This window comes from Microcebus murinus, chromosome 2 (genome assembly GCF_040939455.1).
Source record: "Microcebus murinus isolate Inina chromosome 2, M.murinus_Inina_mat1.0, whole genome shotgun sequence".
NCBI classification, from domain to species: domain Eukaryota; kingdom Metazoa; phylum Chordata; class Mammalia; order Primates; family Cheirogaleidae; genus Microcebus; species Microcebus murinus.
The window spans coordinates 73907223-74011936 of record NC_134105.1 but is presented as its reverse complement, the minus strand read 5'-3'; the positions used below and the strand labels follow the sequence as shown (position 1 = coordinate 74011936).

The window sequence follows — 104714 nt, the reverse complement described above, 5'->3', positions numbered from 1 at the left end:
TTTGGAAATGATTTTAATCACTGCATAATGTATTATATAGAGGTACCATAATTTATTTAGCCTTTCTCCTACTGTTGACATTTAGCTAGTTTTCAATTTTCACTAATATATCTAACTCTCCAATAAACATTTTTGTAGACTAATCTTTGTCTAAGATTCCTTTAAAAACAAACAACAACAAAAAAAACCAGAGACAGGGTCTTGCTATGTTGCCCAAGCTGGACTGTAGCGGCTTTTCATAGGTGCAATCATAGCGCACTACAGCCTGGGCTCAAGGGATCCACCAGCCTCAGAATCCTGAGTAGCTGAGACATGCCAGCTCTTCTTATTTCTTAATGGTATAGCCCAAGAAGAGAAAGGACTAGATTAAGGATATAAAATTACAAACACTCTTTATATAGATTGTCCAATTACTTATTAGAAAGGCAATTTGTACTCCTAAAGCTACATATGAGGATTCCAAACTCATTCTCTTGCTAACACCAATTTTAAAATTCCTTGTGAATTTGAAAGGCGAAAGTAGAATCTTATAGCTATGATTTGCCCTGCTTTGGTTGGTAGCAGGACATACGTTCATCACTCCTCCTTACCTTGGTCTCCTATTTCTCCTGCTTCTGAATACTCCATTTCAGTCTCCTCTGGCTTTTCTTTTTCTAAGTATTCCACAGCATTTTGTCCTCATCCCCTTGAATGTCCCACAGGCATCTCAAACTTAGTATGTCCCAAATTAAACTGATCTTCACTCCTACGCTTGCTCCAATTTTTGATTAATGACATCATCAACCACCCAGGCACCCTAGTAAAAAACCTGAGTCTTCTAAGATTACTTCCTTCTCTCATTCTCACATTTGAACAGTCACTAAGTTATTCCAGTTTCACCTCTTAAATCTCCCAAACATATCTGCTCCCTTCTGTCTCCATTGCCACTACCCTATTCAAGCTTTCATTATTGCAACAGACTCTTCACTAGTCTCCCTGCCTTGTCAGCCTGCTCCATTCCATCATACATACTGCTACCAGAGTGATCTTTCAGATGCAAACCTCACCTTATTACTCTCTGGAGTCTCCTTTCCTGTCCAACTTCATTGCTTGTCCTTCCCATCCATTCCCTTCTCTCTAGCCATATGGAATAGAATTCCCCACTGCCTCTGAGCTCTTTTTATACCAAGAGTGTGCCTCTTCTTTTGTCTTGTGAATTCCCACTAATCCTTAGAGTAAGGGAAGCTATCCAAGTATTCCCCAATTACACTTTATATGAACTTTATTATGACATTATATTATTATAACATCACGATTTTGCAACCTTTGTTTAAAAATATCTCTCCTGTACTAGATTGAGATGCTCAAGGACAGATATTATGCCATTCATCTTTTAATTCCCAGCACTAGCAAAGTTCTGGGAACATATCACCCTCAATATGTGGGATGAATGTTATTTCTGATAAAAATTTTAAAATTCCTTTCCATCTTCTCTCACCATCTAATCATTCACCAAGTTCTGTAATCTCAGCCTACCTAATGCCTCTGTTGCCAAATCCTTCTCCATTCCCTATTTCTAAGGTTGACAAGACTGTTGTAATTGCATCATAACAGGTTTGGACACTTCTCTTAACCAAGGCATCTTCAATACTGCTGATAATCATCTTTCTAAAAACATACCTCCTTACATTACCTGTTTAAAAAACAACTTTGATTATTATCATTGTGAGTTGTAGGTGGTTATTTCCCAATAAATTGGAAATAGATTGTACTCTTAGAATAAATGCATAATGGAAGGAGACATAATGCCTACCAAATCCAAGGCTTAGGCTAAACACTTTAAAGTACAAAAGCATATTTTAAAAACATTTATATTTTTATTACCTGCAACATACTCAGTAAAAACAAAGTACTTTCTATGCAAGTGCATCTCCAAGACAAGTCATCTGGCCTACACTTCCAGTTAGACTGCAGCCACTCAGTACCTTCTCTATAGAAACTCTGAAGCAATCACAGAATATTACTTGCCCTAAGAAGCTTTCTCTAATCTTTTCTTCCTGACAAGCTATTAATATTTGTATTCTAGCTGCTTCTCCTGGGCTTCCATACTCTGACCATATACAACTGTTTAGCTTACCAGACAATGGTATAGTGTGTTACTTTCTGTTGGTTTCTTCCACTATGGCAGTTCATCTCGGCTAAGTATTCTACATCAGTTTTCTCATGTGTAAAATAAAGATGATAAGAAGACATCTCATAGAACTACTGTGAGAATTAAATGTGTTAATGCATATTTAAACATGCATATTAGCACAGTGTCTAACATATAAATGCTAAATAAGTGTTAGCCATTATTTTTCAATCTATGTTTGTTGAATGATGAAGCACTAGTCCAAAGAGTCCCACAGTAAACAGACTGGTAGATGTGTGGTTCACAAAGGAGCATGATATGAAAACACAGTATGTCCTGAAATTCCCTAAGCAGTCACTACTTAAGCAAAATGCCTTCTGAATTATCTATTTGCAGATGTGAAATGAAATTGGGTAGATTTTAATGTTTAGCAGTTTAAGAAGAAAGTTTTCAAGACCTTAAAACTGGGAAAGAAATGAAGTTGCAATTATAAATTTGTAAATTCTGAGAAAGTTTTAAAAATAACACTTTAAGACAATTTCACATTTGGAGAAAAAGAAAACACAATGTCTTGGGAATTTGTGTTGTTTTTGACTCTAATATTACAAACTGCCTGTAAATGTATTTGTTCTCAGGGTTTGTGAGAAAAATCAAATGAAGTGTGTTGTGTGGGAGAAATAATACCAAACTAGAATTAAGAAATACTGGTGTCTAGCCCACAAATTAGTAGGATCTTGGGCAGTCTTTTAATTCTTCTGAGATTCAGAGCCCTCCTTGCAATGTGAAGGGATTAGACTAAATAATCTGTAAATTCCTATCCAGCTCTAAAATATAAAGTTTCTGTAATACTGTGTCTTACTTTTTCTTGCATGCCCTCAACTAAAAACTGATCTTTTTTTTTTTTTTTTTTAGGGCAGAAATCAAATCCTGTTTTCTTCACACTCCAGTGCTTAAAACCAATACCCATTTCTTGACTTTTAATGAATGAATTAATAACTATTTCTTGAATGAATGAGTGCCCCTCTCCCTGCACAAAGCTTCCAGTTAAAAAAGGCATAGCAAATTTATGGTATAATAGGTTAGTAGCTAATGCTAACATAATTATGTTATATAAGAACAAATTATTGTATATTAATACGATTGTTGATCGATATAGTTACAGATTCTCTCTTATTGTTGATCATTTGTTGAAAACTGCTAATTTGACAAGGGAATTCTAAACTAAAAGATTTCCTTACTTCTGACATATTTTAGAGAAGTTATGAGTTAGCTACAAAGCTTTGAGAGAGGCTAACCTATGAAATCCCATTACACTAAGGGAAACATCCACCCAAATCAAAGGTATCCAAGTATTCACTCCCTGGTATTTTGTAGAAAAGGTTTTTATCTTTGCTTTTCTACCAGAATTACAGACTGAGAGATAATCTGATTGAGGAAATATGGAACTATACTGACACACCAAGAAAGCAAACACATGTGTACGTGCATGCAGACACACACACACTCACACAGACATTTAAACTCAGTTAACTCCTCAATTGCCTCATGTACCCATTTTCAGGTTAATATTTATTTAGTGCTGGCTTATTGCAGGTGCAGTTCCAAAAAATCCCTAACATGAAATGGAAAATGTAGAGTGACTAACTAACTGTATGGGAGTCTACATAGGTAAGTCAGATAGACAGTTTTCCTACTGCTGTTGAACAAGGGCAGATGCCTCTCTCTGAATATATTCAGAAAAGATAGATACAGGAAATTCCATTTTTCCTGTTTTAGAATGATGTGGTTGAAATTTGAGATGCACTTGCTTTAGTGCATCTGGACGTGAACTGTTGGGAAAGTGAAGGTTTTTTCCAACACTTCAGCTTCAACCACCTGAACGTGAGTTTGAATGTTATTCACAGATTAACTCTACATAGACAGACGCAAGCACAGTAAGTTTTTTATTGAATTACTATGTTATCATTCGCAGAGCAAAAAGTAAAGGGACTGATCTACTTGTGCATTCACATTTTAAATTGTTGAGTAATAAAGAAGAGAACAAATAATCAGTTAGGAAGGAAAAACTGAAGCAAAGGTTTCCTTACAATTCATCTAATTTCTCTAATAATCATAGAAAACATGCTCAAAGATTTTAGAAAAAACTTTTTTCTACATGTGATATCATATTAATAAATAAACTGTTTTTACCTCATTAAATTGGAAAGACTTTCAATATTAGGGACAGTCTATTTCTGGCTAATGCAATTATCATCTAGATATTAATATAGGCATCAAAAAATAAAGAGGTGTCATAGTTTAAAATTTTCCTAAATGTTAACACTTTTAATGCTGAGTTTCCAGTTCCAGAATTGTCCATTCCCCTTGAGGTGAACAATCTTCAGAGGAAAAACTAGCCATGGTAATGCTCGCTGAGGAATCATCAAGTGGAGATGTTAGTTCACTCCATCTATTCAAAGTGTCAATGTGTGCTATACCCTGAGGTTTTGAGCTGTCCCGTGCTAAAAGTAGTGTCTGATTGATTAGGTACTGTGCTAAGTTTAAGTCTTCAGGAACAGAATTTATAATATCTAAGTTTGAATTCTGTTCTGAGAGCAGTTGCTTTAATAGTGTCCAATCTTGTTTTGCAAAGCGTTGATCATCTTCAAAATCCGTATCTGTAACGTGTGTTTCTGATTCCATTTTCTGCTCAAATGCTTCTATTACATCCATCTCATATATTGGAGAGAGGGTTTTTGAAGGCCGATGGTCATACATGCAGGTTTGTGCCAGTGTGTCACAATCATTTATGTCTCCTGAAATAATTCATAATACTACACAATGTAAAAATTGCACATGTTGGTACCCCTCAGAGTTTTGTAGAACAATATTAATACAATATAACAGGGATAGTCCAAAAAAAAAAAGGAAAAAAACACAGAATGGGAAAAATAACACCTATACAAAATTGACAAGATTTCTGAGGCATTTTTTTCCTATGTTAAAAAATTCAAAGATAATGTTTAGCAGCAAAATCCAAATAGGTAACTAACAATAATTCACCATACTTTACTTTGAAAATTTGTGATACAGAAAACAACATAAATTGTTTAAACATAAACATAGAATGTGCACATATATCTAATTCACTACAATAGAAACTTAAAGAGAAAAAAGAAGACATAGTTATTTTATGGTGACTCTTAAGGTAAGTCAGTTCCAAAAGGGGGAATAAATACATTTTATCTAAAGGCTTATTTGTATATTGCACATGCAAAGGAGGGTGCAAGCAAGGACAAATAAATTAAAAAGTACAACTTTTAAAGATCTCCTTATTTTTATGATTTTGCTGAATGAGAAACTATTGATCAGTATTTTTCTTAGTTATGATACACAATAGCTACTCAATTAGCCACTATTGCATATTTTAAATGTGGGTCATTAACTCTAATTACTATAATAAGGAAGACAAAAACACAAAACAATTAGACAGGAAATCATCTAAGCATATGAAATAAGCTTGAGCTTTTTTCATATATTATCATTGCATCTAAATATAATCTCTTTTAGGAAATTTATCTTTTTATTTGAAAATTTTAGAATAGAATTATAGTGATCTTGAAAGTCTTAATCCCTGTAAAATGCATACAAATTGTAATAATCTAGCTGTTAAAATAATTCAGTGCTTTTTTAGTTACATATTACTATAGTTATTGCACAGCCCTCGTAGATATATAATAGCAAGTCCATAAATCATATCCAATTTATAATAAAATTTCTAATAGTTAAGAATTCTTAAGTTAAATTAGACATAAATAACTAAATACCAACAAACTAAGTTTTTTTCTTTATTCTTTCAAGTAAAATCTCTTATTAGGTTAGCTCTATCTAATAAAGAACCAAAGTTTTTACTAGATATTAATTCTTTACTAGGATTTTAAGTGAACAATAAAGAATGAGTAACTAGCTAATTTTTATATTATTAAGAAATTTAAGTTTTCATTTAAAATTTGAATCTGTTACATTAAGTAATTATTCTATCTAAATATAACATTCAGGGCTACATACAACTTTAAAATTATATAAATTCACTTCCTTATGCATTTACTGTTTCTATTTCTGTACATTACCTGCAGATAAAGCAATATTAGCTTTTTCAGTAGCTGTAGAATGGCTCTCTTTCACTTGACCTTCCTGAGGCAGAACTTGACTCCAAAAGGAGTCTAGAGATTTTGTAGAGCTGTTCTTTGGTATGTCAGAATTGGGTTCTCTTTGATGAAGCTCCAGATGACATGGTCTTTCTTGAGATTTTATATCACTATCCAAGAGTTTGCTGCATTGCTGGAAGTCATTCTCCACATTGTTTCTGCTGTTTAATTTCTTATCTTCCAGAAGAGGGTGTCTGCCTCCGTTGGACAGGACATCTATTGTGTTCTTTTTTTCTGTGGTTGAAATACTCTGTTTATCTTTTCTTGAAGAATCAATACTACTAAGATTCAAGACAGTGCTTTTTTCATTTTTACATACACTATTACTTTTATCTTGTTGCTTATATTCTAAAACACTATCTTTGCTTTCTTGTGAGAATCTGGAATAGCAGGCCTTTCCATGATGTTCATGAGAAATGCCATCAAAAACATCGGAAGGTGAAAAAGAATCTCTAGAAGTCTGAAAGGGAGTATGGACTTCCCCTTCATCAGATCCCAGTTCTTCACATTCATCTACTGAAAGTAAAACTGACCTTTTAAACTTTTTAGTTGCAGAAAACTCACGACTTTCATTTTCAGCTGCATCTTCAAAAGCTAAATTAATGATTCCCTGAAACTGCTGAGGAGCTGGGTTAGATAAAGAGAAATTTTCTGCAACATTTTCAGCCTCAGACCTTTCATCTTCTGTGTCATCTGCTGAAGAAGAAATTTGATCTATTTCCTGAGCAAATTGGACACTGCCTCGTGGAATATTTTCTTTTTCCCTAGGGTGGCCTAAGGCAGACCGAGACCAATTTTCTGGCCTTTTTCTAGGAATCTCATCATCACTTGTCGAATTAACCTGGAAAAGATCATTACTACTTTGTTTTTTCATTTTTACTTCAATTCTTAAGTTACTATCATAAATTTTTAACTCTTCAGGAGTACTGGTATCACTGCTACTTCTTCCAAGAAAATCGTGGCACAGCATGGTGCCACATTTAGAAATACCTCTGTCATTTGATCCATCATCATCCTGAGACCCTCCAGCATCATAGTCTTCAGATCTGGGCTTTATGTCATCAGAGGATGTGGTAGCACTGCCAGTGTCAGATTCAGGACTCTCTCTCTGATGTAGAATACTGGTACTCAAATTCCAGTGACCCACAAATGGAGTTTCTGGAGTTCCATGGCTCTCTGGAGAGTCTGATGTTTCCATATTTTTAGGAGAATTTTTCTCTGATAGTTGTCCCGAAAAACATTTGGAGGAAATATCTGAGTCTGCTGGAGCATGTTTGTCCTCATTCATAGCACAGTCATCAGACAACTGACTAAGAATTGTCAGTTCTTCAACATGAATTTTAGATTTTTTGTCATCTTGAACAGAATTTAAGGTACCATTTTTCCTTTCAGGAACACAAGGTGATACATCTTTTACACATTTAATGCTTGATTTTTTGTTTACATCTTTTCTCCCTACTTGGTTCTCCCTATCTGATACTAAATGGACTTGCCCTGCATTTGTTGAATCACAAATTGGATTAGAGTTCAAGTTTTCATTTGGATTTGAAATCATGGATTTTAGGGCAGTGGTGCTATAAAATTTTGCATCTACCTGATCATTCCTATCAGAATGACAATATATGTTAGCTGCATTGCAATGATCTGTTTGTTTGTGATTGGGAAATTTTGCTTCACTTTTATTTAAATAAATCTGTTTTGATTCCAGTTCATGTTGTAATGATTTGTCCAGCTTTGAAATATTTTGGCATTCTAACACCGGCTTCTCTTTTTCTTGATTGTTTAATGGCTTTTGTGGGTCAGGTCTACATGATGACTGGAATGCTTCTGCATCACTGATTTCAGATGTGAGATTAATTAGAGGTTTGTGAGGTTTCTGTTCAGAAATATTGTCCTTGTTATTATTAGCACGTATATCATGAAGCATACTTTTTTGGACAATAGATGTTTCACTTTTTGAAGATCTTTGAGAAGAAGGTTGAGTTTTCAATATAACCTGTCCAGGAAGCATTTTCTGTTTTGATTCTTTATTATTCAAAGTTTCACCTTTCTTTGACTGATTTAGGTTTTTAGGCACTGCCACTATTTTTGCATTAACCTTAGACAAAGTTGTGTGTCCTTGCTTGACAATTTTTCTCTTAGGTGTTTGTTTATCTATAGTTGTACTGTGGCCCAACTTTGTCACATTTTCATCAGACTGCTTTGAGGATACTGAAGATTTTACTGAATTTGATGAGTCTCCAAGGGATCCTAAGAAAAGAAAGTTCAGAAATACAATATACTCTCCAATTTGTGAGTGAAGTTTAACATTTGTTCTTAAATTACTTTATTAAAAAGAAAACCAATAAAACAATGAACACATATCTATGATCAAATAAATGGACAATTACAGATTAGGAATCTCATCATCACTTGTCAAATTAACTTGGAAAAGATCATTATTATGTTGTTTTTTCATTTTTACTTCAATTCTTAAATTTAGAAATTAGTTACATGATAAAATTTAAAAAGAAAAGATTTTTCTATTAAAAATATGGAAGGACTGTTCCATGGTCTTAATGAAAATTATTAAAATAAAATTTCTCTTCCTCAAATAAAGAGTCTTAATCCTTATGCCAAAATTTGATTTGCATAAATATATGAGGGTGAAAAAAATCTGATTTTCTTACATAAAAGGAGCAAGAAGGGTCTCTCCTTTGAAGATGTGGAGAAAAAAATTACCGTGTTCTACACAGCTGAAAAGGAGAATCAAGCTAAGCATAAAATGTAAAACAGAATTGTTGAAATGGCTATAGTTTCTTTATTCAAACATGAATAAATCCAATTTACTTCTCCTAACCAGGTCATTATTATTGTAGCTTATTAGGGTTAACAATTTAGATCTGCAGTGGAAACTAAAACAGCTGACTGGAAAGAAAGAGGGATTAATTTGGGAATCCATTTGTTTACACTGGTTAAAATCTTAGAGATGATATTTTGGACATTCAAAACTGTCAAATAGAATATTTTAAATGTTTAATTTTTAGTTATTAATAGAATATGAATAATTTTCTTGGCCTTATTGTTTAATTCACTTTCAGTATTAATTCTTGATCTAAATCAACATTGTTTTTAGGATTTTACAAATTGCTCTTATATCTGTGAATGCTTAATGAATAAAGCAAAATAATTTTTAAAGTTAGTTGTTAGCAAATCATGCATTCTGAACAGTACTCTTTTCTTTCTTGGAACATTGAAAAACAATGGACACAGCACAGATTCTGGAGGGAAAATTCTTCCTCCCTACATATTACAATACAACTGTCTAGAGTGTACCATTACTTTTTAAAAAGCTCTTTAGTGCTGGTTTTACAGATGGAATTCCTATAGTCATCAACAAAACTTTTAAGAAACATAGGTATAATATATAAGAGGACCAGAAATATAGATAAACTAGTGACTCTTAATTACTTATTTCACAAAAGACAATAAAAACCAAGCCCATACCCCCAAACCCCAAAATACTTGTCTAAAAAGTAAAAGTATAAATCCTTTATACTGTGAAACAAATATAAAATGAGTAAAACTATATTTTGCTTATTTGATACTGACATTCAAATGAGAGTTCTGCTTAATCCAATTTAAACAAGAAAATAATATTCATGATACCCAGGACTATTTCAATATTACCTTGAGTTTTAGTAAGATTAGATGGGGTGCTTTTTGTCCTCTGCTGAGTTATAGCACATCCATTGCCATTTCCTCTCTTCTTCAAAATTGCCTGTGGTACTGGATCACTATATCCTTTGCCGCTGACCTTCTTTAGTACACTAAGAAAAATTATTTGCATACAATATTACACTGAGATTCCAAAACAAACTTTTTAAAGATCCATACCTGAAATAGAATTTTTCTCAGGAAATTAAAACTCTTCTGAAAATAGAAGAATCATATGTTCATAGGTCTTTAAGTTTATAAAACTATACAGCATGTATAATAAAGTAATGCATAATCATGTGGCACAAGTATAAATCAAGATATTCTAATATTTGGCATTAATCATCATTTTGCATAAATATACTAACTTCTTTTAATAAATAAGAAAACAGTTTAAAAACATCATTGCAAAAATATATTAAAGTTTTTAACAAAGAAGGAAAGGTATTTTAAAAATATTTAGCTAGAAGTCAGTATATAATTAACTTTCAGAGAAAGTTAACATATAGGTAAACATTAAATGAAGACCTACCTGTTACTGATATTAGTGTCTTGTTCATGGATACTTTTTTTATTGGAAGTTCCATTGGTAACTCTTGAAATAGGTCGAGATTTTGCTGTTATAAATTAAGAAAAAGTGAGTCAGGAGATAGAACACATTAAATACGTAACAATTATGTATAAATTTATTAGTCAGACACTATAAACAAAATTGTTAAAGTGGCAAGGACTATGTTTTTTCTCAATTTGCATAAATGCAGATAAATAAATATTTTTCGGTATTTAAAACTAAATAAAAGAGCAAATACAGGATTATTTTTTTCTAGGAACTGTAACTGGCAGAAGCTACTAAATATCAGAGTGCTAGAACCCACCTAGAGTGGAAGTTTTGACACTGTCTACACTGTTTTTCACTGTTTGTCCTCGAGAATCACAAAAGGATAGTTTATGAACAGACAGCTTCTCTTCTTCCACTGATCCATTTTGTTCTGGTTCATCTAGACATTCAGTGGAAGTCAACAGTTCCATACTTGAATTTGCAGATATGCTAGAGGCTCCTGTGATGCTTGGGCATGGAGAATCTTTCCCTGTCACTTTCTTCAAAGGCTTTGCTTTGGCTTGAACGTTTAAGTTTCCAGTGAGTACCTTGGGTCTGGCACCTGTAATTTGACCTTCCTGATTTCTCACTGCTTTTCCATTTAATGAAGTTTTCTGTCCAGTTGCTGCTGCTGTTGCTGATCTTTCCACAACTTGTTTAGGTGACATGTTTTCCAACCTTGCATGATCACTGTTTTCTGTTTTGGGTTTTATTATAGTTTTGGGCTTTCCAGAAACATTTTTTTCCCCAGTTTTTAATTCCTTTGTAATCTTAGATGCTATTTTTGTGCCATCTTTTTCCTTTAAAGCATCATGCTTCAAAGTTTTGTTTATACTATTTCTATTAGTACTTGATGAATGTCCAGATGCTCCTAATCCATCGGATTTCATCTTTTGATTATTAGAGAGATAATTCCAACACTCTTTCTTGTTATTTCCCCTCCAAGATTTGTTTTTTATAACACCAGAGTCAGAAACTTGTCTCCTTTGCTATAAAGAAGAAAGAAATACTTTGTAATTTAACTGAAGTCTTTGACATATACTACTTTATATTTCAAAAAAACAGTCTTTCAAAGAAAAAAATAGCAAAGTTCATATTATGATTTAGAGCCACTCAAAACTTGAATTAGCTTTGATCATTTTGATCAAAACCTTATGTCTCTGATTATATTACCTTAATCAAACCTGAAACACAGCATAAAATGTTTATTTAAAAGGCATACTATTTTAATTTATGAAGTTATAGAGGGATTAATACCTAAAGGTTCAGGATGTGTTGAGTGAATGATAACAATATCTAAGATTTTTTTGAGGGCCCACTCTCAGGTTCTGTGCTAAATCTTTTTCATACATCATCTCACTTAACCCTCAAAACAATCCTATGAAATTGCTCCTATGGCTATTTCCATTTCTTAGACAAGAAATCAGGGATTAAAGTAGGCATGTGATTTACCCAAGGTCACATGCTGGTAAGGATTGGAACCAGAACTTGGGCTCATGACTACTGCCCCCAGCAGGTAGTCATCTATATGGCATAATTTGAGGGACATTATAAAGATTTTCACCAAAAATTCTCCTTCAATCATATCTCAAATGTCAGAAATTTTATCATTAAATATTTTATCCTCTGTGGTAAGAATAGTTTACTTTTTGGAGTCCTCATTAAAACAAAAAAAGCTCCTAAGAAACATAACATATTACATTTGAAAAGCTTAGTTTTGGGAAGGACAAGATAGTATTAGCTGTCTATAGGCAGTGAAGGAAAAAGAATACCCAAAATAGTTGAAGAAGGTAAAAAGGGTTAAATATAAATGGGCACTGAAGATAAATGCACCTAACTTCACTGTTTTGCTTAGAACCAACCTTGACATTGAAGGGAACAACAAAATTTTAAAAGTAGGTAGAAATTTTAGAATAAAATTTCGAGATCATATTGTCATTCATTATGTAATTATGTAAATACTTGGTTTTTTCCCTTTGGAAAGCTGTATGAGACTGCAGAGGTATGAGGCAGAGCCAGTGCTGTCTTCATCTTTTGTATCTAAAACCCTTAGCATCATGCCTGTCACATATTGGGTACTCCAAAAAAAAAAAAAAAAGTGATCAGTGTTGTTAAAACTGGGCATTTATCGATATATAGTTTAAGGTCTAATTATTTCTAAATATGAAAAGCTTCTAATTAAGACAAAATGACATATATATGTATTGTGTGCACATAAGTATGTATATAGGGACAAATACTAAATAAATAACTTGGCTAAATTTAGAGACAAGCAAGGTGTGGTGATAAAGGAATCACTAGATTCTTGTCCTGGCGCTGTCTCTAACTGATCTAGGATACTTAATAAGTTATTAATGTCCCTGGGCTTCAGATTATGCATCCCTACAGAGCGGAGAGTGGTCCTATTCACAGCAGCATTCCAGGAGTCTATCTAACATTTACAAAGTTCAACTAGGCTCATTTTTTCTTCTTGATCAAATCTTAGCCCCCAAAATAATATTTCTCTATTTTTAATACCTAAAACCAGGCTGACTTCTGCTTTTAGAACTCTTTCCCACTCTTAAAACTGATTCTACTTGATTTACTCTATCCTTAATCTATGCATTTTGAAGTATTATGCTAGGGGTGAAATTTGTGTAGTATATGAATGAGGTAAATACACTCCTTTAGACATTGCACATTAACATAATATAGCACGACAAGGATTCAACAAATACACATTTCTAGGCAGTCTCTACCTTACATCTACAAAGTTTATATACATTTCTTATATACAAATGGCCAACTGGGAATGGTCACCACATTTCATTAACAAAAATGAAGAAAAAGAAGGTAACCCTCTAAAGCAGCAGTCCCCAAACTTTCTGGCACCAGGGACTGGTTTCATGGGAGACAATTTTTCCATGGACTGGGAACCGCGGGGTGGGAAGAAGGTTTGGGGATGATTCAAGCTCATTACATTTATTGTGCACTTTATTTATATTATTACATTATAATATATAATGAAATAATTATACAACTCACCATAATGCAGAATCTAATGCCCCCGGTGATCTGACAGGAGGCAGAGCTCAGGTGGCGATGCAAGCAATGGAGAGCGGCTAAATACAGATGAAACTTCGCTCACTTGCTCGCCTGCTGCTGTGGGCCCAGTTCCTGACAGGCCATGGACCAATGCTGGTCTGAGGCAGCCTGGGGTTTAGGGGCCACAGCTCTAAAGCATTCCTCTTAGACACCATTTCTATTCTAGTACTATTCTCTTTTTGGTTAACTTTTTATTATAGAAAAATTTAAATATAATCAAAAGAAGATAGAACAGTATAATGAATCATCATGTAACTAATACCTGACTTTAAAAATTATCAATTCATGACCAGTTTTGTTTTGAAGCAAATCCTAGGTATCATATTTCATTCTTAAGTATTTTAGTATTAGCATTCTTAAACCTTTCTCTCTCTTATCTGATTAACTTTCTCCCACCTCCTAATGATCTCTCTCTGTTTAGAAAACACATTTATTCATTCCACATTTATTGAGTACTTACTATATACCAGATAATTGCACATAAATTATTTCACCTACTTTTCACAATAATCCTGCTAGGTTTTATTACTCCATTTTATAGATAAGCAAACTAAGACTCACAGATGACAGAGATGATAAATATGAAGTCGACATTTGAACTCTTCAGATTTTATGTCCAGCATCCATTTCAGCATATTACTACCTTTTGGATGGAAACTTATTACCCTGTTTCCTTCTTGGTGTTAACACAAAAAACTCCTCAGACAACCTCAAAGTCAGGAAAATAAGGAAGAACAAGAGATTTTGTTCTATTTTGCTGTAAGGCAAGGAATGAGGGAAAGCCTAGTTGATAACAGGGGAAAAGAAAGCAGGTAGGCTAATTCCCTGGGGCTTTATACATAGGGATTAACAGGGAACTAGTACATAGAAAAAAATGTCCTAAGGTACCATTTCCTAGTGTATGCTCTGTGGAACTGTATAATATGTTTAAAAGGGGTTGAGGGAACCAAGTGGTTTTCCATAGTTATAAAACTGGGAGAAATTTTGGGTGAAAATTCAAATGTATTCTTTACTGTAGTGTTTCTCAACACTTTTAAGGTATAATATGCATCTTTGGTCTCTAAGAGGTGTATAGCAACTCTCGAACTTAGTTGATGCTACATGTTCTCAGATGTTCTTAGGTGGAATACATGATGGAGCTAGTATATTGTGAAACACATGCTAGAAAATAGTTCTAGGAGGTTTAATCCAAAAAAATCCAGTATTCTACAGTTTCTTACTCAAGAAATGTCGGCTGGGCGTGGTGCCTCATGCCTGTAATCCTAGCACTCTGGGAGGCTGAGGCAGGCATATAGTTTGAGCTCAGGAGTTTGAGACCAACCTGTGTAAGAGCGAGACCCTGTCTCTACCAAAAACAGAAAAATTAGCCAGGCATTGTGGTGCATGCCTGTAGTCCCAGCTGCTCGGGAGGCTGAGACAGAAGGATCACTTGAGCCCAGGAGTTTGAGGTTGCTGTGAGCTAGGCTGATGCCACGGCACTCTAGCCCAGGCAACAGAGCCAGACTCTGTCTCAAAAAAAAAAAAAATGTGGAGCTTAACCTCAAGCCAGGAGAGCTCTTGGCATGTGGCTTGGAGCTGCATTAGTTCCTTTCTACTGGAGAATGAGGAAGAAGAGAGGAGTCCCTTATCCTGCTCTCCAACAGCAATATGTCCTTTACATTCCAAACTGGAACTCTCAATGTATGTCTTCTTAATATCACTGTAATGTACATAGTAGGTTAGAATAATTTTGTACTTCAAATGTATTATTGGTTAAGTGAGCATCTGTAAGTTAGCTTGGAACACTAACCATCATTAATAATAATTTAGGGGAAGAAAAATGTATTTCAGATTTCAAGTATTCACTCCCCTTATCTCCTTCCCCATGGTCCCAACAACCATAATTATACCTTTGTTTCTAAGAGTTTGACAACTTTAGATATCTCACACAAACACACCAAGTAACTTTTAAAGTCAAACAAAATTGTACTTTTTAGGATTAATTGCTTTTTTTAACACCAAAATGTATTATGTGAATTAAAATCTTAGTGTAGGAAAAACTGGAACAACCTTCTTTTGTAAGAAGTAGGTTAATTAGAAAAATAGATATTGAATTAGGTCTAGAATTCTAAACAATCTCTAATCTACTGAAATAGCTTCTATATGTTAGTTGCCAAAAAGGTTTTCAAGGAAATGAAACAAGTAGCACTTCCATTGCCAACTGGATATCAAAAATTCACATCATTTAAAAAATTATTAAATGTTCACTTGATTTAAAAAAAGACAAAATTATTTTCATAAAGAAATAGCTTTAATTAACAAATGGATAGATTTAAAAAACTTATTATGAAACATAAAATAATAAAATTTAAATAATTTGATATATTTTTTCATTTAGACCTATAAGATTTAGAAAGTTTACCTGAGAGCTACTGAATATAGGCTTTTTGCCAAGTCTTCGATCATCACCTTTGTCAAATGCAGCTGTAGGAAGAAACAATAATTTACTTTTATAGGAAGCATTATTATTAGAAATAAAGGGAAAAATAGTATGCTAGCAAAAAATAGTCACATTTCAATGGAAATAACTTTTAAAAAACTAAAACCAATCCAGTACACAAAAACAATTCCCTATTATATTTTAGAATTCTTTTTAAAGAGGCTCATTTTCAATCTTATTCTCTGATTCCTAAGATTTTATGGTATTAAAATTAATAAATAAGAAATGTACAGTCTCACCGAGAAGATTCATATATTTGTTTTAAAAACCAGAATTTTCTCAAACTGTGAAATTTGAAATAACTGGTTCCATTTAGTTTTTCAAATTACCAAAAATTACAGATTGTGACAAATATAATATTTTACAGAATATTAATTGTAAGAAAATGTTTATGCTAAAAAATGTAAAAATACTCTAGAAATTAACTAAAATTATTTCCTGGTTTTGCAGATATATCAAGAGGAAAGAGGAAAGAGAAGAGAAAAAAAATAAGGGTCTATTGAAAATAAAACAAGAAACAATCCTCAAATCAGTATCATACTTTTTAGAAATAAAAATTCATTTTATAACATAGAGTTACTGGAAATTATTTATGCTCTTCAAGTAAGAATTTGAATAACGTCAGGAGAATATATAGGTAGGAATAATGGTCTAAGAGCTATAAATATAGTTAAGCTAATCTACTTCTTTCTTTTGAAGGTTATTGGGCTTTAAAATATATTTTGAAGAAAAAATACAATCTCCAAAAATTATTTGATTTTTATTAAATTAGCTAATAAAAAATAAATTAAATTTGTTTACATTTACTATGCATCTTCCATGACCTCTATTCTATAGGATATATGCTATAAGACAAAGCAGGATCCTAGAAATGACATTAAAAGGACTGATTTGCAGTAAGCAAATGACTCTACACAATAATATACAGGAAGAAATTAAAATAAAAAATTTCTCCTGAAGGTCAGTAGTAACTCAATTAGAACATAAATGTTATAACAAAGATAATGCAGAACCATTCTTTTATCTGAGTTTCCCAATGCAGTAATTATGGATAAGTCAGGAACTCATTATATTTCAATGTATTTAAGATTTAAAAAAATTATTATTATATATTACAATGTAATAGAATGAAAAGTTCTTCTTGATGATTAGTTGGATTGCCATAAACATTTTATTTAGATATGTGTTTGTATATATGTGTATTTACATGTATTTATAATTAACACTTTGAAGAATTAAAGAACATTGTTTGCAGCCCAACTTAACTATCAAATCCTCTAAAATAGAGAAAAACAAAGTTTGTTACCAATCAGAAGAGAGTTGAAGGACACCTACTCAAGGAATGCTGATCTTATCATATTTCTTCATATTGTATTGATTTTTTAGTAAAGATAAACTGTCATCTAGAAATCAGCACAGAAATAGTCACAAGAAAAAAATTCCCAATTTCTAAAGACCTTCTTCTGATGGTTTTTGTTAAAAAAATGGAATTTCTTTGAAAAGCGCTCTCAGATCACTCTAGCCTCACTGTCATGTTATGTTTATAATGTAAGACAAAACAGATCATATTCTAACTATGCCACTAAAGAATTTAACATATTTATGCATTATTAAGAATATATTTTATCACATATGGCTTCCGTGTCATAGCACAAAGATATATGTATCATAAAATACAGTCTCTTAACTTAAAATGTTTTTAAAATATGCTTGCTGAATATGCCAGTATTTTTTCTAAGGCAACTGCTTTAACCAGAAAATAGTCATGAAGCCATTTTTAGTTATACACCCTCAAATTTTTATTTTAATATTTTTGAAACAAACACACGCTGAGCAATATACATCTTTTGTTTAATGGTAATGTTTCAAATGATACCTATTAAATGTCAGAGACCACTGTGCTGCTCCTGAGGGACACTCTGCAATAGCACACACCACATCACTGAACCAATCAATTGTGAAATAAAGCCATCTATTCTAGGCAAAACCACAAGAAAGGGCATCTTATGAAAAAGATGGAAAAGCTTTATGGCAAAATATTTTTAAAAGGAGGAGAAAGTATGTTTGGTACTCTTTCTATGTGGATTACATTTTCTTATACTTTCTGATCTCTTCACAAGAATGATTTTAAGCAAATTTGGCTAGAATATTGCTGGTAATATACAGTAAGACTAAAAACTGAAATATACATATACATATATATAAAGGAAATGAGTTTCATTTTCTTAGAACAGCAAAACAGCATGATTTATAAAAACTGCCTAAACATACGATCACTAGTTTCAGTTAGCACCCTATTATTGAACAGAAGCACACAAACATTAATCTTACCATTTAACAGAATGCCCCCAAAATATCTACTGTTACAAAGATCATAATATAAGAATAAATATATCTCAAGGCTAACATACCTGCTTGGATTTTCTGTTGATCATCTGTGCTCATGAGCTTCCAGCTTTCTGTGTGACGAACAGCATAGAAAGACTGAACCAGGAAGATCCACAGCTTATCACGCAGAGCCTGGATCTTGCACGTAAAACCCTGTGTTCAAGCAACAAATCAGCAGCTGGTGAGAGCTACATTGTCATAGCAACCAGTCATTATTCCTTTCCGAATCTACTTACTCCTAAGCTAGATCAATGATGTCATCACTTAGATTTTTCAGATCGTCGGGTACATGTTATTTATGAATCCTTACTCATTAATTACACAATTTTATAATGAACATGAAGATAAATCTTATCCTTTCAACCAAATGTTATTTTAAAATACCAATAGCCTTTATATGAATAAAGGCTTCCACTGCCTTTTCAAATCAACTATGACATTACAAGGTCAAATACTCTATGCAATAGTAATAAATATGATAAAAATTTTTATCATTCTTGTTAAATACAAAATGCCAATAATTTATAGTTTCTTAATAACCATTGATTAATTATACTTAAAATAAGTAATATTTTAATTTTGCTTTTCCCCAGCCAATCTAATTTTAATATGATTTTTAAGAGAAAAAAATATTATAAAAATAAAATATACTGATGATTAAAAATTCTAAAATATACATTTTATATCCAGAAAATTTAATGTAGTGATTAGGCACACTTAGAGTTGTGCTGTGCCAAATAATATTGCTATGTGCCAAAATCTGTTTAAAATTAACCAAACTGCCAATTTCTAAACTTTTATAAGAACTCTATATTGAGGTAAATAGAATTTTTAAAATTTTGTATTATGAAAAATTCTAAACATATACAAAAGTAGAAACCATAATCAACCCCCAGATATCCATCACCTAGCTTCAATGATCTATGAAACATTTGAAATGCACATACTTTTTTTATTTTTGGAGACAGATTCTCGCTCTGTCACCCTGGCTAGAGTGTAGTGTTATCATCATAGCTCACTATAACCCCAAACTCCTGGGCTCAAATGATCCTCCTGCCTCAGCCTCCCTAGTTGCTGGGACTATAGGCATATGCCTCCACATATAGCTAATTTTTTCTATTTTTAGTAGAGACAGGGTCTTGCTTTTGCTCACGCTGGTCTTGAACTTCTGACTTCAAGCAATCCTCCTGCGTCAGTCTCCCAAGGTACAAGGCTTATAGGCTTGAACCACTATGTCTGGCCTTAAAATGCATATACATTTTTAAAATCTTCAAAAAGTTCAAATATTACATCATTTTAATTAATGTTATTATATTCAGTACCATTTCCTTTGTACTGTCAGAGTTCACTAATGTGTCCAGAGCCATAAGAAGAGAGCAACTATTTTCAGTGGTAATGTTTTCTCCAATTGCTTTCAAAATTTTGTCCAACAGATCAGCTGTGCTGCTCATTGCCTGTGACTACAAAACACAGAAATTGATATTTAATAGGAATACATGTAAATGTATAAGAAATGTGAAAGTCTGGATAACAAAACAATCATAACTAGCTGTATGAAGTCAACCAGAAATCATACTCGTTTTTTCCCTTTCCTTTGTTAAAAAAATCTACAATAGAAACACATATACTTTGTTTTGAAGAGCCAACATAACCCTCATAACACAACCTAGAAATAAGCAATAGGAGTTCTTTATTCAATGACTAATTAGAATTAGTAAGAGATGGAATTTTACATGGACATAATTATATTACTGACTAAAATAGCATTTTTATGACTTTGGCTTCCAAAATGTGGCTATGCTGATTGAAGGCTAGAGTTGGCCAGAATTACATTGTGCCTTGCCAGGGCGCTCAAACCTGTCCCTCCTGCCTTCCTTATCTTGTGAGCCAAAAATCCTGTCCATCACTGCTCTAAATCCTATGTAAACATGCCATCTGCTATGTAATTTATTTAAATCATACTAATTTAATCAATGGCAACTTGCATTTAAAAACTCTTATGTAATTAAAATCAGAACACAAAGATGGAACTAAATATAGGATATAATTTTAGACATAGTACCTGTAAGAAAAGAGCAAAATTTTCACTCTGAATAATCTTGGAGAAGTTTTCTACAATAAATGAAATACATTCTTCTTGGAGCTGAGATGCCATAGTCAGTGCTGCTTCTGTCCACTTCACTCTGGGCAAACTCATGATTAGCCTGTCACTTTCCATCAGAAGAAAAGTAGCATTCTTATCATTCTTAGAATTGAAAAAATATTGGGAAAAAAGTTAGATAGTATTACTGCTCATAAAATAACTCTCTAAGTAAGACAAATACTTTCATTTTCTTGGAATATTTCCTGCAAAAAAAAAAAAAATTCCAGGTAGCTAATGTCTTTGTCATTAGTTTTAGATATAATATTTATTTATTTACTCACAATTATCCAAAAGAGCAAACTTTGAGCTAGGAAGAAACCAGCTAAAACAAATCTGAGAGCAAAGTTATAACTACAAAGAAAAACTTGAATTCTCTGAGATTATCACTACTTAATTTTTGTGCTTATAGATATCATTCATAGTTGTATGGCTACACTGACATCCTTAATTCTTTTATGACTATAAAATATGTGTTCTTTATTGCAAATTTAGAAAGGCCAATAATTACTAATAATCTCCAGTGATTTTCTTCCTCTTCTCTAATTAGGTAAGACTCTATTTTTATATTTTATATATTTAATGATGATTCCTCTTTATACCACAGGAAAAAAAATGTTCCCAAATATTTATCTCTGGAGAAAATGAATGCCAATTCACAAATACCATATGCTCCAAGGAAATGGAAAAAAATAGCAACTATAAACTATTGTTATCTTATTCATGTTTGATTTCTAGTTCTTAATACAATGCTAAGTAAATAACTACTTATTATAAATAACTATAGCAGATTGAAAAACATAGCCAAAAATTCTCTGTAGCTTCATCCATCAAGAGGTAGAATCTATTTACTCATGTCTTGAATCTGGACTGGCCTTTTCACTTGCTTTAACTGACAGTGGTGGTGTGCAAGTTCCAGGGCCTAGACCTTAAGAAGCATTGCAGCTTCTGTCTGTACCCTCTCGGAATCCTGGGAACACCAGGATTGAAGCCTGGTATGGAAGACCATGTGGAGCAGGAGGCCCAGGCTCCAGCTTAGTCACGAGCTGAACGCAGTCACAGGAGTGAGCTCAGGCAAGACGAGCAGAAGAATCACCCAGTCAACTCACAGAATTATGAGAAATAATAAATTTCAGTTTTATGTCAATTAGTTTGGGGGTGGTTTATTAGACAGCAATAGATAATTAATAAATCTGGAAATGACAGACTGAAATACCCAACATGGACTGTATGATGCGGACTTCGCACACTTTCTGTTTTATTCAGGTGTCAACTAAAACACTAAGTTCTCCCTGATCCCTACATCTACATCACATACCTTTTATACCTGCTATCAGAAAACCTGTCCCTTTTTGTTAGAGCACTTAATTTATTTGTAATTAATAAAACATGAACATAACTATATAATTAATGCCTGTCTCTTTCTCTAGGCTGTATGTGCAATGAGTGTAAAACTATGTCTGTTTTTGCTCACCATTTTATCCCCAGGGCCCAGTATAAAACTAGGTCATAGTAGACATTCAAATATTTCTTGACCTCTCAACATAATTAGAGACTGAGAGTCAATATGTGAATAACGTAAGCTGAATCCCTGAACATCAAAACTTTAAAAATTTTACCTATTTAGCAAGAATTCTTTAAAATGTATTATATTCTTCCACTGCTTTATTACAGTAAAAAAATCATACCTTACTCTAATTCAAGTCTTTTATTATTTTACTACCATTATCTTTTCCTCCTCCGTGACTTCCTGAGTAACTGTGCAATTATTAAAGGTTTAGATGATAAGCCCAATGTGCTCTACTGTTGACAGTGCTCTGGTATTGGAGCCAAACGTAGGGTATTTAAATAAATTTGGCAGGTATCTACAAAGTGCTTACTATATACATAATGTGATGTGCTCTGACAGTAATATCTTTTAAAAATACAGATATGGAATATAGTTATCATAATTTAGCTTGGAATCTGTGGAAAACTCAAATATGGACGTGCAATTAAATAACATAGTTGCTATGTGATCTTATTCCATACTGATCTGAATATATAATAAACATTAAATGTTAGAGTACCTAGAAATTCAAAGAAGAAAAAAAGGAATGCTTCTAGACCAAACACATAAAATTTTAGTTTAATAATTAACATAATCACATAGTTCACAATTTTAAAATGTATAAAAGGTATTACTAGGAAAAGTCTTTCTCTCCTTCCTATCCCCAAACCTCTCATTTTTTTTTTTTTTTTTTTTTTTTTTTTTTTTTTGAGACAGAGTCTCGCTTTCTTGCCTAGGCTAGAGTGAGTGCCGTGGCGTCAGCCTAGCTCACAGCAACCTCAAACTCCTGGGCTCAAGCGATCCTGCTGCCTCAGCCTCCCGAGTAGCTGGGACTACAGGCACGAGCCACCATGCCCGGCTGATTTTTATATTATATATATTAGTTGGCCAATTAATTTCTTTCTATTTTTATGGTAGAGACGGGGTCTCGCTCAGGCTGGTTTTGAACTCCTGACCTTGAGCAATCCGCCCGCCTCGGCCTCCCAGAGTGCTAGGATTACAGGCGTGAGCCACCACGCCCGGCCCCAAACCTCTCATTTTATAACCAATACTTTTTTCTCCATCTTTCCAGAGTTAGTTTTTGCATATATAAATAACATACATATGTAATTTTACCCATATTTTATTCAGATGAAGGCATTAATATGCATACTATTTTGTCTCTTGCCTTTTACACTTAGCATACATCTTGAATATTTGCCTTAATCAATGTATAAAGAGCCTTTTTATTATTTTAATAACTATGTAATAGTACATAACATAGATATAAGTCATTTAACTAGTCTTCTACTTAAAGACATTTACATTGTTTCCAATTTTTTGCTATTATAATGTTGTAATGAATTACTTTGTATGTAACATTATTTCATACATATGTGAAAATATCTATAGGATACATTCCTAGAGGCAGAATTGGTAGGTCAATACTTCTTGTCTTAGCTTGGGTTCTGCCTAAAAACTGAGCCCGAGAAACAGGCATATATGTGGTTAGTTTATTTGGGGAAGTGATCCGAAGGGGATCTGAGGCACTGAGAGAGTGAAAAAGGGAAGGAAGGAAAGCCAATCCAAGGGTGCATTTTCTAGCTCCTTGCTACTCAAAGTGTGATCTACAGCCTTAGCATCAGGCAGAATGTGTTAGAAATGTAGAATATCTGGCTCCTCCCTTGACTCACTAAATCAAAATTTGCATTTAAACAAGATCCCCTTAGTGTTCTGTACATTAAAATTTGAGATTTACTGATAGAACATTCACTACTATAGGCAACTGTGGCAAATCTCATGGGGAACCCTCTGAAGAGCTGCGAAGGAGGTACTTTGAATTATCCATCCAAGGGACAGAATAAGGAAACATTAACCACTGGCTCCCATCTCCTATTGGTCGAGACTTGTCCCCTGGAGTGTTAACTCTTTTTCACCACAAGGTTTACACAGGTTTAGAACTGCCAAGTTGCAGATATCCCATGTAGAGGAGCAGTGAAGTTGCAGGACAGAAAGTGAGAAAGGTGTGTGTGTAATGTAGCTTAGGGGTAGTGCCGTCAGAGTATACCTTTGCATAGCTAGATAGTGCAGCAATGGTTGGAGTGCAAACATGCCAAGAGGATACAAAGTGGAACACCAGCAGTATCCCAAATGCTGTTAACATCACAATCAATGGAGCACTGTATTTCAAATGGTAGATTCCTCCATAACTATGTAGAGAAATGTATTTAGTGGTTTGCAATGAGCATTAGAAAACAAAAGAAATAAAGAAAGAAGGTGGGGGGAGACGTGAGAAAAAAAAAGGAAAAAAGTAGAAAACACTAGTATATCATATGTAAAAAGACTGTGAGTTCTTTTCTGAAACTTCTGTTTTGGTTCTACGGGTGTTATTGTACTGGGTTACAATGTCAAAAGAACTTATTCTGGGTCATAGTCAAAAACATTGGAAAACACAGCAAAAGTTGTGTTAATGTATGCCCCTCCTAGGAATACATAACGATATTTACTCCTTACACTTTAATAGACATTGCACAAATTTCTTTTTTATCATTCTGAAAGGTAGAAAATAGTCTGACACTATAGTTTTAAGGTCAGTTTCTCTTAAATAAATGAAGATGAGGATCATCAAATTAAGAGGTATCTGCATTTTCTCAGTGAACCATCTAATTCTATCCTATCTTTAGCTTTTTTTTTAAATCAATTTGTAGAAACTCTATATTAGGAAGAAAATTAGTATTATAAGTATGATATGAACAGTTATTTTTTTTAACTTTGTGACAGAGAAAGGAAAAACTCAAAGTTCATCACATAAAAATATATTTTAAAATTCTCTCTATTATAGTCTAATGTAATAGTTTCTTTTTAAATTTTTATTCATTGTATTTTGTTATCAAAATATTAAGGGGGCACAAATGTTTTTGTTACATGGATATACTATATAATGCTGCAGTCAAGGCTTTCAGTATGCCTGTCACCAGGACAGTGTTACCCAACTGGTAAGTTTTTAACTCCTCATCCCCACCACCTTCCTCCCTTCTTGGTTTCCTCAACACCTCTTCATGCCCGTGTGTACCCACTGTTTAGCTCCCACTTACTAGTGAGAATATATGGTGCTCGTTTTTCTATTCTTGAGATACTTCACTTAGGATAATGGTTTCCAGTTCCATCCAAGTTGCTGCAAAAGACATTATTTCATTCCTTTTTATGGCTGAGTAGTAGTCCATGGTATATACCACATTTTCTCATGAATTGATGGGCACACTTAGGTTGGTTCCATATTTTTGCAATTGTGAATTGTACTGCAATAAACATTTGAGTGCAGGTGTCTTTTTGATAAAGTGATTTCTTTCCCTTTGGGTACATACCCAGTAGGGGGATTGCTGGATCGAAAGGCAGGTCTACTTTTAGCTCTTTGAAGAATCTCCATACTGTTTTCCATAAGGGTTGTACTAATTTACAGTTCCACCCAACATTGTAAAAGCATTTCTTTTTCTTTTCATCCATACCAGCATCTGTTGTTTTTTGACATTTTAGTAATGACCATTCTGACAGGGGTAAGGTATGTCATTGTGGTTTTAATTTGCATTTCCCTGATGATTAGTGATGTTGAGCCTATTTTCATATATTTATGGGGCATTTGTCTATTTTCTTTTTTAAAAATTCTGTTCATGTTTTTTGCCCACTTTTTGATGTGGTGGTTTATTTTTTTCTTGCTGATTTAAGTTCTTTGTGAATTCTGAATATTAGTACTTTGATGTATAGTTTGTAAATATTTTCTCCCATTCTATAGGCTGCCTGTTTACAAACCTTTGTTATTTCCTTTACTGTGCAGAAGCCTTTTAATTTAATGAAGCCCCATTTATTTATTTTTGTTGCTGCTGTGTTTGCCTTTGGGGTTAGTCATAAATTCTTTGCCTAGGTGTATGTCTAGAAGAGTTTTTCCTATGTTCTCTTCTAGAATTTTTATGGTTTCATGGCTTACATTTAAGTCTTTAATCCATCTTGAATTAATTTTTGTATATGGTGAGAGACAGGAGTCCTGTTTCATTCTTCTCCATATGGCTATCCAATTTTCCCAGCACCATTTATTGAATAGGGCATCCTTTCCTCAGTGTATATTTTTGTCTGCCTTGTCAAGGATCAATTGGTCACAACTATATGGCTTTATTTCTGGGTTCTCTATTCTGTGCCATTGGTGTATGTTCCTATTTTTATACAAGTATCATGCTATTTTGGTTACTATAGCCTTGTAGTATAATTTGAAGTCAGATATTGTGATAACTCCAAATTTGTTCTTTTTGTTTAAGATTGCTTTGGCTATTTGGGCTTTTGACTCCAAATGAAGCTTATTTTTTCTAGATCTGTGAAATAAGATGTTGATACTTTAATGGGAATTACATTGAATCTATAAATCACATTGGGCAGTATGGACATTTTAATCATATCGATTCTATCAATCCATGAGCATGGGATCTTTTCCCAGTTGTTTGTGTTGTTTATGATTTCTTTCATCAGTGTTTTGTAGTTCTCCTTATAGAGATCTTTCTCCTCCTTGGTTAAGTATAATCCAAAGTATTTCATTTTCTTTGTAGCTATTGTAAATGGTAGTGAGTCCTGGATTTGACTCTCAGCTTGACTGTTATTAGTATATAGAAATGCTACTGATCTGTATACTAATGTATCACTTTCTTTTCTCCCTTGGTATATGACAGTGTTGGGAATATCATTGATGAGCAATAACTATTTGGTGGATTAAAGTGCCTGCCACAGCACATGCAGTTGATCTGAATTATAACTAAAGAATACTTAAGAAGACCTCTTGAGGAGAAGTGACATGAACAAGATGGCAGAGTAGAAAGCCCTGGACTCTCTTTCTCCAATGAACATAGCAACTTAACAACAATCAGTAGATAAATTTTCTTTGTGAGAAATAAATTTCTTTGTGAGAAATTTTCTTTGTGAGAAACTAGTAGAGAGGCTCCTGTACCCAGGATGATCTTGAAACAACACATTTTGAGGCAGATAGGGAAATTTGACCCAACCTTCTTATCAGAATCCCTACCCATGGCAGAGTTATATGATCATGAAAAAAGCCACCAGCTCCCAGCTTTTCCCTGGGGAGGAAAACAATTGGACCATGTGTCAAATATCCCAAGTTTTCTGGGGACTGCCCAGATGACTGGCTTCTGTCTTCCAGTCTTGGAGTGCTGATAGGACCTGGCAAACTCTAGCCATCTGTGGGAGAACAGAGATGGTGGTTTGAATTGGCAGTCATCATATTCCCTCCCCCCAGCTCAGCACAGAGCAAACAGACTAAAAAATACTTATTCCCAGCTTATCCTTCAGTAGTGAGAGTTAGTTTGCAAGCCTAATACCCTAACTTTTCTTGGGGCTGCCCACAGGACTGGCCCTGTCTTGCTTATCTCAGAGCACTGACAAGACCCAGAAAAATCTAGCCATCAGCAGGCTAGTAAGAACAGAGATGGAGGTTTGGGCTGGGAGTCAGCATGGTTTCTCACTCTAGCTTAGCACAGAGTAAGTGGACAAAACCCCCTAGGTCCCAACTTCTCCCTGGGGAAAGAAAGAATTGAAATGGGACCTGGCATACTCTAGCCACCTGGGGGGCCAGTGAGAACACAGATGGTAAATGATGTAGCATGTAACTAGTCACCACACTAGTCACACTAGTCACCACAGCCTTATCCCCTGACTCAATAAAGAGCAAACAGTTGAGAAACTCCAAGTCCCACCTTCTTCTTGGGGAGGAAAGGAGTTGAACAGAGTGTCCAATGATTCAACTTTTCTGGGGGCTACCAAAGGAACCAGATTCAGTCTTGCTTGACTCAAAGCACTCATGGGACCCAGCATATTCCAGATGCCTGGGAGCTGCTAAGAGCAAAGAAAGCAAGTTGGATGAACAAGAAGATGTGAAAGACCCCCAGAATCTCTGGCTGAGCTGATAAGTAAAGGTCTTCTCCTACACAAGGCCAGTCCAAGAAAACTGGGAGAGGTGGCTATTTTGTCTAATGTAAAGACTAATACAGAGTCAAGGAAAATGAAAAAAAAAACCAAAAAAACAAACAAAAAAACCCAAGGAAATATGTTCCAAAAAAAGGAACAACATAAATTTCCAGAAACCAAATGAAATGGATATGTGATTTACCTGGCAGAGAATTCAAAACAACCATCATAAAGATGCTTCCTAAGGTCAGGAAAATAATGCGTGACAAAGTAATAGTGTCAACAAAGAGACAGAAAATATTAAAAAGGAACCAAACAGAAATGATGCAGCTGAAGAATATAATTATTGAAATGAAAATTTCACTAGAGAGGCCCAACAGCAGAGTAGATCAAACAGAAGAAAGGATCACCAAACTCAAAGACAGGTCATCAGAAATTATTCAATTAGAGGAGCAAAAAACAAAAAGAATGAGAAAGTGAAGAAAGTATAAGGGACTTATGGGACATCATTGTGTGGACCAAATATTTATTATTGAGGTTCCAAAGGAGAAGGGAGAGAAAAAGAGTCAGAAAAATTTTTTAAAGGAATAATGGTTCTACCTACCACAGAAATTCAGGAAAAACAAACAAACCAAAAAGAAAACAAAAGAAAAACAAAAGGAAAAAAGAAACAATGGCTGAAAACTCCCTAAATCTCAAGAAGGAGATGAGGGTGAGGTGGTGGAGGACCCGAGGATAAGGATGCTGACGAGGACAAGGACTCCTTCTTATCCTAAAAAAAAAAATCTTTGCTCACCTTGAACACTTATCATATTATCTTCAGATGGTAGCAACAGGTTTTAAGACCTGGCTTTGTCATTTACTATCACTGTGAACTTGAATAAAGCACCTCCCTGGTTCTCTTTCTCATGTGAAATGGAGATAATAGTATCTGTCCTATAATTAATTTCACACAAAATAAAAAGTATTTTTGAACTGTAAAGGTCTAAAAAAATTCCACTGAATATTGGTACTGCTACTAGTAAAGTATGCTTCTGCTTCTATTAAACTGAATTGTAGCAAGACCAATAGTTTGTTAATTACTTACTGATCATGAAAACTAATGTAAAATAGTAAGCAACAAACTACAAAGTCCTTCATTAGTGTAAACACAGATTTACGTTTACTTTTTGTAGTGGTATCTCATCAGCTGATGTCCTAAACTTATTTTACCAGTTAGATTTAGATGTATCTTCCATGTAACCCAGGCTGATGTTAACATTCAGGGATCCATCAGGGAAACAGGACTATTGGGAAGTGTGTATATTCACAGAGGTCCTCAGATAATGTCGTTTTATTCAACATTGTCTGGTTATGACATTGATGAGAAAAACCAGGGGTCCTAAAACTTTTTAAACAGGGGGCCAGTTAATTGTCCTTCAGACCGTTGGAGAGTGCGCACTGTGGGCCCGGGACGAGTTGGCTGCTAAGCAGGATAGGCAGTGGCAGCAAAAACACCTGGAGGGCGGATAAATGTGCTAGGCGGCCGGTACGCCGGCTGTAGTTTGAAGACGCCTGAGAAAAACAATTGCTTCCTGGCCAAGGCCACTGTCTGTGTGGAGTTTGCATATTTTCCCCATGTCTGTGAGGGTTTTCTCTGGGTATTCCAGTTTCCTCCCATATCCCAAAGATGTGCACATGAGGTGAACTGGTGTGTCTAAATTGTCTCAGTATAAGTGACTATGGGAGTGTGTGTGAGTGTGCCCTGCAATGGAATGGCATCGTGTCCAGGGTTACTTTCAGTCTTGGCCCCTTAGCTGCTGGGATAGGCTTCAACCATCCACAACTATGAACTGGAATAAATGAGTCAGAAAATTAATGAATGAATATGAATTATTATAAAATAAAAATTCATAAATGATACGATTATCATACATATACGACAATAAACAATGCAGTACAAAAGCAGTTAGCCTACCATATTTGTGATTGTTTTTGAACTGTGTGGTGGTAGGGGGCATTCCTTACAGTTTTTGCTTTGCAAACATTTATTCCTTGATTTAACCCACCACCACAACTGTTGTCACTCACTGATTCCCCTAAAATTGGGTAAATAATTACTTTATTATTTTTATTAATTTTTCTTCAATGCACATATAGCTCACATTTATTTCAATGTTCAATATTAGAAGTGTTTTAGGTCTTTATTTAGAAATTTAGTAATAATCAGAAATATGCCATAGGAATTTAACTCTTGTTTTTCACAATTAGCTTGTGGTAAAATTGCTTAGTTATATGTTGTTTCACTTAATGTGACAATTTCCAAGAACCAACCAATGACATTAAGTGAGGACTTATTGTATAAAGAAATCTGTTACAGGGATTTGATCTTACACAATTGTGGAAGCTGGTTAAATAGGCTTTGTGTCTGATGATGTAGTCTGAAGTTCGAAGGGCAAGCAATTGAGAAAGGAAGATGGATGTAAAAGTGGGGAGAGCAAGGACAAGCTGATACCAAGAGCACTGGCTGGACCCACATCAGTCTCAACACCTCCACCTGGGTGAAATGGCTATCACATAGGAGATGCTGGCACCTTTCATTATGGTGCTAGACACATACCTGGCCCACGGGTTAGAGAAGACGAAGAAGGACACATGGAAAAGCAGAAGAGTTATAGGTCTGGCTACCGTAAGCAACAACATGTGAGTCTAAATGCCCAACCTTCCTAGTGTAAAAACCAAAAAATAGCTGTTCTTTCACTTCTGTCTTCCAAATCTCATGCCAAATTATCTCTTGTGGCCACTCTAATTGGAAACAGAGAAGAAAACTCTGGGCAGCATAGTTCACCATAGCCACCCTAACATGTTACAATGCCACTATAATCAACCCCTTGTCAACTTGGCAACCATACACACCTCTTAAAACATACTTAGTTCCCACGTGGAGACAATAACAGTCATGCTTCCACCTAACATGATACGATTATCTCCCACACAACAACCCTTTTCCCAAAAGAGAGGATACAAGGTTCCTTTTTTGTCTTTGGGTGATGTTCATTCTTTTTCAGATAGATTCATAATTCTCTTTGATATTTATTAATAGTAACTTAAATGTGGAGATATAAACTGCTATTATTAATAGCATGTCTTTCATTAGATGGTAGGGGGATGAGACAATGGGGAAAAACCCAAAAATGTTTGGTTAATTCATAGACAAACATTCATGTAAAAAGGGGATATGGATATGTTTATATCATAACTACTGCAGTGCTCATTTCTGTAACTGGTCACATGGTCGTACATGTTATTTATAACTCCCTTCTTTCACTACCTACTTCATATTCCCTTTGCCCTCAGCAAGTACCTCTGCTGTTCATAGTTCCCTATCTGGTAAGGTGGCCCAAACTTTCATTCCTGAAGAATCTGGGCCATTATCAGCACTGCCTAAATTGGGTTGTTATAGCTTTTTATTGATTTTACTCATATAGCCTGGGAGTACTGCATTCTAGATGCAGTCTTCCTTACCCATATTGTATAATGGCAACCCAATTTCCCCTTGACAGTCAAGTTCAATCTATCAGTAATTTCCCTTCTTTGCCTGTGGGCTTACAAAGTAGCCAAAGGAAGGCAGTCTCAACTTCCAGTTCAATGGAAGCATTATTTGTGTCCCCAGGGGGAAGCATTCTTCTCTTTGGAACTAAGACTTCCACATCAACAGAGCCTAAAGTTGCAGGGAAAGGACACAAAAAATTTGTTAGTGGATCGCAAGGAATAATTGTGTCATGGAGCCACTCCCATTTCCACAACTTGATTTCTAGATCCATGAATCCTGGCTATGGGAGAAATAGCACCATAAATCAAAATCTGATTTAGAGCATATATTGCATCCTAGAGGACACTGTTCCAACCCCACAAGGCATTGCCACCTAGCTGGCAATGCAATTGAATCTTCAACAGGCCATTTCTCCATTCAAGACAGCTGCTCCAGAATGATGGGAAACCTTTTAAGACCAAGAATTCCATGAGCACAAGCCCGTCACCATACTTCAATTGCTGTTAAATGAGTTTGTTAATCAGAAGTGATGCTGTGGAGAATGTAATGACGATGGATAAGGCATTCTTTAAGTTCATGGACAGTGGTTTTAGCAGAAACATTGTGAGCAAGGGAGGTAAATCCATAACCAGAGCAAATGTCTATTCCAGTGAGAACAAAGCACTGTCCCTTCCATGATGGAAGTGATCCAATGTAATAAACCTGCTACCAGGTAGATGGATGATCCCCTTAAAGAATGGTTCTGTTAAAAAGTTCAGTGTTGTACCCAGATCCACCGTGGTGAGTGGAAGTCAATATTGCTGAGCCAATACATAAAGCTCTGTCTCTCCGAATTGGTCCTAGGTTATCTAAAATTGGTTCTTTCATCTTTCTACATTTACATCACTGAAAGTATTATACAAAACTGAATAAACTTTTTGATAACATACGCACAAAATGGTTATTTAGGTTGTACTTACTAAGGACTGAATCAACATTTTAAGACAACTTTTCTGAATCTCAGGGGGTACATTTGCAAAGCTTCTTTCAGACCAAAATCTTGCAAAATGCTTTACAATCCACCTGTTAAAATCAAAGAATCCCAAGTTAGAGAAATAAAAGTATTTTTCATTGTAATAGTCAATAATATTTTGGTTTTCAATTACATAAATTATACATATGTATTTTTGACTAACACTGTTAATTTTGAGTGCTAAGATGGACTTAACTATAATTTCTTTTCTGTAAACACATATTTTAAACCCATGTTGGATTATGTGCATGGATTTTAACATAACTAACCATGGTTCAGCTAAAATAAAATTGATCCCAAGTATCTTGAATAATATATAAATCAATACTTCTACTCAACTGGTGGAACTAGTAAAGCATTAAGCTACTTACATTGTGCCCAAGGAAATAGGCCAACTCTAAAATTGTCCACGAAATTAGAAGAATGCAAAATCAAAATCCCTAAATTAATAGCATCAGCACTACTTAAGATAACTTACTTCATGCAGTCAGCAAAAAGACTTTCCACTCCAACTGAATGAGCAATAATCAGGCATTCTAGTATAGACACCAACGTTCTAGGAACAGGCTAAAATTAATAGAAAACACCAAATTTATTCTTTTTCTATTTACAGAGGCTAAAAATATTTGGTTCATAAAGATAATCTGATTTATAATTCTAAACTACAGAATACATATAATTCAAAATTAATTTTCTATATTTAATTCTTTATCTGAAATTAATTTCTGCTGGTATTCTAGCTATAGACATGCTTTAGTCAGTCTCAAACTTTTTTTTCTTAAAACATCTTTCCACACAAAAACCTGAACGCAGATGTTTATAGAAGCTTTATTCATAACTGCCCAAACTTGGAAGCAACCATGATGTCCTTCAATAGGTGAACGGTTAAGTAAACTGTAGTACATCCAAGCAATGGAATATTCAGCACTAAAAAGAAATGAACTATCAAGCTATGAAAAGACATGGAGGAATCTTAAACCCTAAATGCATATTACTAAGTGAAAGAAGCCAATCTGAAAAGGACATATACTATATGATTCCAACTACACTACGTTCTGGAAAAACCAAAACTATGGAGACAGCAAAAAGATCAGCAGTTGTCAGTGGTTAGTGGAGAAGAAAGGATGAATATGCAGAGCAGAGAGGATTTTTAGGGCACTGAAAATACTCTGTTATGATACTATAATGGTGGCTATGTGTCATTACATATTTGTCCAAACCACAGAAAGTACACCACCAATAGTAAACCCTATTGTTAACTAGGGACTCTGAGTGATAATGTGTCAATGTAGGCACACCAATTGTAACAAATGTGTCACTCTGGTGGGAGATGTTGATAATGGAGGAGGCTATGTATGTGTAGGAGCAAGGGAGTTTTGGGAAATCTCTGTACATTCTTCTCAATTTTGCTGTGAATCTAAAACTGCTCTAAAAAATTAAAGTATTTTTTTAAAAAAATCTTTTATTCTTTTAAAATCAAGTGTCACCAACAACTTAGTTTTATAGAACAGCATTTGAGCTTTCTTAGCTGCAAGAATACACAAAATTCGTATTCTAATTTTTTAGCTTAAATATTTTTTAAAGCAAAAGTGGTATAATACTTTCTAGCATATCACATTGTAATACAACAGTAAGGTCTAATCTGCTTCCTAAAATATAAATAAACTTTTATCTGTGGTCATACACTGACTGCAAACAAAAAGAGAGAATTTAATTAGATCAAAACTACATAATATATTTTTAAAAGTATGTATACAGAAGTATTGAATTAGAACAAACAAACAAATAAAATGTAGATACAAGTAGTGAAAACAACTCACTGCTTTGGTGTTAAGCATCTGTGCTATGTATTGCCCATGCCTTGTATTTTCAAGTTTTAGACTCTATTTCTAAGCATATCCATTGCCTAACTAATAAGGTTGAATGGAATTTAATTTCTCTTATACACATTAGTTGCAATTTAGGGTTTATATACGTAATAAAGATCAACAATCAGCCAGTTTGTATATCTTGTCTCTAAATGTGTACTTCTGAAGATCGCCTGCTCTTAGAAAAGAGTAAAAGTTTCTTTGGAAATGTCTCCAGCTTCTCATAAGGTCAGTGATTTTCAACTTTTTAATTATGAATTGCTATTAATTTGATTTTATAATATCTCTCTTGTCAATATATGTAACCTCAATGTTTGTACCCCTATAATATTCTGAAATTAAAAAATTACTCCTCTCATAAAAGGGTTATGTTAGTATTTAATAAACTGAATGTAAATATTTTGCTTTGCATATAACAATTTAAATTAAACAATTAAAATCCCTTTAAGATAATTGGAGAAATGACTATCACCATATAGATTATATAGTGATAACTCCACCAAGTTAAATAATTTGATTTTCTGACACACTTCAGATAAGAGTATCAAATTGGAGTGAGAGAAGGGGCTAGTGTTACAGACACAGTTGATAGTCTAAGAGCATCCATAAGCTTGAAAAATTATAAAAGTAACCAAAATAGTTAAAAGGTCCAGCAGTTTAATTTTATTTAGGAATAACAAGCTTTATACAACACAAAATCTATCAATTGATGTAGAGCTTAAGAATAATTTCCATAAAAATTATTAAAATACAAAATAATTTGCTGTTTAAAGTGGAGACTGGCAAATTACAGCCTGTGGGCCCAATCTAGCCCACCATTGTTTTTGTGAATACATTGTATTGGAACACTATCATGATATTTCATTTGTATACTGTCTATAGCTGTTTTTGTTCTCAAACAGCAAAGCAGTTGTGATAGAGATTGTATGGTGCACAAATCCAAAAATATTTACTATCTGGCCTTTTAACAGAAAAAGTTTGTTGACCCCTGGCTTGAAGGGGTGACTTTGGCTGTCTGAGAATTTACTTATATGGAAATGTTGACTCCCAAGTGTTTGTAATAGATGTCTGACCTTTAGTCATTTTCAAAATCTGCTTATTGAATTTGTAAAGATATATTAATATTTAAGTCATTGCCTAAAATGTATTTTTAAATTGATGACAAAAAATATACAATGTAAAGTCTACCAGAATCCTATAAAGAAAGTACAAAAATTCTAATTGTGTAAAAGGCAGGTTGTGAAGTTAATGAAATGACTGAAGCTAGCTTGCCTGGAGTTCTGGGGCCAGGTGCCCATCATATTCCACCCAAATTTGTATTACTATGGAATGTTATTATAAGTTTTACCACATTTAAGTCACTGCCTGATTGAGAACTAAATGTTAAAAATTATATAATTCAAAAGTATAGTTATAAAAATAAATATTAAAACATATAAAGCATGATAGTTTAGGGATCAGGTCAATAAAAACAAATTATTCTTTCAAATATCTGTTACCACAGCAATATAGACTATATTAAAATAAATGAAATGAAGTGAAAAAAGTTTTCAACAAAATACTGATAATTGAGAAGAAACTTCATTTTCAATTGCTTTAATAGACACAAATATGCCTTTTGTGTTTTTAAATTTAAGTGGATTATTGAAAAAAATGAAATACAAGAAACCACACTTAACTCACATATACTTATGCACATATCAAAATATAGGGACAATAGTCCAAAGACTATCCATAAAAGATTATTTTTACAAAGTTATACAAATGTAACTGGTTTATTGAGGAGTCTCAGCTCAGAGGAGAGACTAACATAAAACTTTTTTTACCAACTAATGTTTTCAAACATTCTGTGTCAACCCCCCCTTTTTCCATCCCCTATTACATTATTGGCAGAGTCCAATACTTCTGATTACTTTTGTGTTTGAAATTCAATATAATACTGCTTTAACACCTATCTTTAAATCTTTCCTTCCCTGCCGAGCCCAGTGGCTCACACCTGTAATCCTAGCACTCTGGGAGACCAAGGCGGGCAAATTGCTCGAGGTCAGGAATTCAAAACCAGCCTGAGCAAGAGCGAGACCCCCTCTCTACTATAAATAGGAAGAAATTAATTGGCCAACTAATATATATAGAAAAAATTAGCCGGGCATGGTGGCGCATGCCTGTAGTCCCAGCTACTTGGGAGGCTGAGGCAGCAGGATTGCTTAAGCCCAGGAGTTTGAGGTTGCTGTGAGCTAGGCTGATGCCACGACACTCATTCTAGCCTGGGCAACAAAGCGAGACTCTGTCTCAAAAAAAAAAAAAAAAAAAAAAAAAGATCTTTCCTTCCCATCACTGAATAGATTTATGGTTGGGAAGATCTGGAATAGGGTAGATAGCCTAGTCTCCTGCTCCTCCATCTTCCAGGCCAACCTCCTTTGCAAGGGGGCTATGGGTTACCTATGGTCACCTTATATAATTAAGCAGAGACCAAGATGGTAGTAGGAGGATGTCCTTGACTTGGCTCCAATTCAGATGCTGATGGCCTTTACTGATGTGATAGGGACAAATCAAGCTTCCCCCTAGCCTCTCTGTGGATAAGGACTCTTTAAGTGGTTCATGATATACAGTGTCTCCCTACATGGGACACAAAGTCATTTGTCTCTATATCAGTCTCCTCTAACTTTCATAGAACCCCTAAGGTCTTCCTCCTTTCCTGTAGACCATGTATAACTCAAGTATAGTGTGGACTCCCCATACTTTTTCCTCTATGTGACAATAACTGCAGTCCCAGGCCAGTACTGGCTTCTCCAGCAAGCCTCCTTCCTTTAGGCTCCATGTTCAAATATATTCTCACTGGCTTCTCAAGGCATATTCCAAGCTCTCCCAAGAAATTTCTTACCACTTTCTTTTCTTTTCTTTTTTTTTTTTCTCTTCTTTTCTGATGGAAGTTCCAGGGTGGGATGGTTTTACAGATATAGTAAAGTGGGGAATGAGAAGACACCATATCCTCATGGTAGATATTTCCCATCTTTAATCTTTATTTGTGATTCTCTTGGATCTCCCTCCTCACTTTCACTTGACTAGGAATATGAGGGAGGCATATGAAGGAGAAGGAAAAGTCGTTCACCAGAATTCTTCACTCTTTACAAAGCTGAGGACACCACAGGCTGCCCTCCTTTTTTCCAATCCCCTTGCTTAGGCCAGAGTGAATAGTTGGTTAAAGGTAGCTGAGGGGTTTATTTCTCAGCAAACTTTGGGGGGCGAGTAGTGGTACTGGACCCAGTTGTTCATGGCTCTTTTTTTTTTTAGCAAATGGGCTGCTTCCTCAGCTACAACATACAGGGAGGTAGAAAAAGACCTACCCAACACAAAAACTTAAATTTAAAGGTTATTAAAATTACCTAATTAGAATTCATACAATGTATATTATTGTCTCAACCACCTAATAAGAGAGAAATATGATATAAACAATTTTTAAGATTTGTTTTTGTTGATTATAAATACATACTCATTGTAGAAAATTCAGAAAACCATAAATAAGAAAATAAAAATAACCTAGTCACAGAAAACATTAAAACTACGGAGAATCTAAGAATAGTGTACAAAATGGCTTTGCAATGCATAGTATGGAATCTTTCTTTAGAAAATAAGTTTATCTTTGTATTAACTAAAAATAAAAATATTTAGTATTAATATTCCACCCAAGGAGACAGGTAGATGAGAACTATACTCCACCCCAGGTACATACTGTAAAGAGAGGTCGTCGAAGGAATAAGTATACTTTCAGAGAAAATAATCAATAAGCACTGAGTAGTTCTTTGATAAATGCAGAAGGTAACCTTAATTTTTGGATTCCTTTCTCCCAGTTTCAAACTCTGAGTCCTAGCTGTACACCCTATCTTTGAATTATATAGGATACTCCTATATCCTTTCAATAAACCCTCCACATCAATTTTATTTTACTTAAAATAATTTGAGTTCATTTCTGATTTTTGCAAGCAGACTATATATATTATTTCTCAACTGGAGCTCCCATTAGTTAAACTGACTTAATATTTTTAATATTTAAAGCACTATTAATTAATCAAGGTTAAAAATCTAATAGGTAATAATGAGTGACAAAGCATTGGGTAAAAGATCTCTGAGACTTAATAATTACCTTCTGAAAGAAATTACAGTAATCTCTTCTTAAAATATAGATTGCTACTTCTTTTAATCCTTCTAGTCCATACATATCAGCCATATTGAGTATCTGACTAAAATAAAAATAGATGCACTATTAAAAATCAAGGTACAATATACAGTAATTTCTTGATACTATATAGTCTGTTTAGAAAAAATAATCTGAATTATTGTAATTATAACTTTCTGCCTTACATAATACATATTCTTTATGGATTATAAAAAGAACATAGGCCTAAAGTTGAAAGCACTGATACATGATTTGATTAATGGAGAACAGCAAGAGGTAAATTTGGAGATGTTTCAAATTCCCTTTTTTTGCTCTGTGATATACAGAGCAAAATTCAGGAAACTGCTTGGAAAGCTAAAAGTTACAAAATTCTTTGCTACAAATTTGTATAATAAAAGTATTTTTTTGTGGTTGGGGGGGCAATTCACTGATGTCATACTGAAAATGTCTGCAAATGACTCTGATTGTAAATAGCATCCAATGACCAGAGAGTTTCCTTTGATTCTTTTATTTGGCAAGTATTTCTGAGTACCTACATATACTTTAGGTACTTAGGGAGCCTACAAGCCTTGAAAGCATGATAAAATTTTCCTATATAATGCCAATGGATAAAACTTTAGTACTATTCTCTATGACTAATGATATGGTCTCCCCCAAAATATATTTATTCAGTCCAAAATTAAAGGAACCAAAGAATTTTGAAAATTGAAAGAGTAGCTTTCACTTGTCTGATGTTAGAATAGCAAGAAGATAGGAATACATTCAGAAAATTGAAAGATCAAGGTGGAATTTCACTTTCCAGTAGGATTTCAGGAGCTTAGATACACACTTCTGCATAGCATATTTAAGAGTCACATAGTTGTTGGTCTTTAGGATGGCCTATATTCTTAAACAAGTTTCAAAGTTTTCTTTTTGCTTTTCCTTTGCTGATTAAAAAAGATAACTTAAAATTTTAAAAAAACATAATAAAATCACTTTTAAAGTTTGATCAATTTTATTTTATAAAAACCTATGATTTATTTTCTAAACAAAAATAAAGTTTTTCTAACATAAATTAAGTCTAGTACAGATTTTAAAAAGTCTTATTACTATGAGTTGCTAAATCATCTTTCCTTCTAAATAAGGTGACTTGCCTATTGTTTTTTGATATTCCCAAACATAATCAAGATATAGCAAAATAGACAATAAAATTTAAGCTATTACTTCATTGACACTATGTAACATAGCTCAACAAAGCAAAACTTGCAAAATATTAACATATTTATATTTTAAATTATTACAAAGTAATACATACCCAACATTAGCTTTGTCTGGAAAGTCCAAAGTTCCTCCATATATAAAATGCATCATAACATTCATTTCTAAATGGTTTATACTAAAAAATAAAAGAAAACTCAAATCCACAAATAATTAAAGTTTAACTGACATCAACAACACATTCTATTTCCCATAAACTTTTAACCAAAATAAAGTTCTAATCTCACTTTTATCTGAAGAATATATTCTTCAAATATCAAAATTTTTCAAACATCTATGTAGGTATACCATAAATATAAAATGAACTGTAGGTATGGATTTTTATATAAGCTATAAAATGTTATTAGTTTACTGTCAAATCATTGTTTATTAAGCATCTTTTATCACTGTTTTTTAAAGTTAGAAGGGACTTTAGAAGTCATTGTCCAACCTCTGGCTCATTAAGAAATCCTCTCCTCAGCACCTTTAACAAACCTTCACCTTCAGCCACAAATGTGGCTGACAATATTTGTCAGTGTTGTCAGCCACTGACAACAATAGAGCTGTCAGATGGACAACTCTATTCACTAGAAAGATTCCTGTTATGCTGTACAGGTTTCTTAATTTGTAATACCTGTCAGTGGCTCTAGCTTGGCCAACATCCTCCTTAAACAGATGCAAAAGTAAAATGTGACTTAAGACGTAGTTTGGAATAATAGCCTTTATGTCCTACTGACTAATGTATCTCAAACTCTGAATTTATGACCTCCTTCCACTTCCCCACCCCAAATTCAATCCTCTTTCTGTTACTCCTATTTTGTTGAGAGCATTGTTATAGAGCTTTTTGTATCTTGCCCCATCCTCTATTTAGTTATCTGTACCACAGGGAGCGAATTATCTGGTTGGTGAACAATAACCATTGGTCATCAGTCAGGAGGAAATCAACATGAAAGGTACTTTGATTTCTTTTTTCTTTTCTTCTTTGCTGAACCAGTAGGAAGCGGTGATGGGGAAGAGGTGCATCTGCTGTGCAGATTCAGATGACTTATTGGGTAGGGTGTCTTAGAGGGTATCATAAGCAAGCCAACCTTGGCTCTTGTATTAAACACATGGTACAGGTTGAGTATCACTAATTTGAAAATCCGAAATCCTCCAAAACCCAAAACTTTTTGATAACTGACATGAGATAGTGATATCTTTTCTTTCTGATGGTTCAATATACACAAAATTTATTTCATATACAAAATTATTAAAAATATTGTATAAAATTTCCTTCAGGCTATAAGGTGTTATGAAATTGATTATATGAATTGGGTTATTTTTGTTATACCTAACTAATTCAGAGTTGAGGGGCCAAGGGGAAGCACTTGTGGCATATAGCACCTGCTCTAAGAACTGAATTTTCTGCAAGCCCAGCTGCTGAAATGGCCGGCTGTAACCCTAAGACCAGTTTTAACCAATAGGTGCCGAAATGACCTGCCAGAACTCTAAGACTAGTTTTACCTATTGCCTTCACTCACCAATCAGAGCTCGCCAGCTCCCAAAATCTTCTCTAGTGCCAATAAGCTTTCTTTCAAAGCAATATATAACATTTCTCTTTCCAATAAAACCTCTGACCTTCTCTTTTTCTTTCAGACATACCAAAGACCACCCTTGTCTGTCTGTATGCCCTGAATTACAATTCTGTGATTCCCAAATAAAACATTTTAAAATGTCATCTCTACATTCTATTTCGACTTCAACACTATAAATGAGACAAAAATGAATTTTGTGTTTAGCGTTTGGTCCTATCCCCATTATATCTCATTAAATATATGGAAATATTCCAAAATCCAAAAAAAAAAAAAAAAATCTGAAACACATCTGGTCCCAAGCATTTTGGATAAGGAATATTCAATCTATACAGCTTTAGCAGTTTTTGTCAGTAATAAAGGAAATGTTTTCTTACTTCACCTGCTGATTCTTTTGTCTTACTCTGAGCAGGAAAGAAGTATGCTTTGTTGGAGTTTTCGGGGGGCCCTCTGCAAACTCCAACAGACATAATTTAGCCCCAAGACATTTTTCATCTAGATGTCTAAGTCAGAATCTGAGGTTCATCTTAGTTCTTTCCCTCATTATATCCTATCATTTGTACTTTCAATAACTTCTTGAATTCAGCCTCTGCTCTTTATTTCCCCTCTCACTGCTCTGGTTCAGGCTCTCATTTTGTCCCATCTGTACTACGATAGTATCTTCTGATACAGGTTTCCTGCCTGAAATCCTCTGCTCCCATTCTGTTTCCCACATTGTTATTAGAGAGACTTTTCTAAAATGCAAATCTGATATAGTGTCCCACTTTAAAAACTCTTCAACTATTCTCCAAAGTCCACAGAAAAAAGTCCAAAGACCTTAGCTTGGTGTACAAAGTCCCTTATCATCTGACCTCTGGTCTCCCTTTCTAGCAGCCATTTCAAGATAACTGAACTTATTCATTTTCTATACCTGAAATACTTACAATTTCTTAGACATCCATGCCTTAGCATATACTGTTCACTGTGTTTAAAATCAATGAATCATTTCCTTTCCATTTATTTCATCTTTCAGACTACAAGACGTGTGACTATTTATCTGATTGTTTCCCTGATGCTCCCAAGATGAAAAAGATCACAGAATGTTAAAAACAATAACTAACATCTATTGAGCACTTATGAGCCAGTCCCTGAGTTAATATGCATTTTGAATGCTATTGGCTCATTTAATCATCGTAACAACTCAATAGTAGATCCATTATTAGTTTCATTCTATAAATGAGGAAAGTAAAATTATGTAACTTGCCCAAGATTTAAATCCAGGCAGATTGACTCCAAAGCCTGGTCTCTTAAGCAGTATACTACAGATACTTTCTCTATCACATTTATCAAACTGACTTGCAATATTTTTGTTTACATATTGTCTCTCCTTTTAGACTCTGTTCTGTAAGGGCAGGGTTTGTGTCATTTATCCTTGTATGTATCATACCAGCAGAATGTCAACAATGATTCAATGCCCCCAGCATCAGAAGAATTTCCTTTCCCAACATAATATAGGAGCTTTTCAGTAGACTCATGACGGGGACAGTGCTGATAAGACCCCCATCATTGGTTAAGCATAGTAACTAATATCTGCTAAAGGAACAAAAGGAGGAGGGCAAGAAGAAAATAAATGGAGTTCCAGAGGGCAGGAATCAGAAAAGTGTTTGCTTTGATTCTATGACCTTAAATAACATATGCTCAATAAATGTTTGATTAATATCTGATTAGGCACTTACAGCATCTTCCCAAACCTTCAGAAGAATAAGTTGAAAATACATAAATATAATATTTTTAAATTAATTTAATAAGTACTTACTGGCCACTACCATGGCTAAGTACTAGTTTTTGCTGATTCAAAACTCTGCCTCTTTAATACTTTAGGAAAAAAGTCAAATATCTAAATATTCTCATTTATGTACTACAAATTTGATAAGATTTAATCACAGAATAATTAAGCCATATTATTGGTAGTTTGTCAATCAAAAACACTAACACAATTACTAGAATGCATACTACTCCATACACTTTTCCTCAGATTATCAATCGTAATGAGAATTGGCTACTTATTTGGAAAGAATAGTTCCTCTTAAGACTTGACATGTTTAAGCAAAAGATAATGACTAAATTAAAGCAAAAGTCATTTTATTAAAATAAACAGCAAAATCTAGACATTTTAGCCTATATATCAATATATATGATAGCTATAAAAACAGCAAGAAACCATTTTCCTACTGTCTTGACAGATGTTTTACTAAGCTGTGTTCTTGTTATTACGTTGTAAGTCATTTGTATTTTCACTAAAAGTGTTTTTAAAGACATGATCAACTGACCTGGAAAAGCAACAAATTATTCCAATTGCCCACATGTTAAATGGAAAGATTTAAAGCACTACTTCCATTAAAATGTAATCAGAATAGAAGCTTGTAGGAGATGAAAACATTACATATACTCAACAGTTAGAAAAAAGAAAAACCAATGACAGGGCAAAGATCTAAGTGACTTTGAAACATGTATCTAGTTTACTAAAATCCATGTTTCATGTGTGCTTTCTAAAGTTTCAGGATCCTATGTATGTGGGTTAGGTAACATAGAGACTTCATCATTCATTTATTCATCCATTCACATTCAATATTTATTGAATGGCAGACTCTATTCTAGACTGTGGGGAAACAAGATACATTTTAAGGGGAGGATATGAACAATAAATATATTTTAAAAATTAAAAAGATAATTTTGATAGTGAAAAGTGTCACGAAGACAACACAACAGCATTATAAAAAAGTGACTCAGGAGTTGGGCTATAGCTACCTCAAGTAGGGTGGTCTGGGAAGGTGATACTTGATCTGATATTTCAAGCATGACAAACAACCAGCCATGCAAAATACTAGGTGAAAAACTCTTAGGCAGAGGAAATAGCAAGTGCAAAGGCCCTGTGGCAGGAATGAGCTTACTGGAGGAAAGATCAATAAATTAGGGCAAGAATGGTTAAAAAAAGAGAGAGAGAGACAGAGAAATAAGCCAGGGGCCTGATCATATAGGATCTTGTAGGTCATAGTAAAGAGTCTGGGTTTAATTCTAACTGATGAGTTGAGCCAGGAGAAAAATTTAATCTCATTTATATTTCAAAATCTTATACTGAAGAGCAGAGCTATCCCAGGAATCTCTCAAGGGAGATGAGAAAATCCAAATTTATGCTCCAAAGCCCAAGCCACCACTGGAAGACATCTATTTATATAAAATGGAAATATGTGTGGTTTCTTCACAGAAGTGTTGGCTGTGGTTCAATTTTCATTATAGCATGTGGAAAATTTTCCACTTCCTTCCACTAGAACACAATTTCCTTTCAACTATATCTTTCCACCCCCATCTCTGGGGCATGGATGGAACTAGGATTATAGGACTCTACTATTCCGACCTTATTTATTAAAGACTGTCCTTCTTGAAAAATATCATGTCCATTAAAACTTTTAGTTACCACCTCATTAAAACACTGTGGTTCCTTCTGGAAGGACAGACAGAATTTCATTCTAATCTATTTGTAGAAAACATCCTGTAGACATGCAACAGCTACACAGTTCCAAAGGAAGCTGCTGATCACTCAAAGCAGGCATTGCTGTTCTGATATTGGGAAAAGCCCTGACTTGAACCTTTTTCTCTCTAGAAAATGAGAACAATATAATTTAGAGAAAGGAGAAACAAACACTATTAATGAGTACTATATACTATGTACCAAGCACTATGCCAGGTTCTTTTCTTACTGTATCTCATTTAATTCTTTCAACAACTGCAAGAAGCTCAGAAAAGTTAAGAAATATCCCTAAAGTCATGTAACAAGAACTAGATATACAACTGCCTGTTAGGACACCAAAGTTCTACTATACTACATTCCCCATGGAAACATAAACCCCAGTTTACAATATAAGTTAATGGAAAAGCAGAATTTGTTTTATAGATTACTTTGTTTAATACAAAAATTCCTAAAATATTTGATTTTTTACAAAGTAAAATTCCTCAATCCTCTTTAGCCTTCTAATAGCTTTATATACCACAATACTAATAAAATTTTGGATAGTAAAATTTAGTAAAAAAATGATGTTTAAAACATATGAAACATAGCCCATGGACCAGTTTTCAAAATTACACAAAAGTGATTATCTTTAGGATTGGCATACTTAGATTCTGGCTTAGGCTAGCACTACCCTTAGTATTTTCAGTAGATATTTTAAATTCATCACCAAGGAAAAGATCTTATCATACATCTTTTAAGTTGTTTTTCATACATCTTTTTTGTTTTATCATACATCTTTTGTTTTTCAACAGTGGTGAAAAAACTTCACCAATAGATCCAGCTACACATTCCTTTACCCACAGGACAATAAACTCTTTAGCCTGGCATTTAAAAATCTTCTATAATCAGAAACCACCCATTATGGTCTAAATGTTCGTGTTCCCTCCAAATTCATATGGTTAAGCCCTAACCCCAGTGTGGTCCCATTTGTAGATGGGTCCTCTAAGGAAGTTTTTATTATTATTTATTTGATTTTTTAGGGAGGCAATTAAGGTTAAAGGAGGTCATAGGGGTGAACCCCTTGATCTGATAGGATTAATTTCCTTATAAGAAGAGACACCATAAAGCTCTCTCTCCAAGTGCATACACTGAGGAAATGCCACGTGAGCACAAATGAGAAGATGGCAATCTGCAACCCAGAGGGAGGGCTTTCATCAGACACCAACCTTGCTGACACCTTTATTTTGGACTTTTAGCCCTCAGAACTGTGAGAAAATAAATTTCTCTTATGTAAGACACCCAGTTTTGGCATTTTGCTATAGAAGCCTAAGCATATTAACACACTACCTCTATTACTAAATGCTACCTACTTCCTCCTGTTACAGGAAATGTACTTTGTTGAATACATGAGAAATATTTCATTGAATATACATGGAAATCAGATTCTTAAAAAGTGCTTTGTATGAAGTACTATTTGGAATCATTTGCAGTCAAGCTGCCTTGTAAAAATTATGCTTACCCTTGAAGAGTAACATACTCTTGGGAGCTTTCAGCCCAGCAGCCACTCAGCATTGCAGCAAAATAACTAGATCTGGCACTTAAAATGGCCCTACAGGGAAGAGGAGGGAAAAACACAGGTAAACATTTATGTATTATGCAAAATGCAATTTTTAATGAAATTCTTCATCTTTACCTCGTAAAACATGATAATCTATTTGTCTTATCTGTATTCACTGGTAGGATTATTATAATAAAAATTATAAGCCTGTATTTATACGTAAGTATTTTGAATATTTGTTTAAAACATTAAGGTAGCCCTTGCTACCTTTTGAATTTTTTTCCCTTGAAGCCTCTTTAATTTTAAAACAATTGAAACTATTTTCATGACTAAGAAAGTAATAAAAATCACTTACACATGGAGTAATACAGACCAAAGATGTAACTTAACATCTTGAGGAAATATCAATAAGAGACTACAATTATTATTTGTCAATTTAAAATTTTTTAATTTTTAGGTCAGATGCAGTGGCTCATGCCTGTAATCCTAGCACTTGGGAAGGCTGATGTGGGAGAATTGCTTGAGGCCCGAGTTGGAGACCAGCCTGAGCAAGATCCCACTCTACAAAAAATAGAAAAAATCTGCTAGGTGTGGTGGCCTGTGCGTACAGTCACAGCTACAGGAGGCTAAGGCAGGAAGATCACCTGAGCCCAGGAGTTCAAGGATGCAGTGAGCTATGAAGATGCCACTGCACTCCAGCCTGGGCAACAGAGCCTCTTTCTTTTTGAGACTACAATTCTAAAGGTCCTGAGTTCTAGCTCAAAACTCACCCTAACTTATGCTCAAGAAAGGTTATATTTTAGGTTTGAAAAAACAACAACAAAAAATATTTTCTTTTGAATTTCTATACTATCTTCTCAAATGAAAGGTTAATTCATTCATTCTTTAATCCAAGAAATATCCATTGACTTCTATTCTATGCTAGGCACTTATCTAGGTACTGGGAATACAGCAGTAAATGAGATACACAGAACAAACAATTCCAGTGGAGGATGGAATGGAAGAGCAGAGGAAGACAGGGAAAAGAGAAAGACATTTCTGGCAATGGCTTATTAGGCTGGTTAAGACCAACATGCCTGCTGAAAGGAGCTAGGAAAGATAGGCAAAATACATATATTGAAAAAAGAAAAAGAAAAAAAAATCATGCTTTGAAGGCATCAGAACACTACCATGGGTAGACAAGTTAGACTTCCCCAGTGAATTCTAATAAACATTTAGGAAGATATAAGTAAGATAAAATCAATCAATCTTATCCAAACTAAAGAATAAAAAAGAGGAAGTACTTTGCAATTCATTTTATAAAGTCAACATAACCTTGAGGCCTACACCTGACAAGAGCATTACAAAAAAGGAAAATTACAAGCCAATCTCTCTCATGAATATAGATGCAAAAATCCTAAACAAAATATTAGCAAATGGATTCCAGCAATAAATAGAATGAATAAAACATTACAACCAAATCAAAAATATTCCAGGAATGCAAGATTATTTTTCCATTCCAAAAACAAGCAACATAGTTTAGCACATTAACAAAATAAAAAAGAAAAATTAAGAGATCATCAAAAGAGACGCAGAAAGGCATTTAACAAAATTCAACACCAATTTATGATTTTAAAAATTTAGGCAATTTCAATCAAAATTTCAGAAAGCTATTTTGTGAATATTGGCAAAATGATTCTAAAACTTACAGTTATGCAACTTATAACAATGTTTTGGTCAACAAAGCACCTCATATATGAGCATGATCCCATGAGATTATAATGGAGCTGAAAAATTTCTATTGCCTAGCGACATCACAGCTGATATAAGGTTGTAGTGGGAAGCTGTGTTTGTGGTGATGCTGATGTAAACAAAACTACTGCACTGCCACTCATATAAAAGCATAGTACATATAATTATGTATAGTACCTAATACTTGATAATGATAATAAATGACTACATTACTGATTTACATATCTATTATACTATATATTATTATTTTAGAGTACACTCCTACTTATTTATATAACAAAAAGTTAACTGTAAAACGGTCTCAGGCAGGTCCTTCAGGACATATTCCAGAAGAAGGCATTGTTATGCTAGGAGATGATAGTTCTGTGTGTGTTACTGCCCTTAAAGAGCTGCCAGTGGGACAAGATGTGGAAGTAAAAGACAATGATATTGATGATCCTGACCTTCTGTAAACCTAGGCCAATGTGTGTGTTTATGTCTTAGTTTTTAACAAAAAAGTTTTAAAGGTAAAAAAAAATTAAAAATTAAAAGAGCTTATAAAGATATAAAGAAGATATTTTGGTACAGCTGTATAATGTGTGTGTGTTTTAAGCTAAGTGTTATTACAAAAGAGTCAAAAAATTTTTTAAAAAGTAAAAAGTTTATAAAGTAAAAAAAGTTGCAGTAAGCTAAGGCTAATTTTTTTTAATTAATTAATTTTTTTTTAGAGATGGAATTTCACTCTGTCACCCAGGCTGAAGTACAGTGGTGCAGCTATAGCTCACTACAGACTTGAATTCCTGGGCTCAAGCCATCCTCCTGCTGCAGCCTCACAAGTAGCTGGGACTACAGGCATGCCCCACCACACCCACCTACTTTTTTTTCCATTTTTTCATAGAGACGGGGTCTCACTATGTTGCCCAGGCTGGAGTACAGCGGCTATTAACGGGCACAATCATAGAGCACTGTGGCCCCAAACTTCTAGCCACGAGCAATCCTCCTGCCTCAGTCTCTTGAGTAGCTGGTCTCTTGAGTAGCCTCAGTCTCTTGACTACAGGTGTGTGCCACCATGCCCAGCTGTTAGTACAGATACTTTGAAAGACACTTTGGCAGTTATGTACAAATTTAAAGAGAATCTTACCATATGATCTAGCAATCATGCTCCAAGTATTACCCAACTGATTTGAAAATATATGTTTACATAAAAACTTGCAAATGAATGTTTATAATAGCTTTATTTATAATCATCAAAACTCGAGGTAACCATAATGTCCTTAAAGGTGAATAGATAAACTGTGGTACATTCGCACAATGGGGGAAAAAGGAATTAGTTATCAAGCCATCACAAAAACATGAATGAATCTTAAATGTATGTTGTTCAGTGAAAAAAACCAGTCTGAGAAGGCTTACAGCTGCCAAAGGTGACTTTCTCTCCCAGCTTCTTCCAAGTCCCCTGGCTTCCCTGCGGGCCAAGGCCCTGGTGCCAGCAGAACACAAAGAGACTCTTTCAGCTGCCTGCTCCTGACATTTACTCACTTTCACCCCCTGCTGAGACCCCACTTGGAAGGATCCCCCATCAAAAGGTGCTGACAATGAGGTCAAGGTCTCCACCTAGCCCTGATACTCTCTGGCTTTTAACTTGCTATCGGAAGGCCATGTGCTATGCACTGTCTTAAGTAGTCCTCACTCTGTGTTACAAGCCCTTAACAGGAGCCAGGGTCCACTCTGCCCATGACTGCAGGGAATCCATCCCACACCCTTTGAGTACCCCCTTGCCGCTCCCTCACTCTGCTTGTTATGCAGATGGAAAGATCTCCTACCCTTCCCTTGTCAGAAGACCTCAGCACAGTCTCCTCTGAACAAACTTTTCCATACGAAATCTTCTCTTTCTTCACCAACTTAAAACCTTTTTCTTCCCTTGCCATGGATGTGGGCCAAGAGCTGTGAAGCCCTTTTCAAGCTAGACACTACACACTCACTCTAGAAAATCATGTCCATTGTAATTGCTTCGTCATCAAAATGTCCAGCTGAACATACCTGATAGCATGAGCTGAACTATGGTGAAAAAGCTGAGTGGCAGGCAAATAGATGCATGATTCTGTAAAACTCAGATATTTTCACACGTCCTCAGATACTGAAAGCTGCTCCACTGAGACAGCACACATTGAAGAAGACAAGGTTAGTACATACTTCTCTGAGGCCATTATATAGGATAAATGTAAAAAGGCCCCCTTCTGAGATTTTAGATACCAAGGTGCAACCTGGGTCAAAGTCTTATGGCTAAGTTATAAATTCCAGGAAAACATTAATCTTGAAGCACTGACACAAGCTTAAAAGAGTGCCGCTGGGCAGAGCAGTGGGAAAATAGAGAACACATCTGAAGGCATATGAGAGCAAACTATAAAATGTGTCTGACAATAAGGATTTTTAATTATAATAAATGCTTTACATGCAAAATAAAACAAAACAAATATATGAAATAATCTCACTAAAAAGAGTGAGAGAAAAAGGTGCTGACTTAAATAACTTTCGAAATGAGTAGAGACTATATGAGTAAAGGCAAAGGAACTGTATATAGCATTGTACTATACTTGGCAGGGTTGTTTCACATAGGGGTACAGATTAATAATTCTTAAACCGCTATTCATGAATTGACAATTAAGTACTACATGGTAGACAGTGAAAGCCAAGGTTTCTCAAGGCTGTAGTGGAAGATTACAGATAAACAAGGAGGTAAAACTAGGACAGATAATAGATTAGTGTTGAAGACATCAGCATGAATTCATATTTGGTTTAATATAAAGATGACTACATATAGAAAAGTATATATATATATAGGTTGGTATTCTAAATATATTTGCCTGCTCTGTCAGCTGAGTAGACCTAGAAAAAAAGACACCCCAGTAACAAACAAGCACACCAAGCACCCAGATCTTGGTTTCTAATACCCTTAACAAAAGGAACCAGGTTGATTCTAGGAGAGATGAGTCTAGAACATTTTTTTAGTGGCAAAAAGAAAATGATCAACACCCCCCTCACCCCCACACACACATACACATACACAGAAGGGAGAATGTGAAAGGGAAACAAGAACCAACTAAAAGAGCTCCCACAGCTAAAGTTGGGACAAACTGAGCAACAAAATAAATAAACCAAAGTGTAAAATAGGCCAAATCATATGTCAAAGTACTAAATATTAGCCAAAGTACAAAATAAATAGCCATGAGTCTATACTGATAAATGCAAGTGACTGAATAAATTCATAAATAGCAGAGAAGAGACAAATAAAATATAATATATAATTTACATTTATAAAATAAAAAATAATATGTTTGTAATGAACTCCAATACAGAATTGTATAAAATGAAAATTTTGAGTTTTCACTCAGTTTCCTTGTTTACTTCAATTTCATTCTATAGAAATAACCACTGTTAACAATTTATGGATATCTTGCCAGGCCTATTTCCATGGCAATCTTTTCTAATACATTGATTATGCTGAATTTCAACATATAGAATCCATTTAATCTTCTGTGTTTCATTCTTTATTTCTTTATGAATTTCAGTCTTAGCACCAAGCATAGTACCTGGCATATAAGTGCTCATTAAACAATTCTTTTTTTTTTCCCCATGAACCCTATGGGGATTTAATAACTGTGTCTTTGATGAAACAGAATACTTATGTATAGGCCGGGCGCTGTGGCTCACGCCTGTAATCCTAGCACTTGGGAGGCCGAGACGGGCGGATTGCTCAAGGTCAGGAGTTCAAAACCAGCCTGAGCAAGAGCAAGACCCCGTCTCTACTATAAAATAGAAAGAAATTAATTGGCCAACTGATATATATATAAAAAATCAGCCGGGCGTGGTGGCGCATGCCTGTAGTCCCAGCTACCTGGGAGGCTGAGGCAGAAGGATCACTCGAGCCCAGGAGTTTGAGGTTGCTGTGAGCTAGGCTGACGCCACGGCACTCACTCTAGCCTGGGCAACAAAGTGAGACTCTGTCTCAAAAAAAAAAAAAAAAAAAAAAAAAAAAAAAAAAAAAAAGAATACTTATGTATAGAGTCCCATGATGATTAAAAATTAATTTAAAAAGGAAAATTCATATATCTAATAAAATATTGGCTTAGTAAAATGATGTATCCATTGAAAAATTATTTGATAGGGGAAAAGATCCAAATGATAATTAGAATATAAGTATTCATAAGTTAAAAAATTATAATAGGAAAACATACATATATAGACCATAATTTATTAAATAGAATATATTGGTATTAATATCTTTAAGGTTCAGTAACAATATATGACTGTTGCATTTTCATTAATTATGTCTAGTATTTCTTTAAAACAAAAATAAAACTCCCCTCCCCCAAAATGAGAAAAAGGGGAATAATAACAATAAAAAATAAAAGGAATGGTAAAATCTAATATGTAAGAAAATAATCCACAAAAGGTTAAGGCTTCCTTCAAGAGTACCTAGTAATTACCAACAGTGAACTAGATTTAAACAGAACCACATTTGATCTTAGGTTTGAAATGAATAATTAAATCTAGACATTAAATAATTCTTTTTTCCCACTTTTTTTTATTATTTCAGCATATTATGGGGGTACAAATGTTAAGGTTACATATATTGCCCATGCCCTCCCCTCTCCCCTTGAGTCAGAATTCTACCCTTCCATCTACTTACCTTATCTGCCTATGCCTAGCAATAAAGGTACATAAATACATAGCATGTCATGATATATATGTGTGGCAGTCATAAGAATGCATCCTTCTGATCTTTCACTGCATAACTGATCTAGAACCCCAGCTACAGCACTCTGAAATATATACCACCTTGGTCCCAAGGCCACCTTCTCACAAGCTATTCCCTGTCAATGACTAAGCTCAGCAGGGATAAGACAGGCCTATCCCTGGGAGGGAAGGGCTTCTCTGATAGGTGACTTTGGCTTGGAAACTTTCCAACAGCTTTATCAAACTTTCCTTAGAACTCCACTGAAGTCTAAGATGTTTCTACCCAACCTAACTTCCTTCTCTTTCTCTTTCACTCACAGTCAGATCCACTTTACAGTCTAACAGCCCTCTCAGTCTTCTCTGGCTTCCTCCCCATGTTCTCTCACATGCATTTGCCGCAATAAATTTCTTGCAAGTCTAATTCTATCTTTGTGTCTGCTTCTCAGAATACTTGAACTAACACAGTATGTCAACCATTTCCATCTGAATAAGATTAACAGCATCTAAGGCTTAAACAATTACCTTGATCTTAAAACAGAAACTTAGAAAACACTCCTATTTAATTAGGACGCATGCCTTAGGTTAAAAAATAATGCTGTAGACGGAATGGTGTAATAAAAATCTTTGCCAAATTTGTTATTTTACAACATGCCAAAAACTATTTTCTCCTTTTGATTAAATTTAATTACAACTGACAGTGCTGCTTCTGGCTCGCTCAAGATGCCCTAATTTCTCCCTTGTTGCTTTCGTACACTGCTATTCAATACTTCCTAATGTTAGCTGAACTAGATTCACTACTCTAGGCAGAATAATGGCCTGGATTACTCAGAGAAGCTCTAGAGAAGGAATTTTTTGCTAGGACTAATTTTTTAAGTATTCTTACTCCAAGAATATTAGTTCCACATAACTGAAAAAGGGTTAAACCCATAGTAGTGAATTCAAATTTTTTGGAGTTGTCACTATTATCCATTTTACTTCTTAGCAAATATTTTAGAGGACATGGCTTTATAAAAAGAAAGTTAGCTTTCTCTTGAGAATTTTGTGACATCCATTCACTATAACTTTCATAAAACCAGCCTTTCCTAACAAATTGTGAAGTACAATGGAAGCCCTCTTATCCAACACAATTAGGACTAACAGCTGTTCGGATAAGACAAAAAAATAAAGATAATTTTAAAAATGATTTCTATGTATTATAATCATTTTATTCTAACTTAAAAAATAAATATGTACTTACTCACACATCTTTCACCATAAGGCCAATCTTTTTTTTTCAAACATGGGTTCACTGATAATGAGCCTCATCATTCTTACAAAAACTATATACCTATACACTATGATTTCTAGTTCAAAATTTTTCTAACGTGAAGAATTTCAAAACTTTTGTGAATCAATTTGAGTGCAGAATCATTCTAAATTTTTATAATTTCTCCTCAAACTTTTATATTGTTCCATCCAAACTAAATAAAATAGCAATTTTTAAAGTGTATCTCCCTTATTAGATCTTTCCAAAGTATTCACCTTAGTTTTCACAGGAAAAATAACCTCTTTTACTTTGTGTATCATTGGCTTATATGATGTTTGCTAAGTTTTGTCATCAGAATAATAAATTCAAATGGCATAAGCAGGTTTGGGAATAAACCCAAGTGACTCTTGGAAGGCACAAACTTAACTGAAATATGTACATGTACTAGAGAATGGTCTCTTAGCCTTGGGAGTTCAGTCTAACATGTCAGCATATTCTCCAGAGGACATGTGGAAAGCAGGTTAATTTGAGTTCAATTAAGGAGCTTCTGCAATAGGGGGTTTCTTTCCTTTCAGGCACGGAGTGCCTTTTGCTTTCAGTTCCCCATTGCAACCCCCTGTAAAGACCTGTGGTACCAAGGAATAACTTCATCTCTTTTTCCCTCTACTATTCCCATACCTAATTTATCATTATTTTAAACCTCTCAAGTGGACAGCGCTGAGCATTTATCACTTATAAAGTAATTAATATTAAGATGTTAGTAACTCATTTTATTGCACAGTAATTTATATTTATTGTATGGTATTATAATTATTTCATTTAAACTTCCTTCCTATAAATCCTATTAAGACATGGAATAGAAAACATTTACTGCAAAGGGCCAGATAGTAAATATTTTAGGCTTTGTGGGTCTCTGTGGCATACTCTTCTTTGTTTTTTATTGTCTCACACAAAAACAGGCCACTTACCACATTGGGGACATAGTTTGTCAACCCTTGCTATAGGACAAGGTAGAACAGGCAATTTTGTGCCTCTCTTACAGATATCTAATAAATACTTATAGCAACTAACATTTTCTTTTGAAAGCTTACAGTGTGCCAGGGACTAAGCTAAGTGCTTTGTGTACATTATCTGTCAATCCTCACAGCGATCCTATGTTAGTTTTATCTGTTATAATTTTTTACAGATAAAGAAATTGAGACTTAGATTAAGTAACTTCCCAACAATTAAGAAGTGGTGGAATCATAAACCCAGAAAGACTGACTTCTGAATCATATCACTAAGTCATATTACTAAATCATATCACTTCAGAAAAAGCTTTCAGGTAATGTACCCAAGGATATATAGACAATTACTGGCATGGCCCCGACCAGAACATTGACCTTATGACTCAGTGCTGATTTACTAAATATTCAGAGAAATCTACATTTTAAAGGGAGATTTCACAATATCTTAACCCAATTAATCAATGTCTAATGGTATATTAACAGGCACTGATAAAATAGGCATTTTGGAAGAGGTATCAGATCGTGAGTGTCAGGAAGCTAAAATTAGGCGTCACTACCCTGCTTTTTCGATAAGGCAGCATAAGAGAATCTTAATTATGGAACACAGAAGTACAACAAATAAATTATATTAAAAATGTAATAGATTCAATTTCTCTTATAAAACATTAAAAATAATGAATCACACTATAAAATGAGAGGTCAGCAATGGAGTGGGTCAAGTAGATCCTTGGAGGTAGACTGAAGGGACAGGAGGAAATACAAGGAGAAAGAAATGCACACTATCCAGATGGTATTCATATGGGAACTGAGAGCAATCAAGCAGGGATGTAATGTTACAGAAGTTCACAACAAGGGATAATGTATAGTAGCATCCCAGAATACAATATTCAGAAAAGTAGTAACATAACTAATAGAATCCATGAAGACTAATGTGTCCTCTTTTTATTATAACCCGTTTTCCCCAGTTAAAAGAGGTCTCTTCATTTCTGCTTTGAGTAGAACTGTTGAGATAAACAAGGATAAAGATGGGGTGGGGTGGAAAAATTATGCTTTGGAGATGGAAAGAACTGTGTAGATGAAGAAGAATGGAATAAATGTGGCCTTCCTTGAAGGACTACTGCTATCCCATCACTCCTTGGATTGGGGGGAAAATGCAAGCAATTCAAAACATGTTTCTCTTCTTGCCCCACATAAGTAATGGGCATAGGAGCTGTTGCTACCACCTATACAAAAGTTTGTATCAAAGGCCTATTCACCTGGATATGATGATGATGATGACAGCAAATACATACAATACTTAGTATGTGCCAGGTACTGTTTGAAGTACTTTAAATGTACTAAGTGTAGTTATGCATCACTTAACAAAAGGGATACATTCTTAGAAATACATTGTTAAATGATTTCATCTTATGGAAACATCATAGAGTATAACTTACACAACCCTTAGACGGTATACCTAGGTTATATGATATAGCCTATTACTCCTAGGTTATAAACCTATACAACATGTCATTGTACTGAATATTGTGGCAACTGTAACACATTGGTATTTGCAAATCTAAATATAGAAAAGGTCATGGGTTGTGCTATGATGTTATGACAGTTACAACACCACTAGGTGGTAGGAATTTTTCAGCTCCATTAAAATCTTATGGGACCACCATCCTATATACAGTTCAGTCCTTGACCAAAACATGGTTATGGGATGCATGACTGTAACTTAATCCTCATAATCACCCTATTAGATGGGTACTGTTATAATCCCCATCTTTGATGAAAATGCTGAAGCACAGAATGAGCGATTAAATGACTTGCCCAAATTCACACAGCTAATGATGGTGGAGCTAGAATTAAAACCCAGGCAGACTGGCTCCATAGCCCATACACTCTCAGCCACTCTTGTTAAAAATGACTTCTTTGGCTTAGTTGTGCCACCACAAGCAAAAGACTGGCATCAGACTGTCTTTCAGCATGTAAAGTGCTCCAGGCAGAGGATCACAGGAAAGAATGGACAGAACTATTAGAGACAATCTTGGAAGAACTCTGTTACTGGGAATGTTTTTCAGGAAGTGACTTGAGCATGAGAGAAAGATTAACTCAATAGAATATCATATCAATATGAACATACTGAACTAGCAATCTAAACTTTTAAATGTTGAGATCTAAACTGAATTATAATTCTGATCATAAATCTCGGTCCTCTGTAAGTACTTACATTGATCTTTCAATATATGAGTAAATATAATTTAAAAAATTAAAGCAGCCATGCTACAAATGGATTTTTAGCCACACCACTAGAAGAAATACTGACAATGATCATCTAGAACAAGAAGCAACTTAGTAAATTCATATGTTGGGCTTTAGGTGAGTATGTGAGCTTTATATAAACATGTTTTCTGAACTACGGACTTATTATTCCTTGAACTACATAATAAAATTAGTAAGAACCAAACATACTGCTCAGGGGTTAGAATAAAAAAAAAAAAAAAAAAAAGAACCAAACAGAGAGATGCTTGAGTTTGGATTACGAAGGTAACCATGATTTAGAATTTGCTATTCTAACTCACATAAAGGCAACAAAATGGGAAAACTTAAGTCAGATTCTGAAACATTTCCTCATGTTTCTAGTTAATATAAATTTTTTTTATTCCTAGGTGAACAAAATAAACCAGAAATGTGAGCAAGAGCTGTCCTGGAATACAAACCTAATATTCTAGATCCAGCTCCTAAAACATAGTCCTGTTAGTTCACTGTCAAGCAGCACACTGGGAGAGGCCAAATATAGACACTGTTTGAGGCCACATTGCAAATGATTACAGGGTCATGCCTTCCCTGTATGACAGCAATAGCTTTAGGCCTCTATAAGTAGAATTTTGGTAGGATGCCCATATGATCTCAAGAAAAACCTGGACATAAAATAAAACAAAATTAAAATTTTAAAATAAAATTGGGTTGGCCAAAAAAAAAAAAAAAAAAAAAAGAAAGAAGGATGGATGGATGGATAGAAGGAAGAAAGGAGAAAAAGAAAGGAAAGAAAAAAGGAAGGAAGGAAGGAAGGAAGGAAGGAAAAGAAAGGCAGGTAGACATATACCATGCTTTAGGAGATATATACCCACGATGTGGAAAATGTAATAATCTGTATTATATCCCAAATTTTACTATACTTAATGTAAATTTCATAAGAATTAGGAATGTGTATATTTATATTTACAAAGTATATGTTCCCAGAGAGAAAAGTTTCAAATTTTGAATAGTAAACAGTCTAGTTCAAACTGGCAATCCTAGGGTTTGGAAATGTACTACTATCAATTAACTGGTAAAATTAGTGTGATATCTGAGAGTACAAATATCACTACTGTTTGGCTTGGAGAATTCCTGTAATCTAAACCTACTGCGAATTTCACTAAGGGCTATCCACCGTGAAACCTAGAAGATAGCTTCTTGCCACTGCAAATAGTCTGGTTCTTTCTCCTGAGGAATACCAGAATAACTTATCAACATTCTATCTGAAACTCAAAGAGAGGGAGGAAGAACTGCCTGGATTTGTCAGTTTTCTGATTCTGTTTCTAGTCCATAGTGAGGCCTTGCTGTGATTCTTTCCCTTGAGTTCCAAAAGATAACATATATTTCTTGCTAAAATGTTTTTTTAGTTTAAGCAGATTTTAGTTGCATGCAATCAAAAGAGCCTGACCAAAACAGGCAGCAGGCTTTAATTTGAAATCTAAAAGTCTAAAATGTCTCAGCAACCCAATATTGAAGTAGAACAATGGTTTTTAAAAAGTACATTGAAATATTAAACCTCCTAATCAATGCTATTCATGAGTATCATCTATTTTGAATCACAGATTTTAAGCCAAAATGCATTCAGAGAAAAATACATGTCATTCATGCAGAAATAATACTTCAGTAGTTATAATGCCTATAAAATTAAAAACTGCATTTAACTACATTTTCTATGACAGTGGCTTTCAAACCTATTTTAGGCAGCAGAATATTTTCTTCTAATGAAATCTTAGATTCATACCCAATGCAAAGCATCGATGAGAGGAGGCCTGCTCTGGCTGAAACATGTACACTCATGTCTGGGTGGACCCATGTATGCATGTGTGAGCCTGTAGGCAGGAAACCATGGCTGATGGCCAACCTCTTCCCCTGCCAGAGACCCCTTGAGAAATCATCACAGAACCCCTGTGGCCTATGTGAATCAAAGCTTGAAAACCACTCTGTTAAAAAAAAAAAAAGTAATACAGTGCATTACAACCAAGAAACCAAATCAATCACATGTCTATTTACCTGTGAGCTTTAAAACATTTTCCATCAACAAAAATATCAATATCCGGGTAACAAGGTTTCATATAAAGCTTCAATAAATTTTCTCCTAATTCAGATGCAGGTTCCAATTCATAGTTATCTTTAAAACAAAGATTAAAAAATGGTTTAATATTATAAACATCCAAAAAGTTTATTTTCTATTATTAGCAAGAGGTTTTTTGACATAATTATCTGTTAGCTACACTATTTAAGCAGTAGATTCAAAATAAAACAAAAAATTTAAAATCATCCATACTTTCTGCTTTGAAATATATATAATTCCACTTACATTCAAACATACAGTCATGTCTCCTAAGGATGGGGGGGATACATTCTGAGAAATGTGCTGCTAGGTGATTTTGTCATCGTGCAAATGTCATAGAGTGTACTTACCCAAACCTAGATAGCACAGCCTACTACACACCTAGGTTATAGGGTCTAGCCTATTGTGCCTAGGCTATAAACCTATACAGCAGGTTACTGTACTCAATACTGTTGGCAATTGTATCACAGTGGTATTTTTGTATCTAAACATATATCTACACAAAGAAAAGTTACAGTAAAAATGCAATATTAGGCCGGGCGCGGTGGCTCACGCCTGTAATCCTAGCACTTTGGGAGGCTGAGGCGGGCGGATTGCTCAAGGTCAGGAGTTCGAAACCAGCCTGAGCGAGACCCCGTCTCTACCAAAAATAGAAATAAATTAATTGACCAACTAAAATATATATACAAAAAATTAGCTGGGCATGGTGGCGCATGCCTGTAGTCCCAGCTACTCGGGAGGCTGAGGCAGTAGGATCGCTGAGCCCCGGAGATTGAGGTTGCTGTGAGCCAGGCTGACGCCAGGGCACTCACTCTAGCCTGGGCAACAAAGTGACACTCTGTCTCAAAAAAAAAAAAAAAAAAAAAAAAAAATGCAATATTATAATCTTATGGGACCACCATTATATATGTCCATCATTGACCAAAATGGCATGCAGTGCAAGACTATATGCTTTTAAGTATAGAAACACATTTAAATATAAGTAATATTATCACAAAATTCTACAACAAAAATGAAGTCACTTCATGAACATTTGAATTAGAAACTTAAAAATTTTTCAAATTTTAATATTCTTTTCCACTACTTAATTCATTCCTATTCCATACTTCATGAGTATATTACTAGGATAAGTATGAGCTGATAGAAATTCAACTGAAACCAATGGGAATTACTAGAACATTTACTATGAGTTTAGTTCTGTACACAGTATGGAGAGGTATAGAAACAGAATATTTTGAAAGCTACCTCTGTTTCAAGAGATTCACCATATAGGTAGTAGGAAATGAAATATAAGACATATATATAAAAGAAGAAAAATACACTGTATATCATAGCTCATAGATAATATATATCACTATATATCAAAGTACATATAAGAGAGAAAAATACTATACTGTGTTAAATTAAATTTGATCTGAGGTTGTCTCCATACTTTGAGTTCTTATGTAATGAACTGCAACCTAACGTGGTATGTAAATGAATCAAAACCTAACCTAACTTAGGAGTATATATTTTTGGTAATAGTTAGCCAGATCTCAGCCAATCACAGGCAGCCAACTGATCACACCATGACCAAATAAGATAAACAACTAGCTGTAATCAATGAAGCTATTTCTGTACTGTACTTCTGTCTATAAATATTCACTGCCAACATTGCATAATGGAGCTCTCTGAACCTCTTTTCAGTGCTGCATAATCCATAAATCATTTTTCGCTCAAACTCAGTTAAATCTATTTGTCTAAAGTTTTTCTTTTAACAAAGCTACTGTTAGAAGGAGAATCAAAAGGAGACCATCAATAATAACCTCTGGGAGCAATGCATTAACAGGTGTGGGTACCCTGCTGAGTCCCTTGCAATTCACTGCTTCTTGCTGAGCATTTGCAGGTCACCATGAGTAAGTCCCTCTTGGACACAAGCTCCACAATTTGTGTTGAGTTCTTCCAGTTTGAGCATTTTTTTTCTAGGCTGGGTTGAAAAGTCACCACAGAAATTGGACTGGGTCTAATAGGGAGGCCTCCAGTAAATAAGGTTATGAGAAGACAGGAAATAATGGGTTCATCTGAATCCAAGAAGACTGGGACTCATCCATTTTGGAAACTGTCCTTTTCTAGAGAAATGAGTAAACCTTACCAAAATAATGTAGACTTTTCATGGCCACAATGGGGAAGTTTTAACCCAAACAAAATTGCTCATCTATGGGGCACACTGAAAAAAAGAAAAGGGATCCCAAACAGCTCAGAAACAATGGGATATATTATTGATTGGCATGAAGAGGCTTCTAAAATACTAAATGAATGAAAAAAATTGTCTCTCTGGAAGATTCCTTGTCAACCTAAGTGCCCATCAACTGATGAATGGATAAAGAAAATGTGGTGTGTATGTGTGTGTGTATATATATATATATATACACACACACACACCATGAAGTACTACTACTCAGCCATGGAAAGGAATGAAATAATGTCATTTGCAGCAACTTGAATAGAACTGGAGAACATTATCCTAAATGAAGTATCTCAGGAATAGAAAAACAAACACCACGTTCTCACTAATAAGTGGGAGCTAAATGATGGCACACACTGTCATACAGTGGTGTAAAGGACATTGGAAACTAAGAAGGGGGGAGGTTGGGAGGGGGATGAGGGATAAAAACTTACCCATCTGATATGATGTATATTATTCTGGTGACAAGCACACTAAAAGCCCTGACTTCAGCATTATACAGGTCATCCAGGTAATAAGAATACTTGTATCAATATTTTGAAATAAAATTTATTTTAAAAATTAAAATATTCATTTAAAAAGGCAAATGAAAAACTTAAACTAATTGATGAAAAGGGAAAAAAATTGTACTTTGACTGACTTAACTCTGATTTCATCTTCTATCTTCTTCTGCCTACTTTGAGTCTACTAATTTTTTCATTAGTTACATTTCTACCCTGAATATAAAAAAGAAATCTACACAAACACCTTAGAAAGTTAGGTTCTCACATCATTCAACTCTGCTTCTTTAACCACCTTTATGCCATGGTCAAAATCTTGAGTTCAGAGCAATAGTTAAAGGTTTCCCTGCCCCAAAGAACCCCGCCCCCAGAAATTTGCTGAGAAATTTATAATTTTCATTGGAGGATATGATCCAGGACGATTGATCACATGATCCCGGAACCTGATGAATCCTATAAATGGATAGCTGAAGCCAAATGGGAGGTCTTGGAAAGGTATCACAAATCTAACCACTCAATCTTTCAGGGATGGACCAAAAAAAGGACTAAGAAAACAGCAAATGATCTCTTAGAACATATGAAAGTTGATCATATGAATTGGGTCATTCTTACAACACCCAACCAAATAAGAGTAGAAAGGCTAAGAGAAAAAGCACTCAGGGTATACAGCATTGCTTCAGAAATATGATTCTCTGGAAGTCCAACTGCTGAAACTGTTGTAACTTGAGAACAGTTTTATCTATAGCTGCTGAAACAACTTGCTGCCACTTTAGGATTAATTTTGCCCACCACCATTGCTCTCCAATCAGAGTTTGCCAGCTCCCCAAAGCTTTACTAATACCAATGAACTTTCTCTCTAGACCACATAAAACTTTTTTTTAATAAGACCTCCAACCTTCTCTTTGTTTTTTGGACATACTGAAGACTACTCAGGTCTGTGTATATGCCCTCAATTGCAATTCTTTCTTCCCACATAAAACATTAAATTTAGAGATTCATCTCTATTTTTTATTTTGACTTCAACAAATCCATCCCCAAAGTATTTTCCCACAAAAAAATCCTGACTGGTCTGTCATTCAATCTTGTAAACAGAAAAAGGATAAACCAGTTTCTATCAGGTGTGAACTAAAAATAAAAATCCTAATACCTCCCCCATCTCCCCACCCCCATCCCTGCTGACTGAACAGACCCTCCCAACCAAGGCGGTCCAAGGGAAACCTTAAAACTGAGTTCCCAGCATGACAGGATGGGGAGGTGTGTCAGACACACATCATTTTACACCTCCCTTGCTAACAGCCACCAGGCTTTATTTCCTAAATGCCAGACCAGCACTCTTTCATTAAAAAAGACCACACCAACCATGAGATGGTTTTAACAGCCTACAGAACATGTGCAGAAAGGGTTTCCATGCCCTTGTTTCGCCTTTTTGACATAGAGGGCAGCCATCTTTAAACATGGACCCCATAAAAGGACAGAAAGTCCCATGGCACAGGCACACAGTTCTCTTTTCATAAATATTCATGACTCCTCCCATAGCTTGTTAAATATGTGTATTTAGCTACCCTGCTCAATATAAAATCCTGTTTTCTTTGTCTCTCCCTTGAAGCACATGCTCCTGGCTTGTGGCCAGGAGCCCTGTTTGCCAGCCTGCAGGGATAGCCACTGCAGGCTGCAAATCCTTTACAAGAAATAAAGCTCTCCTTTTCTAAATTATAAATCTCGTTATTTTTTTCAGTTAACAAAGGGAAGATTAGAAGTAGTATTTGTAAAACAGTCTAGTCCATGCTGAGTCCAGGCATAGGGAATGCTTTGGTTGTCCTATTTATTAATAGGCTCTGCTCTTAACTCAGTAATCCAGTGAAAAAAACAGAAGCTGGGTTGAGAAGCCACCTATCTGGCTGAATTCGTCTCCAAAATATTCCTTTCTGGCATTCTGCCAGTTATTTTGGGACTCCTTTGAGATGTAATAAAAATTTACATTTACAAAGGAAATTTCCATTTGTAAGAGTTTCTCCCTCTCCCACACCAGGCAGAGGACGACTAAAATCACAAGAAACATTTTCAATGGAAAAGGCATTGGCTTAAATATATACAATAAGCCTTATCTTTTTTTCTTTTTAATTTCACAATATTACAGGGGTACAAATGCTTTGGTTACATATATTGCCTTTGCACTGCTGAAGTCAGAGTTACAAGCATGCTCAACTCCCAGATATCATACACTGTACCTATTAGGTGTGAACTTACCCATCCCCTCCTCTCCCCTCTCATCTGCTCAATGCCCTAAGAATGTTATTTCCATATGTGCACCTAAGTGTGATCAATTAAGACAAATTTAATGGTGAGTACATGTGTTGCTTGTTTTTAAGCCTTATCTTTGTTTAAGGTGCTTTTCCTGGGCATTTGGTCTTAACTAGGCCTTTACCCATGCACTTCTTTGTTAGAGCAAATAATGATATTTAAGCCTGAAGTCTAAGTTTTATGCTTCTGAGATATAAATTGTCTACCTGGTCTTACTTAAGTGCTATCCTTTGGAAATGCAAATTTGGGGGAGATGACTTCTTCATCAGAAGAAAATATTTTAAATGAAACATTTGGAAACTGGCAAACAAAAAATCTTAAGTCTTTTCCGCAAATATTAGTAGAAATATTTGGCCATCTGAGCAGGTAGCCTTAACTTATTCCATCTGCTAGAAACATAATTTAGACACAGCTATTTTTTTTATAAAGTAATGAGTTTTCTATTATAGTACCAGGCATGTGACTAGAATTTTATAGTGAAAGTTACAAGATCTGCTTCTGTGTGTTTATGTATGTTTATATATGTATGTATTAAGAAAGAAAAGTGGCTCGGAGCAGTCTGAATAATTTGAGGTATGCAAAATTTATCAGGCCCAGAGAGACATGAGCATGAGACTTCAGTTACTCCATCCCTACTCATGCCCTGGGTTATTTGCTCAAAGACATTTTGTTTTTCTCTTTCCTTTCCTGTAGTTTCCAGACTAACTGATAAATTACCTAAAATGTTACAAATTGTACATTATCTTCATGCTCCTGGAACTTGTGATACAAAGAACAACTGTATAGTCAATTAATATCTTACGTTATTTTAATGAATCAATATAAATTATTGGTAAACAACTTAAAGAACTGCCTCTTATTTTTTCCTTTAAAGATTCACTTATAACTGCTGCTAACAGGAGCATACATTCAGGGCAACTTGAATCTATGTCTCCCAGGTTGTAGCCCTCAAACATAGCCCAAATAAATTCTCTACTTATAGTAATCTTGCTTGCCTCAGTTTCTTCCTTCAGGTTGACAGTATATTACATATGTGTGATATTTTTCTACCTCCAGATGATCCTATCAAAATCATAAAATATTTCTATTTAATTTGCTTAAACAAAAATAAATGCTTATATAACTTAGGTACTCCAAAACTCTGAGAAAAAAAAAAAGGAACTAATCTTTTTCTAGATGTTTAAGATTGTAGAACTATGAGTTCAACCTAAGAATAAATTTGCAAGTGGAAGTACAGTGTCCATTACTTCATGTATATCAAGCACAAGAGTAATACAAAAAACTCATATACTTGAATTTTTAGGATTCTTGGTTTTGTGATGATTGCCTTATGTGCATATGCTATAAAAATAGCTAACAGGAAAATAATTTGATGATGGCTAGCTTTGTTTTATGTTATGTCTATCTAAAAATAGCTCTCCAAATCTCCTTGATAACTTACAACCTTGGAGTTCTGCTAAACAAAATGATGGACATTTGTTGAATATTTAGATCATTTACAAATAAGATACTAAAGCATTAATTGCTAAACATAATTCGTTTCCACTTTTGGCTTCTTATTACAGAAGAACTAAAGATATCTGGGTGTGTTAGCAAACATGTCCTACACCACATTGAAAAATTGTAGTATGGAGAAGTGCATGCGTCTAGAAACTATGATTCATAGATCTGCCAATCTACAGAATGCTGGTATGACAGAGTTAAAACTAAAAATAAGAAGGGAAATTGTATGCTAGGAAAGACATGTTTTTTGAGCTATAAGATACAAGAATGTGTTTTCTGTTATTTTGTTATTAAGAGAAAAAGAATATTGTTACAGAGGCAATGGCCTGGAAAAAAAAAGGGCAATAATACTTTGTGTCTTCAAAACAACCTCCACTCCTTTTTGAGAACTAAAACCTGGATACTTACCTCAGGCCAGTGGTTGGGAGTGTCAGGGTGGCAATCTGCCCTCAGTTCTTGGTATGCTCTTGGCCAAAGAATGACCAGACACACCAAAGTGTCAAGTCCAGACTATTATCTTGGAAAAATCACCAGCAGGACCAATATGTCGGAGTAACCCCAGACAGGAAGCAGTTTCATGAAAGCAGCTCTTTATTATAGAACAGGGTCTGTCTCCAAGAGGAGAGAGCCTCAATGACTGACTGACCCACTCACCCATTCTCTCACTGAATTCTGGGATTGTTTCTTTTTATTAGCCCACTGGGTGAGGGCTCTCAGGAGTTGTGAAATGTTATAAAATGATCAATAGGTGTCCTCACTAGGGAGAGGGGGAGGGTGAACCACAATGCAGATTCAAGCTAACAGCATAATAATTACCCTTAGGTTACTCTAGGTCACTTTCTAAATTCTCTCACACCTGGGCTGGGAAATTTCCAGGTTGATAAAGCATTTCCTCCTTCCCCGGGTGTGGCAGTTACTCAGAATAGGATTAAGGGTGGGGCAGCACCAAAATAGAGTGCCCACCCTTATCCTTCTTCCCAGGTGGAACAATTGCTGTGGAGACAGCACCAAAGCAGGGCAACCTTGTCCCTAGAAGAGCCACAGATCCTAACTACCGTTTTTCCCTGAAAATAAGACAGGGTCATATATTTATTTTTCCTCAAGAAGACACCCTAGGGCTTATTTCTAGGGGATGTGTTATTTTTTTTAAGTACGGTACAATAATCTACTCTTTTTCAAATATAGTTAAGTCGTCTTCTTCTGGAACATCATCATAACTCTTCAAACCCTGAATTCCAGCCTGAATTTCTTGCGACTCTATTTGCTTTAGAACCATTGGCCCCAGTCTCTCATGTCAAGCAATAGAGCTCTCATGGGGCAGATGAGAAGGGCTGCTCATCTTCTTTACCACTCCCTGCTGAAATGCATGGGTTGTGCAGATATGCTGCATAGCCACGCCCATCAGTAGGTCTTATTTTCGGGGTACAGCTTATATTGCGCAAATGCTTAGAAATCCTGCTAGGCCTTATTTTATGGGTAGGTCTTATTTTCGAGGAAACACGGTATCTACCTAATAGGAGGGACAGGGTAATGTCTTTTGTTCTTTTTACTATAGGAGACGGCTTACCAGAACTGACAGCCCAGCCTGGACTAGGCAGGTAGAGTCAGGTAGAGTTCTGGGTGGGCCTCCTAGGTGGGCAGAAGTCACAGGATTGTCTCAGGTGGAGATAGGACAGAGATGGACCCATCAGAATCATCAAGTATAGTTGAACAGCAATTGCCTGAAGCTGAATGGCATCCCTTTAAAAGCTCTGTATTTCTGCTTATTATGAGGATGGCATTATAGACAGGCATCTCCATCCTCCTCATTTGCTAGCAAATTAATAAACTCCTCTTTCCTTCTCCTCAAACCATTCATCCTCATTCTTCTGATGTGGCCTTTCGGACAAGTGCTGAGCTTTCAGTAAGAGTATTTTTTGTCCTAAAATAGAATGACTAATTGTTCCACAATGGGAAAGGGTAGGAGTATAGGGCAAAACTAAATGAAAATAAGAAAGTTATAAAAGGTTTGTGGAAGAAGAATCTTGAAAAAGGAATTTTATGTGTGGTCAAGCTGGCTAAAATCTGAATACGGTTTTGTTTTTTTTTTTTTTTTTTTGAGACAGAGTCTCGCTTTGTTGCCCAGGCTAGAGTGAGTGCCGTGGCGTCAGCCTAGCTCACAGCAACCTCAAACTCCTGGGCTCGAGTGATCCTTCTGCCTCAGCCTCTCGGGTAGCTGGGACTACAGGCATGCACCACCATGCCCGGCTAATTTTTTATATATATATCAGTTGGCCAATTAATTTCTTTCTATTTATAGTAGAGACGGGGTCTCGCTCTTGCTCAGGCTGGTTTCGAACTCCTGACCTTGAGCAATCCGCCCACCTCGGCCTCCCAAGAGCTAGGATTACAGGCGTGAGCCACAGTGCCCCGCCTGAATACGGTTTTTTTAAAAAAAAACAATAAGACTTAATATCAAAAGGATATTGTTACAAAGTTTTCTTGGAGTATCGGATTGCTCTCTTGCTTTATTAGGTCTTTGATTACTTAAGAAAACTGAGTCTTCCCTAATAAAAGAGCTAAGATTTTTCTATGCCTATGTAAATTTCTGTATTTGACTTTAAAGTCTTTTAATTATCACTCTGGTTCAATGAATGCCTATCGTTTCACAGTGACCTGTGATCCTACTTAATTGTTTTAAACCTTTGATATTTGTGACAAACTTTCCCAAATCAAATTCTAAATTAAGTCTTTTTAATCTTAAACTAACTTTGGAACCTTCCAAATGGCCTCTGACATATCGCAAAAGAATTTATTCTCTCTCTTTATAAAAAGAGAGACATTAAACTAATTAGACTTACTTGGTATGTTAAATTTGCATGAGAACCATTTTCAAATAAGAAATGATGCTTAACTGTCTTTGAGTTATATATTTATGAATGTGTTATTAATATATGTTCCAGAAATTGTAAGAAATTCCTAGAAATCTGATAGTCCTGCTATAATGTTATCTATAAGTCATAATTCTAGTTATCTTAAAATGTTGTATGTCACAGAAATAACCAAATTATCCTGTCAACTGCATCATTATTACAATGAATTCTCATCTTACCTTTAACCATGGTCATTTTAAGACTTGTCACCCACAGACAGTTAATTGTTTTACTTTGATACTTACCTGAAAGCTACTGCAAGAAACTATAAACCTAAACTGTTTCATCTTCAAGGAGATTCATGGAAAGGACCCTGGCAAGTACAGGTTTCTGATAACTTTAAGATCACACCTTTGGCCTAAGAATTTGAAGAATTCTAATAAAGATACTGATTGATTCATAAGACTGCTAACCCAATATCAAGCAAAATAAGAATTAATTGAATATCAAGGAAATGCCTTGACAGATTTTCATGCTAAGTCAGCTAGTACTTAAACTTTTAGAATATGCAAGCTGAATTAAACTTCATAAGACTGATTAAATCAAATCACCTACGATACCCTATTTAATACACAGTGCTATGTACCTGATTTGGTAAAACAAAATTGATATCTGAAAGAATGTAAATTTAATGTTAAGTGTGGACTCAAGAAGGGCCCAGATGGCCACCTGGTCCTTCCTGAGTTCTTAAAGATTCCAATGTACTAACTCATGATACAAATTATGAAAAAATATTGGTGGAATGACTACTCTAAAATTGCTAAAATAGTCTATAACCACTGTTTGGTATGTCAAACCCACAGTCCTGGGAAGACAATCAAAACTTCAGGTGGTACATTTCTGCCACCTGATGGGCCATTTGAACACTTACAGATGGATTTCATTCAACTGCCACCTTCAATGGGATAGTAATATGTTCTTGTAATAGCTTGCATCTTTTCTGGCTGAATAGAAGCTTTCATGAGTAGGAAAGCCAATGCTATGACAAGAGCTAAGAAGTTATTGTTTCCTTTATGAGGCATCCCTGGAGAAAGCTCCAGAAATACAGAAACCCATTTTACTGGACAAGTTATAAAGCAGTTAAATACAGTGTTATGAACACAATTTGGCATTACCATTGTCCCTATCATCCTGATTGTCTAGAAAGGTAAAAAGGGAAAATGGCATTTTAAAACTGAAACTGGCACAGTTAACTGAATTGATTGGATTGTCTTTGCCAAAAGTATTACTATTGGCCTTGATGGCAATCAGATCCACCCTACTGGAAACATAGATTGATTCCTTATGAAACAGTTACTGGAAGGCCTATGTTCCTAACATGTATCTCTATCCCACTCTTATAAATTTTGATATGAGTAAATATGTAAGGCTTTAAAACATTATAGTAAACTTGGTTGGAAGCTAGAGATAATATATTACTTCAAAAAGATTTAGAAACTTACTTCCCCTTCCAAAGTAAAGGTTTGTCCCTCTCTCTGGGGAGGAGAAAGGACAGATCTGCCAGAAGCCTATGAAAGCTTAGAGTTTCCTAATTTTGGTGTTCCTCTCCTGTGGTGCAATCCCACTGCATGGGCAGGGTAACATTGGGCCCTCACTGCATTGCTTCATGGAGTTTGGGGAATGTGAACTAGCACTAAGATTCTCTGAGTAATAAATGGTTTATTCTCTGATCCAGGGACCTTGGGTTTCCTGTCAGAATCTCTATCAATCGATGCATCCATCCTTCCATGCATGCGTCCATGCATCCATCCATGCATGCAAGCATACATCCTTAATATTCTTTTTCTACCAATTCACAATAACTCACAAGCTAAAATCCTTCTGAAACTCACTTCCACAAGCAAACTTCGGGTTATTTTTCAGGTTAAAATGGCATATGTATTATAGTATTTATGTATTTCTCAACCATTTAACATGTGTAAAACTAGGCTACCATTTTTATTAGCTTATCATTTTTATTAACATGTCCTGATAAAGTTTTGTGTAATAGTAATTTCTGTGTTACACAGGGTTTTTTAAGGTATGCATATATTGTGTTAGAACTGACTCTAAAGTCTGCTAAAGCTTCTTATTGATATAGATAAGGACAAAGACATGCAGAGACTTAAGTGGTTAGAAAGAGATTTATAAATTATGTATGGATTTATTCATAATAACCCTATTTCTAATTATTTGGGAAAACTGGGAATTGACTATACTAACATTTTCATTTCTCCATGTTTATTTTAAAAAATCAGTATAGCAGACTTTGAAGTACGCTTTTCTCTAATTTTATCAGAATACAATTATTTTCATGGCTATAAATTTTTATAAAACTCCACAAAAAATACCTCACCATTGGAAATTAAATTGTCATCTATATCAGTGATACCGTCTGGAATTTCATGCTTCTGAAGAGCACAATCAGATGATTTTTCACACTTTTGAAAATTGAAGTCAAGTTTCTTTTGTGATACCTCACTCTCCACTATCTTTTTCCTAAGAATTTCCTCTTCATTGTTTATGTCTTTGTTTGATGAATATACATTCCTAAAAGAAAAATATAAAACGTTAAACAATATTGGTGATTCTTTAAAAGAAAAAAAGCAGGGAAGTTAGTTTCCCCAATGTGCTACTTTCATACATAACATATATTAAAACCTTTTTAATTTGGACTAATTGCAGAAAGGTCAATCTAAAACAGCAGAAAATTCAAAAAGTAGCCTATAAACTTTTTAATGTTAAAAAGTAATATATAATACCAAAAAAAATTAGATAACGTAAATGAAAAATTCCAAGAAAAACACAACTTGCACACCTGACTCAAGAAGAAACAGAATATCTGACTAAATATCTCTTTACTGTAACAAGTAAAGAGATAGAATTAGTAATCAAAAACTTCCCACAAAGAAAAAACCAGGACCAGGTGGCTTCACTGGTGAATTCTGGCAAATGTTTTAAAAAAAATTAACATCACTCCTTCACACATTTTTCCAAAAATTAGAAGAGGAAGGAACACTTCCCAACTCAAGTATTACGAATACAAAAGCAAAGACATCACAAGGAGAGAAAAACATAGTCTAATATTCCTTATTAATACATTAATAAATGAAAAAATTATCAACAAAATAACAGGAGACTGAATCCACCAACATATAAAAGGAATTATAACTGAAGGCATGCTGTTGGCTAAAAGAAAAAAAAAAGGAATTATGTACCATGACCACTGGGGTTTATCTCAGGAATTCAGCAGTGGTTAAACACAGGAAAATCAGTGTTATACACAATATCAATAGAATAAAGGACAAAAACCACACGATCATCTCAATCAATACAGAAAAATCATCTGACAAAGTCTAACACTCTACCATGATAAAACACTCAACAAACTAGAAATAGAAGGGAGCGTCCTCAACTTGTAAAGGACATCTGTGAAAAACCCACAGCTAACATCGTATTTAACCCTTTGTACTCACTCACTTTTTTCTCAATTCCTTTATTCTATTCAGGATTTAATTTTTTAAATACCCCAGATTTTACAAAGCGTGGCAGTAGAATAAAAAACTGGAGTTTCTTTTCATACGAATTTATTTATTTGGATTTTTTTATATTTCAAATTATTAATATATTCAAAGAGTAATTTTAATCTCTTTAATTTTTGCTAACCATGTCGAGTCACACTCGACATCAGAGTGCAAAGGGTTAATGGTAAAAGACTGAAAGCTTTCCTCTTAAAATCAGCAAGGATCTCTGTTCTCATCACTTCTACTCTGCATTTTACTGGAGGTTCTGATCAGGGGAATTAGGAAAGAAAAAGAAATAAAAGGTATCTGAATGGAAAAGGAATAAGTAAAACTATGTCTATTTACAGATGACAGACTTATATATAGAAATTCTGTGAGAATTCACAAAAAAAATCCTAATAAACAAGTTCAGCAAGTTTGCAGGCTACAAGGATATAAGATCAATATGCAAGACTTCTGGGCCAGATGGCTGACCAGAGACACCAGCTGCCAGAGCATCTTGGTAAGGAGTTTTAAATGAAAGAGAAAAAACGAACAAACATATATTGGATGTGGATCTGAAGAAAGGGTGCCAGACTCTTGGGGATACATCACAGGAAGAAGCTGTAGTGCAGAATAAGGAGCAATAACAGAGATTTGGAATCCAGTGAGAAGGTAGGTGGAGTGGTTTGTTTCTCCTTCCCTCACATCTCTGATAGTCAGTGGGTTCCTGAGCTACTGGAGAGACTTTCTGCCCACACGAGCCCAGAGGATGCTACCACCAGTGAGCTGAGAACTTCTTGTGGATAGGGCACCAGGCTCCCAGCCCCCATGAGGTACTTCCCATCCCCACAGACCCAAGCCAGGATGGCAGGTGCCATATTGCTTGTTCATCCACTGTGCATCTCTGTCCTCCCTAGGGGGCTTCAACTCCTCAGGTTTCATCCTGCTTGTTCCCACACAAACATGTCCCAACTCTGGCCCAGACTACAAGAGCCACAGGGGTCCAGTGGGTCCCAGGTGGTCTTTATGACACCAAATCCTGGACATTCTGGGTAGACTGCCTCAGAAAGAGAGGGTCAGAGACCACCAGAGTGCTACCATTCCTCCATACAGGCTCTGTTCTTCCCCTTCCCCTCCACCATGCATGGCTGCCAAGAGAGACAATTGAGCCACACCACACTGAGGCTTCCACAGAGAGTAGGGCTCAGGTCTTTCCTCTTGGAATCCTGCAGTGGACTGAGGGGTGCTCAGACTGTGAGCTCCCTGCTCCCTGGCCTTCCCTGGTGCTGTTTACCCAGCAGCTCCATCAGAGTGGGGCACACCCTGAGGAGGAGGAGCATCAATCCCCCTTGGGCACCCCATGGTGGCTCAGAACCAGCATGCTTCTCCCTGGCATGGTCAGATCTAGGGGGAGAGTGCAGTGTGGGTCCCACCTGTGGCACTCTCGCAGGGTACCCTTCCCCAACGGGAGGGCTACACTCTCAGCTCAGGCCGGGATCCTAGGCAGGGAGCCTCCCAGCCCACAGCACACTCATGAAAACCCCAAAGATTCTGCCAAGAGCTCCCTGGATGTAAACCAAAACCACAATGAGATATCAACTAATCCCAGTGAGAATGGGTTTTATCAAAAAGTCCCAAAACAATAGATGCTAGAGTGGATGCAGAGAGAAAGGAATACTTATGCACTGTTGGTGGAACTGCAAACTGGTTCAAACTCTATGGAAAGTAGTATAGAGATACTTCAAAGAACTAGAAGTAAACCTACCATTTGATCCAGCAATCCCACTACTGGGTATTTACCCAAAAGAAAAAAAAGACATTTTATAAAAAAGACACTTGCACTCAAATGTTTATAGCAGCACAATTCACAATTGCAAAGATGTGGAAACAACCCAAGTGCCCATCAATACATAGTGGATTAATAAAATGTTGTATATGTTATATATGTGTACCAGCCATAAAATAAATGGTGACAACCTGGATGGAACTGGAGACTATCCACCTAAGTGAAGTATCGCAAGAATGGAAAAACAAACATCACATGTATTCACTATTAAATTGAAATTAAATGATCAACACTTGTGTGTACATATGGTAGTAAAATTCAATGGAAATCAAGCAGGTGGGAGAGGGGAGGAGGGGATGGGTAAATTCACACCTAATGGATACAATGCACACTATCTGGGTGATGGACACACTTATAGCTTTCATTCAAACTATACAAAAGTAATTCATGTAACCAAAACATTTGTAGCCCCATCATATTCTGAAAAAAAAAAAGAATATGCAAAAATCAATTGTGTTTCTATATACTAGCAATGAACAACCTGAAATAAAAGCAGAAAATAATTCCGTTTACAATAGCACCCCCAAAATAAAATACTTATGAATATATTTAACAAAAGAAGTACAAGAATTATTCATTGAAAACTACAAAAAATGTTGAAAGCAATCAAATACATAGAAATGCATTCCATGGTCATGGATTAGAAGATAATATTGTTAAGATGGCAACACTTTGCATTGATCTACAAGTGAAATGCAATCTCTATCAGAATTCCAGTTGCCTTTTTTTGTAGAAATTGACAAGTCAATCCTCAAATTCAAATGGAAATGCAAGAGACCTCGAATAGCCAAAACAATTTTGACAAAGAACAAAGTTAGAGGATTCACACTTCCCAATTTTCTAAGTCTCCTACCAAGCTACAGTAATCAAGACTGTGTGGTACTGGCATAAGGAAAAACATATATTAATACATCAATGGAACAGAGTTGAGTCTAGAAGATACATTTATGGGCAACTAATATTTGACAAGGGTATGCAGACAACACAATGGGAAAGAATAATACCTTAAAAAAATGGTGCTGGCTGGATGTGATGGCTCACACCCATAATCCCAGCACTTTGGAAGGCTGAGGCGGAAGGATCACTTGAGGTCAGAAGTTCAAGACCAGCCAGAGCAACATAGTGAGCCCCCATCTCTACAAAAACTAAAAAAATAATCAGGCATGGTGGTACGTCCCTGTAGTCCCAGCTACTTGGGAGGTTGAGGCAGGAGGATAGCTTCAGGCCAGGAGTTTGAGGTTGCTGCAAGCTATGATGACACCACTGCACTCTAGCCCAGGCAACAGAGCAAGACTCTGACTCAAAAAAAAAACGGTACTGAAACAAGTTAATACCTCAATGCAAAAAGTGATGTTAGACCCTAACCTCATACCATATAGAAAAATTAATTCAGGATATCAAAGACCTAAATGTAAAAGCTAAAAGTATAAAACTTTTTTTTTTTTTTTTTTTTGAGACAGAGTCTCGCTTTGTTGCCCAGGCTAGAGTGAGTGCTGTGGCGTCAGCCTAGCTCACAGCAACCTCAAACTCCTGGGCTCAAGGGATCCTCCTGCCTCAGCCTCCCAAGTAGCTGGGACTACAGGCATTCGCCACCATGCCCGGCTAATTTTTTATATATATTAGTTGGCCAATTAATTTCTTTCTATTTATAGTAGAGACGGGGTCTCGCTCTTGCTTAGGCTGGTTTCGAACTCCTGACCTCGAGCAATCCGCCCGCCTCGGCCTCCCAGAGAGCTAGGATTACAGGCGTGAGCCACCGCGCCCGGCCTAAAACTTTTATAAGTAAACACAGGCATACATTTTCATGACTTTGGGTTAGGCAATGGTTTCTTAGACATGACACCAAAAGCACAAGTGACAAAAGAAAAGACAGATAATGTGGAAATGAGAGAAATTAAAAATGTCTGTGCTTTTTAGAACACCATCAAGATAGTTAAAAGACAACCCACAGAAGGAGAAGACTCTTGCAAATCGTAGGTATGATGAGTCAATATTTCAGAATAAAGAACTCATATAACTCAATAATATAAAGACAAATAATCCAATTAAAAAATAGGCAAAGGATGTGAATAAAGTTTTCCAAAGAAGATTTTTAAATGACCTATATGCATACAAAAAAGTGTTAACTATTATTTGTTATATGGTATATGTAAATAAATGAAAACCACTATGAGATACCAGTTCACATTCACTAGGATGGTTATAATCAAAAAGAAACTAGAAACTTCATACATGCTGGTGGTAATGTGAAGAAGTATAGCCCTTTTGGAAAAGAATCTGCCAGTTCCTCACAAGGTCAAACACAGAACTACCATATGACCCAGCAATTCTACCTCTAAGTATATGTAATAAGAGACTTGAAAACATATGTTCACACAAAACCTTGTATACAAATGTTCATAGCAGATTTATTCACAACATCCAAAAAGGTGAAACAATCCAAATGCCTATCATCTGATGAATGGGTAAATAAAATATGGTATATCTTCTGTACATACAGAAAAGAGTTAACATAGCAGTCTAGACAGCTATTCTTTGAAAGACTTGACTTTCTTACAAGGTTGGCCGTTAGCTGCTGTCTGGAATCATGGATTTCGTGAATCTTCTTAGCATTCTCTAAATGTAAGGGTGGTTTACTGTGTCTAAACTGTTTAAACAAACAATATTGTTTATGCTGAAAGCCTGCTTTCCTTCTGGAAGTGTGGAATTTGGGTACATGTCAGGCAAGTGCGCCTACGTGACCAATTCCCAATAAAATCCCTGGGCAGAGCCCCTCTAATGAGCTTCCATAGTTGGTGACATTTCAGAAGCATTGTCATAACTCATTGCTGAGGGAATTAAGCATGTCCTGTGTGACTCCACCGACAAAGGACCCTTAGAAACTTGTGCCTTGTTTATCGTGGACTTCACCTTATGTGCCTTTTTCCTTTGTTTCCTTTTTCTGCAATAAGTCATAGACTTGAGTATGACTATATGCTGAGTATTGTAAGTCCTCTTAGCAAATCATTAAATCTGTGGATGATTTTGGTGACCTTTGAACTATCTATCACACAGTGAAATATTCAGCCATAAAAGGAATGAAGAATTGATACATTCCACAACATAGATGAATCTTGAAAATATGATGCCTAGTTTAAAAGGCAAGGCATGAAAGTCCATATATTGTTATGATTCCATTTATATGAAATTCCCAGAATGGGCAAATCCATAAGGATGGAAAGTAGGTTGTGGTTTGCCAGGGACTGAGTGAAGAAGGAAACAAGTGGTGACTGCTAATGGGTATGGGGTTTCTTTGGGGGATGATGAAAATATTCTGGAATTAGTGATGATGGTTGTACAACATTGTGAATATACTAAAACCACTGAATTATACAGTCTAGAAGGGTGAATTTTATGGTACATGAATTATATCTCAATTTTTTAAAAAGTGGTATATGAAAAGAAAAGAACTGCAGAGAGTGTGACAGATAATTCTTGAGGAGCTGTGATGTGAAAAGGAGTATTCGCTGGAGGGGAATTGGGGTCAAGATAAGATTTTGTTGTTATTTAGGTGGGAAAAAAATCATGCTTATATATACTGATGAGAAGATGCAAGAAAGGAGAACTTTTTTAAGGAAACATGAAAATTGCTGGAGCAATGTCCTTGGCTAGGTGAAAAGGAATACTGTGTTTCTCTGAAAATAAGACAGGGTCATATATTTATTTTTCCTCAAGAAGACACCCTAGGGCTTATTTCTAGGGGATGTGTTATTCTTTTTAAGTACGGTACAACAATCTACATTTATTCAAATATAGTTAAGTCGTCCTCTTCTGGAACATCATCATAACTCTTCAAACCTCGAATTCCAGCCTGAATTTCTTGTGACTCTATTTGCTTTAGAACCACTGGGCCCAATCTCTTATGTCGAGCAATAGAGCTCTCATGGGGCAGATGAGAAGGGCTGCTCATCTTCTTTACCACTCCCTGCTGAAATGCATGGGTTGTGCAGATATGCTGCGTAGCCATGCCCATCAGTAGGTCTTATTTTCAGGGTAGGGCTTATACTGCGCAAATGCTTAGAAATCCTGCTAGGCCTTATTTTATGGGTAGGTCTTATTTTCGGGGAAATACAGTAGGATAAGATCTAGTGGACAAGTAGAGGAACTGATTTTAGAAGCAATGACAGTTCATTAAGAGTAACAGGAAAAATCAGAGGCATTCGTATACGCCAACAACAATCAAATTGAGAACCAAATTAAAGACTCAATACCCTTCACAATAGCAACAAAGAAATTAAAGTACCTAGGAGTATACTTAACCAAGGAGGTAAAAGACCTCTACAGGGAGAACTATGAAACACTGAGGAAGGAAATAGCAGAGGATGTAAACAGATGGAAATCCTTTCCATGCTCATGGATAGGCAGACTCAACATCATTAAAATGTCTATACTACCCAAACTGATCTACAGATTCAATGCAATACCTATTAAACTCCCATCAGCATTCTTCACAGATATAGAAAAAATAATTTTACGCTTCGTATGGAACCAAAGAAGACCCCGAATATCAAGAGCAATTCTAGGCAACAAAAACAAAATGGGAGGCATTAATATGCCAGATATCAAACTATACTACAAAGCTGTAGTAATTAAATCAATATGGTATTGGCACAAAAATAGGAATATCGACCAGTGGAACAGATGTGAGAATCCTGATATAAAACCATCCTCATATAGCCATCTAATCTTTGACAAAGCAGACAAAAACATACGCTGGGGAAAAGAATCCCTCTTCAATAAATGGTGCTGGGAAAACTGGATAGCCACCTGTAGAAGGCTAAAGCAGGACCCACACCTTTCACCCCTCACAAAAATCAACTCACGCTGGATAACAGACTTAAACCTAAGGTATGAAACTATTAGAATTCTAGAGGAAAATGTTGGAAACACTCTTCTAGACATCGGCCTAGGCAAAGAGTTTATGAAGAAGTCCCCAAAGGCAATCAAAACAGCAACAAAAATAAATAAATGGGACATGATCAAACTATAAAGCTTCTGCACAGCCAAAGAAATAGTCATGAAAGTAAACAGACAACCTACAGAATAGGAGAAAATTTTTGCATCCTACGTATCCGATAAAGGGCTGATAACTAGAATATACTTAGAACTCACGAAAATCAGCAAGAAAAAATCAAATAACCCTATTAAAGAGTGGGCAAAGGACTTGAACAGAAACTTTTCTAAAGAAGATAGAAGAATGGCCGACAAACATATGAAAAAATGCTCATCATCTCTAATCATCAGGGAAATGCAAATCAAAACTACAATGAGATATCACTTAACTCCAGTGAGAATGGCCTTTATCAAAAAGTCTCCAAATAACAAATGCTGGCGTGGATGCGGAGAGAGAGGAACACTCCTACACTGCTGGTGGGACTGCAAACTAGTTCAACCTCTGTGGAAAGCAATATGGAGATACCTTAAAGCGATACAAGTGAATCTACCATTTGATCCAGCAATCCTATTGCTGAGCATCTACCCAAATGATCCAATGACACTCTACAAAAAAGACACCTGCACTCGAATGTTTATAGCAGCACAATTCATAATTGCAAGGCTGTGGAAACAGCCCAAGTGCCCATCAATCCAAGAATGGATTAATAAAATGTGGTATATGTATACCATGGAGTACTATTCAGCTCTAAGAAACAATGGTGATATAGCACATCTTATATTTTCCTGGTTAGAGCTGGAACCCATACTACTAAGTGAAGTATCCCAAGAATGGAAAAAAAAGCACCAGATATATTCTCCAGCAAACTGGTATTAACTGAGTAGCACCTAAGTGGACACACAGGTACTACAGTAATAGGGTATTGGGCAGGGGGGAGGGGGCGGGTATATATATACATAAGGAGTGAGATGTGCACAATCTGGGGGATGGTCATGCTGGAAACTCAGACTTGTGGGGGGGGAGGGCATTTATTGAAACCTTAAAATCTGTTCCCCCATAATATGCTGAAATAAAAAAAAAAAAGTAACAGGAAAGAAGATAAAGAATATGGGAACAGATACAACTAAGTGAGTAGATGTGGAAGAAGTTTGTGAAAGTTTTCTTCTACTTGCTTTGAGTTTCTCAATGAGATATAGAAAGAAAGGTCATCAAAAGTGAGAAGGAAGATGGGGAAGAACAGGTTCAGGAAAAGAACAAGGGTGAAATAATCCTCTAGGAAAGTAGGAAATCAAATAGGACTAGGGAAATACAGTTGACTGCATATAGTACAACTGACAATCATCACTAAGAGCCTACTTGAAGCTCACGATGAATTCAAAGTGAGACTGGTTAGCATGGTTGTGTATTTTTTCCTGCCACATTCAGTTTTGTGGATACAAAAGTGGAGAAGTTAAAGAGTTGGATATAAGATCAGTGGTTTTGATAAGCAAACAAATTCAAAGGGAACAAGGGAGCTGAGGATGTATGCAAAGGGAGTGATACAATGATAGTGAAGGAATTTAAGCTGAGTAAGGAGGGAAATGAGGACATAAGAGGATAAAAGACAATAAAATATGCTAAGATTAATTGCAAGTCCTGATAGAGTTGATGAATTATTAGAGTTGGAGTAACTCTAAAGGGAGTAAGCTAGAGGAATAAGAGGTAGAAGTTAAAGAACTGCTTGGAATGGAGATCATGGCAGGCTGCAGTTATTGGTAATGTCATGATTTAGGATTTGACATGGCAGTGAGTAGTTGAGGTAGCGTAGAGAAAAAGATTACTGGGAGACAGGAATTGAAGGAACTGAGAGGCCACGTTATGGGGGAAACATCATCTATGTGGCAACTGCAATTATTAAGACTTATATTAGTAGAGAAACTAATAATAATCTTCAGCTAAAATCTTTGAGGAATGGGGAAGACTGATCTGGGGGTGTCTGTAGATGACTGTCCCAGGTGTAGATTGGTAAGACAAGATTTGATGATGGGGGTTTAGAGAGAAGGGAGGAAGAATGGTCTGGAGACAGCAGTGACATTCGTAAGTGTTTAAAAATAAAAATTGGGTTTACTCAGGTATAGTGAGACCAAGAGGTCAGGAGACAACTGCCATTGAAAAGATAATTTGTTTCTTATAATTTGTAAGAAGAGGAGGCACACCATGACATAGAGGGGCAACACAGGGAACTAAAATGGTTGGTCAGCAAAAACAAGGGGAAAGCATGGACAAAAGCCTTTATTGTGATTTATCAAGGGAAGGAATGAGCAAGGTAAGGTAAGCAATGAGCAGAATTAGGATTGGATAATTTGAATAATGTTGGTAGGCTCTGGGCTATAGAGGTGATCCCCAGTTGTTTGGTACCTGGCTGTGATGATTAGGGTAGAAGAATATTGCCTCCTGGAGTGTAAGAGTCAAATAGAGGAGGTGGGCATATGGGTGGGTGTATGGACTCGGGACTGGTTGGCTTTCATATCAAGGGCATGTTCACTATCTCTAGGAATTACTATCTCTAGGAATTAGCTTAACTCTGGGAAGGGTGGTCTCTTTCCAGTCAGTGAAACCCCAGATACCAGAAGAACATCAAGAATATAGAAAATAAGAAAATATAGTTGATATACCAAGAAAGACACCTATCTCAACCACTTCCAGCCCTAGTTACTATAAGAAATATGGGAGAGAAAATAGCCACCACCAGATAAAGCATGCAAAGGAAATGGAATCTTTTATTCTATGCTATTTTATGTGTGCACCTGACTGACACTAGCATCTCTTAGCTCTTGATGTTAAACTAAAAATTCAAAGGTCCTCCCCCTCTTCTTTTCCTCTCATATGCACACATATTCTCATAACAATAGCAGGGTGAGTCTCCTTGGGAAATCAAAGATTTTTATGATCCTGAGTTGAATTTTAATCATGAGGTCATAAAAGCAAGCATTACTTTCCACTGACAATCGTTTGAGCCATATCTGAAATCACTACAAAAAAAAACCCCACTTTCAAAGAATATGTCATATTCTAACTCAAGTGCACACCAAAGAACTCTATAATTATATAATAAGTAACAACATAAAAGAATATTTCAAAACCTCTATCAGTTAAAGAGAAAGGATGTGAATGAAAGACATTTACAAGGACTAAATTTCATAAAGCAAAAATTCAAAAAATTATTTTATCAAAATTTTTACTAAAAGAAATCTTAATCTCAGTATTTCCCATTATACTTCTTTCCTTATGCTTTCTTTTAATATAGACAAATTTCAATTAAACTGTTTTTAAAAGGGGGGAATATCACAAGCACCTTCTATGTTCAAGACACTACATAAGGTACCCCTGAGGATGTGCACATCAATGAGACAGTCTAATCTCAAGGAACTTATATAACCAGAGACATACATGCCTAACCTAATACAAACTAGAATGTGATTAAGTGCTTAAAATAAAGCACTATGAAGTGCTATGAAGCACAAAGCCAGCTACTTCAATTATTTTCTTCTAAATGAAAAAACTAAGGCTGAAAAAAATCATAAAACAAGATAATGCACAGCCAGAAGGCAGATCTGTTCTGTTGCCAGTCCAATGCTTCTCCATTGTCCCATACTGTCTCTATGTCTTTTTCCTCATCAATTTTAATAACAGATAAAGGATAACACTGGTGTAATTCACCCCTTTCTCTAATGTATAAAAATTTGACCTATCCCAAGGATTTTTTTTTTTTTAGAGATGGGGGTCTCACTCATGCTCAGGCTAGTCTCAAACTCTTAATGTCAAGGAATCCTCCCACCTTGGCCTCCCAGAGTGCTAGGATTATATGCATGAATCACCATGCCCAGCCAAGGATCTTCTTTTAAACATACACTCAAAAGCTGAGGAAATGTATAAGTTCATAGCACCTACTACTAAGAATAACATATTAAAATTTATTCAGTGCCTTCTTTGTGCTAGGCCACTGTGCTAAGTACTTTATAACCATCTCATTCAACCCTCACAACACTATAAGGTAGGTATTATTATGTCCACTTTTCAGATGAGGAAGCTAATGGTGAGTGATTAGCCCAAGTTCACACAGAAATAGTAAACTTGGCTTGATAGCAAAGCCTACTCTTATCACAACTCCATTATACCACCTGTTAAGGAAAAAAAGTATACATTTTAAAATTGATATTTGGAACTCAATGATGAGCCTATGATTTACACTGAAAAAATGATAATGATTTCTTAAATTGTACTTAAAGAGAAATGTTGTAAAGATGGCTGACTAGAGGCAGGTATTATGTGCCTCTTCCATGAAGAAGAACCAGAATAGTAAGTATATATTCACATTTTGAACAGATCATCTAGGAGAGAAGGCTAGGATTCACCACAGAAGTGACAGGAAGCACCGAACGTAAGTAAGGAAAGGGTTTAAGGCACCTTGCCTGGTTGGGGACTGACTGAGAGCTGGGAAAAGCTCCTGGATACAGAGAAACAGTAAGAGAAAAATGCCTAGGGCTTCATACCTGAAAAAGGGCTTTTACAATCTTGGCTACAGGAGTACCCCTCAACTCAACTCAAACCTCTGGCCTAACATAGGGAGCCACCTAGAGATTGCACAGAGACATTGCTCCATAAAGGGAACCCACACAGAATCCCACAGGCATCCAAGCCTAGGGTATCCCAAGCTGGGTGTCATCCTGATAGCCTAGATGCTGGAGATGTATAGACATAGCCACCGCTGCTGCAGGGCTCTCAGGAGGCAGAGTGGAAACTGGGGGCTTCCAGGAAACCCTGGGAAGGTCCCCACCACATTGCTGCAGGCTGCTGTTGAGACTGAGACGTGTGGGAATCACAGTCCTCATAGCTTTTTGCCTATGCTGCTTGCCTGGAAGGGGCCCCACCCTCTCTGGTTGCAGGTGGAAGGTGCCATTTAAGAACTTAATGCTGGACTGCACCTGCCTTGAGGCTGAGTTCAGGCTGACTGGATGCAGCCCATTACCTGGTAGAGGAGAGACAGGCTCTCCTAAGCATATCTAAAACAATACCCACCACCCTGCAACTGACAGCTATGAGGAAAAGACATGAGTGGACTGAAGTCCCCATGGCTTCTTCCTCATGCTGCTCACCAGAGTGGGTCCCTGCTTTCTGTAGTCACAGGCTCAAGGTGCCATTTTGAGAATTTAACTCCAGGTTATACCCTGCCTTTTAGTTGACTCTGAGGCCACATGGCTACAGCTACCATCTGGGTGGGAAAAGACAGTGAAGACGAAGCTTTCCCAAGCACACTTAGGACCATACCCTCTACCTTGCTACAGGTGGCTTCGGGACTGGAGAATAGCCTGTCCAACCCATTATAGCTACCAGCAATACCAACACAGACCCTTTGGGTCCCAGTAGGTTGCTCCACTACCACTCCTGCCATCACCCACATCACACGAGCTGCCTAGGGGCCTGAGAACCCGCCCACACACCCAGCCCACTGCCCCCACTATGAGCTTCCAAGCAAACCACCTGGAGACCCAAGAATTGGCCCATCAGGACCCACTAACACCAGTACCAGCATAAGCTCCTCTGGGGCCTAAAAACAGGCATACTTAGCCCACTGCTGCCACCACTGGGGCCCAAACATTGGCTCAGCTGGTGTCAAAGTCCCCTATAAAACCGCACTGCAGACTCAAGTAGTAACCATGCACAAAGCCACCAAAGAAATCACAGATACCCCTGAACCTGTGTACTGCTGAAGAAATCATATAGAGATCACACTACCACATGTGCCCAAAATCGAAGCCAAAGTGTCCTAATCAATGAACAACATATATACATCTTCAGGATAAAATTCTCCGCTATGAAAACAATATCAAAACATTGGAAGAAGTGAGTACTACACCAGATGTGCAGATACCAATGAAAGGACACAGGAAACACGATAAAGCAAAGAAATATGACACCATCAAAGGACCACAATAATTGTCTAGTTACAGATCCCAATCAAAAAGAACTCAAAATGCCAGATAAAGAATTCAAATATTGATTTTAAAGAAGCTCAATGAGATGGAAGAGAAATCTGAAAAAAAAAAAATCAGAAAACCAATTCAGCATGTGAATGAGAAATATACCAAGGAGACAGATATCTTAAAAGTAAAAAAACTCAAACAAATTCTAAAACTGAAAAACTCATTAAAGGAAAGACAAAATACATTCAAAATCTTCAATAGTAGGAGCAAGCAGAAGAATGAATCTCAGAATTTGAAGATACATCTTTCAAAATAATCCAGTCAGACAAAAATAGGTAAAAAAGAATGAACAAAGCCTTCGAGACACCTGGGACTATGTAAGCAACCAAGCTTATGAGTTATCAGTATTCTGGAGTGGGGATTTTTTAAAAGTTTGGAAAATCTATTTAAGGAAATAATTGATGAAAAATTCTCAAGTCTAGCAAGAGAGTCAGACATCCAGGTACAGGAGGCCCAGCAATCTCCAGGAAAATACATTGCAAAAAAGACTTCACCATGACACATTATATTCAGAATGTCTAAAGTCAAAGTGAAAGAAACAACTTTTAAATTAGCAAAAGAAAAGCATATAGCCACCTATAAGGGAAACATCAGACTAAGAGTGGACTTCTCACCAGAAAACGTACAGAGCAGAAGAGAATGGGATGGCATTGTCAAAGTGCTAAAAGAAAAAGAAGTCAGCCAAGAATTTTATATCCTACCAGAATAGGTTTAATAAATAAAGGAGAAATAGTCTTTCCCAGACAAGAAAACACTGATGGAATTTCTCACTACTAGACCAGCTCTACAGGAAATGCATAATGGGGTCTCAAACATGGAAACAAAAGGTCAATATTCACCATGACAAAAACACATAAAAATATAACTCACAGGCCTTATAAAATAATCACACAAAGGAGAAAGAGAAAGGAATCAAATGGCAACATCACAGAATTTCATCAAATCATAAAGACAAAAAGGCAGAGAAAAAAAAGAATTTATAAAATGACTAGAAAACAATTACATGACAGGCATAATGCCTCATATATCAATATTAACCTTGAATATAAAAAACAATTCAAATGTTCAGATAGAATAAAAAAAGAGCATGAATAGCCAAGGCAATCTTCAGCAAAAAAGAATGAAGCCGGAGGCGTCATATTTCCTGACTTCAAATCATACTACAAGGCTGTAGTAACCAAATCAGCATAGTTTTGGTATAAAAATAGATACAGAGAATCCAGAAATAAAAACACATATAGCCGACTGATCTTTGACAAAGTTGACACTGAGGAAAGGACATCCTTTTCAATAAATGGTGCTGGGAAAATCAGATTGCCATTTGCAGAAGAATGAAACTGGACCCCTATCTCTCACCATATACAAAAATCAACTCAAGATGGATTAAACACACGAATGTAAAACCTAGAACTATAAAAATACTAGAAGAAAGCCGAAGGAAAACTCTTCTGGACATTGGTCTAGGCAAAGAATTCATGACTAAGACCTCAAAAAGCACAAGCAACAAGACCAAAAATAAACAAATAGGACTTAATTAAACTACAAAGCTTCCACACAGCAAAAGAAATAATCAACAGACTGAATAGACAACCTGTGAAATGGAAGAAAATATTTACAAACTATATACCTGACAGGGGACTAATATCCAGAGTTTATGAGGAACTCAAACAGCTCAGCAACAACAAACAGTTAACCCCATTAAAAAGTGGGCTTAGGAAATGAATACACAATTTTTCAAATGAAGACAAACAAATGGCCAACAAGCATATGAAAAACTGTTTAACATGACTAATCATCAGAGAAATGCAAATGAAATCCACAATGAGTTACCTTCTTATACCAATCAGAATGGCTATTTTTAATAAGATAAAAAATAATAGATATTGGTGAGGATATAGAGAAAAGAGAACTCTTTCACACTGTTGGTGGGAATATAATTTAGTGCAACCTCTATAGAAAATAATATGATGAGTTCTCACAGGATAAAAATAGAACTACCATATGATCCAGCAATCCCCACTCCTGGGTACCCACCCAAAGGAAAAGAAATCAATATATTAAAAAACACCTGCACTCGTATGTTTATTGTGGCACTATTCACAATAGCAAAGATACGGAATCAGCCTATGTGTCTATCAACAGAGCATTCAATAAGGAAAATGTGGTGTGTGTGTGTGGATATATATATATACACACACACATACACACACACAATGGAATACTATTTAGATATAAAAAAGAATGAATTTTGCTGCAACATGGATGGAACTGGAGGCTACTATTTTAAGTGAAACAACTCAAACACACACAGATATTGCATGGTCTCACTTATAAGTGGAAACTAAATAATGTGTACACAGGGAAGCAGAGTGTGGAATGATGGACAACAGAGACTCAGAGGGGTAGAGATGGGTGGGTGGTGGATGATAGTAGGTTGCTTGGTGGGTACATTGAGTGCATTACTTCAGTGATATATGCACTGAAGGGCCACACTTCACCAAAATGCAATGTATCCATGTAGCAAAACTGAACTTGTACTCTATGAATATATGAAATAAAAAATAGGGAAAAAAGTAAAAATAAAATAATTAAAAATGCAATGATTCATGCAAGAGATGTTGGAGTCATCTATCTATTATTATACGAGTGCAGGTATTTTTTTAATATATTGATTTCTTTTCCTTTGGGTGGGTACCCAGGAGTGGGGATTGCTTGATCATATGGTAGTTCTATTTTTATCCTGTGAGAACTCATCATATTATTTTCTATAGAGGTTGCACTAAATTATATTCCCACCAACAGTGTGTAAGAGTTCTCTTTTCTCTATATCCTCACCAATATCTATTATTTTTTATCTTATGTTGGAGTCTATGCTCTATCCTACTTATCATCTTCGGGCATTCTTCCAGAGGGCTATGCTCAGAGTGCAGGGGCTTTGTGAAATTGTGCTGGCAAGCAGAACAAGCAAACGTGGTTTCTTACGTTTCCTACTTTGCCTCACACCAGTCACAAAAAGACAAATACTGTATGACTCCACTTATATTAGATACGTAGAAGAGTCAAATTCATAGAGATAGAAAGCAGAATGGTGGGTACCCAGGGCTGGGGGAAGGGGAATGGGGAGTTAATGTTTAATGGAGATAGAGTATCAGTTTGGAAAGATGGAAAAGTTCTAGAAATGGATAGTAGTGATGGGTGCACAACATTGTGAAAGTACTTAATGTCACTGATTGTACATTTAAACAACTAAAATGTCAAAAAAGATTGCACTTAAAGTATCTGCTTAAATTATAGCATATCATTCTATTCTAACAAACAGGAAAAGCCAAGGTTAGGCAATTTTACATTTATGCTTATAGGAACTTCACATAAGAAACTCTGAAATAATAAAGAAAAACAGACCACTCAAGCAACTGTTAAAGTATAAAATGGAGAATAAGCCAAACAAATCACACAAATATACTTAAAATTTAATTATCCAAAGACAATTTTCTACACTAAAGTAAATGTGATTTTGAGTATTGGCAAAAGCATGCCAACAAACAACTAAAAGACTGGCATCTAAAAAACACCTGAGGCCCAGGAAACAAAAACACAAAAGTCCAACTATTGTGTTTTCATAAAAGTCAAAACTGTTAATTGGCACTGACAGAAGGACAGAAATACAGACTAATGGTATAGAACTGAGAAAGCAGAAATAAGCCCTCAGATTTATGGGTGAATTAGTCTGGGCTGCCATAACAAAACACAGACTGGGTGGCTTAAATAACAGAAATTTATTTCTCACAGTTTTTGGAGGCTAGAAGTCCAAGATTAGGATGCCAGCATGGTTGGGTCCTGGTAAGAGCCCTTTTCCTGGCTTCCAGACACTACCATCTCACATGGCAGGGAGAGAGAGAAAGCGCATGTACAAACTCTCTGCTGTCTCTTCTTATAAAGGCACTAATCCTTTTGAGGACTCCCCCCTCATGAACTCATCTTAACCTAACAACCTCCCAAAGGCCCCATCTCCAACTACCATCACACTGTGGGTTAGGGCTTCAACCTATAAATTTTGGGCAGAGACAATCCAGTTCACAGCATGGGCAATTGATTTTCAGCAAGGTGCCCAGAAAATCCAATGAGAAAAGAACAGTCTTCAAAACATGGTGCTGGGACAACTATATATTCACACACAAAAGAATGAAGTTGGATTCTTTTCCTTAACCATACATAACAATTAACTCAAAATGGATCACAGACCTAAGGGTAAGAGCTAAAAATATAAAACTATAAAATTCTTAAAGAAAATATAGAAGTCAATTTTCATGAGGATTAGGCAATGGTTTCTTATGTTTTCAAGTAACAAAAGAAAAACTAGGTAAACTAGACTACATAAAAATTTAAAACAGGCGTCCTCAAACTACGGCCTGCGGGCCACATGTGGGTGTATTTTTACTTCAAAATAAGATATGTGTAGCGTGCATAGAAATTTGTTCATAGTTTTTCTTAAACTATAGTCCGGCCCTCCAATGGTCTGAGGGACAGTGACCTGGCCCCCTGTTTAAAAAGTTTGAGGACCCCTGATGTAAAACTTTTGTGTCACAAATGATATCATCAAGAAAGTGAAAAGACAACCCAGAGGAAAAAATTTTTGCAAATCATATGTCCAATAAAAGTCTAATATTCAAGAATATATAAAGAACTCTTATAACTCAATAATATAAAGACAACCCAATTTAAAAATTGGCAAAGGATATAAACAGATAACTCTTCAAAGAAGACATAAAAATGGCAAATAAGCACATAACAATATGCTCAACATCACTGGCCATCAGAGAAAAACAAATGAGAACCACAATGAGATACCAGTTCACATCCACTAGGATGGCTATAATAAAAAAGACAAGAGATAATAACAAGTGCTGCTGGGGATGTGGAGAAACTGAAACCCTCATACGTTGCTAGTGAGACTATAAAATGTTACAGCCATTTTGGAAAAGAGTCTGGCAGTTCCTCAAACAGTTTAGCAGAGTTAGCATATGACCCAGCAATTCCCCTCCTAGGTATACACCTAAGAGAAATAAAAACATAGGTACATGAATGTTCATAGCAGCATTATTCCTAATAGTCAAAAAGTAGAAATAACTTTAATGGCCATCAACTGATGAATGGATACACAAAATGTTGTATTCCCATAAATGAAATATTATTTGACAATAAAAGAAATGAAGTACAGAACAGAGATTAATTTAAACTAGTTTCTCTAATTATTTAGCTAATGACAATTCTCTAAATTCGCCAAACACATTAGTCCCAAAATTACTAAAAATTTCAACTGATGTTCTATTTTCAAAAATTTTTCTGGTCCTACTTGAGGGTTAAAGGAAAAAACAAATTTGACCACACACAAGTTGCTGTGGTCTGAATGCTTGTATCCCCTCAAAATTCACATGTTAAAACTTAGTCCCCTCAGTGGTGGTATTAAGAGGTGGGACATTTGGGAGATGAAGGCTTCATCCTCATTAATGGGATTAGTGCCCTTATAAAAGAGAGCCAACGGAGCTTGTTTGCTCCATCCGCCATATAAGGACACACAGAAGGTGTCATCAATGAAGAACTAGCCCTAACCAGACATCAAACATGCTAGCACCTTGATCTTAGACTTTCTAGCCCCCATAACTGGAAGCATTAAATTTCTGTTGGTTATAAATTACCCAGTCGAAGATATTTTATTTTAGCAGCCCTAATGCACTAAGACATAAGCCATGAAAATAAAAAGTTATGATCTTATATTTTTATAAATATATATAATTTATTTAAAGTTTCACGTACAAATAATACAGAAGTCAGTATGTAACATTGGTTCTCAACAGGGGGCAATTGGCCCCCCAGAGGACATCTGGCAATGTCTCAAGACATTTTGGTGATCACAACTAAATATCCTAAGATGTACAGTACTGCCCCCACAACAAAGAATTACATGGCCCAAAATGTCAACAGTGCCACTATTAAGAAACCCTCGCATACAATAATTCATTCAAATTAGCAAAGAGCACACAATTCATTTCTCTTCTTTCAGAATTAGTCTTAAATTAGAACTTAACCACTACTAATATTAAGCCTCTAATATTAATAGTTAGCCTCTACTAATACTATTATAATTATTAATGCATGGATTTTTCTTGAGTTATAAAATAGATTATGAAAATATATGAAACAAAAACATATATGCATATATATGTTTAAGAAATAAGTATTAGACTTAAATATAACAGGAAAAAAGGTAAAGAAAGCACTTACTGTAAAAATGTTCTAAATTCTGAAACTTCAACATTCTCCACAGTAACAGGCTCATGATTTGTTAAATTATTTGATGTCTGTCCAATAGTATGAAAATAGAAATCAGGAACTCTTGCTAAAAGGACTGCTTTGTGTGCTTTGAACAAAGTACAACCTACAGAGAAAGTAACATCTGAATGGAGTTCTTCCCTTAGAAGCCTGTAAGGAATAAAAATGAATCATAGTTTAATTAGTGATACTAAGAAATATATACTTATTTCTATAAAACAGGTTTGAAAATAACATATAGAGGTAAAAAATAGAGGCAGTATAAAATAAGTTAATAGAAAAATGAGTTTGTTCTCAGTTCACTCCAAAGAACATTGTTTAATATTGGCTTAGAATGTAATTTTCTAAAATTTATAATGAAAACAAAGGTAATTTCACTAAAAGAGTAAGAACACTTTTTCAAAATATATTTTTTCTTATGAATTCCTTCTAATAAAATTTATTTTCTGCTACTTATGCTGATTTTCGTTTAATATATATCTTCTTTAGGTTTATTTTGAAACAGAACACAAAGTTAACATGGTCATTAACTATTGAAAAGAACTGTTTAACAAATCTTACTAAAATTGGAGCAAAAAAAGGTTAACAGTCAATAACACCAACAAACTCAACATAACAGTAGATTGAAATTCAGATTAGAAACCAGTACACTTTGTTCTGACTAATGTTAATTACCAAGTCTAATATACAGATTTGGCTGTCAAAAATGGGACATTTAAACTCTTTTCCATCTCCCCCTCCCACAAATAGAATTAATCATGCTATAATATATTATTAAAATGATGGACTCATGACATAAGCCCATTTAAATCCCTTTACTAATGTATAGATATAGCTATGGTAAAACCCTTGATTACATGTGTATTTAAAACGATGAAAGAACAGAAATCAACATCATAATGGAAACTGCTATAATCTTTTGTCTCTGGTGTAATTATATATGTTACTCTCTAAATATTAAATAGCACTTCATATCACTATAGCAATAACATCAGCAAGGTATGTATTCTCAGAGGACTTCTGTGTTACAGGATGTAACTGGCAATCACACCAGTACACTATAGGAGGTACAAATAATGGATAAAGATATCCATTACAGTGAAAGCTTGGGAAGTTGCCAATGGCATTCACACTCCCTCAAGACCAAGTTAATGGCTCGTTCCTCCAATCCCATCACACTCAGTACATACCTCTACTATAGCACTTCTGTCATTGCATCATTATTATTTGTATGTGTCTTTCTCCCTACTAAACAATGAACTCTCCAAGGGCAAAAACTGTGTATCTTCAGTATAGAGCAAGAGTTCAGTATCTGCTTGTTGAATGATCCTATCTTACCCTAAACAAAACAAATGCTTCAGAGCACAAAAGCTTTCAGAATCTTGAAAACAATGAGCAAACAGATGCATCTTAGTTTGATCAATATTTTCATCAATAAATTATTTTCATGTAATTTTTAAAGTTACACAAAAATGTGTTGCTCTCAAACTTTAATTAAAAATAGTTGTTCAAAAATTCAATTTGTTCCTCCCTCCCACCTACCTTCTCCATTCCCTCTACTCCTCCCCAAGGGAATAAAGGGAGCACTGCAGCTGGTTAACCAGACAACCAATAGGAGGGATTCCACTTTGTTCCTAATAGTTCCTCATGAGTGCTTGTTAAACGAAAACATAGTTAATGTGTATAGAAATTGTTAGTGTGAAAAATATTGCTTTTTATTTTATAAAACTACTTGTATCAATTTCAAGTGTATCTTGTATCTGTTACAAGTAACAGAAAATCTGACTCAGACTGGCTTAAACATTAAGGAGGGTTTATTGGCTCATCTTATAGTAAAAGTCCAGAGCAAGGACAGATTGGAGCAAAGGCTCAAAGATGTCAAGGCCCAGCTTCTTTCCATCTCATTTCTTTTGCCAACTACTGCATTAACCTGTCTTAGTTCATTATGTGCTGCTGTAACAGAAAACCACAGATTAGGTAATTTATAATAAACAGACATTTCTTGGCTCACAGTCTGGATTCCAATATCAAAGTGCTGGCATCTGCTCAGGGCCTTCTTGCCACGTCATCACATGGTAGAAGGCAAGAGGGTGAGAGAGAGCAACAGGGGGCTCAACCTGCCTTTTCTAACAGCGCCAATCCTACCCATGAGAGTGGAGCCCTCCTGGCCTAGTCACCTCTTAAGGATCCTACCTCTTAATAGTGTTACAGTGGCAATTCAATTTCAACATGAGTTTTGGAGGGAACAAACATTCAAAGCATAGCATGATTTACCTAAAGCATTTTAGATTGTTGACAAATACCTGATTATCACTAAACATTTATTGAGCACATACTATGTACCAAGCACTGGGAAAATAAGGATGACTAAAACATAATAACTGGCCTCAGAGAATTTATAGCCTACTAGGGAAACCAGGTCTGAACCTTAAAAGGTACACTAAAGAGAGATATTCTTAAAGAGATATATTCAATAGCAAAGATGAGTGAATTTTATTCAGGGATAGACATAAGAGAAGACCTCACAGAGGACATGAAAATCAAATGGGATTTCACAGACTGAATAAGAGTTGGTTAGGAATGCAAAGCAGGGTGGGAGAGAATGCATGGCTCCATGTTCTTTACAAAGGTATGTGTGAGTACAGTACTACAAATCAGGCAGTATAGCATACTCCGGGGTGAGAAGTGGCAGATGGAGCTGCAGGGACAAACATGAATAAGAGGCAAACAGCTTAACTGAATTCTATGGTTGAAGGAGAGTCACAAAATGGTTTGAAACACGGGGAAATTTATTTTTCAAAATAAATTTGTGTAGAGGAGGAGTTAGAGGAAAATGAGAAGGAAGATGAGATAACTGCACAGTACAGATGAATGAGGATAATGAGCCTGAGTCAGGAGAAGATCAATAGTGAAGAAAAGAGGGGATGGAATTAAAATATATTTAGGTAGTAAAATTGGCAGGAGTTGGTGAGTGGATGTAGAAGGTGAAGGGAAGGGAATAACTTAGGATCTCTCTCATATTTGGTTTGGATAACTGGGTGCCAGTGATGCCACCAAACTTTACTATGTATCTCCTCATCCTAATTCCCTCCTCAACTTCGGACATATTTCCAATTATCTCCTGGATATAGCTTCCTGAACATTCATATACATCTTCCTTCCAAATGTCCTAAGATTTGAGACCACCTTCCATTCTTCCCTTTTTCTGATCCCTACATGTAATCAGTCACCAAGTCTATCAATTGCTCTATTTCCACTGCCATTATGTATCCCTGGACTATTACAAAATCTCCTAACTGGTCTCCTTGTTTCTAAGTTCTCTTTCCTCAAATTCAAGATCAAAAGGGGTCAGTATCCTATTTTAAAAACACCAATGGCTCTCCACTGACTCCAGAATACATTATAACCATTTCGCTGGAGAAAGAAGGCCTCTGTGACCTAGTCTTAGTCTACCCATTCACCCTCATCTGCTGTCACTTTGATTCCCTGCCAAATCCACAATATCCTTCCAAGTAAAGCAACCAAATTCATTTATAATTCACACATGGCCCTGGTTTGTACCACATGCCCCTATACCCTAATCACATCTGAATAGACAATGGACTGAACCAAGGTTAGCCACTGGCCAATGTGGCAAGAGCTTAAGCAAGAGCACTCAAGCAGAGATTGTTCTATAATAAATAGGGACCAACTGATGGCACCCTTGGAAGCATTCTAAAGCAAATCCAAAATAGAGTTAAAAAAAGAAACAAGAAAAAGAAACTGGTAAGGCAAGAAGCAGAGATGAAGATACAAAGTTACTGAAAGATCAGTTTGCATAGCTACTGTAGAGGAGGCAGACTGCATGGGCTCACATTCTTGTTATGTGACCTTGGGCAAGTCACTTTAACGTCCCTGGAGCCAGATTCCCAACGTTTTTATTCTCTTTTTTTTAATACTCAGCTTCCTCATCTGTTAAATAGGAATAACAAGACTTGTTATTCCATCCTGCAGGATTCATGAGATAAGTAAATAAAACATTTCATCTAAGCCCAGAGTATAGCAAACAGCAGGATGCCAATAAACAGTTTTTACAGTTGCCCTGAATAATGATCCATTTGTCAATGTGGTTTTACCATATAATTGGTGTCCTACCCAAAGCAACTTTCCATTTCTACATCACATCTGTCTTTTTGACTGCTGAAACTATTTTCCTGTTTCCTGTTTTTTCTCACTTTTCCATGTATCTCATCACCCCAGCTAACCTGGGAGTGTCTCTGTTCCTTACTATTTGGAAGAATCTAATACAAGTTGCTTTTCCAAATTAAATCAAGCTCTTTCAAATCTCTGTGCCTTTGTAAAAACCATCCCCCTTGCTTAGATACCCTCCACCTCTCCCTTCCCAGTCATTACCAGATCAATTCTTAAATCAGTCTCCAAAACACACTCAGATGCCACCCTATAAAGCCTTCCCAACTCACCCCACCACCACCAATATTACTTTTGTTTAGGCCATATTATCTCTCTCACTAGATTGTTAAGCACAAATACCCAAACAACTTTAGTTATATATTCCATTTTTACTTCAATCCCTCACTGGTATAGACAAGCAGCAAATCAAAGGGAAATTATTTTACATTGATAAAATTCTATTTATAGCTACTGGTGCCTTAAGTGTGAGTGTCTGACAGAAAGCATTTTAAGTGTAGAATGCTGCACAATTATCATTAGTTATCATGGTTACTCCAGTTCTCTAAGTGTCACCCAGGCTAGCAGCAGCAGCATCACCTGGGACCTTGTTAGAAATGGAAAATCTCAGGCCCCATCCCAGATCAATTGAAGAAGAGAACTATGGGCTGAGACTCAGAAAACCTGTGTTTTAACAAGCCTTCATGGTGATTCCGATGCACACTAAAGTTTAAGAATCAATGTTTTGCTAGAAATTGAAATTAGCTAGGTAACATTTCTAAGTTCATTTTCTTTGTAAAATGAAACGACTTTAGCCGGATTCCCAATAGTCTGATATGGATATCCATGAGGCTTACAAAGGTTAAGCTTCAGGACGACCCTGCATTGGCTTAGGTCCTCACAGGAGTTGGGAGTTGCTGGGAGCTATAGAGTGTTCTAGGTGGAGAGAAGGAGCCAGGTTGCAATCGGGAAGTATTTCTATATAAGCATTTCTGGTAAACTTTTTAAAGGGAACTCAGAAAGAGACCTCTAAGGCTCCAATAATTTGTTTTTTCCTCATTTCAAACAAATACTCGCTTTGGTAATTTTATTATCATTTTTAATTGTATAAGCTTATTTTTTAAATTGTGTATGTTTCAGGACCTGGATCCACCTTAGCGATTTGTCTTTCAAACAGCTAAGCCTGTCCGTGTTAGCATATTTTAGCATAAACTGGTGCCGCACAGAACTACGCTCTTAATCTTTGTTTTCCTTTTGAATCCGGTACGTGACGCCCGAAGCGCTCGGGATTGGTTATCAGGGCGAGCGAAGCCGCGTTCGGAGCAGCGTGGGGACCCGCAGACGCCCCGCCGTGGCCTGAGGCGCGGAGAACTAGGTCGCCAGGGCTGGGAAGACGCGGGCCGAGGAAGCGCCGCTTCGGGGGCGGAGGCGGGCGGTTTAGGAACTGAAGCAGCCAGAGTTCCCGCCTCCTCCTACCTGAGCAGATCCCGGCTGAGCTGCTCCGACACCAACGCCTTCAGCCGGCGCCGCTCACAGGACCCCTTCCTCTGCAACCCTCTCCTGCAAGCTCCGGGGGACCCCTGAAGTACCACGGGGGCCGCGCTCGCCTCCCCACAGCGGGCCATGTCCCACAAAGCTACGGCGCCGCCCCACAGGCCCAGCGCTCGGCCTCACTTGCCCCACCCAGAAGGCAAATGGGGCGTTTCCGACCGAACACTCCGCTTCTACCCGAATCCGCGCCCTAAGGGAAAAGGTTGAAGCTCTCGTCAGTTTGTAGACGCTCCCTGAGAGCAGGAGGCCACGCGCCCCGCGCAACCTCAGAGGCCCCGCACCCAACCGGCACGTGACCCGGGAAGGGTGTGCGCAAGCGTACTGGCTCTGTTTACCTCTGCCTGCGGGCGCCCCGCCCCTATTGCCCTGGGAGCGGAGAGTCCTCCGGGGCTAACCAATCTTCAGGCTCCCTCCCCGCCCCTCTTCTTTGCCTTCTGGTTGGTGTTAACCATTCTTTTTGATAAACACTTTTGTGAGGCCCAAATTCAACCCAATACGTGCAGCCTCTCTATGCTGTGTCTTCCTGGCATGTCTATGCATCCCCCCACCCCCGTGAAAGATTGAGCGAGTCAGACTCCCTCACTTACCTGTTTCTCAACCCTGATGGATAAATGTTTTGGGCAAGAAAAATTGGGGTGGGAGGGCTCAAGGAAGAACTCAGCCAGAGTCAGAACAATTGTGAGTCCAATACAAGGGGTGGTTGACCTCTATCCCCTTCTCATATTGGGAGTGGCTCATATAACTGCTTTTAGACTTGAGTTGAGAAATTTAGATTTTATGATGGGGCTTTGCATATAAAGCCCTAAACGTTCTGACCTGCTAGGTAGAAGGCGGTAAAGTGGGAGAGGCAGAGCCTTTCAGCAGGGAAGTGGGTGGATTGATGAGCTATAAAATTTTGAGTATTTTGTTTGACCAGAAGAAAGTAGCAAAAGTCATCAAGTTTTTGGCTATTTTTTATTTGATTACTTCCACCAAGAGAAGAAAACTCAATAGTTCTTCTGCTTCATTTACAAGCGCTACACAAAGTAAAGAATATTAATTGGTTGGAAAAATACATAAAATACAAAAATCTTACTTCGTAAGATTGGCCAAGGGGTAGTCATTTCTCCAAATAATGCCCCCTTTCAAATAATCTGGACACCTTAATTCTGAAGAATCAATAACCGGTTAATTAATTCTTAATTATTCCTGTAGAAAAGAGGTATGTCAAAGGTAATATAATAATTGCTAACATTTGAATGCTTATTATGTGATGGACACTGCTCTACTTGTTCTGCATGTATTAATTAATATTCACAACTGTTTAGGTAGGTACAGTCTTGAGCTCCAGTTTACAGATGAGGAAGTTGAAGCGTACAAAGGTTGGTAATTTGGCCAAGGTTATTGAACCAGCCAGTGGTGTGTTAAAACTCAAGCAGTTTCTCGAATAGAAGCAATTGAAAAACAAACAAACAAAAAAAGTACAGGCAGTGTATACCTTTTGGGTGGCAAATTAAGTCAATTTACATATACCATTGGTGGGAATATAAATTGGTATAGCTACTATGGAAAACAGTATGGAGGTTCCCCCCAAAATTAAAATGGGAGTGCAGATATCTTTTCCATATACTGATTTCCTATCTTTTGAATGTATAGCTAGCAGTGGAATTGCTGGGTCATATGGTAGTTCTATTTTTAGGTTTTTTTTGAGGAACCTTCACACTGTTCTCCATAGTGACTGTACTAATTTACATTCCTACAGACAGTGTACAAGGGTTCCCCTTTCTCCATACCCTCAACAGCACTTGTTATTGTATGTCTTTTTTTATAAAAGCTATTTTATCTGGGGTGAGATGATATCTCATTGTAATTTTGATTTGCATTTCTCTGATAACTAATGATGTTGAGCATTTTTTCATATATCTTTTGGCCATTCATATATCTTCTTTTAGGAAATGTCTATTCAGGCCAAGTGTGGTGGCACACACCTGTAATCCTAGCACTTTGGGTGGCTGAGGCAGGAGGATCACTTGAGCTCAGAAGTTTGAGACCAGTCTGAGCAAGAGTGAGACCCTGTCTCTACTAAAAATAAAAACATTAGATGGGTATGGTGGCACATTTCTGTAGTCCTAGCTACTGGGGAGGCTGAGGCAGGAGGATTGCTTGAGCCCAGGAGTTTGAGGTTGCTGTGAGCTAGGCTGACACCATGGTACTCTAGCACAGGCAACAGAGTAGGACTCTGTCTCAAAAAAAGAAAAAAAAAGGTAAAAGAAATGTCTATTCAGATCTTTTGCTCGTTTTAAAATTGGATTATTTGATTTTTTCTTATTGAGTTGCTGGAGCTCCTTATCTATTCTAGTTATTAATCCTTTGTCAGAGGAGCTCCTTATGTATTCTAGTTATTAATCCCTTGTCAGACTGGTAGTTTGCAAATACATCCTCCCATTCCATCAGTTGTCTCTTCATTTTGTTGATTGTTTCCTTTGCTGTGCAGAAGCTTTTCAGCTTGATGTGATCTCATTTGTCCTATTTTGCTTTGGTTGCCCGTGCTTTGGGGGTATTACTTGCCCAGACAGATGTCCTGAAGCATTTCCACAATATTTTCTTTTAGTAGTTTCAGGTCCTAGATTTAAGTCTAATCCATTGCGATTTAATTTTTGTATGTGGTGAGAGATAGGGGTCTAGTTTAATTCTTCTACATGTGGATATCCATTTTTCCTAGCACCATTTATTGAAGAGGCTATCCTTTCCCCACTGTATGTTCCTGGCAACTTTGTCAAAGATAAGTTTGCTATAGATGTGTGGATTTATTTCTGGGTTCTCTATTCTGTTCCATTGGTCTATGTATATGTTTTTATGCCAGTCCAATGCTGTTTTGATTACTACAGCTCCGTGGTATAATTTGAATTCAGGTAATGTGATTCCTCTAGTTTTCTTCTTTTTTGCTCAAGATGGCTTTCACTATTTTGGATCTTTTGTGGTTCCATATAAATTTTAGGATTATTTACTCTATTTCTGTGAAGAATGTCATTGGTATTTTGATGGGGATTTCTTTGGGCAGTGTGGACATTTTAACAATACTGATTCTTCCAATTCACAAACATGGAATATCTTTCCATCTTATGTGTCCTCTTCAATTTCTTTCATCAGTGTTTTATAGTTTTCATTGTAGAGATCTTTCACTTCTTTCATTAAGTTTATTCATAGATGATTTAGTTTATAGCTATTGTAAATGGGATTACTTTCTTGGTTTCTTTTTAGATTTTTAGAGTTGGCATATAGAAATACTACTGATTTTGGTATGTTGATTTTGTATCCTGCAACTTTACTGAATTTGTTTATCTGTTCTAATAGTTTTTTATGAAGTCTTTATGTTTCTCTAGATATAAGATTATATCATCTGCAAACAAGGATTACTTGACTTCTTCCTTTCCAATTTGGATGTCCTTTATTTCTTTCTCTTTTCTGATTGCTCTAGCTAGAATTTCTAATACTGTGTTGAATAATAGGTTGAATAATAGTGGTGAAAGTGGGCATCTTTGTGTTGTTCCAAATCTTAGAGGAAAGGCTTTCATTTTTTTCCCATTCAATATAATACTTGCTGTGAGTCTGTCATGTATGGCTTTTATTGTGTTGAGCTAAATTCCTTCTACACTCAGTTTTTTGAGAGTTTTTATTGTGAAGGGATGTTGAATTTTATTTATTACTTTTCCAGCATCAATTGAAATGATCCTGGCCAGTAAGGTTTCCACTAAGAAGTCTGGTACCCAATGTATTGCAGTTCCTTTATGTGTTATTTTTTTTCTTTTTTCTTGCTTTCCTAGGACCATTTCTTTATCCATGACCTTTGGGAGCTTGGTTATTAAATGCTTCAAGGTAGTCTTATTTGGGTTAAATATGCCTGGTGTTCTATGACTTTGTTGTACCTGAATATTGATATATTTCTCTAGATTTGAAAAATTCTCTGTTATTTCTTTTAATAAATTTTCTATTCCAGTCTCTCTCTCTACCTCCTCTTTAAGGCCAATAACTCTTAGATTTTCCTTTTTGAGGCTATTTTCTTCATCTTGTAGGTGTGCTTTATTCTTTTTTACTGCTTTTTATTTTTTCTCTTTTGACTATGTATTTTCAAATAGCCTGTCTTTAAGCTCACTAATTCTTTTTTCTGCTCAGTCAATTCTGCTGTTGAGAGACTCTGATGCATTTCTCAGTTTGACAATTGAATTTTTCAGCTCCAGAATTTCTGCTTGATTTTTTTCTATTTCAATCTTTTTGTTAAATTTCTCTGATAGGCTTCTGAATTCCTTCTCTATGTTGTCTTGATGTTCATTGAGCTTCTTCAGAACATCCGTTTTGAATTTTTCATTTAAAAGGTGACATCTCTCCAGGATTGGTCACTGGTACCTTATTTAGTTTTTTTGGTGAGTTCATGTGTTCTTGGATGTTCTTGATGCTTGTAGATGTTCGTCAGTATCTGGGCATTGAAGAGTTATGTATTTATTTTAACTTTAAAAGTCCTCTCTTATTTGAACCTGTCCTTCTTAAGATAGCTTTCTAGGTATTCAAAGGAAATTGAGCGTTGTGATCTAAGTCTTTGGTCCCTGCAGCAGTTTCAGCACTGAAGATGCCCCAAGCCCAGTAATGCCATGACTCTTGCAGACTCCTGATAGTACCATCTTGGTGGACTTGGATAAATTACAAGAGAAGTCCCTGGATTATCAGGCATATCTCTTCCCTCACTTTCTGTGCTGGGCTGCTGGAGTTGGAGAAGGAGTGATCTAGGCACTCCCTTGTGGCTACCAGTGCCAGGTCACACTTGAAGCCAGCCCATTCTCATCCAAAGCCCATGATGACTATTGCCTGGCTACCTCTGATGTTTATTCAAATCCCAAGGGCTCTTTAGTCAGCAGGTGGCAAATCCTGCCAGGACTGGGTCCTTCCCATCAGGGCAACATGTTTACTTCTGGCCCACAGTGGGTCTAGAAATGCCATCTAAGAACTAAGGCCTGGAATCAGGGGCTTTAGGAATCTGCTTGGTACTTTATTTTACTGTTGCTGAGCTTATATACTTAAGTTGCAAAGCAAAGTCCTCTACACTCTTCCCTTTCCTTTCATCAAGCAGAAGGAATTGGGGAGGGGTGATAATAGGCACTGGCTTGGCTGCCACCACTGGTGTCTCATTGGGTCACATGCACCCCACATCCACTGGCTTTAAGCCAGCACAGAGGCAGGAGTTGTGTAAGGACTGCATCCTTTGTGGCCTGACTGCCTTACGAATTTATTTCAGGTCCCAGGCTGCTTTTTTGTCAGCACTGGTGGGGCAGTGGGGCTAGCCAGAACTCAGATTTCAGGGTGGAGAATTTCCCTCTGTTTGGGCTGGTCTGAATATGCCCCCTGTGGGCACCAGCATTATTCCACCCTATGCTGTGTTTCTCTGTGACAGAGTGGCCCTGAGTTCCAATGCAAAATTCCACAATTACTTCACTTCCCCTGGGCACACAGATTCTCTCTCCACCCAGCGTGCTGGCATAGCACTGCCGGGGGACGGGGGAGGAGTGGTGTAGGCAATGCAAGATTGTCTTTTCTGCCCTCTTCAATGCCTCTGTCCTTGATATAATGTTAAAACCAGGTACTGTGATTGCTCACCTAATTTTTGGTTCTTTTGAAGGTGCTTCCTTGCGCGGTTAGTTGTTGAATTTGGTGTTCATTTGGAGGGAGTATTGCTGGATGTTTCTTTTTGCCCATCTTGCTCCACCCCCTCTCATAACATCTCTTTTTAATGTTGCTAAAATGAACCATTCATTTTAATCTGATAGTTTTATCAGTTGATGATTCTTGCTTGAATTAATTAACCACAGGTTATAAAATGACTTCTTAATTCTATCATTCCTTCCACATTTGTTTGCCAGAATTCTTCCATAAAGAGCTTTCCTTGATCAATTAGAAATGTTTGGATATGCAGAAATACAGTTCACACTACAAAGACAGGAAAAATGCTTAATTCTCTTATTTAAATTATCATTTTTTTCACTATAGTAAGAAGTTAGTACTTTAGTTAATTCTAATATGTCAGTTTATTTTTAGTATCTTTATGAACTCATACATTTTTTACATATGCAAAATCTTTTAGTCAATTGCATTCATTATTCTTTTTGAGATTTAAATGGTCCTATCTGGCCAATGGGAGTTCCTTCATGTTGGCTCCTGTGTCCTTTTGACAAGATCCTTCAATCTTTGATAGCTTCCTTGCTTTTTAGCACAACCAGATGTCCCAGGCTCATCTTGTATATTTCCAATTCCAGCTATTCCTCCAAGGAGCTATAGTTCCTTTTAGTACAGAATGATATTTAGAGCCCACAATCTGGGTGCTAGGTGTGTTCATCGTTATTGGGCTGTCATTGTTTCTAAGCAATACACATTTTTATAAGAAAAAATTAATACTAATATTTCCAATTCAAATTTAACATTACAAGATTTTTAGATTCTGCTTTAATATGTTCCTGCCAATATAACAAAATGCCTTAGACTGAGATATTTATAAATAAATAGAAATTTATTTCTCACAGTTCCAGAAGCTAGGAAGTCCAAGATCAAGGTGCTGGCATATTCAATGTCTGTTGAGGGCTCCCTTTCTTCTAACATGGCACCTTGTTGCTGTGTCTTCACAAATGGAAGGAATAAACAGCTCCTTGCATCTCTTTTATATCTTGTATCTAATTCCATTCATGAGGGCTCTGCTCTCACGACTTAATCACCTCCTAAAGTCCTCACCTCTTAATACTATCACATTGGTGATTAAGTTTCAATATAGGAATAGTGGTGGTGGTGGGGACACATTTAGACCATAGAAAAGTCTTTGTTTTTAAATTCTATTCTCTTTATTCTTGCACTGAGAAACTCTTGGTTCAACATTAATTTATTAACAACATTAATAAAATTACTTATTTGTATTATGCTGTAACAGTTAGTATAGTTTCAAAACAATACCAATATCACTACTAACAATTAGACTATTTATATTCAGTGTAGGGTATTTTGCATCTCTAATTGTACATAGTATAAATTTTACTAAGGATGTATAGTCAAAATATTATTCTAGGCTGGACACGGTGGCTCATGCCTGTAATCTGGGAGCACTCTGGGAGGCAGAGGCAGGAGGACAGATTGAGCTCAGGAGTTCAAGACCAGCTTATACACGAGGGAAACCATGTCTCTACCAGAAACAGAAAAAATTAGCTGGATATGGTGGTGTGCGCCTGCAGTCGTAGCTACTCAGAGGCTTAGGCAGAGGGATCACTTG

General features: G+C 35.9%; 1 protein-coding gene across 1 annotated transcript; it reads right to left on the bottom strand.

The window, feature by feature from the left end:
• Positions 1–4040: 4040 nt before the first annotated feature.
• BTBD8 (BTB domain containing 8) lies at positions 4041–97740 on the bottom strand. Its single transcript, XM_012790898.2, has 18 exons — positions 97361–97740; positions 91670–91867; positions 71436–71629; positions 59600–59717; positions 46571–46660; positions 40052–40132; positions 38725–38821; positions 33194–33282; positions 32663–32765; positions 20605–20787; positions 19865–20002; positions 18566–18695; positions 16077–16138; positions 10869–11580; positions 10526–10610; positions 9967–10106; positions 6220–8547; positions 4041–4905 (listed from the first exon to the last, which is right to left on the bottom strand). Exons 1-18 carry the CDS (start codon positions 97507–97509, stop codon positions 4436–4438), a joined length of 5367 nt encoding a protein of 1788 aa, XP_012646352.2. The 5' UTR covers positions 97510–97740; the 3' UTR covers positions 4041–4435.
• Positions 97741–104714: the final 6974 nt, after the last annotated feature.

Excerpts from the sequence above, each read along its gene's own strand:
- BTBD8 (XM_012790898.2), bottom strand. The coding sequence starts at position 97,509 with ATGGCCCGCTGTGGGGAGGCGAGCGCGGCCCCCGTGGTACTTCAGGGG. Across the intron at positions 32,766-33,193 it reads CTTTTTGCTGACTGCATGAA|GTGGATTGTAAAGCATTTTG; the intron begins GTAAGTTATCTT and ends TGATTTTAACAG. Across the intron at positions 10,611-10,868 it reads TGTCAAAACTTCCACTCTAG|CAAAATCTCGACCTATTTCA; the intron begins GTGGGTTCTAGC and ends AATTTATAACAG.